We start from the raw sequence: 142225 nt of genomic DNA on the forward strand, positions 1-142225 counted from the left end.
GTAGTTTCATTAATGAAAATCAGAGTAGCTTCTTGGGGGGTCTTGATGAACGACTTCCATAAATACACCATCGTGGCCTGCTTCTTCCTGTGAGCAACATTCAGGGTTATTTCTCTTAGATTTGATTAGTGTGTAATCACAACAAAAATAAATTCTTCCAGGTGGTCTGCAAGGCCAGTGTTGCAAAGCAGAACAAAGAGTTTGTTATTTTGATGAGCCAACAGTTTCTCTGTGGAGAGCCTGTTTTACTGTCCCGTCCAGAGCAGAGCCAAGTGGTCTTAAACACAAAAAGAGTGCGAGTCATTGTGCTCTGTAATTTCGGCACACTGCAGCTGTCTTAAGTGACCACGACTGTAGACCTGTTAACTAGACTGATCCACATGTAAAACTTTCCCTCACTCTTAACATAATAATTATAATGTCACTTCCCAGAGCTCTCTCCCTCAATTGCAGCATGCAGGCTATAGGTTTAAAGTGACAGCTTGCTGGAAGATCTTTCTAGGACAGGCCTGATGACTATTTTGGGTCTCTGACCCTTTTCTCCCAACAAAGAGCCTCTGTTAATCTCTTCTATAATTCCTGTACCAAATCTCCTTTTTTCCCCTGGATAATGCAGCTACTGTAAATACCATTTTTCCAAGGGTATGGCCTTTGCTTTTGAGGCACAGCAGAAGCCTGTAAGTATATGTCTTTCTCTCTGGTGACAGACTTGGAGCTGGACAATCGAGACTGGATGGCACAAGGTGAACTGCTAATTCGGCGCACATAACACTTTGAAGAGCTTCCAGCTGGTATTTTTCTCAGCTATTTACAGTTTTGTATTTCAAACAAAATCTCCAAATGTGGAAGTTTGAGGTCCTGTGGTAAAGGAAGAGAGGGCTACAGTACTAATACTGGTGCACTTTTTCTGCTGCAGTGTTTACGTTGGTCTAGTCACATTCTGGTCAGATTGCAGCAGCTTGTGGTTGAATAAAACTGTGGTTGCAGCCACTGCTTGAATCCCAACTTATGCCAGACAGACAGGTGGACTCAGACTGTGTCTGGAAACTCCTGCAGTAGCATTTAAATGGCAGCAGCTTTCTCAAGTGGCTGTCTAATAACGGGAGAGAACATTTGATCGAGCATGTTTTCCAAGATGGAAACAGGCCTCACTAACAGACTGTGCTGCTTTGTGCATCGCATTCAATGAGCCAAACCAGTCATGTCCAGGAGGCTGTAACCACGTTGGTTGTGGGAGTGCATATAAAAAAAATATTCCTTACTCAAATCCATCTGTTTTTATTTCCACTAATGATTTGTTTTACAATACAGAGATGAGTCCATTCCTTTATTTTCTTAAAGCCAGCATTTGTCATTTTTGACCAAAGCAGCTCAGAAATTATTCTGATGGCACTGGCTTTTGTGAGACAAACTTTGCAGTCTACAGTAGGCTATGTGCTGCTTTCAGCTCATTAATCTCACCATTCCTGGGGGGGATCAATGGCGGTAGGAGGGTAGTGGTGTACATTGCTTCATATAAATCCTCATAGCTTTAAAGGTCCAGTGTGAAGGATTTAGTGCCATCTAGTGGTGAGGCTGCAGATTCCACCAGACACAGAATTACATTAGCATTTACTTAGAGTTGTATTTCAGGCAACAGTGATGAATGTGAGTCCAATGGTCACTCTTCCTTTTAGCTATGATTTTGATTTCCACTAACTCATGAAGGAAGTAGCCTATCTGTCTCTTTAGCTTCTAAATGCTATGCTATGTCCACGCTCCAGTAGTACATGGAGGTAAATGTTGAGATGTTAGCATGCTAGCATGTTAATGCTAAGCAGGTATAGTGTTTATCAGTGTTATCTAACTATCCATCTGTTTAGCATGTTCACATGCTACCATTCGCTAATTAGCGCTAAACAAAAGTTATTTTACCTTGTCACCAGGGGAACATGTGTGTCTGGACCAAGCTGACCCAAACTTAAGGTCATGGTTGATGAGGGATTTCACAGGGGTGGAAAATGTTTGTAGTCTGGTATTTTGCTGGATTCCTAATGACAGACAGTCATCCTGTCCTGCTGCTCTATAGTGTGAATTGCAGACATCTAGTGTTTTCTTAACAGACCTGAAATGAGAGATTGGAAACATAGACGACATTAGTTTCATGTTTGCACTCTTATTTCAAAGCCCTTCACTTTCCCTTAATACACACAGCGTGAAGCCCCTCTGTTGATTGTAGAGTTTGATCCCATCTATACCTCAGAGACAAGCAGTTTGCTTCATTGAAATTAAGCTAATTATATTCCACGCCTGTACACATGCAGCTACTGTAAGCTATACTTTCACCCACTATTATCTCGCCAAGGTTTCGTGACTGTGAAACACCCTCTCCAAATTAAAGGTCGGAAATGTGCCAAAACCTGACATTATAAGCTGGGGAGCTTTTTTTGGGAATAAAACGCTGCCCAGTTTCTCCAGTCTGTCAGTCTGCCCCAGTTTGACATCAGCTGCCAACAGAGAGCTTAGCATAGGCTTCGGTTTGTGCAAATCAATCCTCCTCTCCAGTCTGCACAGAGAGAGGTGAGGTGAGCTCCTCCAGACGTTTTAAGCTCTCTGCTCTGTGATGAAATGTAGCAATAAACTGCAAATGTCAGTGATCACCTGGGGATAAGAAAAAAAGACCAGTATGTGCAGTCACACAGAGGTGCACAGACACACACACTCTGTCAGACACGTTCTCAAAACAGACACCTGGAAGGTATTTTTCAGCCTTTTCAAACCACAACCATGACAGATGATTAATCAGCTTATTTATCATGCACCTGAAACCCAAACCATTTATTTTTCAATTCAAGCTTTTAATCAATAAAGTTATTAATTTTCATTTCTGAAATGATCAGTGTAAGAGCATCACAAGCACATCCAAACACTGTTCAACTTCTGTGATTTATGCTGTGCCCTCCAACAAGTTTTGTACACTATGCAAGAATAAGCAGCAAAATAAGACACAGTCATCCTGCTTTAATAAGGAAATTTAGATAAAAAAATATTCTTATGTGTTTAATACTATAACATTCACTGACGTTTCATTATGCATAAAGAGAAATGTTTGAAAGAACATTTAAAGTAGGATTGGAACTGACAGCAAATACACTGCATCTCCTTTTTATGGGCCTAAAGAACACACTGACTCTGGTTTACTCTTCCATATAATAGTGGCTGTTACCATGGTTTTGTTGCTTCATTAAGCAACATGTTAAGCATACACAATGTTATGTTAAAGAGCTTGAAGTTGGTTTTGGTGTTTAGACAATGGAAAGCTTGAAAGCTTTATTTAGGACGCTGTGATTCACTGTGCTGTCACCACAATGATGACTAGTCTTTGATTTACTGCTGAATCTGGACCCACAGGGTTTGAGCACATGCTGAAAGCTGAGTGAATACATCACCCAACAAGTAATCCATCATAGATAGGTGTCTCAGTGGCAGGCAGGACCAAACAGCATCTTTTATTTAAATAAGCGCAAATACCAGTAAAAAGCCTTGCATTCAAAACCTTACTTGTGTAGTGCAAGAAGTAAAAGTATCATCAGTGTGTAAGAAGCATTTTACTGTTGTAGCTGGCTAAGATGGACTTTATGTACACATAAGTAGTTTAGTCCATTGGTTGCCAGCATAGAGGGTTAGGGGTCAGAAGATAAAGCTTGATTGGTAAACTTTTAAACTGATAAGTATATATCATATATCTTACTCCATGCACTCTTCTTCCTTGTCAAAATCTGGTGCCTACATTACCCGCAATGCCCTTTGACCATTGACAGTTCAGAGTTTCTGCTGTGTTATGCTAGTAGTGGCTAATGTAGCCTTGAGCTGCTAGCATCAAGCAGAGGTCTTTCTAACACACAGTGGAAATGAACCAACATATGACCCAATTTCATTTAATTTCATGGCAAATATTAACTTTCCTTGTGTACTTTTTGGTCAGGGAACATCTTGTCCTCTTTGGGAATTGTTCTTTGCATTTTTTTAGATGCAAAGACATGCTTAGGCACTCTTGAAATACCCTGAAGTATGGGTATCTGTTGATGCATACAACCACAAAGTGCAGAGATGTCGTGCAGCTTCACGCCAGCTGAGAATTGGTCTATTCTTCTGCGCTCGGTGGTGGTTATGGCTCATGAAAGACTTAATGAAAGCCTTGAGATGTCCTTCGTATGATGCTTACAGAGATGTTCGATCTGTAGAAATAGAATTGTAATTCTATGCTAAAACACAATATACCTCTAATTTGTCGGAGCTGATTGGAGCTTTGATTGCTATATATAAGTTTATGACAACTCATGGGACTTTTTCTGCTCTAAAATATAGATTACTTAGATTCTTACTGCAGTCATTTCAGCTTGAAGACTGAATGAGGCCTTTTGGGGTTAGTATTGGCTTTCATGCTCCCCTTGGGCCTTTATTGTGTGGGTTACAGTAAGTTTAGTCCTAGATAGCAGAGGTAGGGCGTTTTTGACTCCAGCGGTTGATATCAGGGGGCGCTGGGACACTTTTAACTCCCTGGCCTATCTGTTGTGGTTAAGGGTGTGTTCATATGTGGGCAGGATTGGTGCAAAATGTCTAATTATGCATGATCCTGCGTTCTCAACTTTCCCAGGGTACAGTAACAGAAACTTAATGTGACACATGCTCTGTAATCAGTCATGTCAAACACCACATGAGGCGCAGTCTTACAGATAAAGCTCAGAAGCTAGCGGGGACCTTGCGGTGCAGAACACACGTTCCTGTTGTCAGAGCTTTAATTATGTTTGTTTCACACGACACAGACCACCAAGCCATTTTTGTGGTACTATATTCATCACCTGCAGCTTGCCAAATAGCCATCTTTGAATGCCAGCACCAGGATGTTCTGAAATAAGATGTACAAGAGTAGAAATCTAAATTTGGTCTGACTAAGATTCATTCATATGTTTACACTGAGCTGTATGAAATTAAGTCCAAGCATAAGGTGACATGATCTTATTTGTTTTCTGGCATGTTTTGCCATTAAAAACCAGTCACCATATGGATAATGAAGTTTATTTGTATGAATGGGTGCCGAATAACAAAACAATTACAGTGCCAGATTGCAGTTTCCACCCAACTTTTAGATTACTCAGCAGGTCTGTTTGTTTCTGTTCCCAGAAACCCAAATGGTCCAGAGATGAAAGGTGCTAGACCTGGAATTGAGACGCAAGCCTTCAGATTGAAAAAAACCCAGGTGGACGGCCACAGCCAGACCCCTTGGGCCAAGTACTTAAGTCCCCACCTGAAATGTACTCATTAGAAAAGAGCAGCGTAAACACATGAGGCTGCCAGAAAGACTTTCCAAAAACGGGCTCTCATTCTTCATCCAAAATCGAGTCATTAGTTGTACACAGTGCAGGACATTAAGTGAACGCCACTGAAGTTTTTTAGGAATATATTTGTTTATGGCTGACTTCAGGTTGGGGAAAGAAGTGAAGTTTCTGTGTGCATCTGTTTGATATTTCTGTGAGATTTCTGGCTAGTTTATTGAAAACTGGAAGCTCTGAGGTACTTTATGAAAGCACTGGTGTGAGGAGGGGGCTGAGCCTAATGTGTAACTTTTTTTGTTAACCCTATCAGAGACCACTTCCTGAGGTTGATCTCACATTCCTTGCTAGTAGCAGGATGAGATATCATTGCATGATCCTGACATTTTGGGAAAACATGCTAATTAGTTAGCATGTTGAGTGTATTGACACGTCGAGCTGTGCGATTCATACAAAGACATTTTTTACACTTTGATTTTTGTACAAATTAGACAAATGAGATAAAACGTGTTAATCAGTGAGCTTTAGAGGTGCTGGAAGGTGGATTTTGTTACTTTTGGACAGAGCTAAGCTCTTTTCCCTGTTTCAAGTACTAATGCTAAGCTGTGTTAGCTAGCTGTTTCAGGGCAGCTTCATATTTACTGTACAGACATGAGGGTGTCATTGATCTTCTCACCTAAAACCACGCAAGAAAGCAAATAAGAGTTAGTCTCAAAGTGTTGAACTTTTCATGTGAGGTGTCACAGGCTGTCTTCCCATATGTGAATATAAATAAATGTCTTGGTTAACGGTGGAAGAATAGACCATAAAGTATAGGAGTTCAAATGGGTTCAAGGATTTCAATGCGGCCATGCACTGACAACATGCATGCACTGCCAGTCACATTGGTTGTGCATGCATGTAAATAACTGTCAGCCACATTGAGGTGCACGTGAGAGCCATTATTTATATATAACTGTTTTTACCTCTTTTTTTTTAGAATAAATGCCACAGGGGGAGGCTAAATTAAGATCTGAATATGGGGAAAGAAGACAAAACGCTCTCCCATTCTCCCAAAAAACTGACAACGCTACCTGAAAGAAAAATAAAAATTATGACCCCTCTCCCTTGTTATTTGCGTACAGCCTCTATGCACTATGCCCATATTTGTAATAATATAATTTACTTTTCCAGGTAAACTAATTATCTGGAAATTATATTTTTGCAGTCAGGATAACTATTCTGAAAGTGGCAGCAAAAAATTAAATGTACTTTATTTTCCTCAAGATATCCAGTCAAGAAAACAGTTTTGAGCACTGAAAGAGGCCAGCAACCAACAATATCATCCTTGTAGCCATGGTTTGACTCTCTGCAGGGTTGCATTGGGTTGCTATACCATACAGTACGACGTATGTCACCCATGCCTTCAAGCTGCAGGGCAGGGTGGGAGTCTGTGGCCGCTGTCTCAGCCATCTCTGTCTCCAGTGGGCCACCCTATACATTTTTCCCAGTGGCATTCTGCCAAACCCCAAGGTAGCAAGCCATGAAAATGAGAGCCTTAGAGTTAAAAAAAGATCTGTTTTGATCATCCTCTTCATCTATTTCTTCCCATACTTGTTCTGTATATCTATAGAATTAGCGTTGCTGGAGAAAGTGGGAATTTAAGTTAAATCGTTTAGGTTTTCTGCTACCTTACCATTATTGCTACCAAAAGGGTTGCAAATTAAGATTCTCCTTGTCACTCTGCAACCACTAAGAGACTGAAAAATGCGTCATAAGGGACATGATACAGCAATTTGTGGCTTTGACTATAAATATGATGCATGATGCACACAGAAGCATTGTGTAATCCTTTTTTTCCCATAAGCTTTATTTAGTGAGGTACCTGCAGCAATTTTCATAATCCTGAGGCAACATTTGACTCATGGTCTTTTTGTATAGTTGGTGCCAAATATATGGAAAATATATATATATATATATATATATATATATATATATATATATATATATATATATATATATATATATATATATATATCATGTATTTTATTATGTTAAACAAATAATTGACTTAATATATTAAAGCTGGACATTCTAACTACTGTGTTAATATTAAAACCCAATATATAGAATAGTATTGAATTTACACTTTGCCACAAACTGAGCCTGCACATTTGATCACAGAAATTATTAAATTATTAAATTATACAATTATTAAATCAAATAGGGAGAAAGTTCAAGTTTTCACATGTTATAATGTGTTAAAAATGAGCAAACATATGTCCTTTTTGTTTGCCAAAAATTCATTTCCATACTGTAATGAAATAATGTACGTTATGTGATTCTTCACAGTGACATTATTTAAGATCAAATAGACTCCAGACAGGTCTAATTCCCTTTTAGCTCTCATATGAACAGTCTGTTAAAAAAGTCAATAAAAGTCAAGAAAATGACTAATTGGGATTTTGGAGGGCTGCTGATTTTTTTGTCTCTAGTCTATAGAAAACAATCCTATGTTTACAATTACATCCTTCAGTTAAGACAGCCAACATTTTTTTCTTAAATTTAGAAAAGCACAAGGAGAAAATGTTCTTGTTTTCCCTCCTTACTGAGCTTGTGGCAGCATGGATATTTATAATGGGAGACCAATGTCTGGATACCCCGCCATACTTTGCTCCAAAACAGTCCCTTTTTGCATCCAGTCCACTCCCCTCATGTGTGAAATGTCCATCTGGCCGGCACCCTGCAGCACCCTGCAGAGATCCAGAGCCCCCGCCTACTCATACACTGTTTGCAAGAGCATTACATTGACATGACCAGGAACTTCTCATATCAGCTTCTGCATTACAGTGAGAGGGGTGCATAAATGCAAAAGGCCTTCAGGAGTCTTAATTTAGGTAGAAGAAGGTGTGCTTGTATTTGTGTGTGTATATTTTTAGCTTCTGGTTACTTCTGGCCTGCCTAACCGCAGGTGTTCAAAACAACCTAATACTCCCAGAGGATGTCCGTGAGAAGGGAAAGGAGTGGACATAAATCCCATCCCTGGGTCCACCCAGTGGTCACTGGTCATCAGGCACGGCCCAAAGCTCAGCCAGTCACAGAGTGGCAGCCCTCAGTCAGTCCATATAAACTGAGTGGCTCCTTCACGTCTCAAAAGAAGTAAGAAAGAAGTTGACGCTTTGTGATTTTCTCTGCACTGATACCTTTCAGCAGTTTATCCAGGAGGGCTTACAATGACCGAACGTTAGATTCAAATTAAATGCATAGATTATCAAAATTACAAGGAGCCAATAAGGAGGAGTGGATGTGGCAATTTTCCTGCAACCACATAAAAGAGAAAAAGCCAGGAACGTGGTTTTCCCGGGTTTTCAGGGATATGAATCAGTTTATTTATATGAGTCAGAGGTTAAATTTAAACTCTCAAAGTGAGAAATTTCAAGTCAAAGCTTAAGTCAAGTGTATTTTTGTAGCCCTTAATCCCAGTTAGACTCTCAAAAAGCTTCATAGCACCCACAATATGAAACATTACATGGATACAACTCAACTCTCAGTGAGAACAATGAAAAACTCCCACAAAAACCTCATTAGGGGAGAAAAATTGAAGAGATCTTGGCATGGGCATCACAAAGACATAATCCCTTCGAACATGCTCATAATTCACTATTTATCTACATTACAATTAGTCACTCACTCCAGGCCAAAACTTACTTAGGCGTCTCCTTATGTCCTGTCCAGAAATGCATCAGGATAAACTCTCAGTTATGGTTAGCCTTAATGACTAAATTGCAACAAAAATAGACAAATTCATCTGGAGTGTCATTTAACTTAATGATATGTACTTAAGTTTATTTACAAGATTTCCATAATGCACATGTGGACACTGGAGTTTGTGTGTTATTATTTGGAGCTCATGTCTGTCATGTTCCCTAATGATATAGGGATGATGCTGGTAAAAATTGCCTCTGATTTCATGTTCCATACACAGCACAGACATGTCTGCTTGGTGGCTTGTAAAATTATCAGAAATGACCCAAAGCTGCACCTCCTCGACCTGTTTTTTTTTTTCATTTTTAAACCTGTAATTGTGATTTTTTTTTTCTCCCCCGGTTGTAAATGTACATTAATGCACGGGTTGAATGAAACAGTCTGTCACGTGCAGCCTCTGCATTGTTGACTTTCTATTTCCAGCTCTATGCAGACAAATATACACAGTCAGTGGAAACCATGATGGTGGGGATACATATATACAGCTCTGGATGATGGACAAATTCCCTCTGGTCTTCAGGTTGACCACAGATGGTTTCCATGTAAAACACCACTGTCTGATCAGTGAATATATGCCACTGAGTGTCCTCCACAATTCACTTTATAGCTATTGCTGTCTGCAGTGTCTGTAGGAAATGGCTCAGACATGCTGCCCTGAAAAAATGCACTGCTTGCTTTTTTGTACTTTGCAACCAGTTATTTACACAATGTATTTATTTTTTTTTCTAATTAAGGAAAGTGTCAAGTCCAAGGTCCATGAATTGAATCCTTGTACAGAGCCTGTCTGCATGACACAGTCTCATCTAGAAAAATTATCGGGTGGGAAGCAGACACTTATCCGGCTGGAAATGAATGTGATTGTCAAGAGTGCAGGGATGCACATATTTGCATAAACAGACAACAGATTGGTCTAGCTGTGTCTTTATGATGATGAGAAACCAGTGCAGCTTGTGTGCATCAGCTCACCATGGAGACTGCAGGCAAACTGTGGCTCAGCAAGGGCTCTCTGACAAACCTTACACTTCTGCCCCTTATCCACACTGAACTTTGTTTTTGAGGCCTGCATCTGCAGAGGAGAGAGTGAAAAAAAAGTTCAGGGAAAAAAAGGAAATAAGAAAACACATAATGTTCACTGGAGCAAAATAAAAATGTGAAATATGTCATTAAACTCACCCAAATGGCCTTGTGCCGCAATAGCTCCACCTGGCTCAATGCCTTTTGCAGCCTTGCCATCCGCCTCTGGTGAAAGGTTTCTCTGAGGGATCCAACTAAAAACTGGGAGACCAGCTGAACAGACCAGGAGTGAGGCAGGAGCTGGATGACCGTGTCTGCTGCAAAGACCTGAGGGTTGTTATTGAGCAGATCCACAGCAGCACTGGTGAGATCCTCTGAGCTCAGGTAGATTTGGAGCAAGGTGAGCAGCAGGGTCTGTCTGAACTGTGAGTCTCGACCCTGGGCAGCCCTGCAGCAGAAGGCCTCTGCAGCCTGGGGGTCTCGCTCCTGGTGGACAAGCACCTGCAGTGCCTGAGAGTAATCACCGGTCCTACCTAGGAGAATGGCTTTCTCTGTGTGCAGGGTTGTTGACTTGACTCTCTCTGTGATGGGAATAAAACATGACTTGTGATTTAATAATAATTCAGGAGCAATGTATTTTCTCACACGGCATCCACACACCATACACAGTGGAGACGTCATAGAAGTTGGATTCCCATAGCTGCTGCTGCAACTTCCCTCTGGTCTTCCTCAAATCTGCTTCCCCTTCCTCTTGCAGCATCTGAGTAACATATGCCAGGGCCAGACGGTTGTGATGTCGCTCGTCCTGGGAGCAGATTACACAAATCATGTCTCATTGAATTTAATAAAGGAGTCAGGTTATTAGATTAGCTAGCTGCTGCAGTACCTACCGCACTGTTCAAACCATGGATTAAGAACTCAAGATACAAAAGCATTGCCAGTGGATACTTCTCCAAGAGAGCAAGGACATCTTGGGTCTCAATTGGATCATCTGGTGGACGCCTGCTGAAAATCTCCACACCTACCTTTTTCAAATAAAGGAAAACTGTTATTGGCCATTTGATTACCAATAATTATCTTCTAAGTACGTTTTAGTAAATATAGTGGGTGGTATTTTGTTGTGCATTTCTGTCTGTAACACACAGTTGTGTTGTGCAACTCTGCCCTCTGTAGTTTCAACTGAGAGCATGAAAAATGAAAAAGGCACCTCCTGGTTTCTTTGCAGAGTCCAGTCTGCAAATTCCCACACAGCATCTCTGTCTCGCAGGTGACTCAGAGTGCACACTATGTGGCCGTACACATCCGAGCAAGAGGGATCTTTGTGGATGCCATCTGCAATTTTCACCCAAGTCTGGAAGAAAACGACAGGCTCAAACACACGTCTTGTACACCTAAAGTATATTCCTAAAATGTGTGGAGTTTTGGGAAACGACACCTTAATTGCATCAGTGTCATTTCCATGGCTTTGATAGAGGGAGCCTAAAGCAAAAAACCTGAAAACAAAAAGAGTTCATCAGAAAATCAGAAAAACTGTGCAAATTTGACAAAATGCCTCAAACACTGAATTGAGGCCTCAAGAACAATTTGTCACTCAACACAAAAACAAACCATATTTGTGCTCTAAGTAGGGATTATAACAAATCACCCATCCAACAAATAATTATTCATTTTCACCTGTTGTGTTGCTCCAAAACAGGAACACAGTGGTCCAAACTGCACTCATTGGGAAATGCCACAAGCTGCTGCAGATTTTCAGTGTCTCCCAGTTCTACATACAGCCTCAGGAGGGCGCAGTCCACCTCCTTAATGCACTTAAGGCCTTGCTCCATCTCCCTGACTGCTCTGAGAAAATCTCCCAGGAAGCCCAGGTAATGATGAAATGTGTTTCTGTCCTCTTGCCAGAGCACCTGGAGATCCCAGCCCTTGTTCCCTTGATCAAGCTGGGACTGAAAGTCTTCGCTGAGACACGACTGCATGTCAGGGTAGAGACGGATGATTTCTCTGGGGTCCATCTCACCTTTACTGTTCAAGTGGGTAATGAGTATTGATTTGTGTTAGACTTTAGTGTAGAATTCAGCAGAAAAGAACCACTTTTCACTAAATTCACATATTACTGGACAGTTTGGAGTGTCGTGAAGGGGTTTTACTCTCACATGAATAGATCTCTGGCCTCGTAAAAACCCTGCTGGTAAAAATGAGAAAATCCAGCCAAGCAAGTGATGGCCTTTTGCAGTTCCTGTTGGTCAAAAAAAAAAAAAAGCTCTTTTAAAACCAGGCACACGTTGCATGACCGTATCTAAATCACCAATATGTCAGCTGAAATCATTGAGGCAGAAGACTGTGATGATCCTCAAATTTCGAGGGCAATATGTTAGACTAAGACAGCCCAAAAGCAGATGGATTATAAGGAAAGACTCATATCAGTCTGTTAATTCTGACATGCTCCCTGCTAACCTGTGACCTGAGATATGGCACAGATTACAATAACAGCTGCTTTCAGTAGTTGCATTCATTCAACTGGCATGCACCTATAATAGCAGCTCACAACAGTAGTCAGTCTATGCCTTGACATGCTGCTTCAGTCTGTTCTACAGTGATGAAATGTTAAATTGAAACACTACGATGCAATGCCAGCTGGGCTTTAATGGATGCATATTATAAACACATCAGTGGTGTGTGTGAAACTATGATAGGGTGAAATTATAGCAGCACTGAATGCTGCCTTACAGTGAGTGCTGAAAAAGTAAAGTTAAGAAAGAAGGCTTGAGGTTTGAGTGTGTTACAGCTATGTAAGCTGTAAAACCAGAGTTTTTAAAGCTTTTTTTGGGGATGGATATTCCACCAAAACAGAAACAGTGCTTGTCAAACTGTTCTCTATGTCTGGACCATCTAAAGGGCACAACGCTAATTAGCTTTTAGCAAGACCAGTTTATCTATGCTACTTTGTTGTCCATTATGTTTCAGCCACTTCCTTATTAGTGTGGTACAACAAACTCAATGCTCAGATGCTGAAGGATTAAAATTGATTTTCAATCAGAGGAAAAAGCCAATGCTAGCTGTGGAGTGCAATCTGGGTGTGGTTTTTAGCAAGCTGCGCTCTAGGGAAGGCAGCATCACTTAGTACAGCACTGTGATCCAGAATGAAAAATCTCAAGACTCCTGGATGCTCTGAATCCTACTGACTTGGGTGAGAATCTAGTTTTCATTTATGCCATGAAATATATTTATTGATAGTGACTTTGGCAATCCTGTGACTTTTTCCCATTAGCACCACTGCAAGCTGACTATTGGATTGCCTTGAAATTTGGGACAGCCATTCACGTCCCCTCAGGATGAACTGTAATCACTTTTGTACTTTTTATTTGTCTGATACTTAAGTTCATGATCAAATCGCTGTAAAACTAACAACTTTCCATCATCCTCAGCAGTACTTGCAAAATGTTAGCATGCTAGCATGCTAACCTAAGATGGTGAACATGGTAGCACTGTGAGATAGATCTGCTATGACTAATCTATGTTCCTGCATATTTTACATGCTGTTTTTTTAATTGCACATTTATTTCTATAATATTGTATGTGGTAAAACTGCTGTCAGAAAAGTCCGATTCTGGTTTTAGGTCGATTTTGTCCAAATCCGTATTTACTGTATTCTGCCTTTGAAGGCAGAATGGTTGGGCAAGTTGTTTATTTATTCTCCTTACGTGATTAAAGTGAAAGAGGGAAAGGAGAAATACTATAAGTGCATCTCACAAATATAGTTTTGTAACCCTTGACAAGAATATATCTTTTAGCTTTCAAGCAGAGATATGTTTGCGTCCTGCTGCTGCCTATCTATCACCTTGTATGAGTCAAGTGGACGACGGTCTTGAACTCCATCCAGCAGCAATAAGGCCTCCTCGACCCTCTCATGCCTCACAAGTGTCTGGATCTGCTCTTCAAATGGCACCAGACGCAGGCTGAAAATGTCTCTTTCTGTGAACACTAACACGCCATCTGAAGGGAGATTTGTTTTTGGTTTTCAGAAACACTCAGTGTGTAGGAACAGTAGGCGCAAGAATGATTGACTGAATCAGTGCAAACTGAGACAGACACAGCTACGTCTTTTTAAACAAAACCGCAATTTGACAGCCTTCGGTCTGCAATCTGCCAGGATTAGGTGATGAATTGATGTTGCCTGGTCTACCTGATGTGGAGAGCAGACCCTTGGCTCCGCTGAGACTCACACTCTGTTTGTACTGCTGATCTACCATGCTGTAGACAGACAGCACTTGGGGCTGCAGGGTTAGGATATAAGGGAAACAAACTCCGGCTGCCACCACCTCCTGAGGCCACTGCAGGGGAGGGCGCTGGCATATCCCTGTCTTCATCACAAACATGCCTGAGGGAGGAGGATGGAGAAATTATATCTTGGAAAAACTTCTATTCTCCAGATGGATACATGGGGGCATGATATGAGGTGTTTAACTATATAGCTGCTTTGAAAAAGTAACAGATAATGACACATGGAGAGGTCTGAGCTTGACAGCGTGAAGCACATGTACCATTAACATTTTGGCAGCTCTTACCTAAAGATTCAGGCCCGTTCAGGAGGAATTCCCCTTGTCCCACTGAGCAAACAATGACTCGCTGCCTGCTGTGGTTGTGAGGAAAAAGCTCCTCACTACTCCCAGTCTGAATATCACAGAGGAGATACCTGTCGCTGGTAGCTACACACAGACTGGCACCATCCACTGCCAAGGCCACAGGGTCCTGGAGCAGAGGGACTTCCTTTACAACCTCCCACCTGTCCACTCCCACCACGTGGATCCGGATCACTTTCCTGCGGCTGGAGGAAGTCACCATATGCACACATGCCGTCTGGGCTGCGAGCAGTGAGTCGCACACCTCAAACAAAGACACATGCTGGATCTTCTTCAGAGCTTGAATGGGCTCTAAGGAGAACATGTTGAGGGCAGTAACGCTCCGGTCCCACAGGACCAGCAGATGGTTGAAAAGTGGGACTGCCCTCAGTTGAGCTACTTGGTTGCTTGAGCCTAGTTTTCTTGCCCTACCTTCTCTGGTTTTGCTCTGGCCAGCACTCAGGTCTCCATTTGTGGCACTGGGAAGGATGAGATGCTGGACTGTTGCATCTTTGGTCCCTATATACACATTTCGGTCATAGCACTCGAGGCACTGGATACCAGATCTGTCCTTATCTTTTGGGGCAGCTAGCTTTTCATAGACATGTGTTTGTGTAAATGCTCTAAAAGCCATTGCAGAGAATTTAATGAGGTTAGATTTTTTCAGGGTAAAAAACAGTGAATATCTGCCTCGACCAAAGCTACAGATCTGTAAAATAAGACGTCCCTACCTCTCTGCTGTTCTCCCTTCCTCTTTAATTCCTCCACAAGTTTACAGTGTAAAGTGGTTTCACCTCCCCATGTGACTATGTCCTGACAGGAAATCTATGTCAGCATTTTACGCCACTTATCCTGCCATGTGAGGACACTTGCACAACTCCAGCAGCCCTCACCAAGAAAACCAACTTTTACAAGTATCAAAACAATAGGTATGGTAAAGACGACAGATATTTTGAGGAGCCCACAGTTACGGCCACTTGTATTCTTGGCATGTAGATGGACCAATGTGGTGGCTTTGGTCGGTGGATAATGGACAAGTAGGAAAGCAAGTGACCTGCTGATCACACCATATATGGTCCCTCTGTTTGTTTACAACGTGAATGTGCTGGGTGCGACGAGGTCAAGAGGCAACAGAAACACACCAGAGGTTTGTTTTACAGCAATGATTGCATAAAGGGTGACCGAGAGGGGACGGTATGGTCGTAAAATGATCTGGATTTCAAACCTACCATCAAAGCTATATTTGTTACGCTGACATATGCAGAATCCTCCTCTGGATGGCATTGTTGGAGCAGAATTAGACATATTAGGATGAGCCACAGCAGGGGTAGAATGGTGCCCATTTCAGCTGCATGATATATACAGAAAGGTCTTTATTGGAACAACTTTTAGCATATAAACTATTTCACAGGAGAGAAGCATAAATCATGCATGTTTCCTCAGTGTGAGTACTTTTTTTTTATAGGAAACCATAACCAATGTATGCTAAGCTTACAGCAGAAACATATGTGTAATACAAGTAAGATCTGTATTAAAGAGAAATGTGTTTTGAGACTGCAAATAGTGATTATTTCCATCAAAAAGAAAACATTCATTAACAATGGAGAAAAGCCATCCTTACTTTTAAGATACATGTTTATCTTTATGGAAACATCACAGTTTCCGTGTGTGTGTGGGCAGTGTGAGAGAACTAATATAACACCAAAATAATAATTTGACATTCAGAGTTTGTTTATGTGCATGTTAAGAAGAAATATTCATGCTTGCACAATACTGTATCTATATCAGAATATGAGCTCTTGTCACTGTGACTCCTTCATGGAAAGGTCACTTCTCCCGGCTACAGTCAGTGCACAAGATGTTGTCTCGCTGGGTGAGGAAGCCGCGTCCCACCAGGGACACGGAGCACTGCATGCAGGTGAAACACTCGCTGTGCCACTGGCGCTCCTCAAAGGAGATGTACTTGGCCCCTGCCAGACCTGCACACATCAAACAAAGATCTGTGTATTTACATAATATATAGGTTAATGCTTCTTCGCCTTGTTTATCTGACAGTTCCTACACAAATGCAAATAAAGGCCTTAAAAATGAGCGGGGGAACTGCATGTGGGGTGTCAGAGTGAATGAAAACATGAGCACAGCCAGTGACTCACTGGTGATGGGCTTGGTGCAGCCCACACACTTCTTTGCATACAGGTTGCTGAAGCATTCGAGGCAGTAGGGGTAGTTCTCCCTGGAGGTGAAGCGCTGACCCGACAGCTGCTTTCTGCAGCCGATGCATAGGAAACACTCACGGTGCCAGGGCTTGTCTTGATATGTCACGCCACCTGTTGTGATTGCCTTGAGGCAACACAAAGCCAGACAGGGCGAGAGTGAAAGAAAACACGCAGTGACATTTTTACTGGTCTGCATCCTTTTACTATGCAGCCACAGTGTAATTAACATTAAAGTACAAGAGTCAGGGGGATTTACTGGGCTGCAGCGGTCAATACATACAAAGCACTCAGGTGTAACCTTACCTTCTTACAAGCACAGCACTGGTAGGCAAACTGCTTCTCGAAGCAGGACACACAGAAGTAGCCGGTGTCTTTTGGGATGAAGGACTTGGTTCCTATTGGTTGCTGGCAGCGGTGGCACAGGAAGCAGGTCTCATGCCAGCTGTTCCCCTTGTATTCCATTTTGCGGGAACCTGGCACAGGGGACGAGAGCAGCTTAGTCAGCATATGGTACCTCTATGATAGAAACACACTGCGGCCCAAAATAGGCCTGCTTGATCTGTTGGGAGAGGGTGATGCAATCTTAATAATCTTGGAAAGAATTTGGGGAAAGGAAGAAGTTGCACTGAAAAACCAGAAAAGCTAATAAATGGACCCTGAGGTGATGTTATTTTGTAAGCTACTGTTTCAAGGTCAAGAACAAGCTTTCAACTTCAACTATTAAAAACACTTTGTCTTTTGTCAAACTCATTACCGTTATCATCATCGCCTTTAAGTTTATTGGATTACCATTATGGATCTCCTACCAAACCTTCATTTACTTGCAATTGCAAATTGCCAAAATACCATAAAAATAAACTGAAAATAGCAATAAAAACTAATGGCATTTAACCAGAGGTTTAACCAACCAATCAGCTCACAGTCACTTGGTACATGTGTCATTCTTACACTTTGGTTTCTGCACAGATTTAAAACATAACATTGTTGCCAAGCTAAGCTAGCTGTTTCCTGCAGTCTTTGTGCTAAGCTAAGCTAAATGAAGCTCTAGGGAAAGTTCAGTGTGGGAGACTACTTTTTTGCATGCTTAGGTCTGTAGCTCTCCTATAATGCATATTCACTCATTGTCTGCGGCTGTCAATTGAGACATCAGCTGTTCTCATCAGCTGACCACATCTATCCAATAGCACAACAGCACATCTTCATTGTCAGGCTATTATCTTGCTGCTGTCTTTTTAAATATGATGCTCTTTCTCTGCCTTAGTTTTTCATACTGCTGTTATACAACCCCTCCACCTCCCCATCACCACCCAGTCTTTGCAGATCTTCAGCTTCATCCTTTCATCAGTCTGTCAGTCTCAGCAGAATCATCAGCCTCCACCACCACCAGTGTCTGGATTCCATGGGGGGATTTATCTCGCTGCAGCTCAGGGCGATGCCCCTCAATTACAAAATCTCCCTGTGGAGTGTGAGTGCCAAAGACCTTTTGATGTTACTTGATTATCACATATCATCTGTCATAATAAATAATTATCTTCACTTCATTCACTTGTTCACCTGATTGATTGATTGATTGATTGATTGATTGATTGTCATTAATGTAGTCATCAGCATCACAACATACCCGGCATGACGGTTTTCTTGCAGGTGGTGCACTTGGAGGAGTAATCATTGGCGTAGCATTCAGTGCAGAGCAACAAATCATCTTTGGCGGCAAACGCCTTTTCTACCAGAGAGCGGCTGCACTTTCCACACTTGAAACACTGCTCATGCCAGTGACGATCCTTGTAGGACAAATCCTGGAGATGTTTAGCACATTATTTATTACATTTGTGGATATTCTTCAAGTAAAATATTTATTTTGGATGTGCATGGATAGAATAACTCCAGTAGAGGGAATGACTTGATGTTTTATGCGGTCAAAATGTGACTGAAATCACCTTTAGATAAAAACAAGCATAACATACATTCCTATTTTACACATTACTCTCAGGGTAACACTGGTGCTTCCTTACCTTGCAGTTACAGCCAATTGGTGAAGAGCAGCCCTCACAGCAGTTGGCGAAGAGGTTCTCATAGCACTTAGTGCAGTACTGCGTGTCCTCTTTCATTATGTACTTCTTCCCCAGCAGGGAGTCTTTGCAGTAATGGCAGTCGAAACGCTCGTTGGTGGACATTGTTGTTTGCTTTTCTTAGCTGCAGGTCAAAGAAAGCAGAAGGAGGAAAATTGGACAACAAGGAAGAACAGCAAAGATGGAAAATGCCCTGTAATAGTCCAAGCAATCTCTTTCCCCTCTCATCAGGCAAGTGAAGAGGCCCAGTAATTTCTTTCCTTCTTTTGAAAGAATCTGGAAAAAAAAAAAAAAAAAAAAAAAGTCGTATTCAAGAAGTCTCTACCTCAGTGGCTGTGGGGAGAGGATGAGGCTGAAGCTGGGGGCTGCAGAGAGTGAGCGGTCCAGGCACCGGGATGGGGCAGGGATGAAAAGGGGTGAGGTAGGATTAGGGGTATCCACTGAGGGGATCTTCTATAAATACCGGCCCTCTTATTAGCAGTAATCTCTTGGAGAATGAACATGCACCTTTTAAGGGAGCTGGTGGTGCAGAGATTGCTAAGCCTTTGAACTGATTTAATCATTGTTGCTTCATTCCAGAAAGGCATAAAGGAATGAGAAAAGCAGTTTTAGGACTACTTTGTTTATTGTTGGGAAACATGACAACATACAATACATATAATTTCAGTACCCAAGTGTTTCACACAAAAAACACATTTGAGCCTACAGATGCAAAATCTTGCTTTTCCACACACTAATATCAGACTGAATGTTGGTATACAGCAGAGATAGATGGCTATTTGGATGCTGCGACATGTCTGGACACACTTGTGGCCTTCATCAGTGCCTGCTCTACACACAAGCAGTTGCAGATGGCTTATGAGAGGTAGGCGCCAGCAGCTTTGTGGCTGCCAGGTACTGAACTATAATGCCAGGACCTCTCAGTAGCTATTGAGAGCGCCTTGGCTGCACTTCAGAAGGCAGAAGCTGCGGGCCTGTGGATGTTCAATCCATCCACAGCAAAAGAAAGGAGGAGGCGGAGCTGACAGGACAGTTTGATGGTGACCATCTTGCTGATAGCGATGCTCTTGTAACCTCATTAAAAACCCATTCATAGCATACTGATCTGGAACAAAAGATGATTAGAAATACAGAATAAAAAATCACGGGGTTAAAAACTGACCCAGTTTGGGTCAACATAGCACAGATGCAAAACTCTGACAAATTATTAGCATGACTGGCATACGTTATGCCATGTTTAGTTTGGGTAAACAGTAAACAGTAATACAAAAAAAACTCTTGTATTTGGTGGCAAAATTCTTATGTTGGTGATTTTTAGTATTGTTGTACATACACAACAATATGGAGTTCAAATGCCTTTCTGTCTCTGTGTATATGGCTCAGTCACACATGCCAAGTGAATGCATAGGTGACAACATGCATGTCTGAAACCGCACAAATGGCCCTTTTCTGGCTGGTTAAAAAAAACCTTCCTCTTCAGCATCTTTGACTGACAGTCGACTAATTACATCTGAATCTTGGAACATGTGCTCATATCAATTTTCCAAAAGGATCAGGGGGCGGACATCTTCATAAAAATAGCCTGAGAAGACCACCGGCCCAGCCCACAGGCCTAATCCCTCATATACACACACAGGAAGGTCAGCTCTCTCTAGATGAACTCTCTCCCCCTGTTTTCTCTTCAGCACCAGTGCTTGTAAAGAAATCCATCTTGAGTTACACTCTTGTAAATAAATGTAATGCATGTGTGTAATACATGAAGTGCATGCATATGTATGTCATGCACCGTTGGATTTGTAAGTGATGGTGGAGCATGTCTCTGTGGTGTACGTAGGTGGTATCTCTGAGGATAATGTAAGACTTTGACCTACAAGCTGCACGTTATGTAAGGCTTTCAGCACAAAATAACCATATCATGTCAAGAATTCAGGTGTAGGAAATATCTTTGATTTGAAGCCGTGCCATCCTTCAGGTTCTGCTTATTTCAAAGTGGGTGGATCTGCCGGATTACACCGAGTCATCTGGTGCTTTGGATTAAATTACCACTGTATTGTATCCCTGCTCCCTGCTGGTGTCCAGATCGGTGGCTGCAAATCACAAAGCCGTGCAGACCTTAAATAAACTCAGAACCAACTGTAGGACAAGTATAGCCATTGCCTCTCAAAAGCTTCTAATCTTTGTTGCATTGGTGGCTGCTGCACATTATGTCTGTCATCATGTGACATCAAGCCAGGGTGGAGGTGACCTATATTCACCAGCAAACAAAAACTCTCATCACTATGAGTGTATTAACATAAAATGAAATAAATTGCACGTCAACAGGCAGCGTTATTAAAGCAGAGATTATTGTATATCGTGTTTATATTGTCAGCGTTAATGTGCATTCAAGCATGCCTCTTTGTGATTTTATTCTAACTGCTCTGATTTGGATCTGATAGATAACAGGTGCTGCTCTTTGTCCCTTGGATTATTAACTTCTACACCAGACAGTGCCAGCTCTGCAGAGCAAAAAGCTTGCTGATCTTGCGTATTCCTTTTTGCCTGCTTAATCCTCTGAAGTCAACTAGCGAGCAGCTGCCAACAGATTTCGTATGCGGCCTGTCTAGCCCCAATAAATAGGCCTTTATTTGACCTGGACTCGGGTGTCCTCTTATCTTAATGTATTCAGTCTTTACAATAAGGTGTCAGTGAATGTTTTTCCCCCCTCTTAATCAAATGATCTCAGAGAAGAAGAGGAGCATTTACATTGGTGGCTCCTTTGAGGTGGCGACTTGTTGTAGACTGAGACAGATCAACACAACACAGTTGCATCTCTCTGAAGCACAAAAGCCTCGCCGCACCAGAGTTGACAGCTGGTTGGCATGGCGATGACAGCATAAGTGGGATCCATTAAGTTGAGATGAGGACTGGCTCTAGTAGTTAATGAGAGGACTGTCACAAACCTGGCCTTTTGAGCAGGTTCTGCAACGTGGAGAGCTCGCTTTCAACGCAGCATTTTCCTCTGAACAGGATAGCCACGTAGGGGGTTGCCAGGGGGGTGAGGAGATACAATCTACTAAGTCTACTATCTCACAAAACCTTACACCCCTTCAGGGAGGTCCTATGAGTATCCCGGTAATGCCACAGAGTCTGTCCCCTCCCCTTCCCAAGTTCTCACCAAAATGAGTCATGGTATGAGTGGGTGACGAGACCTGTCACAGAGCCAGACATATGAGCTCCACCGCTAAAGAGGAGAGAAAGTTGTCTACCCCTAGGAATGCACAACCCATTAAAATGTTCTCCTCTTCGATCCCTCGCCTCCTCCCAGCCCACAGAGTTTGTGGTATTTGGAAACTGTGTAGATGAAGCTGCTGATTACCTTTGGATGCCGGCAGCGGCAGGTCAGAGCACAAAAACATACTTCAATATATCACCTAAATAAGGAATTTGTAACGAGAATTTTGTTCAATTATTCAAAGCCTGTAAAACAGAGATGGTGTTTGAAAGCAAAAAAGACAAAAAGAAGGCAAAGAAACTCTAACATACCTGCTACAAGCTAAATCTCGATCTTTAGTCATCTTTAGAAAGCTTCAGAAAAAGATGACTTCATTTATTCTCCAGCTTTCCAGCACTAATAACAGCATCCTTGGTGCCTTGTGCTGGAACACTTCCTATGATAGAGATGATAAATGGCAAAATATTTGTTGGCATTATCACGCCATTTAATGATATCTGATACCTGGAATAACTGATATTTTGGTCACTTGGGGGCCGTAGCGACAAGCTGTGAACCAAACACTGGGAAACTTATCACAGTTTAAGATGATGGTGAATGTGTTGACGAATAGTTGCACATCCAGGAGATTGGAAACAGCATCAGTATTAATTTGGAGTTGTCTTTCTGGCCACCTTAAGAATCCAATATTCACTCCGATTTTAGCTCTGGTCTCCATCAACTCCTGAGTGAAGTATGTGGCTCTTAAGCTGTTAAACGGTCCACTTTGATAACCAGCTAGAAGCTACCTTTGTCTGTCTGCTGTTGGCCCGAAAAATATTGATTTCAGCCACTTCAAGAAGTGTAGATAGAGTAGATGCAATCTACAGAGTAATGTTCTCTATTGTATTTATCCAGGCAAATGTGAGAGCCAGTGCTGAGGACAATGTCCTCCTCTGTAACACTGTCTTGAGCTCTGAAAACTGGAGGAACAACCCCCTCCACCACCACCTGAACTTTCACATTAATCCTCAAATGACATCGATGGATTATTTGCGCCACTGATCCTGGTTACACACACATTTATCACACACTTTGACCTGCAGCACTAAGCAGAGGCAGTTGACAAAGATGTGTCATCTCTGTGTGGTGGAGGAGACAAATACCAGAGTGCTAGTGAGGATATGGGGTAACTAACAACAGCCAGAGGCTCGAGGCGTAACCACCACAACAAGCTCTCCTCGCTCTCATCAATCACTTATCAAGGCTTTTGGACAGCTATTTATACTACCGCCCGCATTACATGGCACCGGAGAACAGAGTGGGCAACATTTGTGGAAATTGTATTTGACGTGGATGCAAGAACACTATATTAGGTGACATCCCATAAAATGTGTTAAGACCAGCTTGCGTTAACCTACATGAAGTTTTCCCAAGATTCATGTAAAATGATGGAAGTACTCAAATTTAAAGGAATATGGACATTTTGGGAAATGCCCATACTCACTTTCATGCAGGGAAATAGATGAGAAGATCGGCATTATTCTCATATCTGTTTGCTAATTATGAGGTTAGCTTAGCATAAAGAGTGGTAATGGGGAAGAACAGCATGTAACAGGCTCGCTGCATCCTTCTGTTTACAGCTTCCTGCTAAGTTAAAATAGCATCTAACTAGCTTCTGGTTCTTGCTATGTATTTACTGTACAGACATAATAAAGGCATTAATCTTCTCATCGAACTCTTGGGAAAAAAGCAAACAAGCGTATTTCCCAAAATGTCGAGCTATTTGTTTACGGGCAGCAGACCACCATGGAATGAAAACTAGATTCAGTGTGAGATTATTCGAAAGGTAACCATCACATACATGATCAGGCTTGTCAAAAAAAGTGCTGTCAGCTCCACTCATGTTTGCTCATTTGTCCATATCTTTATTTTCTTTGACACTATCAGACATCTACAGTTAAAACACAACATTTGGCAAAATACAATGATTTGGCAAAAAACTTGTACTGATTGACTCACTGACTGTTTCAGTGAACTGGCAGAAAATGAGCATTTCCGAGGAAATCGTCACGATCAACCACTTGCGAAGATTTCATCTCCCGTGGTATGCAGTGTTTTTTAAGGACTCCAGCAAAATCAGTGCCAGGTCAGACAGCATCCAGAGACATCCTGATTCACTCTCTGGTGCTGTGACACACTCGTGAACTCAGACGGGGGACGGAGAAGCCACAGCCCCTCGTGTTTGTTTTTGTGCAAAAAAGAGAGAAAGAAAGAGAGGGTGAAAGAGACGGACAACACAAAAAATCAAAATCTTTTGTTCCTTAAAGTCACCAACCACATTAGACAAGAAACCTTTGTTTTCATACATGAAATTGGACTGTACAATATGAAACCATGAGTGGCAGTTTCATAAGTTAATCTGTGGGACAGCCGAGGTCTTGGATGACAGTTTATGAACTCACAATAGCTCCATCTAAGACAGGCACCAGCACAGTGAGTCACACAACTCCACATGAATAAAAAGTGCTATATCTCTGCTGCATTTTGGCACGACGTTCTCAATTAGGTCATGCCAACAAGACTACCGCCTAATCAAAAACAAAACAAAACAAAAAAAACAGTGTAAAATTGCCTCCCTTGATGAAAACTCCCACCTCACAACACTAAAACCATTATCTCTGACATCATCCTTTTCAAGCGTCTCTCTCCTTTCGCCTTGATTCACAGCCTCTTGAAGCACCAGCGTCACTTACAAAGGTGCAGTGAAATCACATTCACTGCCTGACAATACTTGCATGTTATAAAGAGATTTGAACATGAAAAATATATACAACACGTTTTTTTTTCTTTTCCCCGCTAACACAAACACCATCCTCAGCCTGATGCACAGAAACGACCTGTGTTAGTGGGCTGGTTTGACCTTGATGACGATTCAGTTCACTACAAGGGTTATATACAGGTTTCACTATGGCATGTGGAACCATATTCCATAAAAAAAATAATTGAATTCATCCTAATTTACATCAATGGTCCCTTTGACAGAGGAAATCAAAATGAAACCTGATCCTGAAGCGTGTTCGAGTACTTTGACCAAGAAGACACCAGCTCACCTTGCATAAAGTGTTGACATGGTTTTCCACAGTACGTCCTGTAAAGACTTAACCATCATGTCAGTAGCTGCTGAGTGCTGTTCAGATGCATTGTTCATGGATTAGCTGTTCCGACAACATTTAAAAGTGATGTGATATGTACAGATGCCGAGCTGTCTTTTTAGAGTGTGATCTTGAGTGGTGCAGGTTGGCTGGCGAGCCACACAACTGTAAACAGGAGTAAACAAAAAAATCCAGAAAAATATTTCTCACATGCAACCTCTAACTCCTCAAACAACACCGCGGTGTGATGACTCAAAGACAGAAATAATCGTCAACACTTCACATCTTTCACATTGTTCTTAACAGATCCCAAACACGTGGGCAGAGCTCACCTGATCTGACACCGTCCTACACCCACTTCACCCATATGCTAACACCTGCTTGGAATAGTTGAAAATATCAGTGTAAATATTTTAGTGGGATGACAGTACAGCACGCGAGGCAGAGGAGCTTCATCTTTGTCGTCACTGTTTTCACTTAAATAACAGTTTTTTTTTTAGGTCAAATCAGAATGCAACATAATGAGGTCCAGGAGTTTCATGTTGCGGTGCCCCAGCTCCGTACTGTACTCTCATCATCCACACGGGATTCAACTGCACTGTGACACATCACATGTGACAATGAACAACTCACAACATGATTAAAATAGTAGCCTCCCTCTCACAGAGCAGTCACATCTGCTGTCGGAGACTACCAGGGTAATGATCACCATATGTCATCTACAACCACTTACTATGATGACCGTCTGTCTTACTGTACATATATAAAGATAGGTTGGATTAGCAGTGCAGATGCTAACTTACAAAAATAATAATAAAAAAAAAAAATGACAGCTACATAATTCCAAAAATACACAAATATGTACATGACACAATTGAACTACTTTCACATTTGAGTTCAGTAAACACTGCATAGGTGACTGCATCACTAGCACAGATGAGATTGTTTTTATCATATAATGCCTCACTTGAATAAATATTACATAAATATTTTCACTTTTTATGTCAGTCTCCTCCTGCAGCCTATTCCAATGTCCACTGTGTGCCACTTGAAAAACGTGGTGTTTCAAAAAAACAAAAACAGCAACCTCACATCATGAATGTCATCTGATACACAGGAACGTCCATACAATCACGCATTCACACTAATGACAGAACAAAAACATTAAAAAATAGCAGCAAATGTGGGCATGTTAAGCAAAACATGGGCTGAAATAATTAAAAAAAATGTAGTGCATTTGTAATTCATAGAAAATAAATAATAAATGAGTAACACAAAATGCAAAGTAAGGCTGAGCAAATTTGGCTTGCAAATAAAAAAACAAAATAAGATGGATGTCTCACTGTGCCACAGAACCAATAAAAAAAACATCATTCAGGAGCTCGGGACAGAACAGTAATGAACCTTCATGTTAACCGAAGGACAAATATCTTAAAGCACTGCCTTCAATGACAAAACAAGCACTGCATAGCCCTTCAGAGCACTACCCGCCCCAGTACCACTTGTCAAGGTTATTGAATGCCTTGTACTCCTTGTGCCTGCGCAGGTAATCACAAGCCAGGCATGTGTGCTCTGCCCAGAAATAGGCCTTCTTTACTTTAAAGTGCCGCCGCCACTCAAAGTACCTGAGGTACATTTCCTCGTTCTTGTCCAGGAGCAGCAGGTAATCGGCCAGCTCCTTGGGCGAGGTGAAGTCGTCCACGTGGATGAAGGCGTCTCCCTGGATAAAGTTCTCGTAGTTCTGCCTGGGCGGGCCGAGAACCACTGGCACTGTCCCCACAGAGAGCGGGTTGTACAGTTTTTCAGTAATGTAGTCCTTGTGGATGGAGTTCTCGAAAGCCAGGTAGAACTTACAGCTGGCGATGGTGGGGAAGTAGTCTTGGTCAGAGATGTACTCCCCGAAGGCTTGTCCATACGCGTGAACCTCAATGTGTTTGTAGAGCTCATTGTAGTATTTCACTCGCACGTGGTCCTGGTTCCAGTTGCTCACAATCCAGCAGATCAGCTTGTTTTTGCTGGGTGGGACAAAGTCCTCCTCCCCCTCCGCTGCTACGATGGACCCATAAGGCACTTCAATGTCAGCATCCTGACGGTAATTGAGAGTCAGATTGAACAGGTTCTCGATCCCAGGCAGCTGGGAGGAGTGCGACGGCGACTCCAAGTTCATCCATATCCACTTCTGGAAGGATGGTCGCTGCAGCGGCGGCAGGTTGGAGAGGTCGGTGCAGATGTCTCGGTGATGGATGACGACCCCATCCGACTTGTTGTAGAGGTTCCTGTCTGCGGTGATGAAGCAGCCCTCGATGTTGAAGAGAGAGCTGCACACACCCAGGTCGTAGGTTTGTCCGAAGGGCCAGAGCCAGATCAGCACGGTGGTTACGTTTTTATCGCTCTTGGTGGAGAAGAGGTTCTTGACCCGGTCTGTGGACGCTGTTGACTCTACAGGACCCGATAACCAGCTGGTGGATGGTTTAAAATACATCAAAAACAGGGTCACAAAGCATCCCAGTATGAAAGTGCCGAGCAGGAGGGGTCGTAGGATTCTGTGAAAAGGTGCAGATGGCATACTCCGTCCTGAAAAGGGCACAGCAAAGGGGGGGGCAGAATAAAGTCATGATCAACATGATACTACAACATTTAGACTGCTCATCTAATCGTGTGAAAGTTTTGCACATTAGGACCATGAGTTTTTAATGTCTGTTACACTGGATCATTGACTGTGAACATCATTTGTGCCTCACTTAAATTCAGCCGGCTTGTGAGCATCTGCATGTAAACACAGTGTTCCTATTCTTACTATAATATGAATATACACCCTGCCACACAGGATTGGATCAATACTCAGACAGAAAAACATGCTGCCTCTCCATGAACATCATAAGACAAACCTGGTGGATTTGACTGAATGCTGAAATCCAAGGAAGAGTCGAAGTTGTGGGAACCGGAGGGAGGAGTTCCTACATTGGGTCGACGGTGGGAGCAATCTTCTCTGTGATTCAGCGCTCATAGACGAAAAAAAAAAAAAATTACAGGTCACAGCTGAGAGATGCCTCTTTGCTCTAACGCTGAGTAACAATGATCCACAATGATCTAATGAGGTGTGTTTGATCTTGAATGTACAGGTCTTCTTAATGATGCCTCCTTCATGTGAGCAGAGAGAGACAGAATCAGAGAGAGCCAGTTAGGACTGGAGAGGGGGGAAGAAACCAAGCATCAACACAGAAACAGCAAGCAGCAACATGTCTGGAGGATGTATGCAATCTGCATGTAGAGACAAGCTTCACCTCCAAAATCTTTTACATTTGCTGGAAAATAAAAGGAAAACACTAAGGTTACAGCAAAGTCGCCAGTTAATCATGGGTGTTGTTTTAAATTTTCTAGTTAAGCATGGATGTAAGCAAGCTGCTGTTATTACTTTTTGGCATGTACTACATATTGTAAGAGAATGCTGCCATCTTAAGGCTGAGGGGAGTAGAAAGGCCCCCGACTCTCCGGCTTTCTGGGGCTCAACACACCTGCATGTTGCATAAAGAGGCCATACAAGCAGATTGAGAGTCCAAGTGCAGAAACAGACCTTGAGAGGTGACTTTTTATTTCGCACATCACTAAAGCAGGTTTAAATCAGTAATTCCAGCTCCGACACTGACCTTCCTCCTATCATCTGTCCTATATGACATATGGGGAATAATGCCGGCCTTATGTATGACAGCGCCCCTTCATCTTTCCCATCTGTGTGACTTAGGGACACGGATCTGTGCACAAAGGCCACATGAACCCGGGCCAGATGAGTGCGACTCCTTTTAAAAGCTTACAGTATCAATACATTTTCATGTAGGCAAATCCTCTTACACTGCTGAAACATGTTTTCTGTCAGCAGCAGCGATAAGCCCTTTGCTTTACAAGAGGATGCAGCCCGTGCATACCTTCATATGTTGATGTCAAATACATAAAACGGTATAGATTCAAGGAAGGCTCAAGTGTGCAGCAGCCCAGAGATCAAAATCAGACCTATTAAATATGCAGTGTGTGGTAAAGTTATAGTGTCTCCATGGTGATGGTGCTGAGGTCACAGTATTTAACATGAGAGGGGAATACTGCATGGCTCGCGCAGCTGATGCATTCCTCTCTTCTTTCCATCTCTGAGCCGAGAAATGAGCGCTGAGTGAGACATGTGCAGCTCAAACATTCATTCACGTTCTGAACAACACAACTGGGGTTTTGTCAAATGCATTGTGATGTATTTGGGACACGAAAAGAGCACCGCATGGGTGAGTAGTCTGCAGCGGGGCTACGTTTGAGATGACTGGAGAGAGGCAGGGAGAAGGAGAAAAAAAAAAAAAAAAACGCAAGGCAGATTTTGGTAGCAAGCATCAAGCACAGAGATGCACCCAATCCCTGATGTGGTTTCAGTAACAGCTAAAGGGCAGAAGGAAAGCGCTCTTGCAAAATACCATGTTTCGTTTCCCTGTCTTCATGTTGATTTATGCGTGTTGCGTCAGGAAAGCAACAGCACCGATTGTAAAAGGACACTCCATCCCAGGTGAGAATCAATTTCCAGCCAGCGAGCACTGAAGGTCATTTTAAAACGCGATGCTCCAGCCGAGCCGCTGTTTAAAATGGTTGTCTGCTGGCGTGACACCGCATCGAAGTTGATGAGAATATTGGAGGCACACTGGAATATTTCATGTGTTGCCAAAGCAGCCTTTTGCGCACCAGAAACGCGCAGAATATAAGTAATAGCGCGGAGGATGGTGCTGTGAAATGTGCAGTATGTGCCATGCAAACGCGGGTGAGAGTGCAATGGAAGATTGGAAACACAAGTCGCATTCAGTGGAGAAAAATGCTTTACATTTCGCTTAAGTGTAGCCTAAACTGCCCGGTGGGTTAAAAACGAGATGTAAAAAGAAACATCCCGAGGAAAATGGGAAAGCGCGCCCGGTGAATTCATTGTGACATTTTTTTTCCTTTTTTTTCTGTGGGGGTTCTTTTCTAATTAGCTGGCGAGGATTTGCCTTCAAAAGCAGGTACTCAGCCATGGGGTGCAGGGAAAGAAATAGCCATGCATTACACTCACCATCTCGACAGGCGTGAGTCAAAATAGACCCCTCTTCTCATTTCCTCCAGAGGTCCGTACCCTCCTCAAAGACACCTTGCAACATACGGAAGATGTGGATGCGTTTGGAATAAAAAAAAAAAAATCGCGCCCGTCCGCCGTGTTTGCAGGGATAGATCCGGATGAGCCCACATCCCATCGTCTTGATCCAGGAAATGATGGTACCTACTGTAGCAATGTGCGCTGAATCTTCCTCGCTGGTGCACACCGACGCAACGAATGATGGCTGCTAAAAAAAAAAAAAAAAAAAAAAAAAAAGAAAAAAAGAAAAAAAAGAAAAAAGAAAAGAAAAAAAGAAGGAGAGAAATTGGCGGCTACCCCGTGAGCCTGCACACTAAATTCATGGCTCGGTGTGTGAGGACGCCATGTATGCTCAGGGATGTGATGCGATGTGGAATAATTCCCTGCTGGCTGCCCATGCGCTACCTTACTCTGTTTACCGTCAATGCAGCTGCAGGCTGTGGCGGAGCTCCAGTGTGTGTGTGTGTGTGTGTGTGTGTGTGTGTGTGTGTGTGTGGGATGCTGAGATCCAGCGTTAGTGCATATTACACTTCAATCATCTGCTTAAGCTTCTCATTTGAATAAACAGGTGAATCATTTGTGCTGCGAGGAAACGCGGATCAAAGGCACCCCCTCCAAACACACACACACACACACACACACACACACACACACACACACACACCCCACCCCTCTCCCTCTCCACCTTGGCCTGCATCGACTGTTTATCCAAATAAGAGAATAATGGGAGGTTTATGTGGCACATGGCTGCCTTTCAGAGATGTAGGCCAAAGTGTGAACTATGACTGCTGGTATGACCGCAACCTCTAACCCCATCCAAAATCAGTAAAGTCATTCACACTAATTTCCATAGCATTTTCATGTAATTCAGAGCACTTGCTGCTACAAACAACAGATTGATGCCTCGGTGCAAAAGGTGGGTTAATTATTCTACAAATAACAAAGAGGCACTTCAGCTTTGAAATGTAGCTATTAGCATCATTAAACCTCTAACATCACCAGTAATGCCTATGAGCTCAGTCTTCATTAATTATTGAAAGGGGCACTCTAGTGATTTATTGTTGCACTTCCATAAAAGTTGAGGGTGAGAGGGGTCAAAACTGAAAGAGCACAGGCTGAGATACGACAACTTATAGGCCCTCGTGTGGTTTTCAGCCACAGCGGGCAGCAGTTTTCAGTGGAACAGCTCTAAAAATCCAATGTAAACTACCAGTTCGAGGCTAGCTGCTGAACACTCGGGAGCATTTGGCAGCTTAAGAGACAGATATCTCCCTCAAGAGTGGGTAGGGACCAAAAGCAGAGCTAAAAGAGAGTGAACACTGGGCTTACATTCGCCAGGGGGGCAGAAACACAACTCAAAATGAATGATGCTTCTTTGTGACTGCTGGAAAACTGTATCTGCAGCTCTCACATCTCATAAATCAGTTACTGCAGGTTTAAGATTCGGCTGCATTACATGTCCGTCATACCAATATTTGTCCCATTCGCATCTACTGAAGCCTGAATAACAAATTCAGGCTTGTGTTTCCTATTTTCGATGCAATCTCTTTGCCGGCTCCGACAGACGCGCAGGTCAGAATTCACCTGTGCTGGAGCGAGCTGATGCGTTCAGTCAGCTAATAGAAAAACTGACACGCTGCGTCTGGGAATGGAGAAGTTATTATTCTAGTGTGTTCTGACTCCATGTTTGGTATATTACCACCCTACCAGTCTGCAAACTGCAGTGGCGTTCTCATTCACGGTGTGCAGTTTGCAGTTGTTTCAGTCAATACTCATTACCTGCATCAGAGCCGTGACATCACGACATTGTCAGGGTCATTTTCTCAGACTCGAGAAAGCTTCCTGCAGAACCACAGAGGACATTATGCCATTTTAGGAGTGGCATGCCTCACGACAAGTGCAAAACTGCTTCAAAGAAGTTTATGTGTCTGTCAATCAAAGTGATACCGATATAAACTCTGTATCTTCATGTCATAATAGTCACATTAAATGAAACTTTTCCTCCTGATATGCACATTTTTGCAGCAAGTTCACTGGAGTTAGACCATCAAGGAGACGGCCATCTATTCCACAGATAAAAATAATTTTGCTTTTGCCCTCATTGCCTGTTTCAGTAAGTGAACTGCTGTCCCGTCATCCCTCCAGTGTTGTCATCGCGATGATTCATCTCAGATTTTGGGCTGACATGTCTTTCAAATATCAAAATCTATGTCGTGCTTTTTGCTGTGCCGTTTTTGGGCTGAGGCAGAGTTGGAAGCAGAGTGAGGCGACAGCTTTACACCGGCAGACTGCTTTGTTTATTGGCGTCTTTCCTTCCTTTCCAGGGTGCACTTTATTAATTTCTATTGAGGTTTAATATAGACACAGATTACAGGACGGCAAATCATGCCAATGCAGTTTTTTTTTCAACTGAAGACGGTGATAAAACATGCTGATTAAGTTATGAACCCAAAAACTTACAAGGCCGTGTAAACAAGAAGTAATAAGACATCAGTTAAATTAACAATAATTCACCCAAGTGTAAAAAGATCACATACATCACCGCATCTTAAATTAAGATAATTTAGTTCACTTGCCTGTGGCTTTGCAAATCATGTGGCTGCTCTCATAGTTATTCATCATGTGTATTTTGTGTAATTATTTATACAACCATAAATAAACGTCCGCAATGGTTCTTAGTCACATCATTCCTGCCACTTCCGTCGCTCGCCACCAAATATCGCAGCCCATTTGCGAGTGATCTCCAGGTAGATTGAGGGTTTATTGGGCAGGTAGTCCAGGTACACTGTCTGGCCAGTTTTGGGAATTGCCATTTCAATCTGTGTCCCCTCGTGCCATTCATTAAAAGATGTTATAGAGATAAAATCAGGCCTTGCCTCCAATGCGGCACTCAGCGAGGTTTCATAGTATTTGCCGTTGATGCGGTTTCGAGTGTTCTGGAAGTTCCAGGGGCGAATGCTTGTGTCAATATACCCGGGGCCCACACTTGGGATGAATATCAGGTTGTTGTCTTCACAGAAAGCTTTTATAGAGTCCCAGTTCCGCTGAGTGGAGCCATAGGAAAATCCATTAGTAGCAAAGTAAGTATAGAGACCATCAAAACCGGCAGTCAGGATATCCCTCTTATGTTTCTCCTCAACCAGCAAGGCGATGAAGATGGCGTCATACGGGGTGTCCCTGATGCTGTTACTCTCTGTGTGTTTTAGCAGTTTGGCCCACTGCTCCGAGTTCATCAGATATGAGTCATACACATAGAAGAGTGGAAGAAGCTTGCCAGTGTTTGTCCGGTACTTGAAGAAAGCGGGGTGCTCCCCGTATCTGTGAAGAGGAAGTATAAGGAAAATGTCACAGGAACAGAAAGACTGACACAAACGTGATAGTTACTGATTGATGCCATGAATCGTGACATGATTTCCAGAGGGAGTGTAACATCATGGTGCTGACATCCGACTGACGACACAGAGGAAACAGTGCGTTACTCACTTCTCAATGACGTATTTGACATTAGTGAACATGTTGACTTCATCCCTTCCTTTGAATGGTTCAATATGAAACGCTACCTGTAAACAAGTGACAGCAACATGGAAACACATTCAATGGCAACACAAGACATTCTCACAAACAGACATTTTTCAGAATATTAGCCGTTTCTAAGCAACTCTGTACATCAAACACTTAGCACACTGCTAAATTTAAAACAAACGGCTGCTAAACTCACTCATATCTTCATACAGACCTTAATATGGTACTTATGGGCCACTTCCAGCAGCAAAGGCACGATGTCATCCACTGTCTCACCATTATCGTCCTTCATATTAGGAGGATACCAGGAAACCGCAATGACACCTGAGAATAAACACGGTTACAAACAGGAACAGTGAACCTGAATGAAAGAAAATTGTTCAGAAACAGAATGATTCACATAGTGTCTATGTGCTGAAGTGACTGTGATGCAGGAATAATGCATTAGGGGCTGAAATTAACATAGCAACAATCATTTTCCTTTTATCAGTCAAAATATGGATTACATGACACAACATGTTACATAACGTAGGGTAGGGCAATAACTCAGTGTTACTGTTTATTTATATACATGGCATAACCATTAGGTGTTTATAATAATGAAAATCAACAAAATGAGCTCATTTAATTTTTTTTTTTTTAGGGGGGCTTCATGCTGTAGTTACAGTTTTGTCAGATTCAGTGTGTAACAGTGAAACACAGTTAAACTGCACTGAAGATCACTTTAATCATTTTACATGTGATTTTGCATGCATGTGCTATGTCAAACATTGTGTAATGCTGGAAAAATGTCTTTATTAATAATGGGAGAGTGATTTCAATACGGGCACACTGATCTGACCTTTTCCCTCTTGATATATATTCTGAATCATCAACTCAGGCCAATACTGAGTACTGATCCTACACCAGTGCTCCCTTTTTCCCCAGATCATTTTAATGCGAGGTAACATGAGGCCAGTGAGTGCAGTGGCAGACGTCAGCAATCTAACATAACTGAATCAATGTACCTCAAGGCAGAGGCACTGAATTTTATAATGATGTTGATGAAGAAACTGTATTTAATGCAAATTAACCAGGTCAGTCTGCCCTTGACATCCCTAGATTTCAACCTTATGGTGGAATCACTGAATTAGTGAATTACTGCCCTGGACCTCAGTTTAGGTTGATCTCTGTCTTACCAATGGCTGCTGTACGCAGCTGCTGCATGTGAGCCTCTATAACAGAGGGATCCCTGGAACTGTAAGCCCCCAAAGAGGGGTAGAAGTTGGACCCGATGTCATCAGGTGGGATGTGTCTTCCTTGCGGATACCCCTGAGCCACCTTAAAGTCCCAGTGTGGCAGCTGCGCGTGGTCCCAGTGGATATACTTGCCATCAAACTTGGGGTTCCCAAACCATATGTAGTAGAAAGCATGGAGGTAGTAGTTCGGGGGAGGGAACTTCCTCAGTGCAGCTTCCAGTTCTGCATCTTTTTCTGACTGAGCAGAGTCATTCATTTTGATCTGTTCAGGTTTTTTGCTGTGTTCCCTCTGGGTCTCAGTCTTTCTGTCCAAGAACAGCTCCACACCAACCGGGTCGCTGAAAGGAGAGTCCTCTGGTGTGAGCGCCTTCAAGACCACTGTTATTATGAGCACAAGCAACACCAAAGCAATTAATGTGATGCAAGATTTGCGCCTAAACCTTGCCATTCTTCATTCAGTGCTTGAGGCTATCCACAGTCCACTGTTGAGACAGCAGTGAGGGATTGTTGTGGAACAGGATGCCATTGAAGCTCAGTCAGTGAGTGTGTGTTCAGCCTGGAGGTTTGAGGAAACAAAGAATATGTGTGTTACAAAAGGACATTGGGGCTGAAACCAATTATTTTCTTGATTAATTGCTGGATCAATAAGAAAGTGAAAAATGCCCATCAAAAGTTCTTAGAGGCAAAGCAAGTACTCACATTTGACAAGAAAATGTTTGGCATTTTTCCTTGAGAAAGTACACAAACGAATCAATTAATCGTTTATCAAAAAAGCTTCCAATTTTCTGAGTGATTAATTGATTAACGATTAACGGTTTGTTACCGCGTTAGGCAAAGAAAAGCAGCATTTTCTCACATTTAAGAGGTTGCAATCATCAAATGTTTGGTAGCTTTCTTTGAAAAATGCCTGAAACGATAATCCAATTATCGATTATCTTTTCGGCTCTAAAAACGGAGAAAAAGAGGCGCAAAAAGACACTGAGCTAACTTATTTAATGTGATAGAGTACTATGCGGAAGTCCTGTCAGATATACTGTAGCTAGTTACATCCAATGACAGCACGCTCTCTATGCTATACTACATATAGCTAAGCTAGCTACTGCGGCTTAGCCATGCCTAAAGACACAATAACAAGCTAACAACGTTAGCTACCACAACTCTACCTGCATGGATGAACTTTGGATTTGTCAACAGCTGCCAAGAAAAACAGCGGTGACACAATATTAGTTTTATCCTCCGACTGTCAAACACATCAAATGTTTCCGTGTTAAAACTGGGTCTTTTGAAATACAACGTCTACTATCATCTACGTATTATTACGCTAGTATTATACAGTCACAGCTAGTCGAACGGCTCGTGCGCATCTTCATACATTACTTTCGTTGCACGAGATGCAAAAGACGGGACATAATCTGCACTTCTGGTTCAGTAGTTTGTCCAGTAAACCATCACAGATCTGTAAACTATCTGCTACTGCGAACGCGCAGTATCTATGACCCATCCATGTTATGTAGGAAGCTGATGTTACGCGGTTCGTCCTGTCCGGTCAACAAGAGTCAAGGAAGCAGTTTAACTGAATCAGAGATGTCGCCCCCATTCGTTTGGGAAGGTGTATTACACAAACAATCCTCACTAAGAGGACGTAGAAATCGTGAGAAGGAATTTCGTATTTATGCAGTGGTGGAAGAAGTACTCAGATCTTCTGCTTCTAAAGTACTACTACTCAAGTAAGAACTCAACAATATTACTGCAGCAAAATATAGTTCAAGTCCAAAAAGTAAAAGTATTCATTATGCAGAATGGCCCATTTCAGAATAATGTATATTATATAATTGGAACAGAATTATTGATGAATTAATATGTATATAATTTAAATATTGTAGCTGAAAAAGGTGAAGGTGCTATAGACTTTATAACTTTATATACTGCTGGGTAGTTTAATTTACTATAACACAAGTACATGTACCTCAAAACTGTACTTAAGCACAGCACTTGAGTACTTTGTTACTTTTCTATATGTTTCTATAGCATTTTTTAAACAAAATTCCTGTTTCAAGAAAAAACATTCTAAGTGGTACCAAGTTTATCTTGCAGTGGTTGCCAACATCAAAAACTAATAAAAAAAAAAACGTGCTCATCTCCACTATCAGGCACAATCTTTGTGCACGGTAAGTAAAACTGACAGCAGACATCATTATAAGACACACAGATAGATTTTCAACTGCTAAATAGATCTGTTAGCTACAAATATGTGGTCTCCTCCCCATATTCTATGTTTATGATCCTGTGTTTGTATTCTCACAAACTGTACTGAAGTATTTGTTTTCTTGGCATTTAGCAATTATTGCATTTTGTCATTAAATTCAATAATATGCAATTTAGCTTTAGCTGTAATAATAATGTAACACTCAACCAACAATCTTACTGTATTTGATGTAACAGATCATATTTGTTTTAATGTTTGTTTATAATATCTCATCATTGTTTGAGGTGCTCAAAACCCAACATTACTTTGACAGACTGACACTGACAATGGAAGAGTCACAGCCACGAAGGTCTTCTGGGTGCAGGAAGAAGAGAAGGAGGACTGCCTCCTGTCAGACGCCACACTTCCTGAGGTCTGATGATGATGACATGATGATGGCTGATGCAGCAGATGTTCAGGTTCAGCAAGGCTGCTGGTTCACACTTGCACGCATCATGACATGTTTTACTGCAGTCGACATAAATACATGTGAAAATTAATCAGTTCAAATCTTTCCTCAGGCCAACTCCCCAGTCAGCACACAGAGCATCGTCATCTACCACATTCTCCTCTTTCTAAAAGTGGGGCTGTGCATCGTCTTTGCTTGGATCTTGTCTCACCTCCACCTGGGAGCTCCGTGTGTGCTCCTGCCTCTCATCTTCTGGAAAAAGAATTTAAGAGTTCCTTCACTTTTCAATAATTTCCACCAATAAGACACCTCCTGTAGGTAGTGGGATTTTTTTGACTAAATCTTCACAATCATTTTACCTTTTACCTGTGTGTGCGTTTGTGTGTGTGCACGCGCCTTTTCTGTCTCCAATTTCTTGACCGTACAGAGACACTCACTCATGCAAAGACACCAGTGAAAGCAGAGCTGACGACAATTTTGTTTCCATCCATTTTAATTGAATTTAGAGACTTTCAAACAAACTTGTACAAATTGCAAAACAGCTTTTGGTAACACCTCATTGTTTTCTTATCATTATTAGGAAATAAATTAAGTGAATAAAAAGTAAACAATGTGAACAGAGAACATAGAAACAGAGAGAATACCACAAAGAGCAAAAGATAAAGAAAGAAAAGAGGCAACTGTTTTTTTCCACAAAGGGTCAACTGCATCTCATTTGCAGGAGACTGAAGTAACTGCCAGCCAGGATAGTCGCTGGTCAGTCAAACATTGGAGCTGAAGTACCTCCTCGTGGTAAAGGACACAGTTTGTACTGGCAATGTAATGAAAAGCCCCTCCTGAGCTGTCTGGCTTGAAATTCACAACATCTAATTTGTACCTCTTTGGACTGTACTACTGTATTTATACACCAGGTGGCATCACTGTCACATAGCACGCCGGCCTGGTCCTGCCGCCCACTCCTGACTCCACCACTTTTCTTTCTCTGCACCAGAACAGATTGGGTGTTGTGAGAGGATGATAGCTGGCATTTTACCTAAACGCTTCCAAGAGCAAACTCTGTTATGTTTGTTTGTGTGCTCTATAAACACAGCGCTAAACAATTCAAATACTGTGGAGCATTTTGTGAAGCTTGCTTTTATTTATTTTGATTATTTGACACTGTACGAGCTCACTTAGGTAAGTTAGACAGTTGCAAAATTGCAACCAGTGCTGTTAGATATTTTCTCTCCATATCTGCTTCTAGGAAACTGGGGATGGACAATTTTCTAAGCACTTTCAATACTTTACATTTATCCAGTGTGTCTGCAGGTAAAACACTGATCTCCAGCGACTCATGTTAGTGAAATGCTGTACATCTAACTTAACGTTAACAAATCTCTCAGCATCTTTCACTATAAATCAAGGGGATCACATGGGGGAAATTAGCTTGATGAGAAGAAATAATAAATAGACCCAGGAAAATGTCAATACCAGCTCTGTGAGAGAAGTGGCATGTTTTTGTGTGGGCGTGGAGTCGTCGAGGCACAGGGAGGCATAACGGAGTGGAGGAATCGATGCCCAGAGGGCGTTGTGTCCGGGTGGAGCGGGTCCACTGCCAGCAGCTTCTGATTTATCCTCTATATTCCATTCACGCCGGTCTTTTCACATTCTTTGCTACTCATGGGGAGGTGCACTTGTTCAATGGTTAAATATAGAAAATATGCACAACAACCGCAAGTTCACCGCACATGCTATAATGTGTTTCAACTCTTTAATCGCAATATGAGAAATGTTATTTCTGCCTACGGATTTTCGCATCACACGGAAGCCTCAGTCTCACTGAAATACACTGGAAGGATTCTCTCTGCTTTTGGAGAGTTCAAGGCAAAACAATGTTTAATCTCTACTGTGTTTGTGTTAAACTGAAAAAGAATTCGTCGAACTCAGTCGCTTCGCCCCTCGACACGGAGAAGGCATTTCCTTTCATGACACAGAACCCCAGAAAACCTCAAATGGTGTTGGAAATAAAATCACAAAAAAAAGAGATTATCTGTTAATAATATCAAAAATACCAACAAACAGGCGAAAAACAAAACAGATTGGTCACAGCAAATCTATGTACACTTACACATTAAGAAAAGAGCTGTCAGTGGAGTTGGGGAGGGGCTGGGTGAGCAGGGAAGAAAGAGGAGAAAGATTTGGGCAATTAGATAAGCCCTGTATCTTCGCTATACAGGGGAGTTACAGGGGTTGCCGTGATGGCAGACCAGGGACGGAAAGGGTAAGAAGGAGGGGGGAGAACCAAGGCTGCACGTTCACCTCTTCTTGGGGGCTTGGGCGGTGCGGGGTGGGGTGACGGGCCGACCAGAGTTTACACCACCATACTGGTACTTGGCCTTCTTCTCTGAGGGCTTTAGGATCTTTAAAGAAAGAGACACAAACACAGAGAGAGAAGATTCATATGTGAGCCTTTCAGAGATAATAATAAACATCAAAAGAGATCAATAGCATCAATATATACTGAAAAAAAAATTAAACTTGTGCTTTTGCTCCCCCTTTGTCATGAGTTGACAGGTGTGGCAAATCAAGGCCCTGATCAAACAGCATCATTACTGCACAGGTGCAGTTGATCAAGTTGTTGATTGTGGCCTGTGGAACGTTAGTCCACACCTCTTCAATGGCTGCATATTGGCAGGAACTGGAACACGCTGTCATACACGTCAATCCAGAGCATCCCATACGTGCTCAGAGGGGGGCATGTCTGCTGAGTATGCAGGCCATGCAAGAGCTCAGCTTCTGGGAACTGTGTACAGATCCTTGCATAATGGGGTCATGCACCATCACGCTGCATGAGTTGATGACGGTGGATCAACTGTACATCATGACGACATTAGCAAAGTGCTCGCCAGCATAACCCCATACACGCTGTCTGCCATCTGCCCTGTACAATGAAAACCAGGTTTAATCCACAAAGGGAACACTTATGCCAACGTGCCAGACGCCATCGAAGGTGAGCATTTGCCTGCTCAGGTTGGTAACAATGATGAACTGTCAAACCCGGTCAAACCCCTTGGGGGGGGGGAGACGAGTATGCAGATGAGTTTTCCTGAGGCGGTTTCTGACAGTTTGTGCAGACATTTTTTGGTTTGGCTGACCAACTGTTGCATCAGTTGTCTGGGTGGTGAGGTGAAGAGGCAGAGTGTGGAGGTCCTGGGCTGGCGCAGTTACACGTGTTCTGCAGTTGTGACACTGGTTGGATGTACTACCAAATTCTGACTTATAATAGTAGAATGAACTTTCAATTCACAGGGAACAGCTCTGGCGGATATTCCTGCAGTCAGCACAGCAGCCTCAAGCTCCCTCAAATCTTGTGAAATCTGTGGCATCGAGTTGTAATAAAACTGCACCACCTGTGCACCAATCATGAGGTCTAATCAGCACCTTGATATGCTGCACCTGTCAGGTGGATGGACTATCTTGGCAAAGAAGAAATGCTCACTAACACAGATTTAAACTAATTTATGAGCAATATATAGGAGAAAAAAACCTTTTGTGTGCACAGAAAAAGTCTGAGATCTTATATTTCAACTCATGAGAAATGGAAGCAAAAACAAAAGAGCTGTGTTTATATTTCTGATCAGCACAAGTGTCTCTACGCTACCTGGAAGGAGCACATGAGAGATTCGTCAACACTCATCATGCCGCCTGCATTGTCAAACTCCCCGCAGTAGTTTGGAGCAGAGAAAAGTGTGACCAGTTGGCGTTTGGCAAAGAACTCGTAACCATCCTCCACAACCTGTTAGAAGACATGTGACATTATTCCACCGCCTACAGCAATCAATACCGAGACACAGATCTTCAGCTACTTTCAGAATCCAACATTGCTATCAAGGTTGAGTATACAAAACCACCTACACCCGAATCAATATGAAACGTCCAATGCAGAGTCGAAATAGCTGTGGTCAATTTAACGATAACAGCTCTTGTGTTAGCTGTTAGAAAAGTTATAGATTTCAGTTTTGATCTGGTCAAAACCTGACGTCGGTGTCTGAAATGCAAACAGTAGCTTCTCATTCTCGGCTACATGCTATTTTACTTGAGAAAAAAAAAAGATAGATAATTACTGAGTGCTAAATCAAATTAGAATGAATTATGCATGAGGAAAAAAAATAGATGAAATAGGAGCAGGAAACTGGCGGCTAGACTGCTGCACAAGGTCTATTAATATGTGGTTTAGCTCGGGTGTCTGTGGTTTTGCATCAGCTGCAGTAATTACTTGTCGCAAAGACATACAAACTAATTTTAAGTCTCTAAGAAAAAAAAAAAAAAACAAGATCAATTTGCTTGTCATGTGTCTCCTGCATTTACACTCCACATCCATCCAGGCTCTCTGTATTCATTCCCTTCATAATTACCTGGTGGGCTCTGCAGATGAGGTCCAGGTCATGGCGGTTTAGGAACTTGCTGACCACATCTGCCCCGAAGGTGAAAGAGACGCCGCGGTCGTTCTCTCCCCAACCTTGTACATCCTTATCTGGGTCTGACCACAACAGGTCACACAGCAGGCCTAAGAGACACAGACAGAGAGGGGAGAAGGCGATAAAGAACCGAAGAAATCGGGGAAGAGCAAAGGGGAGAGTGTGGACAGACAGCTGGGGGAGACTGTGCTGAAGATCCAGCTGACTTTGCTGATGCAACACAGACCATCTACTGATGCAAAAGCCCTTCATTCAGACAGAGAGACAGGCTGGGTGTTGCCAAAGGTAAACTTCAAATTCCAGAGAGAAATCCAGAGGAAGTGAATATGTTCAGTATTAAGTATGAGCACCTGTATCAGGCACGTCTGTGGGCCTCATGATCCTGCGAATTTGCTCCATCGACTGCAAATCAGGCGATAGCCCTAAAATAGAAGATAAAGGAGGTAAATTTTTTTATTGGAGCTGCTACGATTACATTTCGAAGACGAGCATCAGAAAGTTCCCTTTTACATTTGGGATGAAGGGAGGAACGACATGCTAACGGTTCTCTTACCTCCATGGCAGCAGAAGATCTTCTCATCGATGATAGCAGCAATGGGGAGGCAGTTAAAGCAGTCAGTGAAGGTCTTCCACAACTTAATATTGAACCTGCGCTTGCCTGGTGGAACACATAAACATGCATTGTTAGAACCAAACTATGTGTATGTTCGGGCCTTTTTTGTGTGTACATGTGTGCCGGGCGACTTTATTTCTACTCACACTCATCGTAGAAGCCGTAGATGCGGTTGATGGAAGCACACTCATGGTTGCCCCTGAGCAGGAAAAAGTTTTCTGGGTATTTGATCTTGTAGGCCAACAGAAGGCAGATGGTTTCCAGAGACTGTTTCCCTCTGTCCACATAGTCGCCCAGGAAAAGGTAGTTTGCCTCTGGAGGGAAGCCACCATACTCAAACAACCGCAGCAGATCTGTGTACTGCCCATGGATATCACCTGAAAAGAGGGAGGGTGGGAGGCAAAGGGGAAGACAAGATGTTAATCTATTTACTGTAAGTGCAGTCACAAGGACAGGCTGCTTCACATACATTTATTAGAGAAAGAAGGAGCTGCCTAGAGAGGAAAACAATGAGAGGAATTTAAGACAGTTGAGGGAACAAAAGGGAACAAAATTATTAAAAACAGTGCTGATGCAGACACAGGGATCATGAAAAGATGCAAGAATATCCCCAGAAAAGCACAGGACTTAACACAGAAGCCAACACTTTCAGTTTTTCTATCTTCAAACCACACATTAGCCACCAGGTACACACACACACACACACACACACACACACACATACACACCAACTCCTCTCTGAATCCATTTTGATTTTCAGAGCACAGCCAGGCATGTCGGTTGGTGGGGATATATGACTGTGCAGCAAGCCCAAGGATACACACACAAAATGAGCCATCACAACTGCCACCACATCAATGCCGTGGCCCATGGGAAATGGGCTACCGAGGGAGGGAATGCTGACAATCCAGGTTAATCACAAAAATAAAGGACACACATACACATTTCCACACACACTAACTAATCTGAACAGCTCTCCCGGGATTCAGGGTCAACCTTGTCTCCCTGTGACAGCCGTCAGGCAGCGATGTGCCGGGGACGCTCTTACCAAAGCACAGGATCTCGGCAGGGGAGCCTCACTCCATCACCTAGCCAAGACCTGCTTCCTTTTATATCCTCTTGCACCAACTTATGAGCTGCTCTAATTTGGGCCAAGTACTCCAGACACAGAGGACTGCAGAGAGTCTCAACAGAAAGGCTAGGACAATAATAATAGGCTTCATTGTGACCAAAACGGAAAGCAAATGCATGTGCCACACTCTTTTTAAAGCAATGTTTCATTACAAGATGGCACCAAATACAAATTAAAATGAAATAATAGGTTGTTAAGCTGTGCAGCTGTCTGGCCCTGAGATAAAAATGACCAATAGAAGTTGCAGCTTCATATCATGAGAGTAGCTGGCATGATTTCCCCATGCCCATCACTGATCTGGGCACCAAAACCCAAACCACGACTGGCAGCAAACCTATATGGCTACAGGCCTGTGCTTATTTTTGCCTGTGTCTAAGGATGATGGCACGCAAAACACACTTTTTTTCCGTGCAAATGAATGATTAAAGGAGCAGTTCTGAATGTCTGAAGTCTAGCTCCATCTTCCACTCAGTGCTCATGGTGTGCACAGCCAGCTGTGTCTCACCATCAATCGTTTTCTTTGCCCTGGACGCGCAGCCCCAGCTCACCATCTAGACTTTTGATACAAGTACTGGTAAAGGTAACAACTTCCCATTAATAATACAATATCAAAACTTCAATGAAACAAGTCTTAAAGTATTAATCTAGTGCTCCGGCAACATAGTCCAGGTTGCAAGCTGTTAGTATGAAGTCAGGAAAGCTTTTAACATTTCCCAACTATTAGTTCAGCTGCTGTTTTCTTCTCGTAGGACAGTGAAAAGGAGATGGGAGGTGTGAAGTAGGGATCCATGTGTCTCAAGTATTTTACAAATACTTTTGAAAATGCAGCTCAAAGCTAGAAAGAAAGAAATACAGGTATGCTTGTATGAAATGTGCTATACAAATCAAGTTTATCATTGTTAAGTCTTTTCCTAAAAATAACCCCTTTTGGCATTTCTTTCCGTTTTAAAAATTTAACTTTTACAGCAAAAGATTTTTTGTCCCAGGTAACAGTATTTCAGTGATGTCCTCTCTATAGCAAAAGTCATAGTGATATCTTTAATATTGTGTCTGTGGTCAATTAAGAATGTAAGTCTACGTACCAGACCTGAAAACTGCTACAAGCTACAAATGCTACATAAAAACATGAAAATACCCATTCCAACTGACACAGATTTTTTTTTTAGCCTTGGCAGTATGAAAGCAACACATACTGGACAACAGAGTAACTACAGAGGACGTCACACAGAGAACAACAATTCTCGGTTGTGCGTGCACCACAACAGAAATGGACATGAGACATAAAGAATTTGCATTGCTCATTTATGATGCAGTCCGCACAAAAACGTAAACGAACATGAAAAGTCACATTTGGCTACACATAGACATGGCAACATAGACTGTAATCTCTGCAGAGACAGTTGGGGTTGAGTGAACTTTGTAAGAGCAGGGCTAACTTCAGCTGAGCTGTGGCTCTGTAGTAAAACCAGGATTAACTGGATTATAAAATAATACTCTTTCACCATGCTATTTCTCAGCATGTTGCTGCTTTCACATTTTTGTTTTCATTTTTTATTTCTCTTTCGACACCTGTGACGTTGACGGTCTTCAGTTCAGATGTAAAAAATGTTTAAATAATATCACTAGGAATGACTTTGCACACTTGGATGTTTGAAGATGTCTGGCTGCAGAGAGGTGTACCTCAGTTTAATTTTACACTAACTTTCCTCAACTCCTGGTTGAGCTGCTGCATGTCTGAAAGTGAGTGTGTGAGCATCACTAAGACTGGCTTTCTATGGGGCCTACCCCCCCCCCCCCACAGCCTACCCGATCACAAGGAATAGTAGGATGACAGTGAATAATTTACTCGGCACTGCCTCTGCAGTGTCAAAACAGTCCGAAAATAGCAGTGCAGAGATTTAGGATTTAAAAAGCAGAGCAAAAGGCTGAACCTGAGGTCAGTGTTATAAATGTGCAAGACAGCACGATATAAAAACAGTGGTGATAAGAGAGCTCATACAATAATAAAAGGACACAGCAGTGCACCCTATGAATCCTCAAGTAAGCCACCTACATTATACGTCATGCTGACATATGCACTGAAAGAACAGACGAGCAGACAGATCAGTATTGATTAAAAAAAACAAAACACAATAAAACAATAAAACAATGCCAAAGCATGCACAATATGATGGCCATGGAGTACTGGTATTTAAGAAATAAATTTGAATCAAGGGCGCTGTTGCATTACTTTCTGTGTAGCCAGATAATCAACTAGTTCAAAAGCACCCACACAGAAAAACAATCCCGCTGTGAGGAACACTGAATAATACTGCCCAGAGCACATTTCAAAACTAACACAACAAATAAACAATATAATCTTTCTTTGCTGTGCTAGATGGCGTGACACACAAAATAATTTTCAGATAACCAAGGATCCACTTTTCACAAAAAACAAGGCAGGCAGATGTTCATAAAAAAGGTGCAAAAACACTACATGGAAAAATAACACATGCAGTGTCTTATTTCAAGTGTTATTTCAAAATTAAAAACAGCACGGCTGATAGCAAGATATGAAAATATCACCTTACGGATACATATAACACCTCGTGATACATACGTCAAACTTAAAGAAAAAAAAACAGAAACAAATGTGCTCCTATACTCAGAGGCCAAACATATTAATGTGGAACTTAAACAATTAACACAAATTACTTCAGGGTGAGACATTTAATGCAGGCATCAGTGATATTCTGCTAAATATGGCTAAATTGAATTATTAAATCCTCAACTTTAAAATAAGAGAATTCCATGTTTTCATCTCACGCTCTTCAGTCTGTGAGCTGTTCGTGCTGCTTTTCAGTCAGCACTCGTACTCAGAAATAATTAAAGGTATTCAATTCGATTCATCCCAAACACCGACACTGTGCCGCCAGTTGAAATGCATGATGAATGTTACCACATGATCCAAACATACGCAGTGTAAACATAGCATGCATGCTTGTGTTCTTTCTTCCGCTAATTCAACAGGCTACCAAATCAGCTACATTTTGCTCCGAATCAGTACGGTCCTATTATGGCTAACACGCAACCCTGCGGTAATTTTGCAGAGGATTGTGATTGCAGGGTGCTGTTAATCATTATCATCTGTCTAGATTATTTTAGTAACAAAATTACTATCCAACACATGCTAACGCTGAAGGTTTGATTATTATACTTGTCAACTACACTGTATTTAAAAAATCCAATTTTGTACTATTCTGTTTTGGTAAATGATGAAGCCAAACACTATCAAAGCTGCCAGTTTGGGTAAAATTATACCAGTGGCATTAAGGTTAACATGTATGGAGGGAGAAAGCCCAGAACCTGATCCATGTGGCCTTAGTAAATAATTAAAGGCATTCACTGTTTGGACTCTATAGTCAATGGCGGTGCTCTGAAAGCCTGCCAACACAGCCGTAGGTTAAAGTAATCAGGCTGAGGGTAGAAGTTCCGCAACGAATAAAGAAAATAAAGGAGTGACAAAGAAGGCTCACACAAGAACAAATAACACCAACTCAAACTCATGCATATTTTAGAGTAATGTGCCAGGGTTAGGTCGACATGGAAAAGGGCATATGAAGCCATTTATCACTTAAAATACAAATGCTGCCGTCTGAGTTTAACACAGTATTAAGTCTACATAAGAACAGTCTCAAAGGGAACTGGTATGAAAACAGCCACTAATGAACTGTGTGTAGGCCTGAGCCTGTATGTGAGCTTGTGTTTTGAGTTTTCAAGGACTGGCACACATATTATACAGCTCAGAGTTGTTTGCAGTTGCAGTGAAACACTGTAGGGAAAAGATAAAGGGTGTGGGAGTGTGCAGAGATGTGCAGGAGCCAGCTCGAGATACTGAGAGCGGTAGCATTTCAACTGTTGAGAGGGAGTTCACTTGCAAATGTGCACTCCTTTGCTCCGCATTGGTCTGTTCATTTTATGTGTGAAACAGTGATACAGTCAGTTTGCATATGTGTCATTCTATAACATCCATATGGTCAAGTTGAGACAGTGACTTCATGTAATGTTCTCCAGTCTGGTGGCAAAACTTTATGTTTTATGAATGAAAGCAAAACTAAATTTAATGTGGTGAAAAAAACGGGCTCAAACAAGAGCAGAAATGAGCATCACTGACCACAGATCTTCAGGGGTGCCTCAAGCTCTAGCAGGATGGGCTGGCTGAGGAAGATCTCCCTGGATTTGATGCAGAGGCCCCGCACCTCTGCCTCCGTCATCTGGACTATCTTCCCCGGGCGACATCCTCGCACTGGAGAGGAGAGAAAAGACACCATCAGTTCTATCAACAACTGTTTCCATCATTTTCACTGGTTACACAGGACCACCTGCAAACTCCAGCACCATGGAGTTTATCAGCATGAGACCATGATACAATGATTTTTCACCTAAGGGGAAAAAAATTACCCACATCCAACAGAATCACAAGGCAATCTTAAAATCTGATGAGCTGTGGGTGTAATGGTTCAGTAGCTTATAGATGCTTAGTCTCAGCCATACTCAAGAAACCCGCTGCTGAGACTGTGAGAGCAGCTTGCATCTTCAGCACTGGTGTGGGTTTATTGGCTGTGTAGCTGCACTGTTAGCTTAAGCCTACTTCCTGGCGTTCTGCCACAGCTCTGGGTGCAGATTTATCTTAACAGCGATGAAAAGAGTGTGTGTGAGAATTGCAAACGTTTGCTACAGTCAGCAGCTGAAATATTCAGAGATATGAAAATTGAGATTATAAAGAAAAAGTGCTTCCTTGCTACGGTAACTTGTGGCTTGTATTAGACTGAAGTTAAGTTCCATGTCGTTTTGTCAGTTTATATATTTGATATTCGTGTTTGATTCAATATGTGGACTACTTGGTTAGTGCGACATCTCTTCAAAAAGATGGCAATCAGACACACAGCATTACAGCTATGCACAAACAAAGGTGGAGAGCCAATTAAATAAATATTCAGCTGAAGATATACAGTGGTGATATAACAGTGGCCAATTGTGCTTCATCATGTACATGTATAGTAAATGGTTACTGGATGGCACTGTAGCCATTTTCATTCAAGCCTCAGTTTGACACGACAAAAAGCAAATCAAAGCAGTGCGTGAAGACGAACCATTGACGACGGAAACAAAAGCGATGAACAAATCCATGACTGAGGAATTATGTAATAACAAACCGTTTGCCTTAAAGCTAGACGCCTACTAAAGATTCCAGTAAAGGATAGTTGAGCCTTGTGAAATGAATGCATGTTAGTCTGAGAGTAAGTTCACTTAAACACTTTTCATACTTGCCTTTTTGTTTGATTAAAGGATGACAAATCAGAGAATGGCCAAACAGGGAGCAGTTCAAAATGGATTAACTGATGTATTGGTAAGTAATTCCTAAATCTTAGTCCAGGCATGTTTATGCATACACAAACACACACCTGTGCATATGCATGCTACATGGACACTGTACTCACACTCCCTCTCTGTCACTGTCTCAGTCATTAGTCACGTAATCCAACCAAATCTGAGAGAAATAAGTGAACCAAAGGAATATGGATCCTCACAGATGGTAAATCTGAGAGCCAAATCTATTCTTGGGCTGCACCACCCTTAATGAAGTGTTGCTTTACACCATCAATTTCACACCATCAGCTTTCTTTATCATCCATCTACTGCATCAGCACTGCTTCATATCCATGGTGTGAAGCATGAAATTGCAGAAGTAGGGCTCTTCACTCAACGGCCAGGCCTCATCAGAGCCCAGCGAGTTAAGCTTGGATGCTTAGCCTGCTCGGCTTTAACACTGAACCTTTCACTGTTCGCACTTCTGCAGGCTGGCACTTTTAAAAGAGATTACGTTCTTAAGAACATTAAGGGGCAAAGGCTAAAATGAAGCAATGACAAGGATTTACAACCATCAGAGACCAAATCACCGATGGTGTGTATGCGTGGCTGTGTGACTGAACGCCTGTCCGGAGAAAGTGACAGGGTGTTCCTTAAGTTTTAATTCCAATGAATAAGCACTCTCACTGACACTTTGCTTTCCCCCAACACCAAATTTTCTCAGGCAGGAAAACATACAATAAGAAATTATGTAATGTTGAGATACAATATAAAGCCTCAAGGCCTTTCAAAATATTTAGTTCAGATACTTAGCACCACATCGTTTCTAGTCTCTTGAATCAGTATGGTAACTCTGTGCTGAACATCAGAAAAAATCTGTGGATGTGCTTACGACCAAAATTGTTTTGTTTTTTTGGGGGTTTTTTTTGGGTCTTTTTTACATCTACAACTATATGACGTACATCCATAACAAAAAGCTGGGTACTGGGAAAATAAACACCTGCATTAAATAAAAGGTACTAATCAATTTGAAAGCCTGGCTTTGGTGTCTGCTAAGTTGCAGGTTGTTTTCTTGTCTGAAGACCTGAACTGATCCAGACTAATCAACAAAAACCACCACGCCTGTCATAGGCGAGTTTCGCTGTGGTGAATCACTAGTAGAAATTTCTTACCAAGAATAATAAAGATGCCAATCTATAATGGCCGGCTGGCACGTTACTCAATTCTTTGCCCATGTGCTCAATTCCAACCCTTTAGTAAGCTCTCACCACTAACTCCAAACCTGAACGATTACATAAGAGGGCTATGAAACAATAACACCCAAATCAATTAGTCATGTGCAGTCACTTGTGAGCATGAGCACAAAATCAGAGAAAAGACACCATCGTCATCCTGCGCTAACAAGATCACAACAAAACCAAGTCCAACTTTTCTTCAAAATATGAGCAACACAGTGAACGAGTCACTGCAGTTCAAGCTGTGTACTCAGGAATACACTCGTGTGAAGCATCAATACTGACAAGGGATTTCATTTTAACTGTTTCTGTTTTAATTTTTATATAATTTCACCATTTGGTAGCATTGTTAACACAAAAACTTAACTGCAATACACATAAGGCAGACGCAGCAAGATTTTCCAGCAATGACTATGAATAACAATCTTCACATTTCAATGCTGGCAGTGTGTCTCGTCCCTCCAACAGTCACAGATACTGGTGGAAAGTATGCCAAGGACAGCTGAAGTTGCCTTCGTGCTCTGGTCTGACTCAAAGGATATATCACAGGGGAACAGAAAACTCCCCCTCCTCTTGAGCAGGTGAACGGCCAGCACGAATGGATTTTGGCACATCCATCTCTTTGTCGAACACATAACCTGGTCCTAACACACCAACAATTCCCAATTTACCAAGTATGACAGCAAGAATGTGATAGTGAACACGGCGAGATGGCATACTTTAAAGCACAGATATGAACATTTGAGGACAGGTCAGAGAACCACACAATATTTCTTTCATCCATCCTACTTTTGAAAAGTCTTCAGTTTGTGTTTTATCATTCACCTGCATCGATACTAGGAGAAAGCCATTTAAAGGGAATGTGTGCACAACGTGCGCCCACTGAGCATGAGTGCTCTGAATCACAGCAACCTGCCCACTGAAACATACCGACGAACCCAGAGAGGAGTGAGCTACAGAAGTTAAAATCACTTCACAAACACCGCACATCTCAAGTGTGATCACGATGTAGTGATAAGCATATTCGATATCAGATAAAGGGGTTATCTATATATTAATGTTTAAGTCCTATTTCTCTATCTTATCCAATTGCTCCCCATAATGTGACCTTAACCAACAGAAAATGAACTGTATATCACAACGACAACTTAAAGCAGCGCGGAAATGGGCAAAACTTAACCGTGTCAAGGGCAGGGGCGCTGGTCAAGATCGGTATTCATGCTTAAGCTTAACAAATATTATTTCAACCTACATAACAGTTACAACCATTAGAGCCATGCCACAAGATTCAGGCTGTCATTTTAATGTTACAACGCACAGGACAAACGTCCCAGCCCCTCCTGCTACCAGCCGGACATCATTTTGAGGATAAATGGGGCAGAATACAGCGAAAAAACCAGCATCCAGAAAGTTTAATTACATGTTGAAGTGAGGACACAGTAACAATTTTTAACAGAAGCCACGTAGCTATTACTGCTAGAACTGAGAAATGTAGGCGTTCACCGCTGACACTGTTTATAAACACGGCCAGCTAACAGTAACGTTAGCCAAAGCTAGCCGGGGATACAACGTTACGAGTGCCTGACGTTAGCCTGCTAGCTAACACATTTCCTGCATTTTATGAGGCGACCGCGGTAGTTACCGAATAAACCTCACACCAGGCTAAGCGAACATAAACAGCTAGCTCTGCGTAACATTAGAGAGGATATTAAAACTGTGTACCTTCCAGGAGCCGAGAGATGAGGCTGTCCACGTTCAATTCACCCTCCGCCATCTTCAAACTGATGTGGTACAGTGCTGGCCAGTTCTTTTCTCCCTAGAGACACCAGGGGGCGCTGTTGTCAGCGAAACAGTAACCGGAGATGCTATGACGAAGAGCCATTTTAACCATCTTCATCTTTATTAAAATTACTTTATAAGTGGTTTTAGGCTTACAAAAATGCCGTATATGTTATAGTAAATTCAATCTAGCATGCTATGTTGAAACTGATCTAAAAATAGGCGCTATTTGTGTTTATGTTCTCAGTGCTGGGGAAAAAAGTACTCAGACTACAGTAGCAGCCATTCAACAATGTAAAAATAGTGTTTTAAAAGTAAAAGTCAAAAAAAGTCAAAATTCAAAATCTTATTTCAGAACAAGTACAAAAGTATTATCAGAAAAACCTCTGAAATGTAGTGGAACTGTAAAATGGCAGAAAAAAAAATAGAGAAAAATAAAGAACACCCCATAATTGTATATCAGTACTTGAAAGTGTATTTTCCACCACTGTGTGCTTGTGATATAACTACCAGGGGCAGTAGGTGACTTTCATCAATCTATGGAGATAATAAAATGACCCCATTTATGTTTTATAAGCTGGCTATCTCACCGCGGTAATGATCAAGGTAATACATGTGTTCAGATCCAAGCACAATCATTGGTGCATGGGTGGTTTGCGTAATTTATGATATGGTGATATTTGTATTACCTCGGTTGCTAAGATAAATACCACTAACATGAAATGGTGAGGATTTCCTGGTTGTCTGCAACAGGCCAGGACTGGCTGGTTGTCCAGAAGTCACTTGAGCAGTCGCACGAGATTACAGTTTATATTCTTGCAAATTATTTATTCCAAGTAAGCCAAAAAAACATTTTTTATTACAATCAAAAGCATTGAGATTTTTTTTTTTTTTTAAAAAGGCCAAAAAAAGAAAACTGAGAGAATGACTAATTACACTGTCTTTCCAAGTACTGATCGCTGCACAAAATGGCCGCACAATGTTAGATTAATATTTACATCTACCAAAAGGTTGCTGTCGTTACATCCAGAAAGAGTAACTAAGTACATTTAATTTGAGTACTTAAAAGATTATGCTTCAAGACAAGTATAGTATTTATCCGAAAACAACTGAATTCAAATACATTTCCATTTTGATAAAATTGAATATATAACAGAAGTAATAAGTTAATGTGCAGTCAGTAATTTCGGTCTTTATTTGCATATAAAATCTAGTTTGAATTGTGCTTTGTGATTGCATTGTCTCATTAAATCAGTTGATAGACCAGCTACAACATTTAAATACAGTTTTTTCCAACATTTTCGCTTCATTAAGGCTTGAATGCAGGAGTTATAATGGAGTATCATTCAGCTGTCTTATTTATTGCTTTTTTTGAGTGAAGACTGGTGTGGCTTTCCCTCCTCTCTGTTCAGTGATATTTCTTGTGGTTCAAGGACAATAATTAACTTCAAAGTCAAAGCAGACAGGGCTATCTTATCATGTCTCATGTGAAATACCTTCCCTGATCAATAAAGGATTCTTCTTCTTCTCTTATCACCACAAACAATTCACTGTCTACAGTCACTTTAAATGTCACAACATTGTCTTGCAGTTCTGGGTCTTCCATGTTTTTCTTGAGCAGTCCAGTTTAAAAATACAGTAAGTAGCACTTTAAAATGTAGTGCCCTTCATCTCCTCTGCAGATGACTTCCGCTTCTTGTTTCTCTTGGCTCTGCAGGAGAGGAGGAGCCAGGTGACGGCACAGCCAATCAGAAGACCCACCACGGCCAGCACAGCAGTGAGCCATATTTCCACCTTGTCCGTGCAATCAGAGGTGGGAGGCGGGTCCGTGGTCCAGCTGGGCAAGCTGTTCATCTTTGTGAAGATGTAAGGATGCTCCTGGAACATGTGAGAGTAAAGGTCGTCTATTCAGTGACATCCACTTTTTATACCATATCCACCATTTTATGAACAAGTTGTACAGAGAAATCACAGCTGGCTCAGCAGTGGCGTGCGAGAAGTGTTTGTGTGGCAGCTTTCTTACCTCAGTGGGGCACTTGATGTCATTTCGGGCACTTGTGAAATTGTTGTATGCCTGTTTTTCACCCACTGGCTCCAACTAAAGACACAACAGAGGTCAGACATCTGTGCTCAGTCCATGACTAAATTGCATGTTTAATTTAGAGGGATTCACCCAGAACTCTTTCCCTGTCAGCTACGCTTAAGTGTTCGCCCTGACAGACTCACCATGTTGTTCCACAGAGCTGCAGCCATGTCCGCATGTCCCCGTTCACTGAAGTGGAAACAGTCCTTAGAGAAGTAGCTGGTGTCAGGTAAGCTTTCCTGGAAAAGACATGATACAACATCAGTGTTTGTAGGGAATTAGGTGCTTTGAAGGGAAGCACTTGTTACTGTCCTACAGCTAATATTTGTTTGTGTATGTGGAGTGCAGTGGAGGGTAGGGGTATGCGCAGGGCTTACAGCATTCAAAGGAACGATGGTGTTCTTAAAAAAGGGTTGGAGGACCACAGTAAAGTCCTCTCTGCCATCATAGTGGCCTCCATACACCAACTTTTCTGTCTCAGCCTGCAAGAAAGACCACAAATGCTCATTAAAAATGCAGGATCTATGAAAATGCAAATATTTTCACTTCAGAAGTATAACTACTGCACACAGGACGCCCCCTGTGACGCTGTGTATGTGCACTGGACGTTTCAAGGTTCCACATCACGCTAATCGACTGCAAGTTGCATATCGGACCACAACTGTCTTAAAGTGCATCGGACTCTCCACCTACATCCTTCTGCACAGCTCACACATCTGAGTGAAATAACAACAAGCAAGTCCCATTTTTCAGCCAAGGAGCACTTCAGATGTCGGTCACACATTATGCTGTCTGCTGACCTGTATTTCCCGATTGATCCGTTTCACTTCAGCCAACTCTGGGGAGTTCTCTCCTGGTATCAGGAAGCACGGGCAGACATACCTAAGAATCAAAGGTGAAAATAAGCAGCTAACTCATACACAGGTGAGGTATCCTTTAATAAACTTATTACATATTTTTGTGCTGGATTGACTAGTATTAATCAATATTCAGAGAAGCACTGATGAATCAAAGGAGCACTGAACTCGGTGCTCCTGATTCATGTTGGACTGATTTAGCATGAGTGGATCGATGAACGTACTTTTGTATAACACCGCACCCAATGGTATCATCTTTGATGGTGCGAAGGCCTTCAATTTCTAGGATCTCCAAGATGTTGACCATTGTTCTGGGAACCTACAGCAAGAGTTAAAATTCAGAATTGAGTCTTTTATCCATGATAATTTACATGAAGAGAATATGAACCCATCAAATTTAGGAGGGAAAATTGCACATTTCAATCATTTTTCAGTCCATTATGGTATTTTTTGATTCATCAACTGTTATTTCTTAGCAGATAACATCATTTTACCTCTTTGTAAAGCATATCCAAGCTTGTCATCATATGATGGCTGTAGTTCTGAGGTGACAAAGTGGCCTGTAGTTTTGAGATGGAAAGAATAATAAGATTTCACACAATGCACAATGCCTTTTATTATCAATTCATAGTGAACACATGTATCCTTGTGCCTTTTTTCATTAGCAGCTGCTCTCTGTTGTGGCCAGAGAAAAACAGAATAATTAAAGCCGATTTCAGGGAAACCGGCCAAGTTTGCAGCTAAAAAGCACATATCAACCAAAAGAGTCGACGCCATGCAACATGCATGAGCGTACGAGCAACAACTAACCCTAAGCTGTCACTACCACAGTCTCAGAGCTCATCTCAAATTGATGCTGCGCTTTGATATTATGCTTCAAAGCACAAACATTAAAAGAGAGACTACCCTGTCAGTGGAGCGTGGGGAGCGTAATGGAGAGAGGGAGAGAGGAGAAGGGAAATGGAGGCTAAATGAGAAAGGAGAAGGAGAGAGGAGGAGGAAGGAGTGAGACAGAGACAGGATGAAGAGAGTCTGGCTTGACCTCTGTGTTGTTTATGCCTCTGAGAGAACAAGGCCTGTCACTGTGCCTCGTGTGCTTGTTTAATGCAGACAGAGGCTGAGATCGAGGGGGGGGGGGGGTTGTGTTGGAGGGCTGAAGCGACAGAATGTGCTCATCGAAAAAGAAACCATGTCTGCTCTCATCTTACTCTGACACAATAAAACAATTAGGGGAGGGCTGTTCACAAAGCTTGATTATTCTGCCCCAGTGCGCAGTCCCATTTGGAGGGTGATATCATGAGACGGCTCTACACACAGGGCATCACACTACACCACGGGATGTTTAAACACTGTGCTGCGGTTAGGAGACTGTCTTCATTCAGCAGATCATCCCTCATTTCCTGTGACAACTTCTCCTAGCAACTCACGCGGTCATTGCAGTACTGACACAGGTCATTGCCTCCAATGAAGAGGGTCACCAGCTTCCAGTCATTCTCAAAATCCACCGTCTATGTCCGTTAAAAGAATGGAGAAAGAATCAGACGAGAGAGATGGAGCAAAGATGATCATTTTGCACATTAAAATGTTAGAATTTGTGCATTAGTGCATGCATTTTATTATATTATCTTATAGAATATGATGCATTTTTGTAGATTAAACTACTCAACAGTATATTAAGTAGTTAAAGTCAGCTTAACTCAACATCTACAGCAGTAAACAGTAAAACACCAACAGGCAGCGTTTTACTGCACGATGAGTACATTTACTTGTGATACTTTGTACTTCGCTGATAGTACTTAATACTAATGTTTTCAATGCAGGACTCGGAGTGTTTTCACAGTGTGGTATTAGTACTTTTACTGAAGCAAAGGATCTGAGTGCTTCTTCCACCACTGGTAATGCCATACATTAAACTTACAGGGTCATTTTTCATGGCATCAATCAGGACCCGGACCTGCCCTGGGATTCCTCTGTGTGGGAAATCAGAGATTTTCATGAGTACACAAAATACTTGAAGCACAGCACAAAACACATGAAAGGGAACCATCCGAACCTGAGGACGGATCAAACAAACGTTAGAACTCACGCCACTTTAGCTCCTGAAACAGCCACGTTGAAGCCAGTCTGGTCTTTCCCTTTTCCCATTGACACTCCTTTGATATCAGGATTGAACTTCTTGAGGATATCTGATGTAAAAAAAAAAAAAAAAAAAAAAAAGTAGGGAATTTACAACACAGGAGATAAAATACTCATTTTGTTACGGTCCAACTCTGTCATCTACTGGTGCTCATGTGCATTACATGTCATGAGGGACACAGAGGCTTGGGACTTACTCGGCAATGTTGTGACAGTCTCAAGAGTTTCATCTCCTCCAATGCTTTTTAATGGAACACAAGCAAAGAATGAAATGATTACAGTGCAGTGCAAACAAATGTGTTATGTATATATTTACGTGTGTAGTCTCTCACCTCCATGACACCCCTCTGTCTTCAATTCCCAGCTCCAGCAGATTATCTGCCCTTGCACCAAAGGCGGCCTGCATGCAAAGAAAGATGGAAGAAGATGCTATTTAATCATCTGCAGACACATTGTTTCTCTCCCTCTGACCCATCAAATTTAGAAAGCCTGCGCATGAACCTGAATTACAGAGAAAAAGTACAAGATAACACAAATCGACCCACCGGTGGCTCCATCATTACAAACTTATGTTGTGTTACTTTTATTCAAACCCACAGAACTTCATTCCTTTTCTTGGTAGAGAAAGTAAAAAAATATGACAAGCTGCAGTCAACGTCAATCTCAACAATCACAAACGTACCGTTAAAGAATCCCCCAGAGCACCCACCACTTTGATGTCTGCTGGTCGTAACCTGTGAACTACAAAAAGATCAACGTGAGCATATTTTATATTAAACTATTCTTTTCTCCTGTAGATAAAACCTCAGCAAACACCTTGCATGCTTACCTGAAGTGGGCACAGAATCGGATGGAGCTCTGTGAGCACAGGAAAAGTCTCTGCCCCAATTCTAAAGAATGACAGAGACATTTTTTTTAGGCATTTATAGATCAAATCTGTAACTTGGCATCACGCATAAAAAATAATTATTGCCATTCTAAAGTTGTCCTGTGTGTGAAAGACAGAAGCTATGACCTACTGTAACAGGAGGAGGAATAGGGGGAGGGTCTGGATAGGTGTAGCCACTGTTGAGAGCAGTCTTAAGATACGGACTGGTCTAACAACAAAATAATTAGCAACACATTAATACAGAAAAAATGCTAAAAACAATAAAACGTAATGTATATTTTTTGATAAATTGTGGGGCAAAGTTACCTCAGAGGGACACTGCAAATCAACGCCAGCTTCAAAGTCTTGATAGAAAGTCTTGTTGCCCACTGGCTCTAACTGAGAGGTGGTGAAAGTCAGTGATTTAAATTGGGTCATTATAAGAGAAATCACAAAAAAAAAAAAAAAAAAAAAGAAATAAAGAAAATCCTACCATGTTGTTCCAAAGAGCACGAGCCATGAGAGTGTGAGCTTTCTGGCTGAGATGAAAACAGTCGGGTGAAAAGTACGAGCGATCCGGCCGGCCATCCTTTTAAAAAGAAGAACAGGAGGGAAGACATTAAATGATAATAATCATAATGAACTAAGATGAACAGATGAATGAGAACAGCATGAATGTTTCAGGCGTGTCGGCTCTTACCTCTAACGTAGGAAGGACAACCTCCCTCATGAAGGGCTGCAGCACCACAGTGAAGTTTTCGTGTGTGTCGTAGCGCCCAGAGTCTATCAGCTCTCTCATTCCACGCTGGACAGGAAGACAGCCAGAAGACCAAAAAAGAAAAGTAAACAAGTGTTTGGCTTCTCACTGACAGCTATTTTGAGTGACAGTGTCGGGCTGATAGTCACGATTTAGCCCTTAAAATGGGGCTTAAAAGTCTTTTTAGGTGTTAAATTTATCTTCAAGTTCTCAAAGTCAGTTTAAGATTAGCCAAAAATCGTAACATGCTTAAGAATATGTACAAAAAACCCTCCTTTCGGCTCCCTTCAGTCTCATACCTGGTAGGCCCGATTGAAGTCGTTGACCTGCTGGAGCTCAGTGGATCCCTCTTTAGGCTTCAGTATGCAGGGGCAAATTAAACTGAAACATAAACATCAAAACTGTTAAACGATGTCTTTATCAGCCCTTTTCTGTCTGTTTATCGTAACACAATCAAACATCACTGACCTCACAAGCCAGGTGGGACAGCCCAGAGTCTTATCATTGTGCAGATCACGCAATGGTACAACGTTTAACAGCTCCACCAGATTAACGATGGCACGAGGCACCTGGATGATACAGAACAACGGGTTCGCAGCCTGACTTTGACTTGCTAATGCACAGCTAGGCTGCATGTTAGTGCAGGCAGGTGAAAACATACTTCACTGTGGAGGATGTCCAGAGCTCGTTTGATACGACCGACCACGTTTTCGGGTGAGAAGAAGATCTGTGGGAAATAAATAGTTTCTCAGTGGTTCACAGGACCCAAAGAATGAGGACACATAAATATGAAACACGTTAAAGCTCAAAGAATTAGTCAATTAGTCGAATGAGTGAAAATTAAGCAGCCAGTGAGTCATTGAGTGAATTTTTTGAGCAAAGATGCCAAACATTTGCTGATATCCTTCGTCTTATATGAAGGTTTTGGACTGTTTGCACTTACAGATATGCCAGTTTGACTTTAATTGATAAAATAATCTGCTGATTGTTCGTTACAGCCATAAAACTGTTTTACAACATTTTTGAAAGATCATCATTGCTTTTAATGTGACACTTAGTAGATCTTGAACAATATTTTTTGAAATGTCATCAGATCCTAAATCCATATTTTTGTCCTCTGAGATAATTTAAGACAATTCAACAATCATATAAGCATAACATCAAAGCCCAAAGTAAGAAACTATTGCACTGATCTTAATAAAGAAACTGTGCTCACGGTGTCTGTGCAGAAGTCACATATGTCATTGCCACCAATAAACATGGTGATCACTTTCCAGTCGTTGTTGAAATCAATGCGCTGTAAAAGGAGATAAGAGGTGAATCATTAGTTAATTTGGCAATTGTGGACACGAAACTGGGACAAAGGTTACATGAAAGCTGGATGTGTTCAGTAGTTCACCGCTGCCTTACAGAATCCTCCTTCATTTTGGCCACCAAGACGTTCACCTGTTGCTCCATATCGCTGCAAATAAAAAACAGGTTTTATTTTGATAATATTTGTTGTGGTGTGCCCTGAGTTCTGCTAAGGTTTTAAAGACTAAGATCTGAAAGGTAAAGAACTTGACGGACCCACTCTTCGCTCCTGGCACAGCCTGATTGAGGAAGGCTTTAGCAGAGGTCTCACTACCTCTTCCCACTGAGAAGCCGGTCAGCGAGGGGTTAAACTCCCTCAGGATGTCTGCAGACCACAAACACAGGGAAATCTTTAACATGCTGAAGATGTGGCCTCTTAATATTGATTACTGAAGGCATCCTGATGTATTTAGTTGACAGATTAACATCAGGTCTGCTGGACAGTGAAATCTATAATGATGGTGATAAGGCGCCATAATCACAGATCAGTGTTACAATTGGCCAATGATGGACATTTAATAGTTGATTAGATAAATATTAGACAAAGCATTTTATATTTATGTTTAATGCTATCACATTTTTTACTATAAAGAAAGAGACAAACATACTTGGCAGAGTGGTCACTGTGGAAATATTGTTATCACCACCAACGCTGAAAATTCAAGCAACATCTCGTTAGCTTTGAATGCAGCGCACAAAATTACCAAATGTTGAAGGATTTTACCACATGATCAAAATTTGAACAAAGATGTACTTTAGCTTATCTCACCTCCATGACAATCCTCTGTATTGAGTAGTCACAAGCAGAAGGTTATCGGTCTTTGCTCCCACGCCATTGGCTGCCTGTAGAAAACAGTGCGACCATGTAGAAACTGAAGAAATATTTATTGAACTTATTGAATTATAGTTAAAACATGATCACCGTTCTTCTTTAAGTGTACGTTCAGATATAAATTTAGACGATAGCAAAAAAAGACTCACTGTCAGAGAGTCGCCCACTGCTGCCACCACCTTGATATCTCCAGGTTTAAGTTCATGAACTACACAGAGAACAAAGTGGTTGAGCTCAGCTGGATTGAACTACATTTCCCAAAATGTTTTAGCAGAATAAGAGTTAAAAATATATATTTTACCTGAAGTGGGTATGGAGGGAGATGGACTTCGGTCTGTGCAATGTACCTCAGTGCCCATAACCTGCAAACATTCATTAGTTTCAAATAAGTTTGAGCTGTTTCTGCTGTAATTCTGCACTGTAGAAGCTGAAAGACTTACAGCATCGACAGGTGCGGAGGCTTTGTCCTTCTCATTGGGGGAATTATTCTGTGTCCGCAGGAAAGGTCGTTCCTGGGACGAGAGAGAAAGATCTCAAAATCAGGTTGAATGCCTGCGAAGTTTGTGGAGCATTTCTTTCTATGTTTGCATCAAGACAGGCAGACCATGCATGATTCTTCTATCCAGTTTTGACTGCATTATGGCATGTCATGCCTCACCTGGGTAGGGCAAGGAAAAGTAATGACGCTGCTGTCCATGACCTCTGGCTGACGTGTTGATGGCTGAACCTGGAGGAGGATTGGTTCAGATTTTAGGTTTCAGTGGGACCACTCTGCACGGTCAATGACCACACAGTGTCAAACAATAGCGATTACATCATTCTTCTATCAGCATATAGATCTACAGTGATCAAAGCTGCAAGTCATTGCAGCAAATAATCTCATCATTTCCATCTTCGAGGACATCTTTTATCTAATCTCTCGTCAGAGTAATAAATGCAGTCACTACAGTCATTGTTCCATCTTACTTTTGCTTTGAGGGATTATGCCGACTATTCCCTATTGGCTCATTTTACAACTGAGGCACAGAGATCAATGTTGAAGGTTTTCAGCCTAATGTATACAGTACAGTGTGCATTTTATTGTTACACTTACCAGGTTTGTCCATAGCTGCACAGCTAATTGGTCTGGGTCAGACCATGTGGTCCCCTGCAATAAAACAGACGATATGTGATAGTTACACATTAGCCATTTCAAGGTCCTTTCATGCATCATTACTGGAGGGCAGGCTGTATAATTTACAGTTGTAAGTTACTGCATTGATTGTAATTGGCGTCTGTGAATAGCTTTTCTTTACTTACAGAGATCTGTTCAAGGATAACTGGAGCGGTCTGAAGCACAGCAGTGAAGTCCACTCCTCTGTCGTGCCACTTTGATTTTTCCAAGATGCCACTTAGAGAGTCCTGAAAACAAGACAAATACATTTTTGTTAAGGGAGTAGCCAAATATAGTTCATGTGAGCATGACCCACAAGCACATAAATACCATGTCTTCATGTGTATTTTACCTGTAGTGTGTTCAGAAGAAATGCTTGATGTAGTCGCCGGTTGATGTTTTCATCTCTCATACACTCACACCTGCACACATGCATTTTTCAATTAACAGGATCACAAATCCATACAAAGCAAGCTTCCCATAAACGAGTAAACATTTTTTTATCTAAGTTACTTGCTAGCTTTTAATACCTAAAATTCGAAAAACACTCACTTGTCCTGCTGATGATTTGTGCTCCAGACTGCAACGTGAACTAAAGTGCGATGCGACTGTAAACAAAAAAACAGCATTTTAGTTTTCCTTTCATTTTATCTGTTCATGGTAAACTTGCATTCGACAAAAAGCACATTACCCTTTTCTGCAACAACTCCAGAGCTGCTTCCACTTCCTGCACAACAGAGTTAACATCTGCAGCAACCTGAAGCACAACAAAACAGTTACACACTCGAAACACCATTTACAAACTCTAACGTATGCCACAGTAAACACGATTTTGTTGCAGCAAGGAATCTTACATCTGGTGAACAGGCACAAATGGAATCTGCCGGCACAAACAGCAGCACAAGCTTCCAGTCTGTCACCTGCAAAGATACACAAATCTGAGCAAACTCCATCCACTGTGAGATGTGGGCAAAAGCTACAAGGATGCAAAGGAAGAAACCTGCCTGGCAGCATCTCTGAAGCTCACTCATCATACATCTTGTTTGTTTAATCCATGCAGAAACTGGAGTGTAAAATAAGAGGTTTTATGGTTTTATGAGACTATTTCTTGGCTGGGTGCAGTGACTTCCAGGAGTCTTGTTGCATCCAGAAACAGACAGAAGCACAAGTTTCTCATTTATCTTAAATTGATGAAATACAAGAATTCATGTCAGCTGTGGTTTCTAGTTTTGATGAGAGTTGCTTGTCCTCCTAAATATTGACAGAGATGTCCTCGTGGACGGGATAACTGAGTTCTATTTAATATTCTGCTGAGTGTTGTGGTAAATTTTTTATTCTTATTTATTTTCTATCATAGTTACGGTGGCTAATCTCACTCAGTGTAGAATTCTCTTCATCTAAATAAAACATTTAAAATACATTACACAGCAATGTTATTAGAGGGTTGATGCGCACCTTGTGTGAAAGGGAGAGAGACAGATCCTCAGCTTCCTCTAACAAGCTTCTGAAACACACACAAAAGCAAACACACTCACATAAAACACACCCGCAGCCATATCCTTACACAGCATTTATGTGTGTGTCCTGTGTGCATGTGTGTGTCACCTGGGCTGCAGTGAGCTCTGATCCATATGGTGACTCACTTCAGGGTTAAACATGGACAGCAGCTCTGTCCAGCACACACAGAGACACATTTGATTAGATTTAATCGACATTATTAGAATTCCTTACACAACCATCAGACGAGGTCATGAGGTCATTGGCACTGCGAAAAGGAAGTGGATGGAAGCTTCCATTTGTGTTGCCAGTTTTTTTCTTACTTTTATGTAAATAGGGGTCAAGAAGCTTTGTTTATGGTCCACTCTTATCTTTAGAGATGGACAACGCCCAAACCATGACACGGTCTTGACTACAAGCGCCGACTGACATGGTCGGACAATCCCTCAACAGTGTGAAAGGTGTTTGTTTTAGCCTTAAATCCACTCAAAGTTAATAAGTGGCAGAGAAAGATTACTGTGTTAAACTACAACAAAATCGAAGACCAGGACCACACCTGAGAGCACACTAAGAAAACTTAAGTCAAAGTCTAAATTCTGATACTGATAAAGCAAGCAAAAAATAAATGTAGGAAAGAAATACGGAGGGATTTTGGGTGATAATACACTTCTTCCTTTCTGTTTGATCGTGGAAATACAATCTACATAAAGTCTGTCGAAGAGAGTTTATAGACTTACCGGCTACCCTGCTGACCACTCTGGATGCTTCATGCCTAACAATGAAGATAAATGAGTTATTGGTGTGAGTTAGGGATGATAAGGTTCTAGTATGTTAGCTTTCACTTTAAAGCAGCTCAGGAAGCCACTGTGTTTACTGTGTGTTGTCACTTCCAGTAATTTGAGTATTACTGAAGCATATCTGTGCATTTCATTTTTGGCTGTCTACCTGTGCGAGGATGGGATTCCCAAGACGTGAACGGCTGAGATATCATCAGGTCTGAGAGTGTGAACTGATGGAGAGGGAACAGGTGGGAATGAAGAGGTCAGCAACAGCACGATAACGACAAATGACACATAATAAAACTGATTTTTGGGAAAAGATTGCATTCGAGGAAATAAGACTAATCATGCAGTAATCACAGCACACTATTATGATTATTGACGATGACTGCAGAGGGCACTGTACCTGAAGAGGATGAAGACAAGGTGGCAGGTATGGGTGAGCAGAGTATTGGCATGTAACTTTCTGTCTGTAGCACAGAAAAAACAATTCATGTCATTGACAGTGTCAGACCAGCATATAGGGTATATATGAATATTGTTGAAAAATAATATAAATAAGATATTAATGCATTAAATATTAACAAACTCAATGAACACCAAGCTGTTATTACTGGCACACAGTACCTCTGAGTTTTCTGTCAGCGGTTCATTTTTTCGTACATCAATGCTGAGGGCGTCTAAATGCGACATGAGAAACAGTAAATAACTTATAATACATTTCAAAGTAACACGTTTCTAAGAGGCTAAGCATTTACTTTTTGCAAAAGTTCATTAAGTTTCAAAAGTTAACATGTAAGGAACAAAAACACTTTTCTTATTTCACTCATCCCCCCCAAACTATAGCAGTTACCAGTTCATTCTGACCCCATCACATGACTGTGTCACCTTGCACTTAAAGGTCGGTGACTGCAACGAGTAATTCAGTGCACAGAGTTTGTCCTGTAGTTTACCTGTAAACTGAGCGCAGGATCCAACAAGGGCGGCCAGAATCAGGAGTGCAGATCTCGCCATGATGTGGTGAGATCCTGAGTGACTTCCACACTGCGAGGTTTGTGTAATGCCCTCCTCTTTTTTCCCCCCCGCTGCCTCAGAGAAAGAATGACGGTTAGCTTTCACTGACTGTAAAAGTACACTGTACCTGTGAAGGCTGTGGAGACGGAAAAAAAGTTCCCACGAGAGCAAAGTTTTCAAAAGGAAAAAGAAAATGATAACCACCTCTCATGTGAAGAGAAAAATGATCCGTCGTGCAGCTTTTCCCATTCGCGCTCTTTTATTCTCAGGCGTATCTTCCTCTTATCAGTTTATCTGGATAACAATCAGTCAAACTAGATGGCCTTTCACCTCCTCTCTATCTCTGCATTCTGTCTGTTGATGTGTATCTGTGTCTTGTGCAGTTTTACTTGTAAATCTAAAGGATGTGCTCGTGTTTTGCAACAGACCAAACAGACACGTTTATGGCTGCCAGCGTATAAATCATTGATAAATCTTTATATCATACATTTAAGAGATTAAAAAGACAAAGCACACAGTCTTTCAGCAGGACAATTACAAGGTTTATCCTGATAAGGCAAATAAAAATGTGATCAAATACCATTAAATATAAGCTATCTATCTAATGAGATCTTAGTTCTGTACACCTTCTGCTCTCAGTGTATTTTAATTTTAGCTGAAAACTTTTTTTTTTTAACTGTTGTTTCAGAGCCCACATAAACATCTCCTAAAGAGCAGCTGAGCTGAGCTCCTCCGTTGTTTTAAGCAACAGGACAGAGTTTGTGGACACAGTGATAGTAACGATTTTCCAGGGAAATGAATACGTTTGTGGTTCATAATAAAACTCATTTGGGTGTAAAAGCTCAAACAATCATAAATCTTCTCTGTTATTCAAAGTTGAAGTGTTTTTGTTTTCTAGCTTGGGGAGGTGGTTTTCCATGTTGAAGCACATCACTGATAACAGACAGAACTATGTGTCTTGAGGATAAAGTGTTCATTTAAGATCATTTTACGGTGTTGATCCTGAACGTGTTGTCATGCTTTGCTGCGTGCACGTGAGACACTTTATAAACTGTGATTATACAAGTAACTTCACAGTGTTTCATGTATTCCATCCGGTTATGTAATAATATGTTAACAACCAGCAATTTAGGTAGAGATTTGGAGATGTGATGATATTGCTAAATGCTTTATGAGTTTGTCCTTAGATTGGCTTTGCAGATAGCCTGACCCTTGAAGTCGAGAGAGAAAAAAACAACAGCTTATCTTGATGATGAGTTATCAGATTTCTATCAAACAGCAGAAAATGTTGTGCTTTATAATGTTCTGATATGTTGCATCACAATGTTCGGGTTGCCAACAACTTGTAAAGAGATTTTACAGTGTGTTGGTTTTCCCTTTTATGTGTCGTCAATCTGCATTTTCCTGCCAGATTAAAAGTTCTGCTCTCAAATATGAAGCTTGTCATATTCTTTATCCCACATGGGACTGCTGCATCTACCGCCACTGTCTGTGTCTCACTACAGTCAATGTCTGGTTGGTTTGTCAGTCAGGAGATGTCTGAATCTCTCTTGTGGTAGAGCAAAAGACATGTGTTATTAACACAATTAACAACAGGTCTGTCCTATTCAGGTTTCCCAGTAAATTCTGACAGTGAGTCAGCATGCACAACACCAAGACCCTGAAACTGAAGCAGCTAAATGGAACGGATGGCTCAATGGGAGCGCTCATCTGCCTCCAATCCACCTACCAACACACACACCTACAAGCATCTCCCAAAGGATGAAAAGTGGTTTGGTCTGAGGGTGTGTTTTATTTCATTTTCAACAGCAGAGATGCCACTGAATGATCACAGAAATACAGTGTTACAGGAATACATGTTGCTGCTTGTCACTTTGCTCATGGAGGTGACGCGACTCTGTAGAGGGCATCGGCTATAATACAGTATAGAACTGAGTATTCATAGTATCTAGTATTATAGATCTGAGATTAAACAGACAGAAAGGGATGCGACTTCAGCACCACGGACAGCACCTTAGGTTTATCAATACACGGCACAGTTAGGCTACTGACATTTTAAAAAATAGGGCGATAGATTCTAACTTGCACAAACCTCACTCAGATAAAGGATCAATGAGTCAGGCAGATTAGACTAACACATTAAACTAAACAACCCCTCTGCCCCTGCACTCTCTGCTGCTGCGGGATGGAGAGGCGTGGGTGACAGGTTAACGAGGGGGATGTATTTTGGTCATTTTTCTAATAACGTTGAAAGTGGGTGCCTTCGTTATGCCACGTTACTATGTGCTTTGCCTAGTGTGCCATGTCAAAATGTCATGTGAAAAACGCCTGTTCCTGTATTCATGGTTTTAATGCTCATGCTGTGCAGGACTTAGACTTTGCTACAGCTCAAATAACTCACAGCCAGAAGATAGATAGATAGATAGATAGATAGATAGATAGATAGATCATATTACAGGCTACTTTGTTGTGACAGGAAATAGTTTTGTGTATGGTTTCTCAGTTTTATATCATATATCTATCAGAATTGTTATTTCTCTAAAAGGCATCATAAAGCACAGGGCAGTGCCACCTGCAACCGTTCGGGATAAAATACTCAAAGATACTTACGGTCCACTGATATAGTTATGGTGTCCGCTCAGGTGAAGCTTTTCCTTTGCTGACATCTTGTGGCGCGCCCACGCGCAGCCACAGCACGGGCTGCTACGTCATGACCGGATGTTGATACTAGCTTGGAGCACAGCGCAGACAGGAACAGCTGAAAAAGAACAACAAAGCCGCGGCGACGACGGCACAAACAACAGATGCGTGTCTAAAATATACCAAAATTATCGGTGACATCATCGCTGGTGGGGACAATTTGTGCCGCTGAAACACATTTGAAAAGGTAGGAAGACGTCATTTTGAACTAAGCAGAGATATAGGTTTTGTTGTTGTTCCGCTTGTTCCTAGCTTGTTGTCGTTGTCGCTGTTAGCTCAACGGCTAATGCAACGTTAGCTTCTTTTTACTTGATTCCATCCAGCTGAAATTTCCAGAACCACTTTGGAAACCAGCAAATGTGTTCCCTTTTGTCAGTTACTCAAAAGTATTTATCTTCACTTATGTTCTGCAATGTACTTTTGGTCGTCGCAGTTGTATAACATTATACTAGGTTTTTCTGTCCGTCCTGGGGGAGGGATCCCCCTCTGTTGCTCTTCCTGTGGTTTCTTCCATTTTTTTCCCCTGTTCAAGGTATTTTTTTTAATCGAGGCTCTAAAAACAGGAGGTGCTGCATGCTGTAATTACAGACCATATAGCCCCTTGAGACATAATATGATTTGTGATATTGGGCTGTATATCTAAGTACAATTGGCTATCATCTAAAGAGAGGTTACTTTTTTTTTTATTTTTGATGGGTTTATTTTAAGCACCATTTAAAGCTCAGCTGCCATCTACAGGAAACAGTCTGCATGACACACCAGTCAGGAACATAAAGTACTTTCAAACCAGTAAAAGGCTCAACAAGGAGATACAACAGCAAGGGAAGATATAAGGTAATTATGCCTCAAAATACAATTAAATAGGCCATAGTGTTTGTTTTCAACTTGAGTTATTATGTTTCTGTGCCTTGCTAAGCTGTTGTCTTCAAAATGTTTTTTGAAAGAAGACAAATTCTGGTTGGCATTCATGTTATTCATGTAGTGCTGCATTTTAAAGACATCCTGAATGTTCTGCATTTGTCACAGGACGCATGTTACACACAGGATAAGTGAAATTGCAAAACAGGAACAATGCTCCGAAGTCTGTCTGCACCAGCAGTGATCCCCAAAACAGGCTGTTTGCTTAACAACAACACCACAGAGAGTAATCTCAAAGGTGATGGTCAAATATATGGGGGGGGGGGGGGGGGGGTGAGTGATATGGATGAAGTGCATGTTATTTTATATTGTGATACAGATATTTATCACAATTTTCTGGAATGTTTCTGGAAAGTAAGTGAAAAAATGTTCATCTAAATTGAATATACATATAAAAAATTTGGTATTTCACCATTGTATGATTGTTTAGCACTTTATACATTGATTTAGTAACTCTGTCTCACACCTGCTGATTGAAAATTGCCTTCTTTACACCATATCAGATGCTCTGGAAAGGCACCGAAGACATGGGGTGGCACAGGGTGCAGTCTGTCTGTCCATGACTTTCACAATTAATGCATATTTTGGTTCAGGGGCACCACCGTGGTTCTATTTATCCTCATAAAGCACAAATAAAAGCCTCGCTACCTTGTTTGAAACTAAGATAGAGAAGGAAGTAAGTGAGGGAAGAGAAAAGAGAGCTTGAGGGTGAGTAGAGACATAAAAGCGAAACTAAAACCAAAATAACATCAGTTGGCCCTTACTTTTAAAAACCCAGTTGGCTTTGACATAGCACTTCTTGATGATGAAGGATGACTGTTAATCTTCACAGATTTAAAAATCCAATGTGACCATAAAACAGTCCTGCTCATTGATTTCCAACATTACCCAGAATGGTCTCATGCACCCAAAGATAATATTTTCAGCACTTTATTATAATGGCAACAGCTGGAGACAGACAGGAGAGGCAGGGAGAGAGAGGGGATGACTTGCAGTAAAGGCCCCGGGCTGGAATCCAACCCGGGCTATTGCAGTAAGGACTCAGTCTTAATGTGTGGTATGTGCTCTACAAGGTGAGCTACCGGGGCGCCGCACAGCTTTGTTAAAGGAGTAGCTGTCACATTATAAATGGTATAACAAAACCTCTTTGAGTTCGCACATTTGCATTGCCTTAAGGAATACGCTGTCATGTTGGCCAGCCTTAAGATATTGTATTGTAAGGTGTTACTGCCTATATACTGTTTATCATCAAGTCCTATTTTTATGTCACTTTCAACAATAAATAGTTTGACCTTCTCTTTCTTTCTTCATGTTTTAGCTTTAGTTCAGTCACTGTCAGAGATTTGGCGATGGGACGTATCTTCTTGGACCACATTGGCGGAACGCGCCTCTTCTCCTGCGCCAACTGTGACACCATCCTGACCAACAGGTCTGAGCTTATCTCAACGCGCTTCACGGGAGCCACAGGCAGAGCGTTCCTCTTCAACAAGGTACAGATAAATACTTATGACATTTACTCCTACACCAAACAGGGTGCACACATTCAGTATCTACTTGCCTGCTACAAAATGTGTCGTGTCAACCCCACAGGTGGTGAACCTCCAGTATAGCGAGGTGCAAGACAGAGTGATGCTCACTGGAAGACACATGGTGAGAGACGTCAGCTGCAAGAACTGCAACAGCAAGCTGGGCTGGATCTACGAGTTTGCTACTGAGGACAGTCAGCGGTACAAGGAGGGACGTGTCATCCTGGAGAGGGCGCTGGTTAGGGAGAGCGAGGGCTTTGAAGAGCACGTCCCCTCAGACAACTCATGAGTCCCTATCCTTGGATCAACTCCTCTCCCTCTCCTTTACCCCCCTGCCTCTGCACTGCGCACCACCACCTGCAGACTTAGTGGTCAGTGAAGTTTTGGCTTCACCCTCCCACACCCCTTCCCCGTCTCTGGCCTATGACCTTAGACCTACTCCTACCACTTCCTGATTTAAGTGTCACAGGGCACCACCCCAAAACAGCTGGAGACACAGATAGGGAGTTGTAACTTCACTTGTTTAAGTGTTTGTGCACGGTCACACAGAATTTTCACCATCTTTGCACAAGGCATGCTCCACACGTGGTAATTAAACACATGCATGATAGACATGGTCAGTCACAAAAATCACCTGGTCGTTTTATTTATTTAGATAACCGGAGTATGTTCATCATCCAGACATGGGTAAAGATACCAGTCCTCTCTACACAGCAATGTTAAATGAACCAATGGAGGTGACACTCTGCTTTCAAGAGGCTTGTGCTTCTGTGTTGTCAACTTTGTCTCAGTGTATTTGTCACTGTGAGCTCTGAATGCAGTTAAGACCACGATAGTTGTATATCACTTACCTTTTATTAGTAGTGTAGTGAATGTGATAGTGTTTACACTCTCTGTTCTCATCTGAATTATACCATAAGTACTGCACAGCTTGATGTCATATTTAAATATTTCTTGTTGTGTTTGACGATGATTTTGATTTAGATGACATGGTGTGCATTTATTTTGACTGACACAACATTCTTGAATTGTACATAAGGTGGCTTGTATCCTTAGTGTCCCATTCTTTCAGTTCATAGTGTGGAAGCAATGTGGATCCCACAATTTAATGGAGTTTACCACTCTCCATCTGTTAGCATGGATTCTGTGCCTGTGTGATGTGCCGTGTGAAGAGCAACATGTCACTTTGGTGACTTATGAGGAGCGTGCACCTTCCAGCCATGTGTCTTCGGTATGACGGAGGGGGAATGAGTCTGAGACGTGATGGAGACATTCTCTGGCTGCCTGCTGGCTTAAGGACAGGATTATGAGAGGATGGGTCATGCAAGTGTTTGACAGTAGCCAACAGTGGGAGACAAGTTTACAGACACGCTCTGGAAAGAAGACAGCAGACTTTCTCTTACCAGTTAATATATAATAAAGTTAGAAATGACTTATTTAAACACAGTTGACTGGAGATGACATCTCCTACTTTTGAGACAGTGACCCATCCTCTTTTTATAATCCTCGGCTTAAGGCATATTTGGTCATAAAATGACTTGTTTCTTACAACACAAAGCCAAACAAGCTTTAATGGAGTCTTTGAAGTTGAGCCTTTGCCCTCTGACTATGCCAGAGCCCCAATTTTATATTGTCAGTGTCCTGTGAAGATTTCAACCAAAATGTCAACTTGTAAAAAAATGAAAATCTCAATCTCCATGACATTTGAGGTTATTTTTGGAGCGGGTCGCAGCACAGCATCATGGCCCCAGTGTAACATTGTGCCATTTCAGAGTGTACATGCCTGCAGGCGTTACCAAAGTGGTCCAGCCGTCAGTGGTGACACTGTTAATGTTTTCACTCGTCTTTCCAAGGTCACGCAAGAAAGTGCAAGTTGTCATTTCTACAAAACGAAAAGCTAAATTTAATACAAGTGGCTTTTTCAGGACACCGACACAGTCCATATCCCCACGTCAGTGCAGTGTACAGTCAGTGGCTGTGACAGAATATTGTTATCATTTTGTTGTTCACTTTTGCCATTTTATTGATAGGTAATGGTTTTATTTGCTTTACTCTATATGATTATTATTTTATCGACTGATAGATGATCTTATTGTATATTTTCTCGATTGGAGGTTTGGAAAAAATGTTTTCTTCCTGTATGGCTATGGCAAGGTTTTCTCTGACGTGATTTCTAAATAAACATGTAGTCTTGCTGGGTTCAATGTCTTTGTCTTATTTGTGCCAGTCCATTGAAATCTATGAATCTATAGGAGAGAGGACAGGCGTTTGAATACACGGCTATAATTACTTAAAGCTGGTGCTTAAAACGAGTTTTTAAATAAGCACTCATGGATTTTTGTACCTATGTACTATCCATAAAGGGATCAGAGGGATGGGAGGCTGCTTATGGGCAAAACAAAATCCTCAGACCTCTAGATGGCAGCAGGGTACTGAGAGACAGGACGGTCTCTGAAGACGTTTTCCCTCGGATGCATGATGCTGAGTCCCTTGTCTGCCTCTGACGTTAGCCTGCTTGGCATGGTCTGTAGAGCTTCACTGCAGCCTGGAAATACATGTCAGTGACATTGCTCTTTGGAGCAGAAACATGAATTAAATTACTGGGTTATGTGCAGTTAAAGAAGTGGCCCAAACAGGCAAATATTGAATGGGTTGTCAAGGAAAAAGCCAGCATTTATGACAAACGTGTACTACATCTAAACTATAAATTCCATTTAATCCTACTTCTTCAGTGAATCACCCCCATGAAGAGGTTTGACTGCATTGGGTTTATAAATAGGCAGTGACGATTCACTCCTAATCCACCCACTAATATTGCAGTGCTGCCGTAAAGTTATTTATAGCTCTGATCCTGTTGGAAGGCTTCTTTGTTAGTGTGTCTGTGTCACAGCGGTGGAATCAACAACCGATCTGCTTCTCTGCAGTCACTCATGGAGGCGACCTACACTGAGCACGCAGCACTAAACTTAGCTCGCACAAATATTAATTAAAGGTTGTTGAACACGACAAACTGTCCTGGTCACGGCTATTTTTACAGTCACCGCGGTTGCTTTCCTTTTCTGTTTCTTTTCTGAGGGATCCGGAGCATTAATGGATCCAGAGCAGTGATGTTTTTCTGACCACATCTAGAGCCATTTAAATGCCGGACATGACTAGAGGCAAAAAGCAGGCTCCATCTCCACAGAGCTCACTTGCCTGCTTTATAATTCATAGTAGTCTGACTTTGTCCCTGCGTAACCTCAGGATTATCTGCTGTCTTTATTGAAAAAGCCATCAGGCCAGATAGGGATAATTACATTGCCTTGTTGATCCTATTAGTCTGCAGGCAATTCGACAGACATGGCGCAAATCTACATCTGCCAGTCTTTACGTGTGAGAGAGCTATTTTTCCACTACCCTAAACTTCCACCATGATCCTGGGCAGGACTTGGGACATTGACATTTAAAGTATTTAACCTAATGCTCTTATCCTATACACCCATTCAACTATCTTTGAGGGCCAAATCTAGTAACCATGGCTGGAGGGGAAAATAGTGCAGCAATGCTCTGATGTGCATTATCCATCTCCCTTCCACCCACTGTCAAACATATCAAAGCACATCTGAAGTTACATTTAGATGCTGGGGATGATTTGGGAGCGGGGGAGGGAAAGAGCAAAAAAAAAAAAAAAAAAAAATAGAACCAGGAGCATAATTGCACCCTTAATTGGCCCATGATTCATCATCCCCAGACAGCTATTTTCGTTTATCCTCACCTTTTGTCTGTCTTTGGTTCCACGGGATGCCAGCATCACACCCCCTCTCAGTCCCCTCAGGAGAGCAGCGATATAGGATATAGAAATAAACTTGTCGCTTCGCACACTCACAAAGGAGTGACATCATTCTGTCAGAGGGAGAAAATAGCATGCTTTCCATTGACATCACTCTACATCCCGTTGCTAGGAGACAGGGGAGTCAACATTAGTTACTATGGCGACTGCACTTCACCTTCAAAGCTCCTGACCTTTTTGGTTGTCTATGGCCGACTAGGACGTGTTTGTGTGCGTGCTAAATAGACGAGGCGAACCGTGGCCCGGGTGTTGTGTAACATGAGCGCTGAAGGTCTTGTTGCCTCATTCACTGCAGTGATGGTTTGTGCTAAGTTCTAGATTAAAGGACCGCAGAGACAACTGCAGCAAGGGAACACGTCAGAGTGAAGACATGACAGCAGTGGAATGGAGGTGCTCTACACGAGAAACTACTGTCACAACCTCTACGCCATATCATAATGTCACACCATGTCAGCCATGTCTAACATTTTAAATTGATGCTACCGTCAATCCAATGGCCTGGGCTATTAGGTCATTTACCGTAAGCATCAAGGCAGTATTAGTGTTCAGTTAGCAGTCACAATTTCCTAAGTTTGCCATAAACTCAAAAGAACAATGACTGGAAACGTGAATGAGGTGATATAATATATTTATTTATAGATTTCCTCCTTTAAGAGCCTGACTCAAACAGTGCCCACTGTGTTTACCTGAGGACAATGACTTTAAAGAGGTCCAGCATCAAAAAGTGATTGTAAAATGGGCAACAGAAAACAGCACAAGTGAAGGTAATATGTGGAGATTGTAGCTGGTTCAGGGTTGAGGAAACCGATATAGTACCATGTCTGGTAAACTACCACATGCTGATGGTGAAATTGTTAACACAGCTAGATCACAGTGACTGGAAACAGCCCCTTTACACTTTTCACTACAGGAGCTTCAGAGTCATATAAACAAAAACAAAAATAAAAAAGACGTTTCAGTGAACTTCCTTTTGTGTGGTCGACCGGGAAAGACATTTGAAGTGGTCACCTAGAGCACACGTGCACAGTGTTACAGAAACTGCTACAGACTGTCTAAGACACAAATGTTTCCTGACTCCCAGAATTAACATGGTTTCATATGGTATTGACTGGCAAGGTGAGTCAGTGGCTAAAAGCGTGGTCGAAGCGCCACTCCAATCTTGTTTCAATTTCTGTCCTTTTTTGGCACAATTGGAGTAGCTTTCTCAGCTGTCATTTGCTAATTGAGTTTAGCAGGCGCATCAATGCCAGTCCTCTGGAGAGGGACGCAGGCAGAGGTGGGCATTACAGGGCTTTTTTGGATTAGGTTGAGTTCAGGGCCAGTTTTCCACTCCAAGTCTGGTCCTCTGTGCCACCCTGCACACCGAGGGGTAATGTTGTCCCAACAGGACATTCTTCCACCCCAGCACCACCCACATCCTGCCTCTACAAGCCATCCCTCCATTCCCAGAAAGGGCACAAAGCTCATCTGCTTCTACACTTACAAGATCTTAGTCAGATCTTTGATCTTGGTGAGTTGACGATCACAAGTGTTACCTCAGCGTAGCTGCGGGCAACCTTGCCAGTGGCGGGTGAAGCTACCCTCTCCGGACAAGACAGCCTACATTCTGTTTGGTTACTTTTTAAAATCACGTCTGCTTTTCACACCTTTGGCTTTTATGTGCAAAAGCTACTTGAGGAAACAAGCAGAACAACATAGTTTAAATTTCAAGACCTATACGATAACAAACATCACAGAGGAAGTTACCTCGAACAACTCACTGGGAAAGGTTCTTTCCCCAGTTTGTATAAAAGGGTAATTATACCCAATAAAAGGTAAACAATGGTACACATATACCTGTATATTCCGTCACAATTCTCTGTGAATTACATCAGTCCTTTCTTTTCATTACTAGAGACTATGGAAACGGATTCATTGAACTAGTCCCTTCAGTCTATTCCAGCAAACTACAGTGCTGATTTGAATATTTGTTAGAGTCAAGTCATCATATGTTCAGGTGGTCTGTACTATGGCTCTGCTCCATAACTTATGACACCGATAGAAAACCAAGGGCAACACATACAATAAAACCAGTTTCAAAGACATGGCAACTGTATAACAAATACTAACAGCATTGTTTCATGACACACGTCCACACTGAGGTTCTGAACAAACAACTGTAATAAACACTAACATAAACAGATGAAATGCACTGACAGCAAGCTTGCAACGGTGATTATACAAGGGGAGAGGTACGGAGGGCAAGTGACACATCATGTGTGATGAATTCCTTGACTCCAACACAGATAAATGTACATAACATTCCTCTTTTTCTTCTTCAAAAGAAAGGCAAGCTCTCTCCACTGAAGCCATGCATACTGCCAGGAGGTGAACTCATTAATCCCTTTCTAAGGCATGAAGGACTGGGTCCCTCAAGGGGATCCTCTAGCTCTCTGGACTGAACAGGCCAAGACCACTGAGTCCTCAGTGTCCTTGCTGAGCACAGGTGGAAACATGTCCATGTCCAGTCAACACAGTTTTACATCCTCACTGCATTTTCCCGTCCATCACCTTCTCCTTCTCGCCAACGTCGGCAGCCATGGACTTCCAGTATCGATGGCACGACAACTCCAGCAGCTCCAGCCCTCCAATCAGCTTCTGCTGGGCAATATACACTCCAACCACAACCAGGAAGTAGAGCCTGAACGGAGCCCACAGCCACAGGCCAGTGAAGCACAGAGCAATGAAGCTGCTCCAGTACAGCAGTGAGGCGGCTTTGATCAGAGCCACTCGCAGCTCCGTCTTACAAGGTGGCACACGTGCAACACCGTCCCTGTCGAAGGCTCGGGGCTGGCCTGAGTAGAAGTCCCGCAGACGGACCTCCTTCTCGGCCCAGCGCTCTCGACACCAAGACTCCAGGTCAGAGGTAGAGGTGGGCAGGCAAGCCACTGAGTAGCGGCGGACGTGGAAATGGATCTCACGGGGGAAGAACCCCAGGATGAGGTGGCGTTCTGTCTGAGGGATGTTCTTGGGGTATGCTACGGTAATATCATGGACGGCATCCAGGTTGTCTCCTAGGAAAAGGGAGACAATTTTAAAATCATCCAAGAAACAACACTTGCTGATGGAACAGTCTAAAATAACCAAAACAAGACGGTGAACTGGATCCTTTTCTGTAAACTCCACAGTTTCCGACATGTTGGCATGACACTGAGGGGAGATTTAATTAGATCCCTTTTCCACATCCACGCTCGTTATTGGAACTGCGTTATGCACCCTTAAAAAAATCCCAGCTCTCAGCTCCATTACACATGTGCCTCTAATTACCCAGGGGCTTAGAGCTTCATCCCCTCTCTGCCTTCAACAACTACCCTGAGCTCTACACCATCATCACCGATCCGCAGTGCTACAACACACGGATAGAGCTGAATTAATTATCAAGTGGACAGGGTGACACCTGCCAGCGCCCGCTCCTGTCCAGCTCGGCTCTGCCTCGGTAAAAATAGAGCTGAGAGGGGCACAGTGGACTTGGACAAAGAACAACACGCACAGCATGTCAGTCAGCGGTGCAGAGAGAGGGAGAGGAGAATTAGCTAAGTCTGATGACATCACACTGATTCACAACACCTGCTTGGAGAGTCAGTGCCATGCTCAGCATCCAGGGCGGCTGGGGGATTCGACGGCAGGGCCAGAGGTGGTATTTAAGAACCCTGGAGGGCTGCCAGAATTAGCTCACAGGGAAACATGAGAGTCTCTGGGGTGCTGTAATGGCTGGCAGTAGGATGAAGCATAGGTCTGAGACTGTGAAAAATAACAGGTACCATCCCTCTTCCAGAAACAGCGTCAGTGGATTAACTACAACCATCATGACAGCATGTCATTTTCCTGCGGTTTTGCTGATAAAATATTTCCATTACGAGGACAGACTCCGTGTCCTACTTACCCACAACAGCACGGCTGCTGTTTGACTGTCAGCTAATAACATTTTTACTATGAGTGGATCATTGTCACGTTTAATGTGGACATTTCAGAAATGGCTGACGAGGATCACACCTGACCTTTTCGTAGTCTGTCCACAATGAAGGTGAATCCAGTGGTGCGGGGATGCAGCACATACTCGAATTTGGGCAGACTGTTCTTTGCAGCAAACGCGTCACTCCTTGCTCTTGTATTTTCTGCAAAAGACACACACGATAAACCTCTGGCATCTGCAATCACAGCACGTGTGTTGTCCTGTATGTGGTCACTGGTCTTACAGGGGAGCAATCAACTACCTGTATATTAAACTGGTGCATCATACTATTTTTAGTTGCAGGTTCAGAGAGCACAAATTTACAAATTTACATTAGACTGATCATGTTATTCTATTCTGAAGTACCAGTACACTTATTACATACATATTTAAAACAAATGTAAGGTAATAAGAGGTCATTTGAATGACTTGTAATATGCCAGCAGTTGCATATTAGGATAAATTTTGACTCTTTAACTTTTTTACTTAATAGCTGCTTACTCACAGAGTAGCTTTACAATAAATGCACTAAAAATGCATAAACAGTGCAAGCCTAATTCCTGCATATGAGGTATCCTTATTTAAACTGCTCAAACATTCCTCAGGTACTTGTTGCAGGAACATGTAAACTATATCATGACTCATTACTCAGATTATGTAACGAGTAGCTGAGGCCAAACTGTAGGGAAAAAGGACTATGGTCAGATGTTTGTTGATCAGGACTCTGCTGTAAGTTCTCATTCTTGTACAATCTTTCCTTCAATTCACACAGGCTCCACAAGCTATAGAAGGGGTCATGGAAAATTTTAGAGGGGCTCAAGCACACCCTGACCTGATCCTGTAGACAGAGGTCTGTACGTACGTCTCTCGAATACGTATTAGGAGAGTTAAGACTAGGACAAGTTTTAAGGCATCAGAACATACTGTATACATCCTCCAATGTTGAGGTTTAAGAGGCTTAAATGCAGACGTGTGTGCACATAGAGAGCAACAAACACAGCCCTAAATCTGCTCAACAATTATGATGCAACTTCACTGGACCCCTCATGACATCATGGTATGTACAGAGAAGTTAAGCTTGCCCCAGTAAAGCTACTCTGGACTTTGATTAGCTTAAATGTGATCTCCGAGGGCTTTAGGCACTGGTGTCGCTGTTGCTTGGACTGAAAGATCAGAGCATTCTTGCAGAAATGACTGTGCGTCAAGGGATTTGGCTATGCCTTATCACTTGGAAATTGTGTTTGCATAACAGTGTCAGTGCAAAGGTGTAAGACAGGTGCCACACTGAGCTCTGGAACCCGGTCGGCGGGTAACACATTCTGAGAACAACAGATGAAACGTGGGAAATTTGTCCCATGAGTGGTTGGAGATGTTGCATTGTTTCCTTCTCACCAGTGAGGTCTGTGCCCTCTGGGAACAGCAGCAGCTGCAGCGGCTCTCTGATGTCGCAGAAGTAGTCCAGCATGTTCTCCATGTGCCTCTTGTCTGCTTCCCAACGACGCTGAATAAAGATGAAGCAGGCCACCTGCATTGCCCAGCCTGGACAACACATACAATGTCTTAGCATGCACAACTGATTACTTCTTCTGCTTAACTGATTCTGCAAGACTGTTTCAGAGAGGTGTTCATTCAACTTAATGGTCATTGTGGAGGCTGCAGGTTTGAGGTGAGCGGAGGCTGAATAACAGAAATACCTCTGAGTTTTATATAATACAATTCAAGAGGATCACAACCTGCATCCTCTGAAATGATCATACAGTTGAATCAACACCAAATTGAACATTATAACCTTGGATTTATTGCAGAACTGTTGCATTAGACTGCTCTGAAGCTGCATGACACTGTTCCTCTTTTATATTTACATTCAGCTGTCTCAATTTGAATGATTTTGTTAATCTTACATAACGGTATGCAAAAGTGTTCAAGTCTCTTTGTACAGGAGAGAGCAGGGCACCCACTGTATACCCACCAAAGCCAGGAACAGCCTTCAGGCCAGCCTTGAGGCAGATCTTCTCCAGACGAAGGTAGCTGTACCTGAGCAGACAACACCACAGGAACATCCAGTCCAGGCGGGTGCGGTGGTTCATGATGATCACACTTCGCTCCCCCGGAATGAAGCCATCACCTGTTATCACCACCTTCACCCCAAACACCAGCTCCAGCAAGGACTGCAGAGGGGAGAGACGTCAGGATAGAGGGAGGATGGTGAAGAAGTGAAAGAGAGGGAGGAATGGAAGGGGGCAGAGGAGAGGTGGATGATCAAGGGGAGACACGAATTATCATTTAAAAAGGATGTAGAGGGAGAGAGGAGGGACTGGGAAGAGAAAAGGCGGAAAGACAAATTTAAGAGAGAGACAAGAGTGAGTGGAAAATAAATTAATAATGTTGTCAATTCACGTGGTCACTGTCAACAAGATTTGCATAATTGTTCTTAAGGGTAATCTGAATAAATTAAGTTTACATCTCACAGAAATCTTATTAAATGGGGAGGCATAAATAAGGCTGAGATGACGCAGGTTATCGTGTCAGACACAGATAACTTAAGACCATCTGGCACGCACAGAAATAGGCTAAGTGAAGGCTTAGCTGGTGTACACACCACAGGCAGGGTGAGCCACGTAGCGACGATGCGATCGGTGATCCAACGATACCACGCAGGAGACAGCAGCATGAGGGGCAGAACTGGACCCAGCATAAAGACGCTTCCAAAGAAACTACCCAAAAACAGGGTCACCACAAAGTACAGGCCCCGCACCGACACAGCCATCTGCAGAGAGATGAATGAGACAGATTAGATTAGCTGGAACGTAACTCAAACATACATAAATGAATGGTGTTGAGCAGTGAAAGCGCTGAGCTGAAGTTGCATTAAAAAAGGGGAAAAAAATGATGACTTTTATGGAATTTATTTCTGATTTGGATTTCCACCACGGAAAGGAGCTGAAGCGGTGAAACTCTGTAACATGAAACAAATGGGATTATCGACATTCTCATCAATAGCAAAGACTGCTGTTCTGTTGTTCCTCCGACATATTTTCCCACAAACAGTGGAAAATCCAGGGCAGACGTTCCTACACTGGAATGTAAATAGGGGAACCTTTCTGACTGTAGCTAACAAATTGTGGGTGTATGGTCACTAAATCAAGTGTAGACATGGCTTCAAAATGACTCACTGGCTGTACAGTGGCATTAATATTTTCTGATGTTTTTAAAATAAATAACTGGTGGTAAAATATCACAGCTGTATCAACTGAAGATCTAAAATACTGTCAGTAACTTATTAGAAATTTCAGCCGTGGTTGTAATGCTATTTTCACAGTTAAGATAAAACAGCTGATGATGTGACCGGTTTGAGGAAAAGAACATGCACTCACTGCTCTCGATGAACGTAAATGCAGACCACTTAAACAGACTGACTGCTGGTTAAGCATGACTACAACAGTAGCTGCAACATAGCAGGAATACCACATGGTCATTATATCCCTGAGGGAAGTGAACTGAGCCTGTAATCCTTCTGAAACTCAAAACCGAGTAACGGGACCTTCAATTGTCCATGACATATCTGATGAGTTTAGAGGGGCTCATGTGGACATGCCAATGGGGATCCCTTGTCATTGAAATGACATCAGTGATGACCACTTCAGTTTCCGATGGCACTGTTACACTTGTGGAACATGTCCCTTCCAAAAAAAACCCTACATATAGTACATCCACATAGGTGACTTTGACTTATTTTGCCTGATTAGACCTCCTCTCTGGACTCTGTGCTTGACTAGAATGCCTGTTCGTTTTGTTGCACCTGTCTGTTGCACCTTATTAATACATGGACTTTGGTGACCTCATGTAATTCTTAGTATGGCTCCACTAAAACTAAGAGGAGCTCTCAGTAGCCAGAATAGCTTAATGCTGTGTTGCCATGTAGGCTCTTTAAAAATGATCCAAATAGCCACAAAACAAAGCCAACTTCAGTGCCCAAATCGAACAATTTAAAACCTGGATGAACAACACATTCAATACAACTTGTTCTTGAGCAAGTCACTTAAATGTTTAATGCTATGATGTGCTGCACTTTGACATGCATGCATACATAGACTTCTGGTGAAGGCTATGTAAATAAACCCAAATTGCCACCACTCTGTAAATCAGTAGAAGTGTCTAGTTAAAGTAAGCTGCATCTGGATCTAGTTTGTATGACTGTATAAATATATAAGAGGCAGAACACGGTTGAGAAATGCAAGGTTTTTAAAACACCCTCAACAAATAATAAGATTCACTAATCTTATGATTAGCACCGGGCAAAGTCAGTAACTAGCACGTGCCATGAGGTAAAGGTTAAAAGGGGAAATACAGTGAGTTTTGATTTGACAAGACCCTAACCTTGCTGACGCAAGGAGTCTGAGCTGATGCTACAGGGAGGATTTCATCCAGCAGGTGTTTTCTTCTCTTACATGAACTGCAGTTCTCACCTTTCCACCTCAATTACTGTTATGATTGCACAAGCCTTCGTTCACACTACCTGCCCCCAACACTCCCATCATCCTCCCCCTGTTGACACCCTCTGCGGCACCATGACACAGCAAGTTTCACAGCCGAGACCAGAGCGGCTAAGCGCATTTAAGAGGTGCAAGTGTATTTGCGTGCATGATTATGCCGGCAATAAGGGTTTAAGGGTTACTGGTTATAACAACGGAAAATGTGAGGCGTGAGAGAGGTGAGAAAAACAGGCTTGGTCAGCACAATTGCCGCAATTAGACTGTGTCCCCACAAAAACAAAAAACACACCCTTGGGTGGCTGCTGGAACAATCAGACAAGCCTATTCATACATGCAGCAAAAAGGCATGACACACCTGGAACCAGAGAAGTGATTCGTGAATGGAATTATGGACATTAAAGGGTTAAACAAACATGTTTTTCTTCCGCTTGACATGCACACCTGGGACACAGCACTATTTATACAAGGCATCCACGGAAACACTTTGTTTTGCACACTCCAAAGTAAGTACCGCTTGTCGGTTTGATTTAGCCGAGTCCATTTGGGTTGGTTCAACATTTATTTAATCACCATAGTAATGATTCTGAAAGCACTTCCACAAACACACCACCACATGCAATGCTGTACAGCATACTCCTCATAGTCCCAGTCTGAATTCTCTGGCAGACATTTTGCATTCCTCGTCTTAAGCCAAGACCAGACATCCCAACAGAGCAAAGCAGAGTGAAGAGGTCAAGCATGTCTAGGCTAAACAATGAGCTTAAGTGGTGTGTGTATGTGTGTGCAAGAGACAGACAGTGAAGCAAAAGACAGAGGGAGGAAGAATGAAATAGATAATGCCATAAAATTAATTGCAAATAGGTTTAAGGGCAGGAAAATTCTACAGCCCAGAGGGCACTTGGAGAGAACAAACGTCCATAACTGAACAACTCTCCAACTCATTATGTTAGCCAAAAGCACTGTCAAATTTTAATAACTGGTTCGTTTTTTTGACTTTACAGCCTTCAGGAATCAAGTCTGTCAATATTTACCAAGTTTCAAAGAAATCATTTACTTTTCCAGAATATCCTTTTGACAAACAATGTGGCAAAAAATTAAACAGCACAGGCACGACAAACAAAACAAAACAAGTGACACTGGTTATAGCAGCCTTGAATCCTGTACCTGCTGTAACTAAACCTTCCATCCTCCAATATGGCCAAAATCTTCTATCACGGCATATGTAATTTTAGATCACAGAATAGTAATTGTTATGTAAATTCAATTAAGAGATTGTTTAAAATAACCATAACATACTTCATCTCATTTGACTATTTTCTTATTTTATCTGGAACTTCCAACAGCTGCTTCTCATGAGACAACACTTGGTTTTAAAAACTAAAAAGAGTAGAACAAACTTTCTGTACAAATGGAAGCTTTAAGTTTCCAAATGAGAACAACAGAGATGCCATAGAGGTGCATCATCGCCACCAACTGTCACGTTGCATGAGGACGTGGTTAGCGCTCCTGCAGCCCAAATCACATGACCTTGCGGAGCAGGTGGATTGCTACACTGCGCTGCCCCCAAATATTTAGCAGAGACACCAAAGCTGTTGTCTCAAGTGAACTCTGGATCAGGTCCGAACATTTTCCAGAGTTGTACTTTCGCACATGTAGCACAGTTATCTGTGTCAGACACGTTCTCACTTACTGGAAATACTCTGGCTTAGGCGAGGTGTGGCGACTGGGTAGAGTGTGCAGAAGAAGGAGGAGGACTCATCTGGAATGAATATTTTTGCATGCATATAAATGCTACATGTATTTGGATGTATCTGCAATGTCAACGAAAGAGCTGAAAACAATATACAGGCAAGCAGAAAAGAGTATGAAGAAGCTACACTCCGTGCAACGACATCAACACGTCCATTCAGTCGCTGTGCAGCAGCGTAGAAGTGCTTACACTGTGAATGACTGTAATTATGGCTTAGCTCCCATGGTGGAAACAGTATTGCCAAATCTCTACCGCTGGACACATTTCTATCATTGCACAGTATGTACCGTCACACCACCCAACCCAAGCAGGCAGCACTTATATGTAAGCAGGGCTAGACAGCGTGCTGAAGAAAGACCACAAGACATCCTCCATTGTGTTATTGTTGTTATAAGAGTAGCGTATGCTCATGTGCAATGTGTCTGTGTGAAGCAAGTGCGTGGTTGAGCAAGTGAGAGAAAGGTCAGAAAAGTGAGCAGAGGAAAGGTTAGCAGTAAGTTAATCTGGTAATAAATGTATGGTGTAGGTTACAATGCATCAACTAATAAACATTGCAGCTTCTCAACCACAAGTAAAGTTTGGTCAGTTGTTTCCCGACTGCTGGACAAGTGAAGGGCTTTAGCCCGAAGTCACGCTGACAACACTGCAGTACTGTCTTTGGAAAAGCAAAACAGATATAGGCTTCAAGTGCATGTAGGTACGGGTTTCAACGTAACTATACCAAAGGTGTTAGGTGGAAACATTGATTTAACAGGGTCAGTGGAAGATGTTGTCATCAAGTTAGACATTGAGGAAAAGATGGTTTCTGGAGCAACTTTTCCATGACAATGTCCTTTGGTTTCCAACCACTTTCAAACAGCACCACAGGCAGGTCATGTGGGTTTTATGTGTCATGCATGCACACAACTGCACACAGGTGGAGAAACACGTGCAAGATAGCTTCTGCCACCATCAACTCTGACAAAAATCCCAGCATTAACAAGACTTCCAATAGATTAGGAAGACTTGAGACTTACTTTACTCGGTCTCTGAGTAAATGTGTCCGAATTGGTTGGTGCTTATTAATCATTGCAGCTGTACAACGGGCCTGTGGATGAGTAATAAGTTTGGGAGCAAAGGATGTCAGTGGCTGCAACTTGGACCTTCCCAATCCGCCATATCGATTAATGCAATAACTCTGGGTACTTTATGTGATTAAATGAATCCGCATTAGGAAACACGGGCTGAACCACGCCTCATTGATGCAATACTCAAGACGAGTAAATAGCTAATGCACTGTTATTTCACGTGCACACATTTTCCATAACCCCAGGGTGGGACACACAGGGAACAGGGAGTTTAACCAGAAAGACAACACAGGTTCGCCAACGTTTAACTTTAACTTAAGTGATCACAAACACAGGCCGTCAGCGAGGTTTGCCATGTCCCGTCTGTGAATTATCAGCCTTCGAGTGGCATGTTGCTTAGTAAATTATTAACGCATTTAACTCACCATCAAAAATAAGGAAACTTACTGTCTGTACATTACGACATACGTTTGAGACGACAACGGTAGCTGCTGTTCGTGCAGTCTTTGAGCTAATGTGCCACTCTCAATGAGGCTGACACGAACAACAACGTGAATGCTAACTTAGCAAACCAAATCTAACACAAACATAAACTAGCATGTTACCCGGCGTCATTTTAACCGGACTGACTGATGCACAAACTACTGCCGACAGTTCTCTGCACTCAGTCGAATCAAAACATACCCACCTTTCGTTTTTTCCTCCAGTATTAAAGTTTGTCTTAGGTGAGCTAGTTCTGTTAGCTCAGATTAATCCAAGCACTTGGTTGCGGCATAGCAGCTTCGCAAGCCAGCTAGCTGCTTGCTAACGTTGGCTAACGCTTAACAACAATCGCGTTGCTGGTCTTCAGAGCTGACGCTTGTTGAAGCTGTTTCGCAACCAGTTTGTTTCTCGCAAGATATGAACCGATCCAAACACGGACCCACGACAACTTAGCTTTCTTCGAGTGCCTTTACTTACTATGACTGCAGCAAAAGTATAGCCGCCTGCTAACACGACCTCTCAACTTGTCACCTCTCACCCGTCCTTACAACCAGGCGTCAACAGGGGGTGCTGTTTGTACAAGCTTACGTTCATTGACTTGGTGACAGTAAACCGCACACACATCATATGGAGCATAGGTTCCCAAGGCGATACTGAATACAGTGTAGATTTGACATGATGATTGTGACTATGGTTGGTATATTTTAAGCAGTACTCAAAATACCTGCACTCATGAAGTCTTTGTAGGCGGTGCAAAGGAAGAGGGGTGCATGCATGAATGCACTGCAAGCACCAGGGTAAAAGAAGTATTCAGACTTTTTACAAAGTAAAAATGCTAATGTCACATTGTGAAAATTATCAGCAAATTGTACTAAAAGTAAAAGTGCACATTATGCTGGCAAATGGCTTCTGTGAATGTCGTGTTATTATGTATAACATGGTTTTATTGTCATTAATGTCTGAGCAGTGTTTTAATGTTGTAGCAGGTGGAGGTGGTGCTAGCTTTTAAACTGATCGTAGCTTCATCTGCAAAGTAACTTTAGCTGTGAAGTAAATATAGTAGAGTCAAAAGAGCAATATTTCCTTTCCGGAATATCACAGCATCATCATTTAAATTAATATTTGCACCAGATGAGAAGTTTAGAAAAGTTAATTATCCAATTAACTAATCAAATCATCATCCTTTTGACAATCAATACAAGTTAACTATGAACAACACAAGTCCGTCCCTTGTTTGACGTGTTTCAAGAGTAAATATCCAGCAGGCATCTCCTTGTTTCAACAGACTCACAACATCCTGCTTCATTTCTAGAAGCTTAACCTTTGCAATGACATACATGTGTTTAAATCATGTTTAAAATCACTAAAATGAATCACCATGTCCATATCTGTGCTCACTAATCCTCCTTTCAGACCTTGAGAGGTTTTGCTCATGTTGCAGTGTTCCTCCTCAAAATCCCTGTGTTAATAATATGTCAGAGTTCATTCAAATCTCAAGCATGGTATTGATGATATACTTCCCTCAACATGGCCTTTTAAAGTAGTGTAAATCCCAGCATGTGTCATTTGTTTCTTTTACCCACAGTTATGAGCTATTCTACAGTTTCAAATTACCTCAGCATTCAGTGATGTGTGTGTGTGTGTGTGTGTGTGTGTGTGTGTGTGTGTGTGTGTGAGCACAGATTGGTCAATGTGTCCGAGCGTATCCGAGCATGTATATGTACTCTCCTGCGTGCGTGTGTGTGCTACAGTGTGTGAGGCAGAGACAGACTGACAGACAGGGTAAAAGACAGAGTGCACTTAGTCAAACTCAAGACTTTTCCATGACCTGCTCCCTATGGCATGCACTCTATCTGAGAGACTGAGTGAACTGTATAGCTTTGTCAGTATAAACTTCTCAAGGGTCAACGCATCACTTCAGAGGGGAACGGAAAATCTTTGCTTTGAAACAAGCCCTCAATTTTTCAGTTAAGTGCCAACCCACCTTCAAAAGAGAAGCACATCCACATGATTAATGACCCGCGTCCGAGATAATTTAGCAAGAGCAATTCGATCAGGTGCTCTTAATCATATTCCCTTTGAGAATTCCAGATATCTAAACCCCTCATTGTAATGCATGAAAAATATAAAACATGCGCACATTACGTCTGTTTGCTGATGGACACGACATGGGAGGTAAGCCAAGCCAAATGCAGCTTTTCTTACAGTGAAAGCTTGGATCAAATTAACAGATAAATGCAGAGACCAACTGCATTAATTCACGTTTGACATGCCATTCCACTTACATAAGTCCACGTGGGAGAGACAGAACGACTTTTTCGGGCATTGTACACTGTGTTTTGGTTTATTTTCAGTGGAGTCTATTGATAGCACTTTAACGAGGCTTTATTGGAAAAAAAAAAACCTCATCTAGTTTGTTTCTTTAAACATTCTTGCCTCTAATGACCTCTTGTGCTTTTTTGGTAGTTCAAAGAGCGGACATGGATGATTTAACTTGAGTCTTCCTCACTTCACTTCCCCTCCGCATTGTCTCAGCCTCACACCTGTCTAGGCACATGCATGTTATTGTTAATCCAGTTTTGCATCTTAATTTCTGTGTGTTTATCTCCGTCTATGTCCTGGTCCTATCCCCTCTCTCTTTCCTCCCTTTTTCCACCCTGGTCTCTCAGCAATAAGGATTAGAGTGGCGAGGCCATAAGCAGTCTATTTATACCAATGACAGCCTATGGAAGAACAGCAAGCTTAGCACATTAACACACAAAACTATGGTATAAAGCGGATGCCAGCAGACATGTATTGATCAAAGCTTTAAAAGCTTGAGGATGAGATGGAGATGTACCTCACATCACCCTGTTAAATAGAGAATGAGTCCCAGGGTGCTTGGACTCATCTGTCCAAATATGCACTGTGTTTGTGAGTCCAGCCGTTGCATTATGTCTTCAAAGGCTGGTCTGTTGATGTGCACGTACAGAGTGCAGTCTGGCAGACTATTGAGCAAGCTTGACTCTGATTAATTGTGATGTTGCGAAGACTTTTGTTTTGAATAGCAATCACTGCTTTGTGGTCCCCTGTTCTCAACTGGTGTATCACACGGCACTGTGGGGCTTTCAAATGTCAAATATATTCAGGGGAATGACAGATTGCAACCAAAGGAGTTGCCTCACCAACTTCCAGAGGTCTCTTGCAGTTTTTTCCATCCGTGCTGTTTGTGGCGTCATTTGGAAAGAGCATTTGTTATATTTTACGAGGGCCTAGTGACACTAAGCAAGGTCCCAAGTTTCATTCTTGCTATGGTTTTATTTTCTCTTCAAGTCTTATCTAAACTGGCCACCAGCAGAGACAACCAGCCTCTAAACTGTGATTTATCCACGTTACAGCGCAGGTGTTCTTTATGCTCTACCTCCTCAACATCCTTCGTTTTTCTTGCCTGACCCCCTCTCCTTTTAATCCCCCCTCCTTGTTGTATGCCTCTCAGTGTTATCATTCTCTAGCTCTTCCCTTGTTGACAGTGCCAGATATGTGTCTACGCTTGGTGGGCCGTCTCCAGACAGGTTATAAATAACCATCAGAGTTTTTGCTTCATGTCCTGAGAGCTCTACTTTCTTCTCACACTTGAGGAACCATGGGAAAAGAATCTTTCCCTTACGCAAATGGCGCTCATAATAACAGACACGGTTATACATAAAACCTCCAAGCACATGTGCCCGTTTGCAAGCTCTGCACAAACACACAGACACAGCTATGACATGCACACACAGAATAAACCTTGGTGGCTTATACAGTAAGGTTGCAGCACTAAAATAGCAAGGTTATAAGAACAGGGGCACTGTTTATAATGAAATGTTAACTTATGTTACATAACCTGCACTGTGGGAATGCAGAGTACATTTCGACTGTCATGTAAGTATGGGAAACTTGCTGAAACAACAGAATGGGATAAAAGTCTGGGAGAGCGAAAAATAGAAGGAACAAGCAAACAACCTCACTGGAGCAGTAAAAAGGGGTGGAAAAAGAGTTCATCGGATAAGCATTATTTTTCTCCCCGTGACATACCAGTTTGGAGAGGGAGGGGTTACATGATGGATACAGGAAGGGGTTGGTGTGAGTTTATGTGTAGAAGAGTGACAGTGAAACAGCGTTAATGTAGACTATAGTTGGGAGACGGGGAGAATTCGGGGGTTGGTAGGTCAGACTCTGCTGACACACTGGGATCAGCGATGGGATTGTTTCCATTGGAAAGAATTCCAAGAATGAGCTAGAAGAGCTATCAGTGACTTCACTCAGAGGGCTCTGACAACAGTTTTAATACATGGCCAGGCACACGCTCTCACACATGCATTTAAAGATACTGCCAACAATGGTGTGTGAGACACACTCCATTCCCCTATGTCACTGAGTGCTCAGTGGCTCTCACTGAGTACTCATCTTACCATTTGCAAAATGAATGCTGTCATCCCTGACCACCTGCTGAGTGGCTGGGGAAAAGATTTCTTTCACACAAGAGATAAAGCAGTTCAAATCTGCAGTGAAGTTCGCCAAAACACCAGCGCATGATCAAAGGGCAATGTAAAATTAAAGCCCCTGGAAACTTGATTTCAAATCATGAAATAAGCAACAAGAAGAGTCAGAGGTTATTTATTAAGAGTGCAACAGAATAGTTGGACATGTCAGGGAATATGCTTATTCTTGCAGAGTTAGATGAGAGGATTGATACCACTCTTATGTCTGTAAATATGTAAACTGAAGCCACTAACTGCTTGACTTAGCTTAGCATAGCTTAGCAGTTTGTGAATGGATTCAACAAACAAGTGTGTTAATCAGTGAGTTTAAGATGTGCTGGGAAGCAGGTTTTATTACTACTGAACAGAACCAGGCTAGCTGTTTCCCCATTTCTTGTGCTAAGCTAAGCTAAGTGGCTACTGGCTACAGGTACATATTCACCGCACAAAAATGAGCATGGTATCAGTATTCTCACCTAACTCTCAGCAAGAACAAAAAGACACATTTCTGAGCTATTGTTGTTTGACCAGATTTAATGGACAGCAGCTTGACAACATATGCAAATAACCCCATAACTGTCATTCTGATTCAAAGGTTCGTAAATACTGATTGGTACATGGAAGTATGTGACATTAACTCTTCCAGACTGAGCCCCGCCCATTTCAAACTAGTGAGAAAAACACAGGAAAAAAACACAGAAATCTCCCATGTTTTCTGACCTTGGCAGGAAATGTGCTCATGCAGGAGCCCGTCATTCATAGCAAGAAGCTGATTGAGAAACTCAAACTGTTTATATGAATGGTGAAGCCCTGTTAACATTTCTTTCAGCTCCCAGCCTCAGTTTTTAGTGGTTTATTCGGGTTTGAAGATGCAAAGCCATGCTTGTCAAAAGAAAAGAACAGTAGACAGTAGAAATACAATTTTCAGTCCTTACTCAGCTTTGCCCTTCTGAGCAAGAACCTGCTTGCGTCACATTCAGTTTCTTAATGTAGTATTCTGCTTTGTCACATAAGTACTGTTTGTAATAAGGCTTACAGGAGGCCGATGTGATGAGAGGATCATAGCATGACTCTGCTTGCACTGCATAACAAACAAGCCTTTGCACAATTCATTTTTCACACAAGCATAAGCATGGCTCACTTTCTTTCACTTTGTGTTCACTTCTCTAAAATGATTCCAGTGTGTTGCCTGTGTGTATTGCTTCTCATGGGTGTGGGTTTGGTGTCAAGGGTAACAAGGTGGCACCGCACATTTTGATTACCAGTTGCATTAAAAAAAGTCTTTAATTTCAAAGGTTCCTCAGTGAGTTAAGCGGCTCAGAGGCAGCTGTAGAAGGGCTGAAGATAAGCTCAAAATGTCAAAATGCTATGGAAAGATGCTTCAGGGGCTTCCTCTCAAGACCCAGAAACACAGGACCTTTCTTTATTAAAACTGAAGTATATTGCTTTCTCACTATTCCTTTCCTCAGTAATTTGAAGGACAACGAAAGGTTCAGAGGTTTCGGGCTGACGTCACATGATTGCGTAGCTGGATGCAAGTTCAGCCCGTCTCTCTAAGGACTGTGATTGTCCTTTGCTAACTTCTTATGATTTCTTCTTTCCATGATCTCATGACATTTTCCACTGAGATCAAGGAGCAGTCGTTAAGAAAGGGATGAAAGACGTTCCTTTTGTAGCCTATTCAGACCTAGCTGCTGGCTCCCTGGGCCAGACACACTCTGCTACTGACCACCATTATCAGCTGGGGGTATTAATAACTCTTTATGTTCCAGTTTTTCCAGGAAGAAGGAAGCAGGATAGAATGTCAGTTCATTGTTCCCCTTCTAGGAAGTGACCATAAGGCCCTGAGAGTACCACCTTGGCCAATCTATCAGGCCCTTGGCCTGCAAAGGCCCTACCACAGCAACTCTGATGGACTATTCCCGGTACAAGGCAATCAAACTTGACCTGATGGGTCACTAATACATTCTACAGCAGCGAATCACCTGAGAAGTTTCCACTGTAACAGTGATCAGAAAGCTTTCTGTTTATTCCTGTAAATCCCCCAGTTCCCCATTAGAACTTTTCCACTCAACCACATTTTATTAGTCTTGTATCATTGTGGTGAGTGTTTATGGGTAGAGCGTGAGTTGCTTCCACAGGCTTTTATACCCTGTACTATCCTCAAGATTTCTGCTATTGTAAAAACCCTGCAAAAGGTTGGTGGGTCAAACCAGTGTTCTCAATTATGCTGGATGGCATCATCTTGGTATTTTAAACATGCAGTTTTTAAGGACTTAGAAATGAAAGCTGTTCTGAGCTCTGGAGTTAGATGTTGTTCTAACTAAGAGTCAGGTTGTGTGCGTTTGTGTGCAAGTTGGAGACAGGAAGTAGCATGTGGCCTGTTCTCGCTTCTACACGTACGCATTTGATACATGCATCTATATTCGTAGAGAGAGAGATTCTGTATGAGAGAGATGCCGAGCAGGAAGTAGTACTGCTTTCCTCTAACCACTGCAGGTGAAGTGAGTGGGGAAAAGAAAGGGGGGTTTCACATAAAGGAAAACAAAAGTAAACACAAGTCTCTTGGAAACAGTACTTTAAACGTGTTGGAGGATTACCCCTGTAAAAGACTAATTTACTTCATCTTGTACCATAAAAATGGCAGCAATGCTTTATAGTTAATTATTCTCACAGCAGAGTCACACAGTTGGATAGCAAATTCAAATGTTTATTTACAGCCTCTGTAAATGTCACAGAGAAAGTGGTCTAAATACAAAAAAAAAAAAAAAACCAAGAGAAAGATGGCGGCTAATCTCCCTGAGCTTTACAAAAACAATGTGGGACCTGTAGGTGACAGACAGGAGAAAGAGAGATGTTCTGTACACAGCCCTAATGCCACTCAAATGAGGAATTACAAAAAAGAGGAGACACATAACTCAGTCATGCTTGTACAACAGCATTAATTCAAATCATGGACACAAAAGTGAAATCTTTTCCACAAATTGACTGACAAGACTTGTTGCACAAACAATACGTGGTGAATTTAAAGAGTGAACAAAAACAACTCCGGCTCTCTGAAATTGCAATACAAACAAATAAAATGACAGATGTTTCTACCAGAGAACAAATAAGATTTCCCATAAACAACTTTTGGCAGACATCGGGTCTAATCTGTCTTGTGGAGAATACAGTGTCAGATATTGTCTAATTTATTTGTGAACTCTCTGCTACAGCGCGACTTCACCGTGACCTGAACTTCAAGGTGTCCAAAGTACGACTGTTTTTAAAAGAAAAAAGACCAGGAAGACCAGTTCAGTTCAGGTGTGTACAGCTCAGAGCGATTCTCAGTCTTTGTCTTTCTGAAACGTTAACCAACAGGATCAGGCTTTAACAAGGCCTCAGGGGTTGGCTCATTGGGAACAAGTATTTACACATCCTTCATTGGGTCTGTACATTGCTTTATCAACTGCTTTCTCAAAAAAATTACAACTGTCAGTCCTTACTCAGCTTTGCCCTTCTAACCAATAACCTGCTTGCGTCACATTCAGTCCTCTACGTTGCACTATTTTGCTCTGTCATCCAAGTACTGTTTGTAATAAGGCTTACAGGAGGCCGATGTGATGAGAGGATCATAGCATGAATGTGCCTGCACTGCATAACAAACAAGCTTTTGTACAACGAATTTATCACGTAAGCATAAGCAGGGCATGCTGGTTTATTTTCTTTCACTTTGTGCTCACTTCTCTAAAATGACTCCAAGGTTGCCTCTTTCACCGTGAATGCCACAAAAATGTGCCACAAAAATTATTTTAGAGAATTTTTGCCGGAAGGAGGGGAATCCCAGTGACATATTACACAAACACCCACTTCTCAAAAAAGGGACAAATCACAAAACATTCACTTCCCAGAAACAGACAAATCTATGGACAGCAGTGGCAATCACAATAATTAACATATCAATCCAGAAGCTAAACACAGGTATGGACAGTGTACTGTAGACGATAATCCCCACGGGAACCACAATAGTTCTGTATGCCAGTATGAAGTCTCTGGGGTCATGACGCCAGCCATTTTGGAGTAAAGGACAGTTGTAGCCCCCTGCAGTTTAAGAGCTGTCCATGGAGAGCTAAGATGCCGCTGCCCAACAGGATGTCCGCTCAGGGCCGAGACACACACGGTGGCAGGCGTAATAGCAGAGTGTTAGAGGTGTGTGTTCTTTTCAAGTCCGTTCTGGCCGGTTTGAAGTTCAGGGGGATGAATCATCGTGAGAAAGTGTCGCCTGTGTGTATTGCTTCTCTTGCGGGAGTGACGCTTTGGTGTCAAGGGCAACGAGATGGCATCAGGAGAGGCTGAGTGTGCGTCTGCCGGTGGAGTCGGGTGGAGTGCTGAAGGTGCAGCGGGACCAGTGTGGGAAAGGAAGAGTCTTTCAGAAAGAAAGGGGGCACAAGAGCGTATGCTGCTGCGACACGGCCTCTAGTGCTGAGAATTCTGTATCGGCTGTCCGTTTGGGATACTGCCATTATTCTGCTCCTCTTCCTCCTCTTCCTCCTCCTCTTCCTCCTCCTCCTCTTCACTGACCAGAAACTCCTCCGGAGGCCAGCGGAGCTCCCCGCTCTCGACTTCTCCCTCTGTCGGCTCAACCACGATGGATGGCAGACGATCCTTGAGCTTACAGCAACGGTCAAAGTCTGAGGGGTCGGGGAATATCTGAGGAGGGAAGAAAGGGGTAAAGTACTGGTTATTTATCTTTCATTAACCTCATACAAGTCATTCTCTGAACTGCAGAGCACATTTCTGATCAGTGCTAAGTCTGTGGTATGCTCCGGGAGACCAGAACTCAGTCTTGAGCCTTGCAGAATTGTTGCAGGCACAATTACAAGGTTAAACAACTGTGAAGGAAGTGATGTGAAGACTAAACATCTGTGACGGGAAGCGCTTGCTTAAAATCCCAATGGCATACCTCCTCTTGCCCAACCCGCACTCCTCTAACAGTCAGGCCAGCCTTCCACAAAGGTGCTCACCCAAAAACAAATTGCACAAGGGGAGAGTTACATCAGCAGCTATGGGTATGGGCAAATGAGGCATGTCTAGTGAGACTCACGGCAAATGCTGCATCATGTTTAATCTAAATGCTTCCGAAGGCATTGTGCCAAGCAGCTCGTAGCTGCTTACAAACTCATCCAGTACCACGTCAGCCACTACTCAGAAAATTATACAAGAGCATAATCATGGCATTTCAAACCAGCAGCAAGTTGAAAACACAAAAAGGTGACGGCTTACTGGGACGTGATTTGTGCATAAATAGAACATCCATCGCTGTAACAGTGAGCTTTTAGTGCTGAATGCTTTATATTCCTGTTGAGATGGAGTTGGAAGAAAGGTTTAGGGAAGGACATGAAATCGGCCGAGTTATCTGCAAATCCTGACTGATACGTCTGCTTATAAACGCAGCGTGCCACACTCAAATGTTTGGAACCAAACTGAAGGGCATGAGAGACATTCTGACAAGAGAGATTACACGCATTCCCTGTCCTGGCAAGATTGAACATCAACCTCAGACTTTCACTGTTCTCAGGAACTGGAGAAATGGCCCAGGGGAAAAAGCCTGCCACTCCTGGTCCAAGAACAGCAGTTTTTTTTTTTTTTTTTTTGCTGTTGTTTGGATAAAGTGGATGAATATTTTTAGACCTGCATATTTCACTCCAAGACATTGGAGGGGGAAGGAGGAGGAGGGGGGGGGGGCAATGTCGCTGTCTGGGCAAAGAGCCGAGTGGAAAGAAAGCATTAGATGAGGCAGGAGAGAGACTGAGATGAGAGGAGAGGGGAAGAGATAGAGGGGATCCAGCTGTGTCCAAGTCTCTGTGAATTCCATAGGAGACAAATGAGAAGGGAGGAAAAGGAACAAAAAGCTATAAATATGCCCTGTGAATGTGAGAATTTGCCAGGTTATGAAAGTGTGCATGCGCCTGTTGGAGGCTTCCACATTCTCTAAAAACAGCTGCGTATAGAACCGAGAGGTGTGATTATATGCGTGTTTACGTGTGAGCATGTGTGTGTTCAGTTCTAATGCCTGCGTGTATCTGCGATTCCTGGCCTGCATCGCCAATCCTCGCTGTGCGTCAGCACCAAGGGGAGTTAGGCAGCAGATGACCTTGCCTTTGGACCCCTAGCTAACACATGTCATAACTTGTTTCACTTCCAGTGGCAGGAAGCAACGACACATCAGCCAGGCGAAATGTTGGCTATTTTGGGATCTTCTGGGGTAGTGGTGGGGTTGGGAGGGGCCCCACACTCGGCGCCTGAATCATGACATTGCCTTTTGAGATGATAATTCAGTAAATCAGGAACTTTTTGCTCATCCTTCTCCACTAGTAGGTCACATTCAATAACTTTTATAGGTGCAGCTGGAATTTAATGGTCACAATTTGTGTCAAAGCCCCTGGCGCCCATGAAGGAGGAAGTGACTGGTGGCAACATCGCCGCTTCATACAGTGCTTCTCTAAAGGAGTGGCTGGGACCTTGGGCAAAGGGCCGAGGTGAGGAAATACGGAGCGGGGATGGAAAGAGTGCAGAAGTGGCACCCTCCTTTTCTCCTGTTGCCCTCCCCCCCTCCTCATCCGCTCCTCTCATCCTCTCAGACAGACTCACAGCTGGGGTGTGAACGGTGGGGGAGGAAGCCAGCCTTTTCCTCTGGGTCAGTCTACATCCTCTCTGAGTCAATGTCTACCTACAGCATGGCATTAGCAGGCTGTTGCATTGGGTTTATGAATGTATGAATGAATACATTTTAGAACAGGAAATCAGCTTTAGGCCCTGTGAGCTGTAAAAGCCTCAACAGGTGGAACTTGCTGAAGAATTTTCTTGGTACCCATGGCCTTATGACACCAGTGGCAGCTCTGACCCACCAGTTCAAAATGCACTGTTAAGACTTCCAGTCCAAAATCATAAATGGTCCTAATCAATTCAATCACAGTAAAATGGTGTCAGTGATTCTTTTTTCATCCTAGGTACGAACGTGACGCTAAAATAAGCAAGCAGCTGTGCCACTAAGTAGTTTTGTTTCCAAGATGGCCCTGTTGAGCTGACAGTAAAACAAAGCCGCTGGCAACACCTTGTCAAGCCCACCTGATGGCTGCCTCTCTCATCTCTCTGAATCTGCAGGGTTTATTTTTGTGACAGGCTGCAGTAAATTACAGACAATTTCCCAGACAGACATTTTCTTTGTGTGTTGTGACCAACCATAACCTCAAATGTCCAAAATATGAGAGAGTGAAAAATGGTGCACGGAGAATTTTGCTGCAGTGCTCTTCAATGCAAAAACAATTCAGCTTGGCTAATCTTAAATTCCTCTCTTTTACATTCATATACATTACACTGACATTTCCACCATCTCCTAACAAATCCAGCTGCTGTTCCTGAATAACATGCAGTGGCTGCCCCCCTCCCCCTCATGCTAATGATAATTCATGATAATGAATGGATGAAGACCAATATAAAATGCCCATGCCACATAACAATACACGGGTAGGGGACTGGGACGGACGTAGTGTTTCACTGTCACGCATGTGTGTATGTGTGTGTGTGTGTGTGTGTGTGTGTGTGTGTGTGCTCTACCTGGAAGGAGAGTCTGTCCTTGCTGGGGCTGAGCCTCATGTCCTCCATGGGGGTGCTGTTGATCATCACCTCAGTCATATCTCGGCTGGGCACAAACACTGGGCTGCAGGGTTGAAAAGAAGTTTTATGTGATTAGATACTGTGCAGTGCAATTGAATTATCAAACTTTTACAATTCATTTAAATGTGGTTCCCATTTGTTTTGCGCTAAATATACCACAGGAGGACAAACAGATGCTGAAAGTCATGGCAAGTAGGAACCGTCAGTAACAAAAAGAGAAAACCAACAAACGGCTAATCTATCAAGCCATCCATATGTATACACACAGTCAAAGTCTGAGAGTCATGGTCGTTTTACCTGCACATGTTCAACAGTTCTGTTTATACTCTGCACATCTTGACCACAACACACCAAGCATCCATTCTGCGCTCTGCTAATGCACTGCAAAGCTGCACGGCTCATGCTGTGGCTTGCATTAGGTGGCCGTGTCTAAATACAGGATGATGTGCTCTTGCACGAGCAACAAGAGAACAGAGTCATTATGAGAGTCTGCTGGGGGCGTGCTGTGGTATTTGACTGGGGTGAAACTTGATGCACTCAGTTCCATCCAAGCTTGGCCAAACTTTCCATTTTAGATTAAAGTAGCAGTAGTTTGTTTATCAATGTTCAGTGCGTTCACTACCCGGCTTTGTCCTAGTGAAGCTTTAAACAAATGGCTTGAAGCAGGTCCCAGGACTGACATAGACGCCGTCTTGAGACAAGATGCTGAGTGTCCTTCTCACGCTCTCTATTTAAAGCCTGGTGCCTTGTGGTCAGTGGCCACAGGCTTGTGGTTTGTGTGGTCACTGGCTATGTAGAACAAAGAAAATAGAACACGACAAGTAGCTCACTCACATTATCTGAGTCAATGGAGGTTTTTTTTTTCTGGAAGAGATGGGCCTCGCTTGGCCTACTTTGAATCTTAAATACATTTTTTCATACAGCAGAAAAAAAACATTCTGTGATTAAAACATGGCTTTAAAATAAGGAGTGATTATGTAAACAAGCTCCATTGAATTAATTTCAGCCTTCACTGCAGCTTTAAAGTGTATTAGACACCATTTGAAAAACTGAAAATAGTGAATCATTTCAGTGTTTGATAAGTTACACAAACAGAAGTCCCCTTTAAAAACAAACGGTGTCAAAACCTACAACAGTTTTGCTTCAGCTGCAATTACAACATCAAGCACATTCTCTGGAATTTCTAAGTAAAGCACAGCAGCGTCTTTTTGTCTCCATTTATGACTCATCCCAAACTTATACTGACAATAGTTGTCATAACACATATCTGTGCCTCTCCATGTTCACTGTCACATGAATGATCTTACATCAAAAAACATGTTTATTGATGATATTTCATGAGAAACTGCAATGGGCAAATAAAACCTGCATGAATATGGCTTTAACTTTGTCTTAAAGTGACACGATGTAACCTTTGAAAGAGACACACACACTCTTATTCTCAGACATGAAAGTTCGAATTCATAAGCAATAAAATGCACTCGTGCTTAGTTTGAAGCTGCTGCAGCCTTACTTGGTCTGGTATGACCAGTAGTATTTATGGCAGCTAATGTTAGCGAACTTTATATAGATATTACTGTGCAATTGACAGTTTGCTGGCTTTAAGACTCTACTCTGCTTGTGCTGCACTCCATTTTAGCATTTAACATTATATTCTAGTGGCCAGAAGTTATTATTCAGCAAAGGTTACATAGTCTAACATTAAATCCAATAACAAGAACGAAATAAGTACCTCCTAATCTGCGGAGATTACTGCTCATTCAGTGATTTCTGATGTAGGATTTCTAGGCTTCCACATTGTATCTACAGCCTTTTAAAGCACTATCAATCATGCTGTCAGAGTTTTGAGCTGCACATTTCTGTTCAGAAACACACACACACACACATACATACACACACCACACATACATTGCAGTCTTCATTTAGACTTAAATAGAGTATAGCATGACACAAATTCATCCTGAGGAGGAGAGAATGGCGTGACACGAGTCAGGAGATCATTAACCCCTGAAGCAATGCCATGTATCATTTTTTCCATTCACACATGACCCTTGTCTCCTTCATGGGGAAACACTGACATAACAGCAGAGTGTAGGGTGGCTCTCAAGGTGAGAAAATCGAAAAGCTTATGGCTGAATTACTATAAAGCAACCTTTACTGCATCGGCGAGAGGACAAGGCATACTTGGCTGAAACAATGCCCGGATATCCCAAAATAAAAAGGAGGAGGCTTGAATGATACGTGAGGTTTAACATGGAAAAAAAGTAATGTCAGCTGGGGCTGCTCTTGAACTTGTTTCATCCTTGAGTGGGGTGCAGAGAGGGCGAGGCAGGCATGCAAAAAGCAGCGGAGGAGGGGATGGAGGGATGAACAGTGACAGTGAAGACCTGAGCAGAGGAGGCGAGGGGAAGAGAGGGAGGGAAGGGAAAGAAAGATAAACACTCAGGCCTTGCCAGTCATATTTCTGTTCGGGGATCGTATAAACATCCTGCTCGGCTAAGAATAACAGAACATCGGCCTAATAAAACATAAAGGGGCACAATGAGGAGGAAGTGGGGGTGTGCAAGTAACAAGTCAACCTGGGAGGAAACAAACATACAGTTACATCTATTGCTGCTTCAAGTGTGTCAAGCAGGGCTGAACAGTGTGTGTCTCTCACAGAGTGGAATACTTGATTCCAAAGAGGAGGCGTTAAGTGATCCCATAAGTAACCAACCTGTGCATGCATGACATGAGATCAGCATGTACCACAGCTAGTTAACTGGAGCTCAGACGCACACATTTGGAAGTCCTGACTCCTGTCTGAGTGTGATTAATATGTGAAGCTGGTGTGGCAGATGGCTCTTTACCTCCTGACCCAGTCAAGATAATGCATACCTGCTCCTGCCAGCTTCCAAATGCCACATCCAGTCAGGGCACAGATGGACAGCAGGTACAAGACGCACACAATTTCTCAGCACAATTTTTAAAATCAAATAATCAGCAGAGAATTTCTTTTTCAAAGAAAAACATGCCCTGAAAGTTGAAGCTTCTCCAAATTAATATTTAGTTTTCTGAGAATGACAGCAAATGAAATATAATTGGGTTTTGAAATGTTGATCAGACAAGTCAAGCAATTTGAACACATCATCTTAGACTATGAATGAGTAATTGAGAATAGCTAATCCATAATGAAAACAATCATTTGTTGCAGTCCTACTAGAGTTGACTCATTCAAGATTTTTACAGATCTACAGTCCAACAAAAGATGACCAAGTTAATCTGGGATGTCCTTTCCAGTGCCCTTTTTTGAAGTCACCCTACCACTTGCTACAACCCCACGAGGGCAGATCACGATGTGACATTTTCTGATTTTTAACTCTGGATTCCAACCACTGGAGGTGCAGGCATGCTGTGTTTAGCAGCCTCCTTGTTCCCTGATAGTCTTACATAAGCATGACACCAGGTTCACCCACCTGTCTCAAGACTATACAAGGCCAAGGCCAAGCTAGCTCCATGCCTGTTTGTACTGCAGTGCCACGAACAGGAGCCCCAAGTGGCCTTCGCAACGAACTCACTGCACAAGAGGGGAATTTGCATCTTGCATTATCAACATTGTTTCCGCTCTGCTATCCCACAGTTCTTACTACTACTCTCATAAATCTCAGCCTGTGTGGCGACAGGGCAAAGCTGCTGACGCTCCCTCCCAGCGCTGAGCTCTCCACCAGCCGAGTCACACAGCTCTGCAGGTATGTGGGTGTTGAGGGAACTGAGTAAGACCCCCCAGGAGTGTGCTGGAATGAATGGGTTCTATCCAGATTCCTGTGGGTTGAGTCTGCCACTGAAAACACATCATGGATCAGTTTCCACTCCAGCGCCTTAAATGTAATCTTAGTGATGTGTGTAGGACTGAAAAGATTAAAAAAAGGTTCAGTATGCAGATCCAAATCAAATAATGAAATAAAAACGTAACATTCCAGAACAGAGAAGCATAGGTCAACTGAGAAGTAAGCACAAGCAAGAAAGCAAAGTGTGGTTACAGTAAAGAGGTCGATTCTGAACTTCCTGGTAGAGACAGAGCCAGAAGCCTGCTGAGGTTTGAACAGTTCTCGCAAAACAATGTTTCAAAGCCACTTGCATATCCTCTCTACAGACAGGAAAACATTCGACAGATAAGAGAGCAGAGAGGCTCAGACAGACAAAGAAGCTCTCACTGTTCCTGTGTTAAGTAACTGGAGGAGTTAAGGTACTGACTCCTAGAAGAATATGTGGAAAAAAGAAAAAGACACCGATAATAGATAGCTGTAATAGATAGGACGAGAGTGCATCCATCCTTCTCCAGTTGCACTGCACCTGCAGCACCAAAAGCCAAAGGCTGAAAGCAGACACATTCTATTCAAATGTTTAAGGACACAGCAAAGTAAACCTGTGTGCTTCCTGGTCCAAAAAGAAGGTCTTGAAAGGGGGATTAAAGTGCATTTTACCCCTAAACAGCATGGCTGGAAATGCAGACACTGTGTGACCACGATGACCTTTCTCAACCGGCACATGCAGCAATGTTACTCAAGCTGGAGGCTGACAATCATGTACTTTAAATAAAAAATGCACACATATATATTTTTTTCCAATCTGTGTGCCATGACATTTCTAATTTCAGGGGCAACACCCCACAGAAAATCTCAAAAGGAAACAAGAGTGGGTGTAGCAACAAAGGTGGCTGATTCCGAGGGAAATCACCAAGCAAAACAAACCACAACAGAGTACTTCAGTGTTCTTACCTGCCAGGTGCAACGCCAACAAATCCACTGTTTGACACACAATTTTCTTGCAAGCAGCTAAAATTAATAAATAAAACACTACTGCTGACACACGTGAACAGGTAAAAGTGGAAAAGATGCGTGTACTCACCAGTATATCTGCGGGGAAAATACAGACATGAATTCACACCTGCTGTCAGATCTGCTGATGAGTGAACGTCACTGCGGCCGCCGACTTTTCTCTCTTTAAACTGTTTTTGCTCCGGCTCGGCACGATCACGCAAACCGAAAGTGACTGTGCGAAGTGTCTGTCAGCCTGGGGACGTGAACGCAGCGCGGTAAATTGGTGCGTCTGCTCATCAGCGCGGTTGTGTTGAGCCTTTATACAAGAGGCGTGTGCTTCGGGACACATGGACACGCCCCCCTCCCTGCACGAGCCAGAAAAACCTCAATGGCTGCTCATTAACAGCAGGAGCCAATCAGAGCTCAGGTGACTCGACCCCTTCCCCTCCTCCTCTTCCCCAGGCCTGATGACGACAGCAGCCACTGAACCCTCTCATTGGGAATGGACCAGAAGATACTGCATGATGCTATTGATTTGGAGTCTCCAAGGCAACAAAATGGTAGTCTTACCTTCTCTTGAATGACAAAAAACACACCGATTCGTCCGTTAGGTAATCCGTGACATTTATCCAAATGAGGAGAGGGAGAGGGGAGGGGACAGAGCTCATCTGCTTGGACTCATTCACAAATATATTCCAAGGGCAAGTCAATGTCTGCATCTTTCAGGAGCCATGAATGGTCCTCCTGCAGGGATTCTGCTGTTTAATATACCATATAAAACAATGCATGCACAAATGAGTACAAATGTCCTCTACAGACCGTCCAGCCAGACTGTTTTGTGTATTGCGAAGCCCTCAAAGTTTAATAAGCCTGATTTTCCAGGACCTGACCTTGTTTATGTTCAGGTCTTGGACAAAGTTGACCTTCACACCTTATAAAATGCACAGTTGTCTTTTTTCCCCTGCACGCAGTGTACTGTACATTTGGCTCGGATAAAGCAGGTGCACAGGACACTCTCCAGGTTAAGGGGAGATGGTCAAATGCTAGCAGGCCTCTACTGCCACCTTGTGACCATCCAAGGATGAGGTGATGGGTTGTCTCATTCATAATAATAAGCAAACATTGCTAAAATTTTGAAAGAGGGTACTTCTTATTGAGAGTAAATCTTTAAATTTTGCCTCATTGTCTTTGTGGTGACATAAACACTACATTATAATGCAGCTCACGGCGTCAGAGAATCTGGCAGTTTCCAAATGCCCTTTAATAAAATCTCTAGGGTGTCAGCAGATGGCAAACATGCCCGGCAGAAATAAACATTTTGTGAATCTGATATTAAAATGATGCGCAAAGTGTTTTCTTTAACCCCTTCAAACCAAATGTCAACTACTGTCATTAAACAAAGTCACCGAATAAGACCGCACAAGACATCTAGAATATTTCAAACGAGTCATTGGTGAAAGATCTACATTAAGTCTCCATGGAAAGAACAACAAAATAATGAAATTATTATACATTCTATAAGTCTACATAAGGAAAAGTAAGAGGAGTGAAATACAGTTTGCCTGACACAAGCTAATCAGTTAGCTAGCTACGTGGAATGTTGCATTAGCAACACATTAGCCTTAGACAGCTAGCAACTGGCATGGTTAGCTGTAAACTGGTTACAGAAAAATAAATGAACAATCACAAAAGAGCTGTAATACAAAGAGTTCATGCAGATAAACCTACAGAGAGGGCATATGAGGGGTAAATACAAGATGCCTGTAAATATTTGCTGGCTCACAGATGTGACAAAATGGTGGATGTAGCAATGTCAGTTACAGTGGAACTGCTATGGAACTGTGTCAGCGGTAGATGCTACTAGCAACAGGATGTTAAACTGAACCCAGCTGAAGAGAGCAGAATAGAAAGTACTTGAAATTTGACTTACACGTGAAAACTAAAATGTGTGAATTTCTGAACCAAGTAAAATGCTAAGTATAGGCTTCTCCTACTGCTTCTGCTGATTTCATATGATGTGAAATATCAAAGTCCTTCCTTGCACTTCAGATGCTTCCTTGTTGGTGACGTTCAGAGTTCAGAATCATGGATGAAATGGAACTGAAATGAACAGCGATGTCAGTGCAGCATATTCTGTATAATTGGTGATTTTCGGTTCCTTCACTGATATATTTATGTGAATTTCATGTGTTTGTGTGCTGCAGCTTGTTAGCAACAACCTCGGATGTGACTCAGCGAATGACATCATCACACGGTGACATAATGATGCAATGAACAGCTGTTGTTTTGGTCAAATTTGCCCACTCAGCATGAACTTCTGCTACAACATATGGATATGAAAACTCATTATGACAAAGCAAAATACAGATAAACCTTTTTAATGTTAAAGCGTGTTTTACTGCAACCTTGCACTGCCTCATTTGGATCCCTCCTGTGTAACTGTATCAGAGTTTGGCATCCCTCGCAAGAAATGGACAAATAACAATTATTATTTTAAAAGAGTCATTGACACAAAATGACCACAGGGTGGCAGTATTGTCTATGGAATGGCAAGGAGGTACTGCAGGAGGCATAAGGCCATACACGAATTGCTGTCATGAAGGTCACATTTACATTTACTAAACTAATTTCAACAAAAATGCAAAAATACAGTATTCTCAATAACAATTAAATCTGTAGTTGTGGGATGAGTGAGGACATATGTCGGCAACCAAACTGGAGTGTGCTTTAAAAAGTTTTAATGCTTTTCTGTTAAAAGTCACACATATTTTTCAGATTGTAACATTTAATCTTTCTACTTAAACATGATGATAATCTTTGTATTGTTCTGATTTTTTGTCTAATCAAATCTAAAAAACTGTGTGTTGCTTAGTCTATAAAAAGCCATATAATAATATGCTGAGTGTATGATATTTTTACATTTTGCTTGGTCAATTTATCATCAGATGCACAGATACACAAACCTGAGGTGGACAGGAAATGGATTATTAAAAAGTGATCATTGATAGAGTGAACAAAATTCCCCCAAAACACCACTTTAAAAAAATCACCACATTATAATCATGACTGCAGGCAGGGTAATTTTACTTTGGCTGCTTTAAAGGGTTTAACAGTGAAGGATTAAGAAAATAAACCTGTCCTGAACCTGTTGTGAGTACTATCGGCTTATTCCCTCATCAAAAGTGGGATACATTTGGAGAATGGCGACCCCCTCTGTTCATTGGGGGTTATGCAGGGCAGGCCAGCTGCTTTTATCGCTGCTCCACATAAACAGCTGCACATCTGGGCAGGCAGAGATGCCTCAGGGGAGCAGAGGGGAGGCTGAGGACCGACTGCACGACGTGTAAATGAACGAGGCCCTGAAGGGGACGGCCGTCGACAAGCACCCGTTGTCCTCTTGGCTGCGTTTTTGAAGCAGGCTTGAGTTTCTTTTTGGATTCTGAAAGGTCCAAGTTTTTTTTTTCTTGTTTTATCTTTTTGTTTTCTTGTTCTTGTTCTTCATCATTGTTCAGCTTTTGCTGATTGCCTTAAGGGAGAGAATAAGAAGCAGGCTTTGTTTCGCAGAGCTGCATACATAGGTGATTTTAACTTTTTCGTGGCTCTAAATAGAAACCAGAGAAGCATCATGCATAAAAACTCAAATGATTATTATTCTCACTCTCACCAATCTGCAGAAATGCTCTTCATTATATGCAGAAAACACATTGCTTGTGGAGATGTCTTTTCCCACATCAGTTTGAGTGTTTCCATGTTCTCAGTGGGGTTTTTTTTGTTGTTTTTTTTTGTATGTGTTTATGTCCATTAGTGTAAGCATGTGCAGGCCTACAGGTTTATCCTGTGTGAGGACATTGGCGAACCCATTTTCAAGCATACATGCGTGTGTTTGTGCATGTGTGTTGCTGAGGGACATCTGATCTCCGCCGCTCGCCGCACGCCACGCTTGCTTGCAGGTGGTCTGTCCACACTTGGGGGCTGAGCAGATTTAATATTTCATAGGAGCACAGCACACCCCTGGACGCCATCATTGAGTCCACATGGCCGGCCGGAAAGCTGCTCTGTGAACACTCGGCTGAAATATGTGGCCTGCCAGCCCCCTCTCCACCATGCTGCTCGCTCACTTGCTGGGCCTCACAATTAAAAGCTAACCACAGCTACAGATGTTGGCAGCTGTCTTTAACCCATAAGATGCCACTCTGGAGTTTCAGTTTGCCACTCTTCACTGTCTAAAGGGGTGAAAGCTGCTGTTGGATGGCTTGTAAAACATTGTGCAAGTACTTGTATTGGCTTAGTGAAAGAAGAGAGTCAAAGAAAAGACAGAAATATAAGCAGAAGGAAAAATCTGGACAAAGAAAAAGAAGAGAAAGCAGCAAGAACTGCCCAAAGCATTTCATTTTGAGAGCTTCCAGGCCAAGTACGTTAGCTAAACCCTCAGCTCCTCCAGTTTTAATGTCCCCTCCATCTTTATACACCATATAAACAGGAAACCAAAACCAAAAGTGTTTATGACCACCTTGCAAAATCCAATGTTAGGAATTCAGGTTCAGGTCAGAATTGCGTCCACCATTCATCAGATTCCAGTGAAGCCGATCCTTGTTCTGCGTTTGCCGTCATGTATGGTGCGGAGTTGGACTTCAGCCAAAGAGAACAGAGGGAACTTCACCAGCACCATTATTCAGCAAGGTCAAACCCGATTTAGATTTGAAACTAAAGCCAAAACAGGGCATCTTGAAGCTGTTAGGAAACTATTCCAGATCTTAAACAGACCAGGGGGACTGTGTACATCTCCCTAATTGCACATGTCAATTTATGTACAAGCGCTCAGTTTAGTCAAGCTCCATTACGCCCCCCTTTCTTACTCTCATGCTGGTTCACTGTCACTGTCTCCCTCTTGTATTCTCGTTCTGTCTTACACACACATACACTCAACTTCCTTGACACGAAAATTCACAAATTTTAAGTGTGCGTAGTCTTAAATGTTGCAAGCGGTGTGCTTACGCAGAGGCACAGAAACACGCTTTAAATTCACACACACACGCACGCACATACACACACGCAGAATGTTAGGCAAACCAACAAGTCACTGAGACAAACCATGTCAGTTCACAGCTTGACAGCTTGTTAATGTTGTGTGACTTCTCTGGGAACAAAGGATGCATTGCAGAAACTCAAGACTGCATGTAATTAATCCAATCCCGGCAATAACTCTCTCAAATATTTACTGTATTCCACTATCAGTGGTGAGGGAGACAAATGAAGAGCTTGACAAAGACCTCACACAACCATGGGAGTCTGCTGATTCCAGACGCTGTGCTGGAAGAGCAGGTGAAAAGAGTTGTTTCTCACTTCTCGACCGTCAGGGCCTATATAATGTTTTAACGCACTGACTATAACCCTTCGGGGACCTAACTACAATAATGCTGTCATCACCTGGTTTGAGAGTTGAGGCTCGATGGTGTGATACGACCGTCCAGCATCCATGGGAGACTGACCAAAGCAAACACAAAGCTGTGAAGTTTTCTCCCATATATTTCTTCTATATATATCTCAGCAGAAATACATTTGAACTCTTTTGATCCCAGTACACATATTTCATGACAGGACGGGAGCCATTCAAAATAACAGAGCTTGGACAAAAGCGACACAGCATATAGTTACAGAAGGAGGTCTTTAAAGGGGCATTTTCACGCACATATATTTTTTGACCACTAATGGAGTCAGTTCATGCAAACAATTAACAAATAATAAAAAAAAAAATGCTCTGACGCGTAAAGGTGAGATGCAGTAGTTGGCTCTGTTCCGGTGGGCAGCCTAAGTTGATCACAGTAGATCTCAAAGCATTGGTTGTTTTCCTTTTTTAACATTTATCTGTGAGTGCAAGTGAGGTGCAGCATCCAGTATAACACAACGTGAACAAGCAAAACTTTAGTTTGGCTTTACGTTGGTTTTATTGGAGCCATGTGATCACATTTGGATGAGAGAGATCATATTTGAGGAAGACACGCATTTTTATGGAAAGATCATGGTTTAAGTTAAAAGTGTGTATGTCAGGAGCAACATGCCAAAAATTCTGTGTGTCTGTGTAGTGCCAGTTATATGCAGGAGGATGTGATGGTGAAACTATGAGGAGGCAAATTATTAGAAATCCTGTGAGTATAAAACGCTATTTATCCTTCAGTGTCTGGAGACCAAACCTGTAGAAAATAGGAAGTGAAAAGGAGAAACAACTGCTGACAATTTCTCTTATGCTCTCTTTGGGATCAAAGATGGAAAAAACAAACATAAGAGAGAGCTCCAGCCTTGATCTACCAGCCAGGACACTGAAGAACTTTATTAAAAGAACGGAGGTGGTTGACAGGAGACTGGCCTTACCCAGCTAATTATCAGACATGCAGAGGCGATGATGGATTGTTGTGTTGTAGACATAAGCAGAGAAATATGTGTTGTTCCTGCAGGACTGGTAACACACAGTGGGCTTTTTTAGAGCATTTTTTTTTGCTTAATACAAGAATGAAAGCAGAGCCTGTGGAGGAGAAAACCAAAACAAAGAACTAAAAGAGGCTAAAAAAGCTCTGCAGAGCTGAAGGAAACAGCAGAGCTGGAGGATCTCTGTGGGTTCGCCATCTTTCACATTGCACACAACATTAAATTCAGTTGTTAACTGGTAGGCCTCAACACTCTGTTCTCTTTCATCTTTGTCTCTGTTTTGCTATTTTTCAATTTCTATGCTCATGAATATGTCTTTTCTTTGCTTGTCCATCAGTGGCTAAGGTCAGTGCCCAGGGGAGAGATGAGAGGCTTAGCTTACTGTAATAGAGTGTATGATGTATGCACATGCAATGTTTGACCTTGACTCCCACAAATCATTGGCTAAATCACACAGACCCCTCTCTGCACTGACACTGAGGTAGAGGAGAAAGAGGCCTTGTCATTAAAAAACACATTTTCACCATCGCTTCTCAGTCTCTGCACGCTGTCTATTTTGGATATGAGTAAATAGCCGTGTTTGGAAAGCAATCATCCGGCAAACACTTTTACATCTAGTTGGAGGATGAAAGGCAGGGAGGGCTCAGGCGAATGTGACCTCCTAAGTTGGAATAAAGAAAACAAAATTGTGAAAGTTGCCTTGTCTATGTGTCTATAACTGTATGGGTAATTAATAGCTGTAAGGTTAGTGTTACTGCAAGCAGGAATTACCATTGTGAAGGGGAATTATTTAGATTCTTTTAATCATTTGCGGTTTCTGTCAGTCAGCAGCAGGTTGTAATGATCGGAGAGCTGTTTTCAAGACGCAGCGTTGGTGTGAAAACATGGCACTAATTGAGCTGTGATTAATCCTAGTTAGTGTGGAAGGAGACTTTCAAAGCCATGTTGTGAGTCATAATGGCTTTAAACACTAGAGGGTAGCCTATTCAAGCAGGATTAGCTGTTTTCCACTTCACAGAGATAAAATTACCCTGCCCCGCCAAATATTTCAATAGTGGGGAGATAGGGCCATTAAAATACCTTTAAAAGGTCACAGAAAGCCAACTTCAAGGTTTGTTGTCTCACCAGTTCTGAGTTACACCGAGAGGCGGTCGGGATGTCTTTCGGGCCTTGCGAAGAGGGGGGTCCTGCCATTCTGCAGGTTCACAGGAAAGATGGCCAAGCATGTTTGCTCATGCCATGGGACATGTTTTCAGAGGAACAGCAGGAGCAGCGGAGGGGGCGGAGGGTGGGGGTGGAGTGGAAGCAAGGAGGAGGGAGGGAGGAGAAAAGCTCCGGAGGAGTCTGGTGGCCACATGTCGCCGTTGCTGCTCAGTGCTTGGATATTGCAGGCTTTCGTGCTAAACATCGACGCAGAGGCTGAAAATAAACCCTGTCCAAATACAGGGGTTGGGTGGTGGACTGGCAAGGACAGGTCCCAGACGAGACTTTCACCAGCAGCCTCCTCCTTGCCTTATCCATCCAGCTTCAGGCCCTCCAGGACCGAACATCGACCCTGTCCTCCAGCCTGACAACTTCACACTCCAGCCAGTTGAGGGACTGTACGCAAATTATAATTATGCATATAATCCTTAAAGCTGTAATCGGTAAGATCGAGAAGAGAGCAGAATTAGCCTGAAAATTGAACCAACACAAGTTCCACGTCACTCCCCCTCCCTCTCTGCTGCACTCATGTCCTGCCTCCAAGCCCCTCCTCCCTGTGGCGTCTGCACAGCTGCCATGACAACTAGTAACGTTAGCCTTAGCATCGGAAACAAGCTAACATTGCCCAAACTACATCACAGTCACTAACATACCGTACGCGCTGCGGAGGGTTACTGTAACAATCACCATATTAGCTTCATGGTTATTCGTTGTCTGAGCCGTATATGCTGTTGTTGGCAGCGGCGGTATGGGCAGTGGCTGTTGCTCCGCCATAGCTTTCACTCGCCTCCTGACGCCGCTCACAGAGCCGTTTGACTGAGTGGCAGCTGGCAGCATGAGTGGAGTGAGGGGGCGGTTCGCAGCGTGTGTGAGTAGTGATTGACAGATGTCAGACACTCCCTCAGATGCTCCTCTGGCTCTGATTGGTTGTTTTGTGTCGGGCGCGGTGGATGGAGCAGTAGGTGGGACCAATGTAGCCTTTTTTTTTTTTTTTCACAGATTACATGTTTCATGTACTGCTGTCTGGGCATAGGGACAGTTTTAGCAAATATGACAAAAATTACTTTTATACAAGTTACCTGCTGCAGCTTTAATGAACATGAATTAGATCAGATCATTTTTGAACTCTGGTGTCCCCCAATCAATTAAATGATGCCAGAGTCGGATGTCTGGAAGTGTTTTTCCAGAGCACAGCATGAGACATTGGATCTTTCTTTGTGGTGTATCAATTATTATTATAATTATTATTATTATTTACAATCAAATCTCACAAGGAAAAATAAATCTGGGATGAGAAAAAGTTCAACGATCCCCCCTTGCTCTCCACAAAAAAAGTCAGTAAAAAGAAAAAAATGCATAACCCTCTCCTCTCCTTTTGTACAGTCCCTAGAGCTGTGTGAACTATTATTTATCTCTTATTGTTTCATTTCTGTTTCAAATATATTTCAACATCCATATTGAAAACGCTAGATTTGAATCATTTCCTGTTTGCAAAATTCAGCAGCTACAATACCAGCCCTCTGTTGCCATATTGGGAGCAGACATGTCTATATTAGTGTCAGAGACACCCAGAGGTATGTCACATTACCACACAGTAAAACAGGTTAAAGAGGACCTTAATTGCTTGGTTGCTGTCCTTTGAAAAGCTCTGTTTTCCTTGGAAGAAAACTTTCCAAAAGCAGACGAGCTGAGGTCGAAGCAGAAGGAGAGAGCCACATCAAACGAGGAGTGTGCATGAATCTGTCAGCAATGAAGGGCTATTACTACAGTAGCAGCACCCTGCCTTAGGGAATATGCTGTCAGCTTCCTCATTAAAACACTGACCTGGGCAGGAGAGAGCCTCGGGTTAGCTCACATTTTCAGCTTGACTCTTTCCCAGCATATCTCAAAAATCTAGTGGTTGCATTGATGAGAAAACACTCGTCTAACACGTTAGATTTTCTTTATATCAAGCAGATTGTGTGTTTCTATGTGTGTGTATGGACGGGGGAGAGAGACCAAGAGTGAGACAAACAGCGTTTGCATCCTGTGTGTGAAATTAGAAACACAAACACATCAGATCTTAAACAAGCTTACCACATCCAACCTCTGCGAGCAATTAGACAAGCATCGACACCATTACGCAGCGACTCTGACACGCTATGTCTAAACCCTTCACCTTTCGCAATGAGTAAACACACACATTGGTGATAAAGCTAATGGAGCGCCGGCAAATGGGCCACATGAGGAGAACGAGAGAGAGCGATCCATCTCCATCGTGGGTAACCAGGGTCCGGACAGGGGACACAGGAACCACCACAGAGGTTGTGCAGTAGTTAGTGAACCTGTCTGTCTCCTGTCAGACTGCTGTCACACACACATTGAGCCAAGCATCAATACACACTGGCCTTTCCCCTCCGATCTCCAGGCCTATATGCACTGAACGCACATGTTTTGATTGCTGACGGCCATGTCAGGAGTCAAGTAGAGCCTCTTAAAATGTGGCCTAGGGGCAAGGGTCATCCGCTAATGAGTAAAAGCTTTTTTTTCCTCTTTGTTGGCAGGGAGGGAGTAAGGAAATGTGCTCACTAGGTGGTAGGGAGGTGAGGAGGGGGAGGGAGGGGAGGAGAGAATGTGTGAAGGGATGGGCAGTGGCAGGGGAGAGGAAGGGTGAAAGGGCCGGGCGGGTGGAGGGAGGGGGTGTCAGGAAGTAGAGCGAGAGGGGAGGCAAAAGGTGAGGTCTCAGGTGAGAGGGGGCGATAATGACAAACTGTGTTTTTCTGCGGCGTCTGACAGGAATAGAGGGATGGAGAGAAAGGAAAGGCTGGAGAACAAACACATCACTGACCTGATATCATGTTTTATTGATTCAATTCTACACCTACACCTTCTCAGCAGCTTCCTGATGAGTGAACACTTACATTTGAATCTTTTGAAAGCAGGTTTTACATGTATATAGTCTGTCTCCTCTAAAAACCCCTTGAGGCAAATTTTTACTCAATTTGACCAGTTTTGTTTAAGCGCTGTTGGAGGTATGGACCTTTTGGACAAACATGGCTGATGACGCGCTTTGCTTGATCATGCTACCAGGGGTTTCTACCAGGACTACGAAGTTCTGACGTAGCGAACGTAACTGATCAGCTGTTTCCAGAAAAAAACCCAAACAAGAAGAAGAAGAAGAAGCTGTTTTGGCTGTCATTGTCTTCCCAGATATATTCCAATCATGTGCGAAAACATGGCTGGTAGTACCAACAGCAGGTATGTGAAAACATGGCCAACACCAGCTGAGATGAAAGAACATTTACAACCTGCCCAGACGAAGCAAATTCCTGCAGACCTCCATTTTTCTCACAGGTGGTGAAGGCAATTTGTGCCGTTTCAGGTTTTCGACATTCTTCTCCTTCTACTCTGTATATCCAGGCGTAACATAGCTTATACTGCCACCTTCAGATGAAACTACGCTTCGCCTAGCCTACCTTATTGGCTACTACCAGCACACTGCCCCATACCTCTCCATCTCACGTCATCTTTATAATGCTGTTTACCATGCATACTGTACGTACACAGTGTATTAATCTTCCTTCCTTGCTGCACTCTGGGTGTTGCAGGGGCTTGTCCAAGGCCAGACATCCTGACCCTGACATGCTGAAACTGTTTCACAAGAAGCTTCCCTATGCAACTTGGCTGTCTCTGTGTCCTGGTGGGCTCGGGACCCTGGCAGGGCGGCACATATATGAGGATGTGTAGATGAGACACCGGTGGGGAAGAAAGCTCGCCCTTGTGCTCGGAGAGTTAACCTTAAGTGCTGCGATACCTTCGAGTGCAAAGAGACACTTTTTGTTCCCATCACTCTTCTGATCTGGCCTTTACCTCTCCAGCCAAGAGGTGTGTGTGTGTGTGTGTGTGTGTGTGTGTGTGTGTGTGTGTGTGTGTGTGTGTTTGTGTTGGCAGTGGCGGGCTGTTTGAAGCCTCTCTGATGGTTCTTTTGGTGCTCTCCAGGAAACGTTTGTCTGTGCATTGGATGAGCTCCTCCAGATGTTCCCATAACTCCCCTGGATGTGTACGTGCATGCCTGACCGTGCGGGTATGTCTGAATGTGTGAGTGTATGCGTGTGCGTGCGCGTCTATGTGTTTAGATAGAAAGAGAAGGGAGGGGGGCCATGTTCCAATTAGAGATGGGTAAACTGTTGATGTAAAAGAAACTAAAGCTAACATTTACAGGCCGTGACTCTGTGATGTCTCCCATTGTGACTTCAGTCTGCACTGTGGCATCGGGCCTAAAGCACGGTTCAGATGAGAGACTGGCCTGAAGGATTGTTTTTAAATTCCACATTATAGTTTCCAAAGTGCACTCCAGTGCTCTAAACACAATTTAATGTACAATCCGTGTAGAAAATCTTTAAGAGTACTATTTTCCCGTCTGAACTTTAAATGCCCTGCTGAAGATCATAGCTGACCTGGGACTTCGACCTCCCTATGGACAGGGGAGCGAGTTAATATATGATTTTCCTTTGTGAAAACAGAGCACTGCAAAACAGCCATAAAATCACTCACAACTTAATGGCCAATAAGAGACAAACCTGCATGCACATCGACTGCCTCAGGGCCAGGAGGGTTCATCTCCAGTGAGAATGTGTAGAAGTGTGGGATTAAGCTAAACAGGGTTAAGAGAAAGATTTGAATAAAGGCTGCCGATGTAGATAATAATCCATCAATATAAAAGTATACAGTGACACAAGGTACAGTCTTTACTTTCTACTCAAGGCCCATTTTCTTGCTTGTTTCAGAGCTTTCAGTTGTGTCACACAGCCAAGGGAGTCTCTTCATTTGTCACGCAACTGCAAATCTTTAAGGTGTTAATTCAGCTGTGTTAGAGCACTGATGCTGTGGTGGTGCTGTTGTTGTACTGGACTGCGTTATATTCAGAGACGTCTCTAATATTCTGCCCACCCTCATGTATGAAAATTGGACTAAAGACTCTTTCATACCCAATCATGATCGATCAACCTGTTTACCTGTGGAATGTTCCAAAACAGGTGTTTTTGGAGCATTCCATAAGTTGCCCAGTCTTTAGTTGCTCCTGTCGCAACTTGTTTGAAACATGTTGCTGCTTCAAATTCAGAATAAGCAGATATTTAGAAAAATCAATGAAGCTGATGAGGTCAAACATTAAAACTATTGTCTTTGTATTGTTTTCAATTGAGTATATATCAAAAAAGGATCAGCAAGATGTCACATTCTCTTTTATTTATGTTTTACGTTTTACGCGTCCCATTTTTTTTTTTTCGGAATCAGGGTTGGAAGCAGAAATACAAATTTCTCAAAATCTTACATAAAAGATGTGTTATACGCATTTCTTCACACACTTAAGCTGTCAGGCTGCAGATTAAAGGGTTGGTGCACCAAAATGACAACATGAAAAATGTTCTCTGACTTACTCCTGATGGTGTCTAGCCATGCAGATAGTTTTGGTTTTATGTGTCCATTGTGTATCTGTCTCCAATGCCGGGTTCAAACAACAGGATATTTTTGTCTGTTGCAATGGTCACTGTGCCAGATCAGACAATGGTACTCATAAATTCTTGCCGTAACTTAGCCAAAAGACCTCACAGACCAAAACTTTGGTCCCCAACCAATCAAAAACCAAAGTTTTTCGTGACATGCGTGATGTCGTTGAAAAGGAGTCGGGAAGGCCTGACTTCTGGGAACATGAATGTAAACAAACACTGGCAGTGTGTATGACAGTGGCCGAGTTGTTCTGTTGCTCTGCATAATCCATGGACCTCACTGTGATCGAAAAGCTTTCATTGGAACTAGTCTTCACTGAAGAGATGGCCAAGCTACCCTTGAGTGGGACATCCAGCTTCTTCAGAAACAACACAAACATTTTTTTTTTCTGGGAATTACTGTGGATCAAACCCTGTTTTTAACCCTTTGTGTCCTTACGGTTGACTAAAGATGACAAGATGCGACTGTAAATACCTGTGGGTAAGAAAAGAAGAGAGCTATCAAGGGGCTTTCCTAAAGACTCAGTGGAGGACGGAAACAATGAGTGATTCAAAAGCACAGGAAATATCATAAGGAAAATACCTGCATGAGACCTTCAAAGGCACGGAACAATGACACCAGTGGAGGGGGCTTATATCTTACTTTGAGTTTACCTTTCAGTGAGCTCGTGTGTATGTGTGTCTGTATGTGTGTTGTACGTGTGTATTGCCATTACCAGTACATAGTTATGCATCCACAGGTGTAGTTGACTTGAGTGGAGGAGGAAGAGCTGCCTGCATCTCTTGTTTATTTCTCACCTGGGCCACAGTTTAGCCCGTCCTGTGCCGAGTGCAATCTAAATCCCTGAATTAAACCAAGTAAGCGAACGTTAAGTCGTTTAAAATCTATCGTTATTCCCCTTTTTAAAAACTTTGTACACAAGTCATGTTAAAGCTACTTTAAATATTGTTTTGTACTAACACTTAATCTTTTGACTTGTGATGTGAAAACGCTCACCTGGTTAGAACCACGCAGAGACTGTAAGTTTGGTGTAAAAGCACAAAGTTTGTTGTTTCTGTGTGCCAATGTTTGAATTTTGCAATAACCTACTGTTATTAGGAATTAAAGGGATTTATTCAGATTTATTTGTTGTACTTTCATTTGTCGTCAGACTTCGTCTTTCATTATTTTGGATACAAGGACATCCCACTAGGATTAATGATCTTTCCTTTCATCCCACAGTTACGCTTGTTTTTGTCATGCACATGCTCACAAGTAAGTCACCTTTAGAAACCAGTTTAGCTTCTCCTGCAGAAATACAGCTGTATAGGTATCTCCATGTCTTTTACTCCAATTATGAAAACCAGGTTGCTTGTTCACATAACGCTTAAGAAATCAGGTGGCTGAAGAAAGTTAACGCTAGATTTTGAGCAGCCAATCCCAGAGCATGTGAATTTCAATCTGTCCATTGCTGTGTGTGTCTGCCTGTGTGTTTGTGTCCCATCTGCCAGCTCTCAGCCAAAAAATTCCAACCTTCCTCCACTTCTGAAGAGCAACACTTGAGCTGTGACCTCATTTGGATGGTGAGCACCTGTGGAGTGCAAACAATTATCCCATTAGTGCTAAGAGGGGCTGCTCCTGCTCACCTAGAGGAGCCCTTTTCCACGCCCACACCTCCTGCACCGCTGCACCCCCACCCCCCCGACAACCCCTCCATCCTCCAGACAGCTTTGGTTTCTCCCAGCTCCCACATCTGAAGCTGGGGAGTATCTTGAAGGTGTGGTAGCACTCTGAAGGGGAGGAGGTGGGGGGGGGGTCACGGGGATCAATGGTGTTCTCCTGGTTGACAAAGCTCAGACAAAAAGGGCCTTCTCTGGCTGAGACAGACGGGCCAGCCCACACACACCTGGATGGCCAGGGGAATCATAGGAGGGCTCGCAGTGCTTCAAAGCCACTCTGCCACCTGGGCTCATCGCTGGGAATAAGGAGGGGTGTGTGTGTGTGTGTGTGTGTGTGTGTGTGTAAGGACACACACCAAAGGGGTTTAAATGTTAATTCTCAGCAACTGAAGTCCTACTTATCTCAAAGTGATAGATACACACAGATACCAACACAAGCTGCTATACATCCACATGCACAGACCAAACAAAACACTTAGCCACCCACCCACACACACACACACACACACACACACACACACACACACATCCACCCGTGCACACACAGATACAAACACACACAGCTCCATGGTGAGGCTGGGAACCTGGGTGCAGGGCTGCTGTAGGAGCTGTTTGAAGCCAGCTGTCACAACCTGACAGCCTGTTGTTTTAGAGGCCTTTGGTATGGCCGAGGGGCCGAGGGGAGAAAAACAACACCAGGAATGTGTACAAGTCAGGACCCAACAGTAAATCCTTCGTCCGTTTCCTTTCTCCCGATGCAGACAGAGGGGAGCAGGGTCGTCCAAGGGAGAGAGAAGAGGGACGTGGGAGCGCCTCGAGTCTCCCAGACGAGCCACTGAAGCGATATGCATCTCCCTCACATTCTCTGCTTTTTCTCACACCTTGTACTCTCTTGGCTTCTTTTTGTCATCTCTTCATTTGCCTTTTTTTCGTATCCTCAGGCTACATCCACAGGAATATGTTTCCTTTTTAAAATGCATTACTTTGGCTACGTTTGCACCTGGCGTTCCTCACTAATGTGCCATTTTGAAAACCCTTAAATAGACTTTTGAAAGCGCCGCTGACAAAGTTTCAGTGTGAGAAAGACTGTTTGGGTGGAAACAGATACTTTTGGAAACAATGATGCAGACGCTCACGTTCACTTCCTGATTGTCCTTCCTTGTCCCTGTCACATGGCCTACATTATTCAACATGTACAATGATTTACAGGTGTTGCTGACCTTGTTGTCTATGCTAGCAGCTGTTCATCATGCTGCCATGGCCTACATGTGCAGGAGGCAAACATCAAACACTGGCAAGTGCATGCCCATGGTCAATGTGATATGTGTCCTCAGGCACATTTGTCTGGACGCAGCTTATTTCTGATGTGGTGCTAAAACGCTCGCCTGAATGAAGAGCCTTTTAAAACGAAAACGTATTTGTGCAGCCTCAATCTCTCTGTTCTCCCTCCATCTCTTGCTTTCTGCCCTATGCTTCACATATGTGCTTAATTGTAATTGTTTTATCATGCGGCTGTTTATCCTGTGGCTGTATTCATTAAGAGCAGACACACACAAACAACCGCTTAGGAGGGAGAAAGAAAGAAAAGGGTGGGGAATTCACAGACACACAAATACATTCAATACACACATATTCTCTGAGTGATGGATGCAAACACGCCCACGAAACTTCACTAATCCGGCTAACGTAATACAAACATGAACACAAAAACATACAGCAACAGCCAAGTGCCTCCGTGGTGAGCGCATACTGGACGCCCACAGATGTGGACACAAGACCTGCCTCTTTCTCTTATGGGAAAACAGGTCCTGCTGCTAGAGTATGCAAATGAGTCAATAACATGCAGGGTCACAAAACACAAGAGCATGCAGACGCAAGACTGTGCGCACTGAGGGGGAGACAGCAAAAAGTACCACCTCTCATGAAAGCATCCTGGGAACTGGGATGATGCATGGAGCGCTTGCCTCAAGGTTGACGTTCCCAAAATTTGGTTCTGCAAAGCACATTTTGGCAAATTCCTGGAGACACACACACACATTTGGAGAAAACGTGAAGCAGTCTTTTCTTCTTCTGGCTCATTGCTGCCGTCTGTGAACAAACATCTTGTGATGCATTCTCAGCCTTATCTTCTGGTTTGATTTCAGTAGACAGACCTCACATCCCGAATCTGATCTTTTCTCACTCACTGTTGTCGTTCCGCTGTGAGTTTTGGTCACTGTTATTTCCACTACTTTACTGTAACCTCTTTAATCTTTCGGTGTATCGTGTAAATAAATGAGCGAAACAAAGCCACAGTGAGTATACACAAAGTTTCGCATGACACCGAGTTTCTGTTTTGGACAAGCTGATGTGCAGCCTCCTGAAAGGGACTCTCCACCATTTTTACACATGATATACAGTTTACTAGTCATAAGGAGTACTACTCAGTGAAAAAGATATACGATATCTCATGTGGCCGTGAATGGGGCTTTCCAAAATCTGAAAAAAATAACCAACTTACTGTCAAAGAGGAGGTAGGAGATGCACTAATTGTTTAAAGATGCCCTTCACACATGTATTACATAAAACACATACAAAGTCTTTCAGCAGATGAAGGTGAAAACAGCCTTCGAGCATCAAAGTCTGTACATACGCCATTCTGCACAGAGAAGCTCAAACTGTAGGTGTGGTGGTTTGGAAAACTATTGTGTTTTCTTGTGTACTGTGGAGAGGTGTGGGGCTTTGTTTCCTGTGTGTCCTTTTTTGTCAGAGGCTGGGTGTGGTTCTCCAGGTGGCTTGGGAGCTGACTCCAACACAGCTGGGACTCATCTCAATCAAGCACAGCATAAAGACTGTGGACTGCAGGGGACTCGAGGCCAGATCGTTTCTGCTGCTTAGTGGCAGAGTGGCCACTTTATGAGCGCTACCTGAGAGTACAAGTGTATATTTAGTTTCGTTTCTCTCGTGTCAGTCTGCCACCACGTCGCCCGGCCTCTTGCCACCACCTGCCTCGAGCCTCCAGTCCACAACGATCACCACCTAGTTTCACCTGTGCCTCTACCACCATGTGCCAAGTACTCACACCACCTGAGCTCTGTGTACTCCAGCGTATCCCGGAACCGTGAAAAGTGAAACAAGTTATGTGTGTTGCTCATGCAAAAACAGCTCTAGACAGATATTCAGCTTACTTTCTCACCTCCACACACCTGGACAATCAGTGTGTAAAGTGGCTGTGAATGTCAGATTGTCGGTTTCAGAAAGTTATAGAAATTAATACTTCATTTGAATAGCACCTTTTATGCAAGACATGCAGTTCAAAGCACTTTAAAACAAAGAAATTGCATGAACCAAGTGCTAAACAAACAAACAAAAAAACATGGAATGAACATAAAATATGTCATAGATGCAAAGATGGAGACTAAAACCTACTTGATAATGATGGTAAAAAAAAAAAAAAACAAGAAGAAATAAGGATGAAAATAGAATAAGAGAATACTTAAAATAAAACCACTGAATAATAGTAATAAAATAGTGATAAAAAAAACACAAGAAATCAAGTAACCATTTGCATTTTAAAGCAGCAGTGCGAGGCAAAGCTGGCTTCTCTAATATCTATAGGAAATGTGTTCCAGAGCCTCGGGGCGTATCTGACAAAGGCTGAATCCCTGATTTTCTTTCGGCTTTTGCTGAGAACCTCCAATAAACCAGCAGCAGCAGGTGCTGGATGCCCCCTAATTCCAACATCAGAAAAGTGTGTGTGGAGGGCTACGTTTCAGATGCTGTTCCACTACCCAACACGCCCTTCATTTGGAGAATAATGACGCCTTTAAGTGACAGGGTGGCATAATAAAAGACACTCTCCAGATGCATGATGGGGAACATAGGATCCAATCTTTCTGGAGCTTTATCAATACTAGGCACTAAAAGTCAGGGTATATTGACCAGTTTGGCCATTTTAATCTCTTGTGACTCCCAAAACTGTGAAAGCACAGCGCTGAATGGCTGGAGTTCCCCTTTAATCCTCCTCCCATTACTGAAAATATCAAACACATCAGTCCATATAGCAGAGAAAAACCCACTTTAATGATAACGTTTCAGTGTTTTATTGCAATAATCTTGTAACCCTGCTTTGGGAAACAGCCCCTGGTCTTGTTCAGTGTTAACGTGGGACAACACGATACCGTCCTGGATGCCATTAATATTGTGGTCCAATTTGTTGCCTCTAATCTTTGCTTGTTGTCTAATAATAATAATAATGTTTTGTTTTGATTGTGGACATGTGTGTATTAGTTTTACCAGCATTAAAGCACAATAAAAGCATTAAAGTAATGACAGGTTCTTGCAAAAGTCAGTTCATTCACTACACAATACTATTAATTATTGTTTTGTGTCCGTATGTGTGTGTGTGTGTGTGTGTGATCAAGGAGGAGGTGTCTTTTCACACACACACACACACACACACACACACACACACACACACACACACACATAGAAAGGGTACACTAAAGCCATGACCCTGGTGGTCCAGTCTGCTATACATCATCGTCCTCAACACTCCTCCAACTCCTCTCTGCGCTTTGAACTGAGCACGGTTCACCGAACGAGCTGCTGCCTCCCTATTGGGATACATAGAGACCCCAGAAAATCACCACAAAACTCTGCGGTGAAACTTTATGGGGCTCTCAAAGGAAAACCCAACAGATGTTTGAAAAAGCTTTTTACGCCAATGTCAGGGCAGGTCTTTCCTCTCTTTGGTGTATATCAATGAAAGGCCTTACAGTCAAATATTGTGTTACTAAAACAGCCTCAGCTTTGGCTTCCTGAAATGATTGTGGTGGTGATTGCTATTCATTAAATAACAGTGCTATAAGTATCTCACTTTGTAGCCGTGTGCGCTCCAAGTCTCTCAATGACTTATTAAGTGCTTTGGTAATTACATCATGGCCATGAGAGAAAGGGGAGTGGAGGCGGGGTGGAAGGTCTGAGAGTAATATTGCTGTTTACACAATTAGAGTGATACATCTTGGTTATGTGTGTACACAGTGTGGTGTGTGTGTGGTCGGTGGACATTTGTTTCCTCCCTACCCTACATGTAAATACAGTGTAAGTGAGTGTTCTGGCAATCAAGCACCTGAGCCAACATTACTCCCTTTTCTCCTCCTGCAGCGGCTGGACAGAATGAGACATTGAGACAAAGACAAAGGGAGAGGAGAGAGAAGGAGGAGGAGAAAAAACAAAGTGAAAACAGGAACCGAGGAAGTGGAGACAGAAGTCCGTTTTCTTAAAGAAAATCTGCAAGAAAAGAGCAGGGGGGAGGAGATAGATAACATGCTTTCATGTAGAATATGTCCACATTCTTTATTTTTACATACTGTAACACAGAGAACCACCTTTTCTGTGATTCTCCATATTTCATCTTTTAATGTACTTGTAATGGTCCTTAAGGAACAGTTGTTATTTTGAGATATTTAACAGCTGATGGAGTTTGCACAGCTGTCATGGAAAAGAAGATGTTCAAGTGTGAAGGACTTGGCTGTGACACCTGAGACTAATAGTAATCACCATGAAACCTCCCCAGTTGATTACTTACATGAAGACAATTCTTTTTTGTATTACAAATTTTCTGAAGTGTTATTCTTAAATATATAAATGAGGCTTTATTTAATAAAATATGGAATTAATTTCCAGAACAGAAATCTGAACTAAAATAAACACCTAAATGTGTATTTTGGACGTTTCTTTGAAATAGTATCAAAGAAGACTTGTTATGTGGAAGCAAAATAGCCCAAAAAAAATCTAAATAGATCAGTTCATGGAAAAACTATGTCTGCTGCTGGCCTTAAAGTTCATTCTTGATTTTAGAGGAGAGAATGTGCAGGTGGAAGCACCAGGAGAGTTGAAACATGGCAGGGGAACAGAACAGATGAGGAGAATGTGAGGTTGGCTACACATGACACATGATAGCTGCATCCATTTTGGAGTTTAGTTTGCTCAACAGTGCAAATTTTCATGCCACCAAAGTTTAACTCAATGCCAAAGCACCAAGCAAACACATTTCCTCCACGAGAGAATCCGCTGATTGAGACTATTCCATTAAGATGAATTGATTTTTGTCTGAAATGCCGTAAATGTCGAGGTGAATCAACGTTTCGAAAAAAGCAAAGAACGGATCCCACAGAAAACTCATGTCACGTAAAACTCGCAGCGCTGAATACTGTGATTTGATGTAGTTCACAGCCTTCCTTCAGGATGCCAGTGACCTATCCACAAACTGACCTACATACAGAATGTATTTATTTACAAAGAGCAGGTAGCCAACTATTTCACAGCCACATTCTCAACCATGATGTCAATCCCTCTGCAGGGACATCCATAATAAACATGTACCACCAGGACACTGCATTCTCTCTTGACAGCTGCTCTCAGTTGTTTATGTGAGGCCTGTACATAAATGCTAACATGGGGGTCTCCAAGTTTCCAGTCCCATATCAGAGCCTGACCCTGGATGTGAACCCCCTTCCCCGACCGCTGCACTGGACTCGGCCCTGGGGGACGACTGCTGGCCTTGGGGTCTGCCCCCTGGCCCGAGGTCCCCCCCCCCACTCCGCAGGCCCCTGTGCTGCCTTGTGCAGCCTCAGTCCTCGGGGAGCCATGTTAAGCAACACCCCCCTGTCTGTGGCTCTCTCACCACCAGGAAACAGGGGCCTTCTCCTGCACCTCTCGGCTGCAACGTTTGACAGCTAATATTTTTCTGCCGAATCCGCGTCTGTAATCCGCACTTCCATGTAGGGATCCCGTTACGACCTGTCTTGAGTAGGCCAGCTGTTCAAACAGGGTGATTAATTAAAGGAATTCTGTTTGTAAAACAATCCCCGACCTCTCTCTCTCTCCTGCCATCTCATACTCACTCGTCCTCCATCCTGCACTCGCTCTCTCTCTTCATCATCACTCATCCTCACTCTCTCTCTCTCTGGTTCTCTCCCCTCGGACTCCCGGTCCAGCTCTGGCCAAGCTCGGCGAGTGGTTAGTCCTTATTAAGACCACAGCGTGCAGAGTTTGCGGTCTCCTTGCATTAAGTCTGATTCTCCCTAAGGTGCTGCACATTAGCAAGCCAAACATCTCAAATAAAGCGGGTTGAGCTAGCGTGTGTGTGTGTATTTGTGTGTGAGAGGGTTTGCATGTATCTGTGTGTATGGTGGTGGTGGTGAGGGGGTTGCTGGAGCTCTCAGGGAGGCAGGAGGGGAGGTGTTTTTTATTACTCCATGCCTTGTAGCAGGTGAGGTCTCCTGTTGCCAATTTCAGAGCTGGACACTCACTCTCTTTCCTCCCCTCCTCTCCATCTCTGAATCTCACTGTTTTCCGTGAGTAGTGCAGGTGCTTGCTATTCATCACGGCCCAGACAGATGCCTCAACTCCCATCAGGCCGCAGCGCACGGTGACCTCGCTCGTTCACACCGTCCAGCAGCGTCGGGGCAAAGGGTCACATGGGCTACGAGCACCACCAAGGCGGCCTGCTCATGCGTACACACTTTTATGTATGTGCACACACTCTCTTGCACAGCTGTCTCATCACAGAGGTCCCCGAAGCCCAGAGACCCCTGACTAAAGTGCTTAGAGAAACTAAAGAGGTTGAAGTGCTCGCAGAACATGTACCAATCTGGTGAAAACACAGTACAGACTCGGTCCAAGATATAAACAGCTTGGGCCACACCAAGTACACGCGAGACATGTATGCACCCGGTGCTCTCCACTGCAGTCTGTGCACAGATGTTTCATCACAAGACACAAAAGGGGCCATAAAACCAATTGGACCAAAACCCATAGCACACACGACCTTACACATGTCTTGCAATCGGTTCTCTCCCTAAAAAGCCATCAGGGAATTTTTGAAACTATTTCTATTAGGAGTCTGGGTTTTGTCTGTCTAATAACATCTGTTGTGAAAAAGGAGTTGGTGAAAGAATTAAGGCTAGGCTCCGGATAAGGGGCCTCGCTACCAGGGTTACTGAACGATCGCGCTTATGAGTAGCCACTACACCACCTGGTCACCTCAGGTCTCGCACGCATCAAACATATCCTGTCACTCTGGCTGAGGGGCGGAGATCCTGCACCTGATCTCCCTCACGCTGTGTCCCAGTTTCAGCAGGGCTGGCTGTGCCTAGTGCCTGCTTCAGATTCCCGTATCTGGCCTAGAGTTTACAGAAAGAATGGCCAAACCTGTCACAGATGAGGATCAATCATGGGAAAACTTCCAATGAGAACTGGGGAAGTCACATGCTTAGGGATTTTGCTGATTTGTAAACCTGGATAACTCATTTGATCTTTCTATTCTTGTCAGTGAAATCCACTGTTATTTCCTTCATTTGAGATAAGCCGGCAGAGAAAGGGATATGGAGCCTGATGCTAAGCCAACAGTTTAATACGAAGAGGTGAAACTTAAAAGTGGAATTACACCGCTGCTGTGTGGCTTATAGCAGCCCGGGCTCTTCCACAACTCTGGATTCCAAACCTCTGAGATTCCAGGGAGGTATTAGGTGACTCTAACCGGAAATCCCCTCTCTGTGACCGCTGGCGTTTGTTTTCCTTAGCTGAGCTCCGAGATGGGTGGCATTGTGGGCCTGGGCCTCACTCATTCTGTCTCTCCCACTTCCAGATGCCCAGGAGGGAATCGTTAGAGCTGCCTTCATGCCCGGCTGGCATCGTGTGGATCGGGTCCAGCTTCTAACATGCTGGGCTGCCTGGTTACAGTTTACATTCCTCCCTCGCTCCCTCCCTTCCTCCATCCCTCCCTCTCCCTGTTCCATCTGGCCCTGCGGCCAAGGCTGTACCACCAAAAAGGAGACTCACCATTCTCTGTGGCTGAGAGGCTGCAAGACCTTTCTGCATAATTACAAACAGACACGTATTCACGATTTTGGCAAATTGGTGATCTCACACCTTTGCTCTGCTGGCTGCCTGACTGTTCCTCAGGAGTGAGCCAAGGGGCAGGCACCGTCAAGAGGCGTATGTGAGTGAGAGTTTGGGCTGGGCTCCTGGCTGGACGAGGTGGTTGGAGGGGACAGAATCCTGTTTCAATCAAGGCAAAGGACAAACCCTGTGTGGTGGCATGACTGAGTTGTTTTTCCACTTTAAAACAGCCTGCTTTGACAGCGAACAAGATATATAGCGAAGGAAATGGGCCAGTATGGAGGAAACGCGAGTGAAAAGTGTGCAACAAATATGAGTCAAAGAAAGAATTAGAGGACATGAGAAGAAAAGGGAAAACAAGAAAGGAGAGGGGAAGGAGCTGGTGGAGGAAAAAAGAAAAGAGAGGGGAAAAACATCTTGAGCTGGAAGCGTTCCTTTATCCTGGCCAATCTCGGCTGCACCTGTGATGACAACCCCTTGTGTGCAGTGCAGTGATTGTGTAACCTGGAATGAAAGGAGGGGGAGGCTGCGGATGGTGTAAGGGGCTGCAGAGGGGGAGAAAAATGACATAAAGCGTTCCCCCAACTTGTAAATCCATGACAAGACCCAGACAGTCACCCTGAAACCCCCACCCAGTGTCCCCCTGCAGGGCATGGACGGGAGAAAGAAGGGAGGGTGCCGGGGCACAAATCCAACACACTCTCTCCCTCCTCCTGTTACCCATATTGCCCCCCTCCAGTCCCTCTCTTACCCTCCAACACACACGCACATATTCTGTGGGGCAGTGCGTTTCTTCCATTCCACACAAGCTGTTGTTTTAAATCATAATAGTAACCAGACTGTAATCACATTATTGCACACATGGTGATTTTGACAAGTGGTGGGAGTCATGTGCTGAGGCTTTGGCAGGGTTAGCACACCATTCTCCCAGCTGTGAGCTCAGCCCCAACCCACCCCCCTACACACACACACACACACACACACACACACACACACACACACACACACACACACATTTATACACTCTACCTCCATCACTCTCCACCCCCTCCCAGGCAATATGCTGCTCCGCTCCATTCCACTGTAACCTGCATGCATTAGTGCAGCCTAATATAAATCAGATTTCTGTAAATTGTAGTTACACATGTGTCTTGAGACTCTTCTCGCCAGAAAAAATGACACCATTGGTTGTTTTGTTCAAGAGCTGCGTTTACGTTTTCCTGAGAGGCGTCCTCTTGTGGTCATGCAAATAATAACTGTCCTCTCTCGGAAGCAGAGAAACGCCATTATAAAGCTGTTATAGCACCGTAAAACCTCTTGAAAACTAAATACGGTTTATTGCAACTTGGGTGCCATTGTCGTAGCTTGAGCCATCGGTTTTATGGTTGTGATAACATTTTACTCAGCAGAGTAATTGCTGAATCTCAGAATGGAGCAACACTGATACAAACAAGTCCAAGGCCAAGAAGCATAAAGAGCTGTTACCCCTAATTTCCACCGGGTCACGTTCCGTTCACGACCTTACAACGGAGCTGATCACTGCCATTATAGTCAATGAGTGCATTTCCATCAGGCGTGTTTCAGAAGTGTCCAAGAAGTGTATCACTCCGCTCCAAAAATAAAACACCCTGTGCAGACTCCCAATTGTACATCAATAAAAAACGCAATTAAAATGGACAAAAATAAAGAGAACCCATTTTACTATGAAGCCTACTTAACCTTGGTAGACGCTCAAAAATGAAGGGAAACTGAACAAATAAACATGACATGAGCAAGTCAACAAAGAAAAATGGTGGGGACGGAAATGCGTGGAGGACTGAAACGGTAAAATTTTTATTGTAAACATCCGTCACACTTTCCACAGCGACTTCCCAGTAAAATACATCATTGAATACTGAAAGACTGCAGGTGCTATCGATTAGTCGTAGCTAATCTGGCTAAACTGTTGGCTTGTTTGCAACCTGTATGATCACTTCGTGTTTGTTAACCTGTTCAACATGTTTTTAGCGATGTCGCTGTATTCTGAGATCTCAGCAGTCACTCACGGTATCAGTAGCACACCTGTAGCACACACAGAGGCAGTCGAGACAGGGTGGCTGCGATGTCAGAATCTGGACCGTAAATCTGATAAAACTGCTTTTTTTTTGATGCAGTGAAACTGGACAGTGGCCTGTAATGACGCATAAAGTCACCAGTGGTGTGTGGGCTTACATAAAAGGCGTACTGTTTTGACACGTGTCACCATGTGTTGTGTTTATGATACGAAGTGTTGGACTTTGACAACGAATACCAGGGTTTGCATCGGTCTTCGAGCAGCTGGCGATGTTGGTTTCTTTTCAACATTACCACAATCTGTCCCCAGCTTCAACCGAGTAGTTTTAATTGCCTCAACCTAGTCGAACGTTAATCATAGCAATGGCAGACGAGAAAAGGCTCACATGATGTAAGTTGTTTTGGAAGTCATGGACAAACAATTTCAAGCCCTGTTGATAGGGGCGGCAGATCAGAAAACACTCATATGGACTGCATTGGAAGTCGATGACAAACAACCTATTTAGTCACTTAGGGCCTTGTTTCTTCCTGTGGGTGGCCTGTTTTTCAGTAAACATGTATACATAAGTCTCACTGTCTCACAAGACGCTGGCTGTTATAACGTTGACGGATTAAGACATCATTGAATCCGACAGCAACCCTGTGTGGATGCATCCAAGTGTGCATCTGTTTGTGCCCACACATGTGGCAGAATGAATGGCTGTCGTGCCTCTGATCATAGGGTTGTCCTCGCAGCGCCGTGGCCAGGCATCGGCCGGGCGAAAACCACCGCAGAGCCCCAGGTCCACGCCTCAGGATAACGTGAGAGAGACGAGGGGTCGAACCCGGAGCACTGCTCTCTTTCTGTCCCATCTTTTCTTTCATTTCTTCGGAGGTGTGGCCACACTCTCCACCGCACCGCTAACAAGATCAGGCTGCGGGGTGGGCCTCATCCAGCTGGCCCTTTTTGTGTGTGTGTGTGTGTGTGTGTGTGTGTGTGTGTGTGCGTGTGTGTTTGGAACAGAGTCGCTTATTGAAAATAGTTGTAAGAGAAACTATACTGAAACCAGCATCGTGTGTGAGAGAGAGCGGGAAAGAGAGAAACTACCAAAATAATAGCCTACCCAGTCTTTCCACAGTTTTAATACCAATCAGGCAGTGGGCACACTGTTCAAAGTCAGAGAGGAAGAACGATGAAGGGTAATTGATGATATCCACCACAATTTCTCTCAAACATTTAGTTAACAAGGAGGATGAATTTAATCATTTATACTAACAAGGACATGCTATTCTCATTCATTCCTCCTCACAGTGTACTTCCTGAAACAAGCACGCCAAGTGTTTTGAAAATAAAGACATTTCAAATGATGGATGGCCGAGACTGACAGACAGACAGACAGACAGACAAGAAGTCAGCACAAACAAATGTATGAAAGCATAAACACAGACTTTGCTTTTGCTGGTGAGATGTACAACAGAGCTTTGCTGTCCCTGACTTTTATTCTCTGTGCCATTGTGGTCTCTGATTTATAGCGGAAGAGAAAGATGAGAGAGAACATTTCTCTCCAAACAAAGAAAGCAGATGTACTTTATAAACCCGCCGCACTAAAAAACATACCGTCCTCTCGGTTGTTAAGGGCTTTTGCTTGACACGTCGAAAACATTTTGTGCAGCTCCAGACGCTTAGATGTTCAGCCCCATCTTTAAAAGCTTGCAGGTTGCCTCCTTTTTGCACTCGGTGGTCCAAACAGGAGATAATACTCAGGGCCCTGGAATCCCTGGAATGGTTTTGTTTAACTTTGCCTCCAGGGAGAAATATATTGTGACGATCTTAGGAAATATGATGCCCATATTTGCCTCCTATCTGACAAGGCTCAGAGTGGGGTGATCACTCCATCAAATTTTAAGAAGCGAAACGAGATAGTGACGGTTGGCAGCAGAGTGATGGGAATGGAGACTCTGCAAGTGTAGTTGTTGACATTTTGAACCCTCACAGGTTGTTATCTCCAACATGCAGGATTGGCACTGCGGTGTTAAGATAACTTTAAAGGAACGTCTTCTCATGGTTTCAACATTTATCCTGCTCAAAATTGTTTTTCTTACCTGAATTTGTTGCTTAAAGTACAAAAAAGTGTGTATTTGGGAGCCGTTCTCATTAGAGCAAAGGTTATGTGTGCTACAGTCACACAAGAATTCACCTGAATTCTTTAAAAATACAGCCCTCGGCCTCAGAAATGAAAGGAAAAACAATGGCCTCGGACTGCGAGGAAAACATGTGTTTCATTGGTTTTGTATTTGCCTGTTTTGTATTTGCGAGTGTATTTATTTCACATGAAGGCGAGCCAAGGAGAGAGCCAAGGAGAGTGTGCCAGGCCCCAGTTAGTATGCAGGCTATAATTTCTGCTTCCTTTGAAGTGCATGTATGTGTGTGTCGACTGTGTGTGTGTGTGTGTGTGTGTGTGTGTCCATTGTGGTGTCGGGGTATGTAGCGTGGCTGTTCTAAAATATATTCGTCTTACGTTTGAGTGAGTGTATTCTGCAAAAATACACTTGAGATTACTTCTCTTGAACAAATTGTGTTTACTTTAATAACTTAAAGGTTTTAGTGACGTGTCAGGCAACTTTGCTGTTAGACAGGCTGATGGGATAACAGTGCACATGTGTACAGTATAATAACACAAAAGCTACCATTGAGGCAGGCTATCAACATCATATGCTTGACAAAGGAAGCTATTGCATTATAATGTGCAGGTGGTCGTGATTTTGTGTTCACCCCCTGTGTGTGTATATGCATATCATCCATTTTATCATGCCAATAAAGCACACACTGAACTGAGCTGAGCAGAACTGAATTGAAAAGACAGCCTGTTATTACTGTTAAATAACAAAAACAGCGCTCCAAAACACTAACGTCCTCCATAGTCAGCAACAGCAGCAAAATACTTCAGCAGATGGGCCAGTTCTTCCTGTCTGCAGCCACTCAGCCTGCGATGATGGAGCCAAAATCTCTGCTCTCAGCACCCCAGAGATAGAGGTGCATGAAGGGGGCAGAGTTACATGTGTGAGGGTACAAATATGGATGACTCAGGCCATGTCCCATGTAAGCTGAGTGAATTTGAAAACTCATGTTTTCCCCCTCATTTTGGCCTTCTATCTACATGAGGCAGCCACTTTTCACACCAAATAAATGAGTTTCTCTAAAGGGCCAGATTAAGTTTACTGATGTGTAGCAGAGATCAAATGACTGTTTCATACTTGTTAAGTTGGAAAATATCTTTGCAGACACATAAACTGTGTTTGGTATGGAAACGGAGAATGGGCACGCTGGCGTGATTTATGTCGTTATCTTGGGAAAATGAGCTTTGTCGTTTTGAGATAACGACATATAAACCTGTCATCGTGAGAACACAAAAAGTTATTTCCTCTTATTACTTATAATGTGTATCAGAGACCAGGAGTGCAAAGATGGCATGTTGACAACTTCAGCAAATGACTTAAGATGCAAATGTCAGATCAGGGAGAACCCATCATTGATCAGTGCATCACACTGCTTCATTCAAGGTCAGACACAGGCAGAAACTGCATTGTGTCAATCCTCCCCGACAGTCATGACAGTGAGTTTGAAGGCTGAAATCACGAGTAATCAAATGGACCAGACTCTAATTTTTCACTAGAAAATTATCTTAAAATAATAATTGCAAACACACGGCCGTTCTCGGCCTTTGTAATTTGGCAATGTTAAGAGGAAAAGGGGATTATCAACTGATTTCTAATCTGCAGACACCGAGCGGTATAACTGGGCTGTGTTACCCATTCCTGTCCAGATAAAGGTACTTTCAGCCGGAGAGCGGTTGCTGACAGAAACCAAACATGACGGCAGCGGCTGTCGTTGACGATGGCTGAACTTTTTTCAACTTGCCACTGTGATTCATCGTGTGACCAGAAACCACACGGAGGAAAATGTTGCACAAATTTAGGGAACTCTTTGAGCAATGGCAGCTTCAAAGTGTGATTATCCAAGTGTGGTCAATAATTATGTTTATAGTATTGGTTAGCTAAATGATATTAATCACGACATATTTGTAACCATTCCTTACAGTTTAAATTACGACCAGCTTTATTTGAGGGGGCACCCAGTAGCAGTTTTTTTGAACAACTGAAAGTAAAAGTGAAGTAGAAGAGATTTTTTTTGTATTTAAAGGACCAGTGTGTAGGATTTAGTGGCAGCAAGGTTGCGGATTGCAACCAACTGAACACCGCTCGCCTCATTCCTTCCTTCTTTAGCGTGTAAGAGAACCTACAGCGGTGGCAAAACTTGCTTTAAAAAGGCGCTCTGTGGAATCAGTGTTTGGTTTGTCTGCTCTGGGCTACTGTAGAGACATGGTGGTGCAACACGGTGGACTCTGTAGGTATAAAAGGTTCATTTCAAAGCAACGAAAACATGAAAACATCCAATATTATACTCCATTTCTGCCATATATTCTGCCTCAATCTTACACACTGGTCCTTTAAGTTTGGGTGGAGAGTGTTTCAGAAACAGCTCAGAAGTGCTGTTTTGGTTGGAAGTCATTTCTCTTGTAAATGAGGTTCCCAGATTTATCCACCTTGGTGTGGATGTGGCCTCAGTGACTGTTTACTTACTCACTTACAACCCCTGCAGTACTCATCCAATTAATGCTATTTTGTGGCTGCGGCTTTAGGATCTAACAGGATTTTAAAAAAGGCGGAGCACTTGTATTGGGGAAATACTTTTTCAGAGGCCATACCATTAAAATGTGCCCACACATACACACCAAACTGTTCAGGAGTGAGAGGGAGACATTGTCATTAGTTCATGTTGCCTGCTGAGTGACACTACACAGACAAAACCTTTAACTGGGAACATCAAAGCCAGGTCAATTAAGGGAGCTATTCTGTCCAAACAGTGGGTACCTAAGAAAAATGAGAAAGTCTCTTTGTGTTGCGGGAAACGCAATGGCTCGTCTAGGTGACTCAAAAGAAAATGGGCCCACAAAGTGAGTCACAAACACTAATTGACTCACTGGCAATTGTAATTGACTCACCCTTGTAGGAACTCTGCATGACCCTGAGAGGGAAGCCACTGCTGCATGCCATTGTAGCAACTTGTCTCATGGTAGCAAGGTGTTTTTAAATGAAGACAGGTTTTTGTAAATATCACACCGGATCCATGACACATTTATGGGATAAAAACAGATACCCAGCCAGGATGAGGCGTAATTCAAGCAGGATTAATGCCAAGAAATGCTCACTCGAAGATTACTTACGTTATGATGAATCAATTGTCATTACAAGGTTCTGTTTTTTCTAAAGCTTTCGGCCACATCTCATTGCCTTCGCATCATATGAAATCCTGTTCAAGTATTTTTCCATCTTTAGTTCGCGTGGTAACAACAAACAAATCTTGCTCCACTGTGGAGCTTCGGGAAACCCAAAAACAAATGTCAAACTGCTATTTCTAAGGTCAAGAATGAACCCTGAAACCCAATTTCTCCCATAATTTGTTGGCTTTTTGCATTTTATTTGACAGTTGACTATAAAGGGCGATAGAGAATATGGGAGTATGTATGTGCATGCACTTACACACTTTCCTTCAGCGAGGCCTGGCTCAAGTAGTGGCAGCTCACAACAGCACCTCCGGTTGCACCCCCAAGTCTTTCTCAGGCTTTTATAGGTTCGTGGCTGACAGAGGACAGCATTCACTGATTCCACATGCATGTCAGATAGATCAGGATGAACAAACTTAGTGGTCGCCTTACACCCGCTGCAAAACTTGTGAAGGAACTTATCTTTCCTTCAACCCTTTCTCTTGCCTTACAGCGAACAAAGCAAAACATAAAAAAATAATAAAATTTTATTTGACACAGCCACTGCTACGTCAAAAACCAGCTGGGCTGAAATGATCGTTCTAATGTATCTGTCCCAAATCTCCCTTCTGGAGAGCTTCAGCTTGGCTGACGTGGATTCTCAAATCCAGCCAGTCGTTGATACAGATGCAGCCTGAATTTCTACCTCTTGCCTTAGTGAAGGCTGATGCTCCAACTCTTGAACTGCTCCTGCAGTAGCAAAGCTTGATAAGGTGGAGGAAGGTGAAGCAGAATTGAAAAAGTATTATTTTCAGCACCACTGATTCACTCCTGACCCCCACGCTCACACTTGCCCTGACATCATGATGTCATGACCATGACACTCTTTTCCATCTTTGTCAGTAAGGGGTGCTGCAGAACCCTCAGCACCCAGACAGATTAAATCCACAAAGCCACACATCATATGATGCACTACCAAGACCGCTGATCCACCAGGATTGCCATGCAGGTGGTTTTATGGTGCACTTCAACTGAGCTTATAAATGCATTTCTCTGATTAACATGTCTCAAGTTCAATGATTTTATCAGCTCATGTTTGGTCTTCATCAGATTTTTTAAATTCCAAGTATGGAGTTTTAAACAGACCGTTAAATAGACATATATTTTCCCAGTGACTCAGGAAACACAAATAATGTTCCACTCCAAAGCAGACTGTCTCATTTTCATTTTCCTCTGCCTCAGAATAACACCCACCTGCGCCATTGCATGTTTGATATCTCGAATCTGTTCATCTGTAATCTCCTGAGGTTTGCAACATCACCTCCGAGCAGGCATATCATGGCACGGCTTAACGCTGTGTCTGATCTTGTGAGCTGTGGACATGTCCGCCCTCTGGCCCACATGTGACGATAGCTGTTCAGTTCAAGTCCAGATAGTGGCCCCTGAGCTGTGAAACCCCACGCTTGGCAGGATGCAGAGCTGCAGCGATAACTCACCTGTGTACTGATAGAAAGGTAGACAATGTCCCAAACAGATTAAAGGCGAGCTGATTGCAAAACAAGATGCATAGTTTTGCCCGAGATGGAAAAATTCTAAACAAACCACATGAAAGAGGCTATTGGATGTTTTTATCTTACTGTCTTTGATTCATTTCTGGATTTGTGTGTGAACACGAGCGCATGCACATGCTTGTCATTTATATAGAATATCAGGGTCTCTTCATGTTTGGTTTGGAAATCCTAAACAGAGGAAAAAGCATGAGACACATTCAAATGTGTTTTCCACAGCTCCGCTTCAGAACCACAATGTCAGTGGCACATTTTCAAAACCGCATTCTGACATGATATAAAACACTCCGAAATGTCAACATTGATAGAAGATGTGAGCAGAGCAGCTGGTAGTCTGATCTCAATCTTCTCTTTTCTCCCCTCTGCTCCTTTTCCAACCTTCAGGAGATGCTCTGTTGTCACGTAATGGTCTTTACAGTCTGCTGGCAAAAATGTCATTTCCAGCGGTCTATCTCTCTTATCCTGTCAGAGCAGGTAGGAGATAGTCCACCTAATCTCTGCCAACAGCGAGTGAGTGGGGTGTTTAGGAGGTCTGCGCAGAATGATGTGTGAATATTTCTGTTTATCTCGCTGGTAGATAAACTCCAGGTGTTGTGATACAGATGGTGTCACTGGACTTATCTGACATTCCTCTGGCAAGTTCAAGTTAGTGTCCGCAGGTGTGTCACGCTGATGTATGACTTCCTTAAAGGATATGTATATTTCTCTATTTGTTGTCTGTCCATTTAAAAGGCATAAATGAGCCACAGCAGTGCACTGGGTGTCATGGTCTTTCATTAGTACGAACATGGGCACTGTAATATATTTTCAGTCAATGCCTCAAACATCATCATGACTGTTGGGCTCTAACTTGTATTTAAAGGTGCAAGTTAGTCAGATCCTCCAGACTCTCTTTTGGGCTTGGTCTTGCTCCAAAGACTAATTAACTGCAACTGACTGAACTGGCTATGAAATAAATAAGAAACAATATCTCAAGATTTAAAACCACCACAGCATTGACATTAGCACAAGTAAATATTCAGGGCCTTTAATTGTCCAGAAGCATAATTTCCCTTCGTAGTAAATACTTCCAATAATTCTACAAGCTGCCATTGTTTTCTCTTCCAAATACGTTTTGCTAAGCTGGGGTTTTATTTAAAACCTTCTAACTTTTTCTGCATTGTCACTACATTTCCAGATCTCAGCAAGTAATGTGGCAAGTACAGTTTTATTATTACTGATAGGAACAATTGCAAAAACTACAATGAGTAAGATAAGTATTGAGTGCTGATCATATACTGGAATAACTGTCAGAATTGATCATCATCATCTTACTGTTTATTCTTCAGTGTAATGCTCATGCAGATTAAAGGTGACCTCAGTGACAGCACAAGCATATAACACAGAACAAACTGACATTTTTAATCACACAACAGCCTCTTCAGAGTAGCCCTAAACCAGTCGCAGTGTTGCTCTGCAGTTAAATTAGCTTGAGGTCATTCAATGAGTTAAAGGAATATGTCAGTTCCACCCCTTGCAGTATACATGAGTTTTATGGTATTTAACATAAAGCAAAACATAATTACACGATATGACGTGACATCATCGCGCACGGGCGTGGGACTTGCAGCTTTGGGGATCATGAAGCCATTCTGACGGGTAAATCTTCGTGGAGGTAGCCTCACCGCAGGTCTAACCACTGCCGGAAAACTCAATGAGTTACTGTAAAAAGCTTCAAGTTTAATATGTGAATGTTGCCACACACATGAGGTTACCACAGCTCCTAGGGTGGCTCGAAGGACGTTGCTAAATGTCATAAAACAGGCAGCCAAATAAACAGCACTGAACCAATGCACAAACAAACAAACAAACAGATTCCTATTAAGAAAGGAATTAAGGAAACTAGCTAAGTGACTGCAGCCTCTGCGGAGGAGAAAAGCATGCAGCCGGCCTGCCTGAGCCCTGAGAGTGTGTCTCTGTGCATCTGAGAGTGTTTATGGACTGGCTCTAAGTGGAAGTCATTATGGGACGTTTGAGTACACTTGCGCTGATAGCAATGGTTCTGGGTCCACCCAAGGCTCCAAACGTAGGTGGTCTGGGCCACGGAGGAAGATGAGCGACAGAAGGAAGGAGGGGTAGAAAGAAAGAGAGAGAGAGAGAAACGAGAGGCAGACAGCAGAGAGAAAGAGACAGAAACAGAGAGGAGAAAGAGAGAGAACCAGAAAATTTGGCCTCCACCCTTCCTCTACTATTTGCCTCTGCTGCAGATGTGGTCGTAAGGAAGGGAGGGAAAAAAATCTCCATAAAGTTATAATTATCCACATGAATGCAGACCAAATTCTGGAAAACTGCAAACACACACATAGACAAACACGTGCAGGTTACACACTCACTACACACTGCTTTGCAAAAGAATGGTTGTACCTTTACACATATTTTAAAAGTACAGCTGAAGCGCTTATCTCTTTAAAATTTAGGAATTGTGCAACATACGCCAAGTTTGAGTCTGAGATAATTATAATACACAAAACCAGAGAACCTGTAAAAGTTCAGAACCCATGTTGCCTTGAGGCAAGAGTCCATCTAAAGTTCTTTGGCGTTATGAGAAAAACCTGCGATTTCTGACGTTGCAGGGTGCAGGCAGACAGTGTGCAGCACACTGCTGCGATGCAACCGTTTCATGAGCGGTTACAATCTGTTTACTATTGCATGCCTACAACTGGTTTGTATCAGCTAAGTTTACTTAACAGTATATTTCACCTCAGGACATTTGGAGAGATAACCAAATAAACCTTTCAAGGCAGGAATGTTCTCTGGAGCTGCCAGGTTCAAAGTGAAGCCCTTGATGGCCCCTGAGCAGTGCGCGGTGGGTGCCTGCACTCAGGGAGGACATGTTTTACTGAGGTCTCACTGGTCACTGAGACATGGTGGTGTCATGGGGAACAGGAAGTACATTCACCATGGAAAGAAGTGTATGCCGGCGGTGGGATGGAGGGTGGTTTTCTTGACTTGTCGGGTGTCAGCGGTGGTGGTGGAAGGTGGAAACATCAGCCAGCAGCAGCCACCCCAGCTTTGACATTTTGCCCAGAAGAGCACACTGAGAATTCAAACATCATCTCTCAGATGTTCCACTTCCTCTTGTAAATTGCAGGAATTCTTTCATGTTACAAGTGCTTTTGTTTTATAGCCACGGCCCTGGAGAGTGGCTCTGCAGAGCCCCCAGCTCGCAAATTTCTCCACCCGTATGGCTGCCACAGGATTTGAGGCCGGGGTGTGTATGTATGTGTGTGCGCGCATTGATTGAGGGTGTAAATGTCGAAAGAGAGAGGGAGGAGGTGAGTGTGTGGGCATGTCCCTTCCTCACTAGCCGCTCCATTCATCACTTTGTTGTCCCAGCTGCAGACTAAACCGCAGTGTGGTGCATCCCTTTTGAAAAGTCAACATGATAAGAATTCCTGGATTGAAGTGGCACAGCCCACACTTCCTTGGCACATGGGTTACTTCCTCCTGAGCCTGGTCTGCGTGGTGGACTGGGACTGTGACAGGCCTCTGAGGTTGCCTCAGTCACTCCCCAAACACATCACGTCCTGCCCGATCATACCAATGATAGGGTGTCCTAGCACCCAGACTGTGATGTCATACTGTGACACACGGGAAAGGGAAGAACCCCGTCTGGCCTTGGCAAACGGTCGTCTGCCTCCCCCAACCATCTAATTAGGATAGCACATACATGCGTCAACATGACGACAACCATGAACCACCAGAACGGGCGGAGCTGATACCGGCTGGTGTCTCCAAAGAATCGAAAGATAGAAGCACTCAGATTTTTCCTCTCTGATTTGTGTTTCAGTCCAATGCATAAAAACCATAGAAAAGGTGACAGTACTTGTGATTTAAAGTGTGACATAAGACACTAAGCTGTATAACATCCAAATCCACAGCATGAGAACCCTCTCCGGCATTCAGACAACAAAGATCTGCAGCCCTCTCCCTCTTTTGGGATTTCCTAAACTTACTGACCTCAGCTATTTTGTGTTTTGGCGTCTTTTCCCACTAGAATCCATCATATGTCCCACAGACAGCTAAGGCCAGACAACTGCCAGATGGAGTATCTATTTGCTCCTCTTTAACTCTTGTGTATGCACCAGATAGATAGATGCAGGCTGGCAGAAAGAGGAAATTTGGCAGAGCATTGTAAAGGCTTTGCAGTGCATTTGCTCTCTGTGTTTAATGCACTCGGGGTTTGATTGAAGTCCGTGCTGACAGGTGGAACCATGTCAAAGGTGATCTCAGGGCAGGCTGACGTATGGTCACCATGCTCTTCTGTTGGACGGTGCTGTTCTCCTGTTCTCTTGTTTCGTCTTCTGTGTGCCAGTGAGCCTGTGCTCAGTGGGGGGGGGAGTCTCAGAAATGAACGGCATGAACACAAACTTCCAGAAAGTCTGCTCTCATGATTGATCTTTCAACCAAGCCATTTGTAAAACTTGCGAGGAGCATGGCGTGTAAGCGTAAGTGTGCGCATGTGTGCCTGTGTGAGTGTGTGCAAAGAGTGCATGAGACAGAGTTGTGTTGTGGATGTGTGTGTCTTCTTGGCAGTGCATGTGCAAGAAGCTGGGTGCTGGAATCCATCCACTGCCAACTACCCAAACACAATAAATCAAAACAGGTGTTTCAATATGTCGAATGCTGTAACATGAAGGCCAGACGCTTGCCAGGCGATTTCTTCCCTCCCCTGCTGCTAAATCAAAAAACAGAAGACTGGGATGAAGTCAAGATGTCAAAGACAGTACCTTAAATGGCTGCCTCCAGCTCTGATTGTCTCTACTACAGAGCAAAAATTCAATGGATAAATCAAAAGACTACTCTTTGAACTTAGCAGCTACAACAAAATTTGACATTCTGCTGCCCTTCTGTAAAGGATTGACTCTCTGCAAATCTGCTCACCGCCTCCTCACCAAACTCACTGAGCAACAAAATCTGTTTGTATTTTTGTGGTTGAGCGATGCACAGCGATGACTCACATGATTTTTTCAGACCCAAACAGCAACTCTATTTTCACTGTTGACATGGAGCAATAGATAGAGGACACAAATGTTGACCTGGAAAAGTTGGTCTGGTGGGATGGCCATGGTTGTGAACTGTGACCTGCCAGCTGTGGTGTTTGTTTACTCCTTTGTGCTGGGTGAAGAAGTATGACGCAGTCATTTTGTATGGGTTCACTGGGGTTTGAAAGATGTCTGCAGTAGTGAGTATCTACAGTGCTTCCACTAAACTTCTCACTTCCACTGTTGGAAAAAAAACGTCCAGCTAATTGCCTTCTCATTACTTCTGTACATTACCAACGTATGTATACACTGCCAGTGATCACCACAGAAGATCTTAAATCTTTGTTGAAAAACAGTCTCCATATATCTACACTTGTTGAGCTTTAGCATGTGTGTGTGTGTGTGTGCATGGGAATTGCTTCCTGCACCAACAGCATTTTCTGCCACAGCCACCTGCTGCAATCTACAGTACTTCCACCAAACCACTGATGGACTTAGGGAGGGCAGATTATAGATAAAATATGATATGACTATTAATGCTACACAACTTCCTGTTTGCTGGTGCCCAACATGCAGTTCATGCCCTTTATATTTTTTTCGTCCCTGCCCTTCAGACAGCCTGTGTCCACCACTTACCATTACACTTCAACAAATGTGTTTTCACTCCCTACTGTGGGAGGCCCAATCTCCGGTATATAATATTTCATTGTCATGAAGACGTGACAAGCTATGATTTAGAAAGCATTGCCAAACAGCTATTTGGTGCAAGTGTGGCAAGCAATGGCAGACTAACCGAAGACCACGCAGGCTGCACGCTATGATCATGCATTACAACGTGTCTGCCCACAGCCCTGGAGAAAGAAAATGTGCACTGCCAACATGTCCTGCAGACCTTTCCAGTGCAGATCTTTACTGATCACCTTGTTGAGTACTGTTATTTGCACAACACTTTATTAGCCAAGCCACAGAGACGAGTTAGGACAAGACTTTGTGTCAAAACTCATTCGGAGATACTCACCAGGTATCATTCAACAAAGTCTGTAATATTTACTTTTCTTTATGTCATCTAATCTGTCTCACTCAGATATCTACTCCTCTTTCGTTTCTCTTTCTTCATCAAACTGTCTTCTGCCCGTATGTTACAGC

General features: G+C 42.8%; 9 protein-coding genes across 16 annotated transcripts; 1 reads left to right on the plus strand and 8 right to left on the minus strand.

Annotated features, from left to right (window-relative positions):
* Window positions 1-8569: 8569 nt before the first annotated feature.
* Window positions 8570-15422, minus strand: LOC143331302 (transforming growth factor-beta receptor-associated protein 1). The gene is made up of 11 exons (XM_076748028.1): window positions 14636-15422; window positions 14254-14448; window positions 13909-14063; window positions 12224-12306; window positions 11745-12092; window positions 11506-11563; window positions 11278-11421; window positions 10961-11095; window positions 10731-10875; window positions 10230-10651; window positions 8570-10122 (listed from the first exon to the last, which is right to left on the minus strand). Exons 1-11 carry the CDS (start codon window positions 15321-15323, stop codon window positions 9979-9981), a joined length of 2517 nt encoding a protein of 838 aa, XP_076604143.1. The 5' UTR covers window positions 15324-15422; the 3' UTR covers window positions 8570-9978.
* A 606-nt stretch (window positions 15423-16028) lies between these two features.
* fhl5 (four and a half LIM domains 5) lies at window positions 16029-19391 on the minus strand. 2 transcript variants are annotated; one of them, XM_076748784.1, is made up of 6 exons: window positions 19300-19391; window positions 18918-19098; window positions 18527-18701; window positions 17209-17378; window positions 16843-17029; window positions 16029-16668 (listed from the first exon to the last, which is right to left on the minus strand). In XM_076748784.1, exons 2-6 carry the CDS (start codon window positions 19077-19079, stop codon window positions 16517-16519), a joined length of 846 nt encoding a protein of 281 aa, XP_076604899.1. In that variant the 5' UTR covers window positions 19080-19098; window positions 19300-19391; the 3' UTR covers window positions 16029-16516. The 2 variants fall into 2 exon arrangements, with proteins under 2 accessions (XP_076604899.1, XP_076604898.1); XM_076748783.1 differs by lacking the exon at window positions 19300-19391 and having other exon boundaries at window positions 18918-19213.
* Window positions 19392-24072: 4681 nt separating this feature from the next.
* fut9a (fucosyltransferase 9a) lies at window positions 24073-31090 on the minus strand. Its single transcript, XM_076748434.1, has 3 exons — window positions 30397-31090; window positions 28211-28463; window positions 24073-27896 (listed from the first exon to the last, which is right to left on the minus strand). Exon 3 carries the CDS (start codon window positions 27886-27888, stop codon window positions 26806-26808), a length of 1083 nt encoding a protein of 360 aa, XP_076604549.1. The 5' UTR covers window positions 27889-27896; window positions 28211-28463; window positions 30397-31090; the 3' UTR covers window positions 24073-26805.
* Window positions 31091-32730: 1640 nt separating this feature from the next.
* On the minus strand, window positions 32731-36710 carry manea (mannosidase, endo-alpha). 4 transcript variants are annotated; one of them, XM_076749520.1, is made up of 7 exons: window positions 36380-36663; window positions 35916-35944; window positions 35657-35772; window positions 35157-35554; window positions 34193-34302; window positions 33940-34016; window positions 32731-33774 (listed from the first exon to the last, which is right to left on the minus strand). In XM_076749520.1, the coding sequence occupies exons 3-7, from the start codon at window positions 35662-35664 to the stop codon at window positions 33141-33143; spliced, it is 1227 nt and encodes a 408-aa protein (XP_076605635.1). In that variant the 5' UTR covers window positions 35665-35772; window positions 35916-35944; window positions 36380-36663; the 3' UTR covers window positions 32731-33140. The 4 variants fall into 4 exon arrangements, with proteins under 4 accessions (XP_076605635.1, XP_076605634.1, XP_076605632.1 ...); XM_076749519.1 differs by having other exon boundaries at window positions 35157-35772; window positions 36380-36483; XM_076749517.1 differs by having other exon boundaries at window positions 35157-35772; window positions 35916-36710.
* A 1635-nt stretch (window positions 36711-38345) lies between these two features.
* LOC143331524 (serine/threonine-protein phosphatase PP1-beta catalytic subunit-like) lies at window positions 38346-52457 on the minus strand. The gene is made up of 8 exons (XM_076748464.1): window positions 52379-52457; window positions 48226-48357; window positions 43087-43317; window positions 42881-42985; window positions 42678-42749; window positions 42265-42416; window positions 41511-41645; window positions 38346-40269 (listed from the first exon to the last, which is right to left on the minus strand). The coding sequence occupies exons 1-8, from the start codon at window positions 52428-52430 to the stop codon at window positions 40165-40167; spliced, it is 984 nt and encodes a 327-aa protein (XP_076604579.1). The 5' UTR covers window positions 52431-52457; the 3' UTR covers window positions 38346-40164.
* A 781-nt stretch (window positions 52458-53238) lies between these two features.
* plb1 (phospholipase B1) lies at window positions 53239-65883 on the minus strand. The gene is made up of 43 exons (XM_076748959.1): window positions 65704-65883; window positions 65378-65430; window positions 65157-65220; window positions 64917-64980; window positions 64709-64743; window positions 64080-64143; window positions 63930-63978; window positions 63329-63394; window positions 63166-63231; window positions 63027-63082; window positions 62827-62896; window positions 62621-62722; window positions 62415-62468; window positions 61980-62048; window positions 61762-61833; window positions 61623-61683; window positions 61471-61529; window positions 61259-61332; window positions 61098-61141; window positions 60706-60814; window positions 60547-60598; window positions 60353-60433; window positions 59798-59863; window positions 59605-59705; window positions 59436-59517; window positions 59080-59184; window positions 58873-58968; window positions 58707-58778; window positions 58531-58608; window positions 58341-58401; window positions 58194-58252; window positions 57844-57911; window positions 57709-57752; window positions 57462-57561; window positions 57294-57345; window positions 56803-56883; window positions 55870-55935; window positions 55600-55694; window positions 55319-55400; window positions 54896-55000; window positions 54662-54757; window positions 54459-54533; window positions 53239-54313 (listed from the first exon to the last, which is right to left on the minus strand). Exons 1-43 carry the CDS (start codon window positions 65762-65764, stop codon window positions 54086-54088), a joined length of 3237 nt encoding a protein of 1078 aa, XP_076605074.1. The 5' UTR covers window positions 65765-65883; the 3' UTR covers window positions 53239-54085.
* Window positions 65884-68493: 2610 nt separating this feature from the next.
* On the plus strand, window positions 68494-73112 carry ypel5 (yippee-like 5). Of its 2 annotated transcripts, XM_076748888.1 has the most exons (4): window positions 68494-68651; window positions 69203-69298; window positions 70701-70872; window positions 70973-73112. In XM_076748888.1, the coding sequence occupies exons 3-4, from the start codon at window positions 70732-70734 to the stop codon at window positions 71195-71197; spliced, it is 366 nt and encodes a 121-aa protein (XP_076605003.1). In that variant the 5' UTR covers window positions 68494-68651; window positions 69203-69298; window positions 70701-70731; the 3' UTR covers window positions 71198-73112. The 2 variants fall into 2 exon arrangements, with proteins under 2 accessions (XP_076605003.1, XP_076605002.1); XM_076748887.1 differs by lacking the exon at window positions 69203-69298.
* A 2236-nt stretch (window positions 73113-75348) lies between these two features.
* lclat1 (lysocardiolipin acyltransferase 1) lies at window positions 75349-87073 on the minus strand. Of its 3 annotated transcripts, none has more exons than XM_076749357.1 (6): window positions 86999-87073; window positions 81328-81495; window positions 80698-80896; window positions 80121-80267; window positions 78775-78891; window positions 75349-77790 (listed from the first exon to the last, which is right to left on the minus strand). In XM_076749357.1, exons 2-6 carry the CDS (start codon window positions 81493-81495, stop codon window positions 77264-77266), a joined length of 1158 nt encoding a protein of 385 aa, XP_076605472.1. In that variant the 5' UTR covers window positions 86999-87073; the 3' UTR covers window positions 75349-77263. The 3 variants fall into 3 exon arrangements, with proteins under 3 accessions (XP_076605472.1, XP_076605473.1, XP_076605471.1); XM_076749358.1 differs by having other exon boundaries at window positions 80698-81042; window positions 86727-87073; XM_076749356.1 differs by having other exon boundaries at window positions 86727-87067.
* A 6636-nt stretch (window positions 87074-93709) lies between these two features.
* lbh (LBH regulator of WNT signaling pathway) lies at window positions 93710-103770 on the minus strand. The gene is made up of 3 exons (XM_076749413.1): window positions 103564-103770; window positions 98617-98719; window positions 93710-95709 (listed from the first exon to the last, which is right to left on the minus strand). Exons 1-3 carry the CDS (start codon window positions 103590-103592, stop codon window positions 95476-95478), a joined length of 366 nt encoding a protein of 121 aa, XP_076605528.1. The 5' UTR covers window positions 103593-103770; the 3' UTR covers window positions 93710-95475.
* Window positions 103771-142225: the final 38455 nt, after the last annotated feature.

Source organism: Chaetodon auriga, chromosome 14 (genome assembly GCF_051107435.1).
Source record: "Chaetodon auriga isolate fChaAug3 chromosome 14, fChaAug3.hap1, whole genome shotgun sequence".
In the NCBI taxonomy this organism is placed as follows: domain Eukaryota; kingdom Metazoa; phylum Chordata; class Actinopteri; order Chaetodontiformes; family Chaetodontidae; genus Chaetodon; species Chaetodon auriga.

Excerpts from the sequence above, each read along its gene's own strand:
- lbh (XM_076749413.1), bottom strand. The coding sequence starts at position 103,592 with ATGTCTGTATTTTCCCCGCAGATATACTG. Across the intron at positions 98,720-103,563 it reads TTTTCCCCGCAGATATACTG|CCCAGTGTTTGTGCCCAGCC; the intron begins GTGAGTACACGC and ends TCAACCCTGCAG. Across the intron at positions 95,710-98,616 it reads AGGACAGACTCTCCTTCCAG|ATATTCCCCGACCCCTCAGA; the intron begins GTAGAGCACACA and ends TTCCCTCCTCAG.
- fut9a (XM_076748434.1), bottom strand. The coding sequence starts at position 27,888 with ATGCCATCTGCACCTTTTCACAGAATCCTACGACCCCTCCTGCTCGGC.
- lclat1 (XM_076749357.1), bottom strand. The coding sequence starts at position 81,495 with ATGGCTGTGTCGGTGCGGGGCCTGTACTTTGTGGTGACCCTGTTTTTG. Across the intron at positions 80,268-80,697 it reads GAAGGCTGTTCCTGGCTTTG|GCTGGGCAATGCAGGTGGCC; the intron begins GTGGGTATACAG and ends TGTGTTGTCCAG. Across the intron at positions 78,892-80,120 it reads AGAGGGCACAGACCTCACTG|AAAATACAAGAGCAAGGAGT; the intron begins GTGAGAAGGAAA and ends TGTCTTTTGCAG.
- LOC143331302 (XM_076748028.1), bottom strand. The coding sequence starts at position 15,323 with ATGGCTTTTAGAGCATTTACACAAACACATGTCTATGAAAAGCTAGCT. Across the intron at positions 12,093-12,223 it reads GAGGCCAGAGATCTATTCAT|TAAAGGTGAGATGGACCCCA; the intron begins GTGAGAGTAAAA and ends CCACTTGAACAG. Across the intron at positions 10,652-10,730 it reads TGACGTCTCCACTGTGTATG|AGAGAGTCAAGTCAACAACC; the intron begins GTGTGTGGATGC and ends TTCCCATCACAG.
- fhl5 (XM_076748784.1), bottom strand. The coding sequence starts at position 19,079 with ATGTCCACCAACGAGCGTTTCGACTGCCATTACTGCAAAGACTCCCTG. Across the intron at positions 17,030-17,208 it reads AGTGCTGTGCTTGTAAGAAG|GCAATCACAACAGGTGGCGT; the intron begins GTAAGGTTACAC and ends TGTTGCCTCAAG. Across the intron at positions 16,669-16,842 it reads CTGCACCAAGCCCATCACCA|GTCTGGCAGGGGCCAAGTAC; the intron begins GTGAGTCACTGG and ends TGATGTGTGCAG.
- LOC143331524 (XM_076748464.1), bottom strand. The coding sequence starts at position 52,430 with ATGGCGGAGGGTGAATTGAACGTGGACAGCCTCATCTCTCGGCTCCTG. Across the intron at positions 43,318-48,225 it reads GGCACCCCTGAAGATCTGTG|GTGATATCCATGGGCAGTAC; the intron begins GTCAGTGATGCT and ends CCCTCTTTTCAG. Across the intron at positions 41,646-42,264 it reads TCATCTGCAGAGCCCACCAG|GTTGTGGAGGATGGTTACGA; the intron begins GTAATTATGAAG and ends GTCTTCTAACAG.
- plb1 (XM_076748959.1), bottom strand. The coding sequence starts at position 65,764 with ATGGCGAGATCTGCACTCCTGATTCTGGCCGCCCTTGTTGGATCCTGC. Across the intron at positions 64,144-64,708 it reads AGTGGTCAGCAGGGTAGCCG|AGCTGCTGTCCATGTTTAAC; the intron begins GTAAGTCTATAA and ends TGTGCTGGACAG. Across the intron at positions 61,142-61,258 it reads TACAGAGGATTGTCATGGAG|CGTTGGTGGTGATAACAATA; the intron begins GTGAGATAAGCT and ends TTGAATTTTCAG.
- manea (XM_076749517.1), bottom strand. The coding sequence starts at position 35,664 with ATGGCAAGGTTTAGGCGCAAATCTTGCATCACATTAATTGCTTTGGTG. Across the intron at positions 34,303-35,156 it reads GCTGCGTACAGCAGCCATTG|GTGTCATTGCGGTTTCCTGG; the intron begins GTAAGACAGAGA and ends GTTTATTCTCAG. Across the intron at positions 33,775-33,939 it reads GTCAAATACGTCATTGAGAA|ATACGGGGAGCACCCCGCTT; the intron begins GTGAGTAACGCA and ends TCCTCTTCACAG.
- ypel5 (XM_076748888.1), top strand. The coding sequence starts at position 70,732 with ATGGGACGTATCTTCTTGGACCACATTGGCGGAACGCGCCTCTTCTCC. Across the intron at positions 70,873-70,972 it reads GAGCGTTCCTCTTCAACAAG|GTGGTGAACCTCCAGTATAG; the intron begins GTACAGATAAAT and ends TCAACCCCACAG.